Source organism: Equus quagga, chromosome 11, assembly GCF_021613505.1.
Source record: "Equus quagga isolate Etosha38 chromosome 11, UCLA_HA_Equagga_1.0, whole genome shotgun sequence".
NCBI lineage: Eukaryota > Metazoa > Chordata > Mammalia > Perissodactyla > Equidae > Equus > Equus quagga.
This window is the reverse complement of record NC_060277.1, coordinates 102,632,928-102,755,828: the sequence shown is the minus strand read 5'-3', so window position 1 is coordinate 102,755,828 and position 122,901 is coordinate 102,632,928. Positions and strand designations below refer to the sequence as shown.

General features: G+C 50.6%; 1 protein-coding gene across 2 annotated transcripts; it reads left to right on the top strand.

The window, feature by feature from the left end:
• The first annotated feature begins 17,188 nt into the window (after positions 1-17,188).
• On the top strand, positions 17,189-62,343 carry CACNG5 (calcium voltage-gated channel auxiliary subunit gamma 5). 2 transcript variants are annotated; one of them, XM_046676752.1, is made up of 7 exons: positions 17,189-17,317; positions 50,904-50,980; positions 53,052-53,284; positions 54,696-54,782; positions 55,704-55,844; positions 59,004-59,149; positions 59,437-62,343. In XM_046676752.1, the coding sequence occupies exons 3-7, from the start codon at positions 53,089-53,091 to the stop codon at positions 59,692-59,694; spliced, it is 828 nt and encodes a 275-aa protein (XP_046532708.1). In that variant the 5' UTR covers positions 17,189-17,317; positions 50,904-50,980; positions 53,052-53,088; the 3' UTR covers positions 59,695-62,343. The 2 variants fall into 2 exon arrangements, with proteins under 2 accessions (XP_046532708.1, XP_046532709.1); XM_046676753.1 differs by lacking the exon at positions 50,904-50,980 and having other exon boundaries at positions 17,209-17,317.
• Positions 62,344-122,901: the final 60,558 nt, after the last annotated feature.

Here is a 122,901-nt window from a genome sequence, read left to right as displayed (position 1 = left end):
GTTTCTGGAAGCTTCTCTCCCACCTTCACCTGACTTTTTTTTGAGCTGTCTGGGTGTGGGTGGAGGGAGAAAAATAGCACTGTGGTTCTCAGAACCCGGCAGGTACCTTTGCAGCCACCCCACCTCGCTGACTTTTCCCTGGAGAGGCTTCGGGCGAAGGAACAAGATGGCAGGGAGCGCTGGCTGGTGCGTGGCTCACCCGCCCACACAGAAAAGCCCTGGTGTTGAAACCCCACCCCCAATCCCAAATCAAAAAAAGTGGCACTGTGAGAGTGCAGGTGAGTCCTGGGCGGGGGCGGGGGTGGGGAGGGAGTTAAGGCTGGCCGGGTGAGGGAGCATCATCTAGAGGCTAGGAAGCTTGCGAATGAAAGGGCTGATGTCCTCGGAAATGGGCAGCCCAGGGAGGACAGTCTGGGCTTGGTTGGGGCAGGAGGCTAGGGCAATGCCTTCACCTTTTAGAAAATTTACCAAAATAACACCTGAACCTTGTATGTAATATAGATAAGGGAAAGAAAATGCCATCCCCACGATAACCGCTGTCCTGCTGAAACTGCTTGGTGACTTGCTCACTTTAATTATTATTAATTATTTTGTCACCTTTTCAAGACGGAACAGTGAAGCCCTCTTATCAAGCTCCATCGGGCCTTGAAGCTGGCCTTCTAAAGTGGGATCAGAACACCGACACGCACAGGCCTTAAACATTATGTTGTAACTTAAAGCTTATAAATGCACCACCATTCGGAAAGGTTGAGGGTGTCTCGGAGCGGGGTGTCTCTTTCTTGCATGAACTGTACCGGTAATGGTTGACTTAAAATTTCCAATTTGAGTTTATTCGAAGAGAAGCAAAACATTCGCAGAGCCCCCTGAATGCAAAGTCCTTTGAGATTTTTGCAGTGTTTTCTAGTCTTTCAGACGGCCTTGCCCACAAGCTGGCTCTATAGCCGTTTTGAAAGCTCATCTTTATTATCTTCCTTAAACATTCTATTTTGTGTTCATTACAACAACTCTATCCTTTGCGCTTGTTCATCATCAGTTTATGTGGCATTTGCTTAAATTACTTAGCTACAAAGCAATCTTGTAGTTAGGCCTACTGGACTAACGACCATTTTTTTCTTTTGCCTTTACAAAATACTAAGTAATTCCCGTGACATGTCAAACATCTTATTTTCCTTAAATTCCTATTTTCTCATATCTCCATGCAGTTTTGCTCCTACTGTGACTTACCATGAGTCAATTTATTCCCTAAACTTTCCCTAAGTTTATAATAATATACATAACATATATTAATATATAGAATATATAAATATTCCACTACAAAACATAGATCATTCCATGTAATTGTTTTTAAGGTCTGCATAATATTCCATCTTGTACATAAGCACAATAATTCATCCTAACCCATCATTTACTTTTGGTCTACATGTCCTAATGTCTAGGTGGTTCTCAATTTTTTACTATCATAAACAACATTGTAATGAAGTTTCTAATCTTTATGTCTTCACACACTTGACCAATTATTTCATTCATTCATTCACTCACTCAAAAAATACGCATTGAGCCGCTACTAGGTACTATGTACCATTCTACGCAGTGAGATTACGGTAATAAACCAAACCAACACAAACCCCCACTCTTGTGGATTGTATTCTCATGGGACGTTTCCATGTCCTTAGGATAAATTCCAAAAAGTTGGATTCTTGGCCAATGGCTATGAAGCTTTTTAGGGCTTTTGATACACATTGTCAAAACGCACTCAGAAACTAAAGAAACAGTGACTTCTAATTCTTAACCAACTGAGTCATTTCAAAGTTTCATGCACACACATCCAAAGCCCCTACACACAGAGGTAATAGTTACCACATGTATTAGTTATCTATTGCTGTGTAATAAATTACTCCAAAACTTAGCAACTTAAAAACACAAATATTGATTATGTCACAGTTTCTGTTGGTCAGGAATTTGGTAGTGGCTCATTTGGGTGGACGGGCTCAGGATCTCTCATGAGGTGGTCGTAAAGGTGTCACCCAGAGCGGTAGGCATCTGAAGGGTTAACTGTGTCTGGAGCACCTGCTTCGAAGAAGGCTCACTCTCATGGCTATTGACAAGAGGCCTCAGTTCCTGATCACTTGGGCCCCTCTGTGGGCCTGCTGGAATGTCCCCACCACGTGGCAGCTGGCTTCCCCCAAAGCAAATGATCCAAGAGACAGCAGGCAAGAAGCAATGCCTTTTACAACCTACTCTTAGAAGTCACTCACCAGCATTTCCACCAGATTCTATCTGAAGCAAGTCACTAAGGCCAGCCCGTAGTCAACGGGAGAGGAACTAAGCTCAGACTTGAATTCGAGGACCTGTTTTAAAAACACCACACTGTAGGTAGGGGAGACTTCCATGGCACTGACAGCCACCCGGAAGAGAAGCAAGAAATCACTCCAGTTGTATTTTTGATGGAATGATGCTCTTGTCCCAAAGAGCGTTTCAATGGGTCTTACTATTGCTTTGTATCTTTTTCTCTTCCATTTTTAATTAAGCCTATTCTCCTCTATAAAATACAAACTTAGTGTTGAAAACTTGGAAAACACAAAGAAGTCAAGACAAAATAATAAAATTCACCCAGCATCACACAACCGAGAGACAACCACTGATAGCATTGTAGTTATTTCCTTCCTTCTATGAATATTTTCTTACATTGTGGAGAACGTGATGAATCTACAATTCTGTATCCTGCTTTTTCTTGTAATCTTAGTGCATATATTTTCTTCAAGTCATTGAGAACACTTTGCACCAAAAATTTTAAATGGCTACCACTTTCCATTATACACATCACCACAATTTTCTTACTAATTCCCCTATTATTGGACTTATAGATTGTTTTCAGTTTTTAAATTATTGTAACAACTCAGTGATGAACATCTTTGTTCTTAGAATTTTGAAAGCATTTTGATTCATTTCCTCCATTAGGTTCCCAGAAATAGAATGACTGAACATTTTTGAAACTCTAGGTACTTATTTCCTTTGTTTTGTTTCTTAAAGCCTTACTTCCATGGTAACGTTTTCTGGTTCTTGGATCAACCAGAAACTCGTGTTACTTTTCAATCGATATCAGTGTTGTCCTTGGCTGGTTTGTTGTCAAGTGCCTCCATTCCTTCATTCGTTCGACAAATATTTATGTGAGCACGACATTAGGGGCCAGGACTGGGCTGCATCTTAGGGAGGCAATGGTTACCAGAGCTCATAGTCCAGAGAAATTTTGGCTTTTGTCTCTTTCCACAGGATTTGAAGTGGCTTGCAAGTAGGACATTTGAAGTGGATAATAAAATAAAAATAGAAGGTCAGTACCGAAGACGATAAAGACATGAATATATTTCCCCCAAGAGTTACCAAAATTGCTGTCATTGATCCTCAAACTTGGCTTTGCATTTCTTAGCAGTCCAAAAAGTGGGAACAATGACCAGTTATAGGGTTCTCATAACTGGAGAAGAGGGAGCGTATGTGTGCCTCCAGGAGTGGAAGCCTTTCCCGGCACTGAATTCTGAAGGAAATTTCATGGGAATGATTTTATTACACAGAACAGAGACTGAGCAACGGAAGGAATGAGGTCTTCAACAATATTTCGGGTTTTCTAAAGCAGCAAATGAAGTAGTAAACTTCACATGATTTTTCTTTAGTGATCTTTATCAAGTTAAGGGCCTAATGTTGAAATGCAACTTCATGAAGGTAACCGAGTGAAAAGGAACTCCCTAGTCTCCGGTGAGCAGCCAATGATGGGGTCCAACTGGGTCCAAGAAAAAACTTAGAATTCCTGGAGGAGAAAGAACAATGAGATGCCATGTTTTGTCTCTCAGCTTGGCAAAGATTAAGCTTTCTTTAAAGATTAAAACCCAATTTTGGCAAGAATTGGGGACGCCAGCCCTCCCATACACTATGGGTCAGAATTTAAATTGGTATAATCTTTCCAGAGGGTGATTTGGCACGAGGTAACAAGAGTCTTAAAAATGTTCTTACACACAGCGATTCTGCCGTGGGGAATTGTTCTTCCTAAGGAAATAGCCAAAAATGCATACAAAGACTTATGTGCTAGGACTTTGTTCTGCTCAGGCTTCTTGGTTTGCAATAAATACAGATGGACCCACCCAAGGGCTGGAAATCTCTGGATGTGAGGCAGCTCCGGCAGCTGGACTTTTTTCTGTAACTCACGTTAGCATCTCAGCTTCTCTTTTTCTTTGTATAACTTTTTATTTGGAGATAATTTAAGACTCGAAAGAATTTGCAAAAAAATAATACAGAGTGTTCCCACATACCCATCACACAGCTTTCCCCAATGATAGCATCTTACATAACCACAGAACATGATCAAAATCAGGACATTGACCTAGTAATGCTATTACTAAACTACAGACCTTATTCAGTTCCCACCAGGTTTTATACACGTGTGTGTGTGTGTGTGTGTGTGTGTGTGTGTGTGTGGTAGAACTATGAAATTCTATCTTACCTGTAGATTCATGTAACCACCACCATATTCAGGACTGAGAACCGTTCTGTCCAGAAAGAAACTCACTGTGCTACTCTGGTAGTCACACCCCACCGCACCCCTGCCATAGCCCCTGACAACCACTGATCTTTCTCCACCAGGATAATTTTGTCATTTCAAGAGTGTGATAGAAATGGAAGCACGCAGAATGTACCCTGCGGAGTGTGCTTCTGCGTCCTCAGCTTGTCTGTTTTCTCAACACTTGGGTCGGCCATACCTTCTCCTGGCCTCTCCTCAGCCTATGTGGGTCTCTCTGGGTACTTTTGCCCTGAGAGAGAGAATCTCATGGCCTACCACACTTGCAGGTCAAGCCCCGCCATTGCCATAGTCAGTGGTAAGCCACGGATTGGCCGTCAGGGGTCAGGTTCCCACTTCCGGTCCAATCATCAGTGGCTGAGAGGAGTCAGCCATTTGACATGAAACATGGCCCGCTCAGCCCACCCTGTCATCAAAGAGATAAGCAGAGGGAGGTCCCCTCCGAGGAGGGGCTGGGGCTGGGCAGATGCCTTAACTGGTGTCTCTACTTTGCTGTTCACTGGGAAAAGTCCAAAATGTCCATGGCCTAGCTGATAGCCACTCCTGTGTTCTTCTTTGCTATTAGAACCCCAATTTGGGGCTGATCTGGGGTAACCATGCGCTTTCTGGGTTCTCTAGTATCCCAGAGGATGGACGTTCCCTGTCCAAGCCAATCGTGGGAATTCTGTTCTCCTTGCCAATGGCTGGTTGAGGCAAGTGCATGTGACACAGTGAGGCCTGGGGTAGGACTCCTTCCCTGGGCAGGGGGGCAGATCCAGGAGAGGATAGTTTGACCTCAAAGAGCTCCTGACGGTTTCTCAAGGATGACAGAGCATCCTTCTCTGTGTGTGGTTTTTCCAGAAGTCCTTACCCGGGGATCACTGGTCCAAAACCCAGCGCTGCAGCAAGAATAATTTATAGCAAAACCAGAACCCAAACCAATAAACTAACTTTGGAGAAAATATTAAAGGCCAGAGAGGAGCTGCTGGGAAATTTCATTAGCCTGAAAACACCCAGAGTCATCATTTTGTGAGTTAGGACTATCAGAAGTGACGTCCTCGCCTCTGGGAAGGCAGCCGTCCCCCTCACCAGGCACCTGCCACTCACCTGTCTCTAGACTGTGCTGTGCTTGGAAAGGAGCAGAACCCTGTCCCCTTGTCCAGGGGCTTTTGACTCTACAGAGTGCAGGTGGCTGTTGTTGGTGCCAAATGAGAGGGGGATTATGTAACTCATTGTCCAAACTGGGACACTTGTGAAAGTGAAACAGAGCTGTTAATTCTTCCGGAGCAATGAGCACAGACCAGGACCATCCAAAGCAGATGGGCTGGAGGGTCACGCAGCGATTGGCCCACTTCTGGTGAGAGCTGCCCCCTGCCCACCCTGCCCCGCCGCATTTAGGGGAGCTGCCCGTCCCCCCTCTAAGCATGTGACTCTGATACTTTATCTATTTTAGGGTTTCCTAGCCTTGGCCCTACGACATTTGGGGCTTCATTATTCTTTGTTGCGGGGGCAGCTGTCCTATGCCTTGTAGGTTGTTTACCAGCGTCCCTGGCTTCTGCCCACTAGATGCCAGTAACAGCCCCCGCCCCAAGTTGTGACGACTGAAAATGCTTCCAGACATTGTCAAAATCCCCTCTGGGCGCACTTGCTCCAGTTGAGAACTGCTGATCTAGTCCTTGTGTCAAGGAAGGACGTCAGGCCTGGGGTGCACTTAGGGGTTGGAGCTTGTCTGGACAGTTAACAAGTCTCCTCGTCTCAGAGCCTAAAGAGAGGAGACGCTAAGTGGTTGGCACCAGGGCACTGGAGGACCCCTAGGGAGGAGGGAGAAGCATGCTCCTTCCTTTCCAGTGTTGTTCGGGAAGCCCCACTATGACTCGCAGGAGCTGGGGTTTGAGTGGGAGACCATCCAACTCTCCCAGCCAACACAGTCCCCAGGTCTCTGGAGAGCCAGCCTGGGGGACAGTCCATTGGCCAGAAGCACGTTGTTCCTGTGATGGGGAGCACTAAAGCTCAACACCGTCATCCCACCGGGGCCAGCTGGGCGTGTCGAATGAATGAATGAATGAATGAATCCCAGTTCAATCTTAAACTTACTGAGTGACCATGGGCAAGTGCATTTAGACCATCTGATCTTTAATTTACTCACTTAAATAATAAAGGAAAGAATGCTACCTGCCTTACAGCTGTGCAGGATGAACTTAGACCCTCCCGTCCATTCCATCAGAGGCAGTTTGGGAGAGCCAGAAGTATCTATATGGGGATGGCCACTGTGGCGACTGGGGGGTCTTTATAAGGAATGCGAGGCCTGGAGGGAGATGGTCACTGCTTTAGCACAACAGTGAGCCAGCTGTCATTGCACAAGGAGGGGGTCAGAGTCAGGATCAGGGGAGTAAGACTGTCCCCAGGGGAATCCAGACCGCATTGTCCTTAGAAGAAAATTACAATTTGCTGTGGTGTGTTTTGCTCTTAGGTAACTAAAAAAAGGGTGTGTGTGTGTCTGTTTCTTTCACCAGTGCAGAAATTTATCAGGATTCAGAGCCAGGGGAGCCTTTCCCACATTGCTGGGGCCACAGCCCACCCCACTTCTCTGCTGCGCCGTCGGCAGGTCTGGGCAGAAAAAAGCCTCAGTTAACGTGGAGCCCAGTGGTCTTCAGCCAGAGGTGACTTGCTCCCCAGGGGACATTCGGCCATGTCTGGGGATATTTTTGGTTCTCATAAATGGGGGCGGGATGCTATTAGCATCTAATAGGTAGAGGCCAGAGATGCTGCTAGACATCCTACAATGCACAGGACAGCCCCCACACCCCCTCAACCACATGTCAGTAGCGCTGAGGTTGAGAAACCCTGATGAGCCTGAGGTATTAGGGTTTGTCCTACACTCCAGGGAAGTTGGGCTGCATCCTCCATCCCCTGGGGAAGCTTAGGGGTTTCTGCCCTTCCCCTCCCCATGAGAATAAAGGAATGAGTTAGAGGTTGTATCTCCATCCTCTGAGGTCGTCCAGGCCTTTCAGTGGAAAAACTGCTTCTCCTCCTACAGAGACCAGCACTCAGGTTTATGGACGACACAAGGTGGTCCTCACTGGGACATGGGCTACTGGCACTAAGCAATGCCCACAGACTCACAGATGACACCCCAACCAGGAGAGATGTAAGCTAGTATTCCCCCTGCCAACAATCCTCCCTTCCCGCCACCCACCCTCCTGGAGGGTGCCAGGGCTCCTGGCACATCCTCATTACTCAGTACCAGGTACATTGGTGGTGCCCAGAAGACTTCTCCCCCTTTGTTCCCTGCCTGCCTCTCCTGTGCTCTCAGGCTGCCAACACCTGCTCTCAGCAAAGTGCCTGGCACTTTAGTAGCTGACTCTGAATGATCCAGAAACACCACCCTCCCCATAGGGATTTAAAACTGAACAAGCATTCAAACCTAAATAATTACGGTTACATTTGCTACTTTTTGCCAGACCCAGCGCTACAGATTTTGGATGTATTGATTGTCTCCTTTATTCTCTCAACAAACCCTTGCGGTGTGCGTTATGGGCGATAAGCCTAATTTTCAAATAATGAAACCAAAACTTAGAGGGATCCAGTAGTTTACCCAAGTCACTCAGTCAATAGCAGAGATGAGAGTCAGTCTCAGACCCATCTTACTCCAGCGCACATGCTTGTAACCCGCTGGGGCTAAATAAGTTACAGGCGTGAGAGGCACCACTTCCTGGAGCAGTGGAGCCCCTGGCCAGTTGCCCCCCGCCACTGCAAGCAGCCTGACCTTTCACCCCAGAGGGCCATCTGTAATTATCTTCGTCTTGAAAAAAGGCGGGAAACACAGACTGCATCAAACCTCCTATGAACGGACAGAAGGTCCACCAGGAAATTTTAGACATTTACCAGTAGATGGCAGTGATTGAGGGAAGTGGGGAGATCTTTTTATCCCCCTGTAGGAGCAGAATCTCATGATCTTTACAAGCGATGGCTGAAGGATCTGTCATTCTTAATCAAGGTTTCCAGAAGCTAGAGGCTTCCAGATAGCCTGAAGCAGGTCCATTTCTTTGAAAGGCCAATTTGTCATACCCAGAGGTTGTCCCACTTCCTAGAACCACGCCCAGAAGAATCCTGCAGACCTTTGCTTGCTCTGAAAGGACAGCCAGAGCCCCTGGAAAAGGAACATGGCTGAGACTTCAAAGACTGGCTCTGCCCCTTCCCCACCCCCATTCTCACCGTTGCTAAGCACCTCCTCAGACTCCTTGCCCCGCTGACTCAGTGTCATGCCCTTCACACCCTGTAGGAGGACTCTGGTAAGAAAAAGGAAAGTAACAAGGGTTGGTGAGGATGTGGAGAAATTGGAAGCTTCATACGTCGCTGGTGGGAATGTAAACCAGTCCAGCCGCTGTGGATGACAGTCTGTCGATTCCTCCAAAAGTGAAACCAGAACTGCTATAAGATCTAGCAATTCCACTCTGAGGCGTACACTTAATAGAATTCAAAACAGGTGTTCAAACAGATACACGTACCCACATGTTCATAGCAGCACTATTCACGATAGCCAAAGGAGGAACAACTCAATGCCCCCAGCGGAGGAATGGATAAACGAACTGTGGTATAAGCGTGCAGTGGAATATTAATCATAAAGAGGAATGAAGTACCAATGCGTGCTACAATGTGAGGGGGCCTCTAAAACATTATCTAAGTGTAAGAAGCCAGACGCAAAGGGTTATATATCATATGACCCCATTTATCTGACATACCCAGAATAGGTCCTTCCATAGAGACAGAAAGCAAACTGGTAATAGCCAGGGGTTGGGGAAAGAGGGAATGGAAGTAATTGCTTATGGGTACAGGGTTTCCTTTTAGCGTAATGAAGGTGTTTTGGAGCTACATAGAGGTGGTGATTGCATAACATTGTGAATAAACTAAATGCCACTGAATTGTTCACTTTAAAATGGCGAATTTCATGTTATGTGAATTTCACCTCAATAAAAAAAAAAACCTTATTAATTAAAAAAAGTTAATGTCATATTTATACCAGCCTGGGCAAGGGTGGGCTGGAGCCTCATAAGCATCCTTCCTCAGCCTCTGCGTGGCGAGCATCTGCCGGTTTGGTAAACAACCTCCGTTCCTTCTTCCAGCATCTCTTCCCACATTTTCCTCTGAAGAACTGTACCCACCATAATTTCTCAGTCCAGATGCCAGTTACACGAGTCAATGAATTCCCTTTCTGGTGTTCTCGCACTTGCAACCAGAACAATCCTGACGGGTACAGTCAGTTCCAATGTTTCTATGGAGCAGCCCTAGTTTATGTCTGAGTGCATTGCGAGTGACGGCCGAGAGAGGCTCATGTTGCAATTTGAAAATTCTAGCTTCCATGGCTCTACTTTAATCCACACAGAAAATTTCAAGTTTCAAGTTACATTAAAAACGTTAGTTTATAATGTAAATGTACTTAATGCCAATGAACGGTATGCTTAAAAATGGTTAAAATGGTACATTTTATGTTACATGTATTGTACCATAATTTAAAATAGTAACAATGTTATTTTTTCTGGTTATAAAATTAATATGTATCCATAATTTAAAAATTTTTTGAACAAGATCAAAAAGTATGAAGGAGAGTATAATTATTGCCCATAATCTCTCTTCCATAATATATCAAAACACTTTGGTATATTTCTCTGTAGTCCTTTTTATTTTTCATGGTGTATGTATTTGTATAATTTGATTTTTTCACAAAGTGGATCATATTATATATACAATTTTGTGTCCTGGTTTTTATTTAACTATCTAATAAAAATAACTAATATTTGTCTACCATGAGTGTTTTTTCTGTACCCTTAAATTGAAAGCTTGATTTTTAATGGCTGTATAATATTCCATCTTAAGGATGACGTGCTTATCCTAGTTGATTCCCTGATAGTAGATATTCCAGGAGTTTCCTAATCATCTCCATCATAAATAAGGCTCTGATGAATAGTGATCATTAGATTCGCAGAAAAGGGATTACTAGATCAAAGGGTTCTAGCAATTTCAATGCTTTTAATCCATCCTGCCAGATTGCCCCCAGAAAGTTGTCCCTTTTCGCAAGCTTTAGTCACTCCCTGGGGGAGGGGGTCGGACCTAGCCCAGATGGGAGCTGGAGGGTCTCTTAAGCAGACCTAGGGCTGGAGGACACTGTCATGGCTGGAAGGGTACACCTGGCCACCGTCCCTGCTGTCTGGCTCCTCAGTGGCACACACAGCTCCCTTCTCAGATGCTCCTGCTTAGAAAATCACCCTCATTCACATCTTTCAAAGCTTTTCACATTAACTTCAAAGCTAGGGAATGGATATTTAAGAAGCTATTTTCTGTCATCTCAGGAGTCAGGTAATTGGGGAGGTGGCTGGAGCCTGGCCCGGCTTCCTTTGTTCTGAAACACGTGGACACCTTCTTATTTCCTGGCCTCCCTTTCTCCTGACTCCCACCCCACCCTCTAGGCTCTTGGCCCTTTGTTTTGGAGCCCTCCCCAACCATGCCACTGATGTCTGCTCTGCAGCTGGCCTGTGGGAGGTGGCCATTTACTTGACCCGATCTTAGGTGAGCTGAGCTGCCCACGTTCCCTTCAAGCTGTCTGAACAGACTTGCTGGGCTTACAGCCACAGGTCACTCTCCTCATGGGTGGAACCTCTGGAAGTTCTCTAAGGAACTGTGCATATGCCCCCTGACCTATTTACACCTTAGCCCCTGTGAATTCATGCTAATGGTGGCATTGATTAACTTATCAGATGAGATTGATGTCTCCCTGAGGCCTAAAGGCACAAGTCACCAAGCGGAGAATTTTTATAGGGTTTAGTAGAGAACAAGGAAAAGTCTAAGGCTATGAGGCTGTAATCACCTTTTGCAAAGATCCCCTGCTCCCGCATTCCTAAGCTCTACAGGGAGCTGTCCAGGTGCTGACCTGTTTGAGGACCATCTTCCCGGGCCACCTTCAGACCTTGTTGTCCCGCCAACATCTCTTTCTTCCCTATCCCTGCTGTATGCAGCCCCATCCAGGGCCTTCATTTCAATGTCATTTCCTTTGACACCCTGCAACTTTCTCAGCGGTCACAATGCAGAGGAGCCTTCATTTTATCGATGGGCTCCCCTGCTCTTGGAACTGCTGTATAAGCAATAATCTAGTTGCCAAGGGGACAAATTATGAGAGCAGAGGCTGAACAGCTGGTCTTAGGGGACAGGGAGGGTAGCTTGGAGAAAGGCCAGTTGGGCGTACAAGCGGCTGCTCGGTCACCCGGCGGGGACATGAACGGCTGTTTGAACACTCCCCGGTTTCACAGTCCACTGCATCAAAAGGAGGAGAGAGCACATTCTAATTGAAGAAAAGAAATCAGTTCTTAGCAAGCCACATATGGAGCCCTGAAAACACACTTAGTGGCTGTGGGCAGGAGAGGGGTGCTAGCTGGGGGCATGGAAAACAGCTCAGACTGAACTGAGATGGAACAAGAAGGGGCGTAGAGAGGTCTGAATGAGTGGGGGAGGGGTGAGACAGAGCCAGTGTCTCTGTCGACCCCTCTCCCATCAGCAAAGTCAACTCCAGGAGGGAGAGAGGCGAACCCACAGGACTGAATCCGCGGGGAAGGAAGAGCAGGTGGATAAGCAGCCCACCTGGAGGTTTGGCACAGCCCCCTTCTCGGTCCCCACCAACCTGCTAGAGGAAGCACTATTTGGTGACCCAGCCTCCCCCTTGAGGAAGAACAGAGAATCGGTCTTTTTTCTTGAACCCCAGTATTCCTCGAGCCCTGAATACCTGTGGCCAGTGACCCTGTCGCTGGAGCCTTCCCTGTCTCCCCATTCATCTGAATGTGTGGCCCCCAGCAGCTCCCTGGCTGCTCTGCTGAGACCAGATCCTGCGTGCCTAGGCCCTGACAGCCAGCCTAAAGGTTCTGGCTGCTGTGCCCACTCCCGGTGTGAGTGGTGCCAACGAGCATGGGGCCTGAACACGCCATTCTCCCTTGAGCACTATAATTTGGCCATTTCTAGGGCAAATTACTTCTTTAAGTCTCCAGTTCCTCATCTGGAAATAGGGGCTAGTAACATCCTAGCTCATAGGGTCCTTGTGAGAACCAAATGTGTTAGCACAGGGAAAGCACTTAGCAGGGGGTGGCATGTAATTGATATTAGATATTATTGTTATTAGCCAACCCTCCATCGGGGCAACTCTATATTGAGCTCAGTTCTCTCTGCTCTGGCCTTGCCCAGTTCTGCCCGTGGCCCCGAAGTCTTCACTGGGCCCTCTTCCCTCCCTCCTGACCCCCTGACACACACACATATACACACCCCACATGTCTTGAGGTCATGCCCATTTCAAACTTCATCTGGATCTGTTGAGAACCTCTGATTGCCTCCATCCCAACACCATCGAAGCTGCCTTCATCTATCTGTTACTGCTCATCCCTCCCTCAGTGTTGATGACCACCTAGACCTGGAGTTTAGGGGTCCCCAGCCCATCTCCTCACTGCACTGAGAGTGTAGCCCATATGCTTCTAAATGAGTGAGTCCGGGTGTCCTAGAAGCTGTAAGGAAGGGAAGGAGGGCTGAATCAGGGTCGACTGCATTCTATAGCAGTAACAAAAGACCCTCCAAGTTTAGTGGCTTCACTCAACCAACTTTTTGTTTTTGCATCTGCTATGTGTCTGTCAGAGGTCAGCAAGGAAGTTCTACTCCTTGTAATCACTTGGAGATGCAGAGTGACAGAAGCTGCATCTTGACTCATGTCTCCACAGTCCCAAAGCCAGGGGAAGTAGGATGGCAAAGCACTCAGTGGCTCCTAGGCGTCCATCTGGAAGTGACACATGTCACTTCTGCTCATATTTCATTGGCCAAAGCTGGTCCTCTGGACAAGCCTGACTTCAAGGGGCCAATGAGGGAAACTTCTTCCACAGGGAGGGCACTGATCACCAAAAAACACAGTCTCCTACTGTGGTGTACACGTCATGTGTCCCTCCAGGGCAGCCAGCCCCCACGTCCACCTCCAAGGGGCCTGGCTGGACCCTTCCTCCTCTGAGACATAACCAGGCATTTTCCTTGACATGAACACAAGGCATATTTGCAAGGCTGAATGTGCTCACGCGTCTGTACGTCTCTAATTAAGACCTAATGCACAAAGCCGTTAGATTTGCTCTGATTGGCCCAGGATTCAGAAAAAGCTGAGGTTTTATGAAACTCCTCAACCGAGGCAGAATGCATGAATTATTGAAAGGATAGAAAAAGAGACCCGGGGAGGAAGGGCTGTTCCATTATTCATCTGGCCCAGTGTCCCCAGGTCCCCCAGCACAGCTGCTGGCTTTGACACCTACAGCATTTTCCCACTGTGTCTACAGCGAACGTTTCAAATACCCATATTGGCAGCCTCCAAGCAGGGCTTGTGCCCACGCCATCCACTACCTGTCTCGTTATGGAAAGCCCTCCGCCAGGAACTGCAGGCTAAGGATGCTGGCGTTCAGTGCCACCTGCCTCGCCTTCAGGCCTCCAGGCCTGAGATCCAGATGCCTTTAAAGAAGCAGAAGGCCTTTCCCTCTGGCCCCATGCATCTCTTCAGTTTTACCTTCCTCTACTCTCCACCCGCAGCCCGGGCCATTTGCTCTTCCCAGAATGTAATTTCATATTCTCTGACCTTTGCCCCCCACCTGAAACCCCCCTCCCATGCCTTCCATCTGCCTGCTGACCTTCTATTCATCTTGAAGACCAGGTGAGAGAAACGGAAGCTCACTTCTGTCAAGAGCCCATGTGTTAGATGTTTGTGCAAACAAGATCTCAGCAAAGTGTCACAGTAACCCAGTGAGGTGCGTGTTATCACCAGCACCAGCCACATAATTTGTGGGATTCAGTGCAAAATGAAAAGGTTCAAAAATGATTAAGAATTTAAGATGGCAAAAGCAGATCATTAAACCAAGCACAGAGCCTCTCTAAGAGGAGGTTCTGTGTGACAGCATAAGTCACATACCCAAGAAGTCAGCCCAGGTTATAGAGAAGTAAAGAGAAACTCAGAGAGGTCAAGTAACTTGTCCAAGGTCACACAGCTAGTTAGGGGCCCAATCAGGTTGAAGACCCCATTTCCTCTAATCGGAATCCCTTTTCTCTCAGCCACCCACCTTGTGAGGCCTCCCCACTTGCCTCAGGCAGAATGACTAACGAGGAGGCTGTGAGCATCCCTGGAAGCTGGTTTTTCTTTCAAAGGGTGCCTTCTGCAGGCAATGGGTCTGTCACTTCACCATGGGCACTGCAAGATGACCTGGAGAGCAGTGTCACACAGATCAAAGAGAGGACCAATTTGAGGAGCAAGTGGACATTCTAACATGCCTCAGTCAACTTACGAGGGAGGACAGCCACTGCCTCAGCCTCCCCCACCCTCGGGCAGTCGGCTTACCTTCCCCCAACATACTCTCCAGTTGTCTGAAGACATGACTGCTGCCCAGCAGAGGTGACCCTGCAGGACACAGGTCGCAGGGCAACCTCTGTGGCCTTTGCTGGGAACATCACACGCAGACCTTGAGAAAGGCACAGGTCCTGGCTGCCATGCTCACTTTTCCTCTTTTCACATGGCTGATCCAGCTCTGCCGGTGGTATGCCTGGTGGGTTTCCCCTTGACTTGACAGCTCTAGCCTTGGGGAAATGCATCCTGCTCACATTCGATCCTTCAGCAACTACGAACTCTGCACCTACTGTGTGCCAGGCCTTCTGCCTTAAGGAGCTCACAGCAGCCGGGGAGACTGACAGGAAACTCCCCGTTGCTATACTGGTGAGAGCCAGACAGAGGCTCCTGGGCCCGGATGAGAGAGGGAGAAATTCGTTATTGGGTCAGAGGCAGCGAATGAGTAAGGCTTGAAGGATTTATAAGAGTTTTCCAAGCAGAGAAGAGAGCAAGCCAGGCAGAAGGAACTAGCACAGTGGGAAGATGCTGAGGGTTGAGAGTTTGACAGATGTGGGAGTCCATCCCAGGTGAGAGTTGTGAACACCCATCAAAGGGGTAAGCAGCCTCTCCATCAGGGAATCCTGGGAAGTGGGGAGGAGCATTCCTGGGTAAGGTAGGAGAAGAGAGAGAAAGCTGGGAATTTTATAAGCTTAAATGCTGTGAATAGAAACCTCCTGTACCCTTTCCAAAAACCTCAGCTGTTCCAACTCTACACAGCCCCGTTCACACGTGACAACGTTCTCCCGTGAGGCCCAGGTCAGGAGGTCTTAGCGGCGCAGCGGCTTCTGCCGGGGGCTGCTGCATTACGGTTTTCAACAAATGTGCTCATCGCTGACGTCGCATTATTTGGCAACCTACTTCTGCCCCCAAACATCTGCATCCTCCAGGTCTTCGAGCACGTCCTGGTCTGCAGGGACTTCAGAGACAGTCTAGTGCAGGCTCCCACGGCCTGGCGGCCAGCTTCCGTCCTGTAGGCTCATCCTAGCAGGGCAGCCCTCCCGGCTCACAGCAGAGGACAGAAGCTGCTGGTCCACAGCAAGCCACACAAGCATGCTGGGCTAGGGTCGGGGTCAGGGGGCCGTTAGAGAGAAAGGAGGATGGGCAAGTATTCAGGCCAGAAAGAGCTGCCCATTGGGTTCCACCTCCAACCTGGCTGGACAGGCCACCCTGACTCCAGCTGCAGCCTTCAGATTAGTCACTGACTCACAAATATTTATTGAGCACTTACTGGGTACCCAGGGCTCAGAGAATAAAGGAGACAAACTGAAGACAGAGGAAATTTAAAATCTTAGTTGCTATCATTTATTGCACACATATTTCCATTTTATAGTTTAGATGGACGAACAATTTGCTTAATGCCATGCAGAAAGAAAGCAGATCGAGGCTTTAAAAGCACAGAGGCAGGTCGGCCATGTGGCCTAGGGATTAAGTTCACCGGCTCTGCTTTGGCCGCCAGGGGTTCTAGGCTCAGATCCCCAGCATGGACCTACACAAGCCACGTTGTGGTGGTGTCCCACATACAAAATAGAGGAAGGTTGGCACAGATGTTAGCTCAGGGCCAATCTTCCTCAAGCAAAAAGAGGACAATTGGCCAATGATAATAGCTCAGAGCGAATCTTCCCTATGGGGGAGAAAAAAGCGCAGATCCGGGAGCCAGACAGACCCGAGCTGCAATCCCGGCTCTGCCATTTTCCACTTCTGCGTCCTCAGGCATATCACGTCGTCGCTCTGAGCCTCCGATTTTTCATCTGTAAAATGGGATCGTTGTGAGGGTTAAATGACTTCATACATGCAAAGCGCTCTGAACAGCGCCTGGTGCACAGGTTGTGGTCTGTGAATACTAGCCGGCGTTGTCCTTGCGTGGTTGGTCGTTGCTGGTATTATTATTATTAAGCCGCAACAGCAACATCAGCTGGAATTTGCAGGTAAGTCTGACCCAAGGCAGGGAGGTCTCAGCCAAGCCCTCCAGGGCCTCCGAAAGCCGCCCCCCTCCCCCCCCCCGCCAACGCCGGGCTTTCCACCTGCACGCCCCCCGAGGGGGCTTCCCCGAGATGGGCTCGCCTCCCGGGGAGGAACCCAGCGGCCGCAGGGTCCCAAAGCCCGCCGTCGGCGCGCCGCGCGGGGGCGGGGAGGCCCCGCCCGCGGCCCCGCCCCCCGCTTGCCCCTCCCTCTGGAGTTCGGGGCTGGAGCGGCTGCGGCGGCCACGGGCTGGGGCGCGGAGCGGGTCGGCCGGACGCGACGGGGCGGGCACCCGGGGAGCCTCGTGCGGAGCCTGCCGCCCCGCGCGCCGAGTGGGCGAGCGACGTTCGAGCAGGTCGGGGCTGCGGCTGCTCAGCGAGGTAAGAGCCGGGAAGACCGGAGAGACCGGCTCGCCCCTCCTGGGTGGGGGACGATCTCCCGCTGGAGCCCGGGCTGCCGCGCCGGGCTGCCCCCCACGACCGCGCAGCCGGGGCGGTGGCCACATTGCCCGCTGCGTGCGCCATCCTGGTCCGGCGCGGGGAAGGAAGGGGCAGCTTGGGGGGGGGGGGGGGAGGGTCTCGGGCAAGTGCTCGGGAGATGCTGACGCCCCTCTTTGCGGACGCTGCTGGTCAGTTCATGTTGCCCGCTCCAAAGCGGGGGGCAGACTCCCACGACGGACTTGAATGGGCTGCCAGAAATTATCCGGATAATGCGGGAGGGAAAGCCCACCACCACCTGTTGAGCTGGGCTGTCCGTGTACGCGGGTCGAATTCCTCACTTATCACAGTCTTTGGGATACGCCTGTCCGCCTGCCCCGGGACTCCTCCCGCCTGGCCGCGGGGGACGGCGAGGATGCCAGATCTGGCTGGGTCCCTGCCAGGTGCCGCGGAGCAGAGATGGACACGCAGGGGAGAAGGGGCTGGCGGCGATAGGGGACCCGCAGCAAGATGCTGAATGTGAGACAGCAACCCCCCGGGCACACCAAAAAATTTCCCCCATCACTCCAGAGCCCTTCATTTTAATTACTTGGTCTGTCTCTTTGCCTTCATCCTGATTTGGCAGTTGATGAAGATGCAGTTTGTTAGAAAATTTTAAGTGAAGTCAAATGATCACTTCCTGGGACTGAAAGGTACTCAAGAGAATTCCCCGGGAACCTGGCTGGGGAGGAAAGAGGCTCATATTCACCCCTCCTCTGCTGACCACGGTGCCCACTCACAGAACTGGGTCCATGTGCTCTCGTCTGCCCGGTAGAACCTACCGGGCATATCAGTGTCCCCTCATATGGCTGAGCGAGCTCTTGTTCAGAGAAGGGAAGAGATTCGCCCACTTTGCACTGAATTATCAGCAATTGGATAAGACCCAGGACAGAGTCCCCAAGTGGGAGCCTGTTTGACAGATGTCACTCTCCAGCTGTCACCAGTGCTGGCTCTTGCTCCATAGCCATCCCAGGGAACCCAAGATGGGATCTCCCGTCCGGGCCACCCCTGGCCCACTCCTTCATCTCACAGACCCCAGGGTTTGATGGATTAACATCCTGGATTACACTGGGGGTGAGGGTGGGGGGACTTTGTTCTGGATGTGATATCCTGGTTTCAGGACATCTCAGGACCACAGGCATCTTGGTGACAGGTTGGTTGCACCTTTCTGCTGACACCACAGCAGCCCCCACTCCCGGAGTCTCCTGCTGGCCTGAGAAGCCGTAGCTATGCCCCGCTTCTCTGCTCATTTGGCAGCTAGAGGTAGAGGGGGCATCCCGTCTGAGGACCAGGTCCCCAGGTGCCTAGAGAGGGTGAAATTTGTAGCTGTGCTTGAGACACCCCGCCCCAGACTTCTGCCTCCCTCCCGAGGGGCGGGGTGGAGCCAAGGCTGCCCTGTCCACACATGTCCAGTTTGTAAGAAGCCTGGAGTCCTGGTGGGCTGCACCCACGGCCCTGCCGGCCGGCAGCAGGCTGTGAGAGCTCGGCCGTTCTCAGGCTGTGCTTTGGGGTTCCATGACTTGGGGCTAGGGTGAGGGGAGGAAACAGGGGGGAGGTTAGCCAAATTGTTCACACTTGGCTGGCGGAGGTGGGCCCTGTGTCGTGGTGGACAACATGGGCGCCAACCCCTGCTGGGTCATTGATTAACAATGCGACATTGGCCAAGTCACAGAACAGCTTGGAGGCTCAGTTTTCCCATCTGTAGAGTGGGGCTGGGGGTGTTGTGTAAAGCAAGGACACACATCAGTGGAGGTGTTCAGGGTTGGCTGTCTCTGCTTCCTCCTGCCCCCAGCCTGACTCTCAGACACTGGACTCTGGACTCGAGGGGAGTGACCGTGCAGTTCGGATCCCTCCTGCCTTCCTTAGGGCCGGGGAGTGGTGTGAGTTTTTTTTAACAAAGTAGCTCACAGATCGAGCTCAGATTCCCAGAAAGTGGGGATGGAGGAGTTGGAACCCAGTGTCCACCAAGCGCTGCCTCTGGGGGAGCTGGCGCTTCTGCCTCAGGCTTCTAGCCATGTGCTGGGCCTGCCCACACAGCCTCCTGTCTCGGTCCCAGGTCATCACTGGGCATGCGCCTGCTCTTTCATTTCATCCTGGGTTTGGTGTCAGCCTTACTCCCTGGCAGAATGGGGGCCAGCTACATATGACTTCAGGGACACCAGGAAAACCCCTGCTCGCCAAATATCATCCCAGTCCCCCAAACCTAGCTGTCTGCTGCCTAATATTCCACCGTTAGAGACTCATTCCTTTGGCTCATGGCCTAGTACCCAGTTATGCCAGCTAGTAAACATTAGCATCAATGACTAGTTTAAAAGCTTTCAGGACCTGAGAGGGAGAGGGAGAAGACAGAAGAAGAGAGGGGAGGAAAGAGCAGGTGGGGAGAGAGGGGGAGGGGAGAGGGTACTCTGCCAGCCTCGGGGTTCTGCAGAGAAGGGCTGGGGAGATGGGGCGAGAGCAGGCAGGGGAAGTTGTGAGCCTCGAGTGGGATTTCTCTGTGAGACTGGGGGTGGCGGCCTGCTGAGCGGGCAGGTGATAGATAGAGGACTCAGTCCCCTGGCTGGGGCGAAGCCCCGGCAGCCGGTTCCAGAGGTGAAATAGGCCTGATGCCAAAGCATCCTTCCTTTTCACACTGCTCTCCCTCCCCTTGGAGCATGGCCACACGGTGTTAATGTATTCTATAGGCGGTGTTCCCTGCATGTGGAGAGCCTGGGCTGGTCGCTCTGGCTGTTTCAAACTGTCAGTCGTAATTTGTTAGGTCAGCAAAAGGCCACGGCTGAGCTCGGCAAGGGCAGGTTCCAACACCTGTGCCTCCCTCAACATCCCCCATCCCTCCTATGGCCCTTTCTGGAAAAGAGCAAGAGCAGCATAATTCGCTCAGACCTGTGAGTCTCCTGGCTGCGGGGCTTGGTGGGATGACCCTAAAAGGCTGGGGGACATGGTTCCTTGCCCAGCTGGGCACGAAGTCCTGAGTTTTCCAGGGTAGGGGCAAGTGTTGGGGGGCTCTGGGGTGAGAACTGATCCCCTGCCGAGGGGGCCCAGGGACAGGCTGGCTGTGTGGAGGGGCAGGCTGGCATCACGCCAGCTCTCAGAGGGCCTGAAACATGGACCGGTCCTGGCTCGTGATGGCCCAGCAGTGAGCAGTTTGCAGCCCATTCTGGGCGCTGCTTGGGCAGACCTCAGACCAGAGAGAAGTTAGGGGTCACCCATATGACCTGTTGGCCGTGAACTCCAAATGACATTCTTTTTCCTTTATTATTGAGACATCATTGACGTAGAACATTATACTAGTTTTGATAACCATGTTCAAAGATTGTTCTCAACCGTGTCTGTTCCTAAATAATACTAATGATGACGACAGTGGTGATCGCAGCTTTTCATTCTTCATCACAATCATTTAGGGAGCACCTTCTGTGTACATGCTGGCTGTTGTTGTAAATAATGGGGACACAACTGTGGCACTGGTGGCATTTGGGACCAGATTATTCTTTGGGGGAGGGGCTGTCCCGTGCATTGTATGATGTTTAGCAGCATCCCTGGCCTCTCCCTGGTAAAGGCCAGTAGCGTCCCTCCTCCATTATGACAGCCAAAAATGTCTCCAGACATAGCCCAATGTCCCCAGAGGGCCAAGTCACCCACTGTTGAGAACCACTGGGGACACAGCTGTGAACAAAAGAAACGAAATTCAATCCTGTTCCCTTAGGAGCAAGCATTCTAAAGAGGGAGAGAACAGTAAATATGCTAAAAGAGGAAAATATATAATAGGCTGCATGGCGAAAATGCTAGAAAGACAAGGCAGGGTTGGAGGTTTAGAGAGTTGGGGTGGCGGTGGGGGTTGCCATTTTCAAAGGGGGCTCAGAAAAGGCCTCCCTGGCCTGTGACATTTGAGCAGAGGCTGGAGGGAGGGAGGGAGCCAGCAGAGATCTGGGAAGGGCTTCCAGGCAGCGGGAAGAGAAAGTTAAGGAACAAGGAGGACCGGCAGTGGCTGGGTGGGGGCAGGGCCTCGAGGCCACTGTCAGGACTTCAGCTGCCTCGCTGGGTTTAAAGGAGCACCAGGGAGCGCTCACTACCTGCTGGGGGCAGACACCATGCCAAGTGGTTTCCCACGCATATTCACAGTAGTCCTGTAAGGTGGTATTTCCTTACCTCGTGTTCCAAGGCCCAGGAGGGTTAAGTGGCTTAGACGGTACAACTGGGACATGAACTTGAGAAGTCCACGCTCTGTATTATCTTACCCCCACGCAGAAGTGAGTCCAAATCCCAGCTCAGTCACTTACTCACTCTGTGTGGCCTTGGACTAATCACAGATCTCTCTGAGCCTCGGTTTTGTGGCGTTTTTGTCAGGAGTGGTGTCTTGTCCTTCGTCCCCTCGTGCTGCCTGTGCCATCTCTCGTGCTCCCTCCCTCTCTGTGCCCACGTGCCAGCAAGAAGCCAGAGGGCAGGCAGCTCCCTCCATCTCTCCCAGCCACGGGCTCTTGTTCTGGATTTGTGCGTCTGTTCGCTGAGCTGCAGCAACGCCATCTGGTGAGGTCAAGGCCAGCCTCTCGGGAGGTCAAGGGAAGCTAAATGCTCCTCTCGCCCTCCGTCTCCCTCTTCCTCTCCCAGAGCTGAGGAGGAACCACCCTTTCCTGGTCACCGTCTCCCAGGCCCTTCGGGGCCAAGCTCGCCCGGTTCCTCCAAGGATGCTGGCTGGCCTGGCTTCTCCTGGGAGCTCAGCTGAACTGAAGCCACAGATCCGCTGTGAGCTTGGGCGGGGACTAGGGCAGCTGACATAGTGTCTGTTCTCAAGACTCTGGGACCCCAGAACCCCTAAGACTCTAAGTGAGAGGGTCTCAATTAACCCATTAGCAGGTTCTTGCTTTTCAAGTGACACATGTCAGAAATAGGTTCCTAACTGGAAAAGTGAGTTTAAAAATCACTCCAGATGATTGAGAAAAGAGAAACACTATGGTGTCCACAGAAGGCCTCCCACTTAATGGCCACTGTCAAAGGTCTTTCCCCCTCCACATGCAGGGATGTCTTCCCTGGGGACGGACTGCAGGGGTGGGGAGACCCCACCGGGAGTCCGTGGGGGGCAGGGTGTGTCGGTGTGTGCTCTGGGGGGTGTGAGGCCCCTCTCAGGAGGCATGTGTGTCTGCCCTGCAGTGTGTGGCTGTGTCCTGTTTGGTACCTGGGCAAGTGGCTATCAGAGGTGGCTCGGTCCTCCCCTGGTCTGTGGTTTCTGGGGATGCTGGGGTGTCCGAGGTCCTCTGACTTTGCTGGGCAGTTCTCATCCATGAGTGCACCCCGCACCCCACTGCTGGAATCTTTGATGCCCCTGGAGACCATGGCCAGTGTGTGGCCAGCCTGTTCTGCAGCTGCCCGGAGGAGCATCCTGCCCAGCTGTCTCCCAGCTGCTCAAGTCAGCAGAGTCGCGGAGAACAGCAGCATTGCTTTCTGCCCACGAGTCTTGTCGGGGGCTGAAGCAGGTAGAGCCCTGGGCTGGGGATGGGCGTCAGGAGACCAGGGTTCGAGTCCAGTTACTCTTACTGTGTGGCCTTAGGCAAGTCCCCACTCCTCTCTGGGCTGCTAGTTCCCATCTGTTAAAGAGTAAGATGGGAGAGAGGATTCGTTTTCTCCATACGTGTTCTGGAACACCTGCTGTGTGCGAGGGGTCAGGGATGCTTCAGAGAATAAAACAGCCACTCCCTCCAGAAGCTTCCAGCCACAACCCCTGAAGGCCTCCCAGCTCTGGAGCTCGGTGGGGCCGTGACTCTGAGGATAAACCTGGACACAGACACTGTTAAGCGGCAGGAGCTGTGGAGGGATGCAGAGCAATCAGAGGCTGTCTCTACTCAAAAAGCAAAGGCCAGGAGAGGGCGACACTTCCCTGGTGTGCTTTAGGGGGGCCCTCTATGCCCCTGACCCCCCACCCCACTGCCACCGCCTGCCATGCCCGCTCCCCATTGCCAGGTGGGTTAAGGTGGTGGTCTAGAGAGGACAGCTGTGAAATATGAAAGTGATTCCAGGGGTCGGGGAGTGGCTTACCACCGCAGCCAGCGGGGCATGAGATGGCTCCCCGTCACTGCCGAGGGACCCTGACCACGTTGCCTACTCTCTGTCAGCGTTCCGCACTGGTAAAATGGAGATAATAATCATGTGGTTGGGAGGGTTTTCTGGTGGATGTTTTTGTTTGTTTTGGATTTTTTCGGTTGCAAATAAAAGAAACCCGAGTTTCAGAGAGACTGAGAAACTGCCCACGGTCACCCAGTGAATAACTAGCTGAGCTGAGATTTGAACCCACGTCTCTCAGGGGCCGAAACCTGGGAGCTCCTTCTGCTCAGAGTAGCTGGAGCTGAAGGAGGAATTGATTAGAGAGGCCTCAGGCATGTCGGAGCCCAAGGATGGGCCTTGCAGTGCCCAGAACCTGGCATCAGGAGCTGGCGAGGGGGCAGCACCCAGGGTTCTCAGAGCCCCTCCAGGCCCAGGGCCCCCTGGTTGTGTCCTCTGCAGACCACGGGCCACCGGAGCCCCAGGCCACAGGTTTGACCTTAAAAAGAGCCTGAGTGCCCCAGGAGGAGTCTGATTGGGCCCACTTAGGTCAGGTGGCCACCTCTGGACCAGTCAGCTGTGTGTCGCTATAGCGACCTCTCTGGGGCAGAGAGGGCAGTGCTTGGAGAAGGGCAGGGGCCCTGGGCGAACAGACAAGCCACAGGGCAAGGAGAGGACCCAACAGCGGGTAGAGTATTTTCCAAAGTACTGTCTTCAGTCCCACAAGTCAGGCAAATGGAAAGAGGCTGATGTAGGGACATTTCCAGAAGATGGTAGCTAGCAATAGCTTCCACCACTTCGGTGGCATCTGGTTTATCCCTGGCACTTACTGCTCTATTTCATTAAATCCTCACAATGGTCTTGGGCAGCATTATCCCCACTTTACAGATGAGGAAACCAAGGCTCAGAGACATAAAGTAACTTGCCTAAAATCATGTGGTTGATAAGTGGCAAAGGAGTAGCCCTGGTGTGCTCACTTGGTGTTGTCATCCACCGGGGGGCTCCCCACCTCCCCGGAGCTCAAGCCCAGGCTGCCTGGACCGCAGCCCAGCAGGGATGCTGCAGGAGGCATCCTGCTCCGGGAGTCCGGACATCCAGGAGCCCTTCCCGGAGGGAGACAGTGTGCCACAGAGTCAGACCCGTGCCCGAGGCCCGAAGCCGCAGCAGCTGGCACAGGGCATGGAGGTCGAGTGGAGGGTGCTGCTCTTGCCTGGAAAGGAGCCAGCTCCCGGCCCGGCGCAGGTGGGAGGAGGCAGGAATCCCTGCCAGAAGCCAGTGTTGGAATCGCTCTCCCAGCGGGGGTTCTCAGGCAAACAAACGTACAACAGCTGCGCCAGGGGTTCTCTCTGCAGCTTGGCGAGGGGCATGGCCTGGCAGGAAGGAAGATCCTGACTCGGTGAGAGAGCCTAGGTCGGGGGAAAGACACCCACATGCCTGGGGTCCTGAGATGAGCAGACCTGTGCTGTCCTGCCAGGGACAGCCCCCTCAGGAGCCCAGGTCTGAGTGGTTCTCCCGTTAAGAGGGGGCATCCAGAATGACAGCACAAGTAAAAGCAGAAGCTAATGTTGATCATGTGCTTATCACGTGCAGTCTTGTGTCAGCTTCCTGCCGTCTAGTCCTTGTGAGATGCAACCTAGTGTCATGTCCGTTTTGCGGACCGGGAATCAGGCTCACTGGTAAGCATGGACATGCGGACGCAAAGCCAGGCTCTTGTCACTAGTCCTCTGTCCCCCACACTGGGCAGTGGACAGACTGGAGCTCGACCCTTCCGTGTGACCTTGGGCAAGTTATTTTACCTCTGTTAGCCTCAGTTCCTTAATTCTAAAATGAAGGGGAGAGCAGTCACCACGCAGGGTTGGTGCGATGATAAAATTGGAAGGGAGGCAACAGACATCAAGCAGCATCAAACAAGAGGGGCTCAATACATGGCAGCCGCTTGCTTTGTCTTCTTGGCCCTGTGGACACAGAGCCCATCACACCCTCTCGGTGACCTCCGAAAGAGGTTCTGCTAAAGTCTGTGGCTGGGAAAGAACGAAGCCAATGGCTCCTTGTAGGGCACCGTGTGGGTGGCCTGGCCCCAAAGCCACGGTCAAGTGTAAAGGGAGTGGAGATAATGGCATTAGCTCCTACGCATACCTCTGCTCTGGGTCTCCCGTGCTCAGTGCTCTACTGACCTTATCTGTGAGGTCCTGGTCATTACCTCTATCTTGTAGAAGAAGAAACTGAGGCACAGAGAGGTCAGGTAACTTGCCCAAAGTCACCCAGCTCATAAGTAGTAGAACCAAGACTTGAACCCAAGGAGCCCGACGTGCTTTCTGAGACTCTTGGAATTTGTGAAAGGAAAATATAACCAAATCCTTGGGCACAGGGTCTGACTTTTCCAAAATTCTCTTCTTCTTCCCTTCATTTAAAACCAAAACTCTTCTCCAGATAGGAACCGGGTAATGTAATGGGCTCAGCTCAGGTGTCATCTCCTCCCCGATGTTCCCCAGTGATGGGCCCTTGTCTGTGCTTCTGTGGCATCGCCTCCATCGGCTGACTGCCCCCAGCACTGCCAGCCTCCGTTCCTTTCCCCTGCCCCACTAGACCAGGGGCTCGCCCAGGGGGTGCTTGCTACCTGCCTGTTGAATAGCATTTGCTTCCGCTGGTCACTGAAATCAGTGCCCGGTGTTTCTTTGTTGATCTGCTCTGACCCACGAAGCTTGTGTTCGCCACTGCTAATCGCGGCTCCTTGCAGAGGCCGGTTACCAGGCATGAAAGGCACGTTCTGCAGTTCTGTCCCTGGGGTCTTGGGCTGCTCCGGGAGGCAGCGGATCACTTGATCCACCATGTGCAGCAGCGAGACCTCGCAGACGCGTCTCGCCTGCCTTGCAGGGGTGCAGCGCGATGCAGTGGGTGAAAGGGCGTGACCAACAGAGGGGGGTTCTCCAACACGAGGGGTCCCTGGGGAGGCTGCATTTCACTGCGCCATTAGCATGTACCCGGCTCTGTGACAAGCGCTTCCCATCTCGTCTCCTCCCCGGCTCCCCTCCCCCCATAATTGCTTATGTACATACACTTTTGGTAGGCGCTCCTTAAATTGTGATGAATCATATTCTTTGATATAAATAGATGCAATCTGTAGGGGGGTTTATTGTGGTAAAATACACATAACGTAAAATCTGCCATTTTAACTATCTTAAAGGTACAATTTAGTGGCAACTAGTACATTCAAATGTTGTGCAACCGTTACCAATCTAGTTCCAGAACATTCTCATCACCCCAAAAGAAAACCTCCCCAGTAAGCAATCACTCCCCATTCCCTCCTCCCCAAGTCCCTAATCTGCTTTCTGGATTTCTCTATGGGTTTACCTATTTTGGACTTTTCGTATACATGGAATCATATGACGTATGGCCTTCCGTGTCTGGCTTCTTTCACTTAGCATTGTGTTTTCCAGGTTCATCCATGTCGTAGCATGTGTCAGTGCTTCGTTCCTTTTTATGGCTGAATAATATCCCATTGTGTGGATATATCACATTTTATTTATCCATTTGTCAGTTGATGGACATCTGTGTTATTTCCGCCTTGTGGCAATTATGAATAATGCTGCTATGAACGTTCATAGGCAAGTATTTGTTTGTTTTCGGTCCTTTTCGGTCTGTCCCTAGGAGCGGAATTGCTGGGTCGTGTAGTAATCCTGTTTAACTTAGTGAGGCACCACCGAACTGTTTTCCCAGCGGCTGCACCATTTTACATTTCCACCAGCAATGCGTAAAGGCTCCAACTTCCCCACATCTTCCCCAAGACTTATTTTCCTGAAAACTTTTGAACTGTGGTTACCATATTTTATGAGCCCCACGTGGGGGCGCAGAGCAGTTAAGCAACTTGTCCAAGGCCACACAGCTGGTTGGTGACAGAACCAGAGCTTGAGCTCAGGGACTTTGCCCCCTGACCGCCAGCCTCTTCTCTTCCAGGGCTTGCGTGAGGCCGGGGTCAGAGGCTTGAGGCTCACAGGAGCTTCACTCTGTTCCTGGTTCCTGACCCGGCACCTGGCACTCCACTGCCCAGCACGGCTTGCCCTCCACACAGAGGCCCTCCCTGAGTAGCGTGCTGGGCCCCGTCCTGGCACTCATGGGCAGTAAGTATTCATGTGCCAAAAAGCAGTGCCCTCCCCAGGGGGTAATACATGCAGACACCCCCCAGCCATTGCCCTTGGAGGCAGGTGACTTCCTGCATAAATCTCACTTGCTCTCAGAATCGGGGGCTGCTTCCTGGGGGGTGACCTTTGCTTGCAGCTCTTCATCCCAGAGGCCCAGGCTGCTCGGCCAGCCTCACCATGCTCTGCAGAAGGAGCATGCCAGGCGCCCCGGGGCTGGCAGACGCACAGCGCCAAGGCCAGCTTCCTCCTTCCAGGGCACGCGATGCATCTCTGACTGAGCTCAGGGGGTCCTGTCAGTGAGGTGGTCAGGAGCCTGCTTCCTGGAGGGGACGGCATCTCCTGGACAAGGCAGGTGGATCCACTCTGTGCACAGAAAGTGTCTGTCTTTGCCTTCTGTCTCAGGACAGCCTGCTCACTCTCCTCACCTGCCTTCACCACCAGCTCCACCCTGAGACCACCTGTGGCCTTGCTACTGCCAGAACAGTCATCTTGACCTGCCTCCTAGAGTTTAACCCCGACAACCTGGACCCCACAGCCTGACCCCCAGGACACGACCTCTGTCTAGGTGGTACCGTGGGGCTGCCGTGAGCTTTGTGGTCTCAGCCCTGGGCACAGAGCCCACACCCACCTGTCACTGTCTGACCTCAGGCCACTTATGTTCCCTCTTTGAGCCTCAGTTCCAACATCCCTGAAAGGGGATGTCAAGGTGGCATTCATGGTCCTCGTGGGGACTGAGTGGGATTGTTGTGTAGAGAAACGCCTGGAATGCTGCTGGTCACAGCGGGAATTCCCACACTAGCTTCTTCCCCGCTGTCCCGCCTGGCCGGGCTCAGCTGCTCTGCCAGACCTGAGACACCCACTGAGTGGGCGTAGGAGGGACCCTGGCACCCAATGCCAGTCTCGTTCTTTCATCACCTGCCAGGTCTGCTTGTTGCCCTAGCCCCGGGTTAATATCTGAGGCCCTGGGGCCAGCCCTGAGGCCTAGTGGTTAAGTTCGGTGCACCCTGCTTCGGCGGCCTGGGTTCAGTTCCCAGGCACGGACCTACACCACTCGTTGGCAGCCGTGCTGTGGCAGCATCCCACGTACGAAATAGAGGAAGATGGGCACAGATGTTAGCTCAGGGCCAGTCTACTTCAGCAAAAATAAGCAAAACAAAACAAAATAAAGATCTGAGGCCCTTATTCCAAGCAAAGCCCTTACCAGCTATGGAAGTTGTAAGTAGGGTAGCTGGAGCCCTTTGGCTCCAACAGTCTGTAGCATTTGTGGCAGGACTCCTCCCCACCTTCAGATGCAAAAGTCTGCTGGGGGAGTTCCTGTGTCCGCCCCTGCCCAGCGCAGCTGTGTGTGGATAGAGCCACAGTGTAATTACAGTCAGAGCAAAGCCCCCTGGAGGGGCTCCTGTGTGCTGGGCCTGGTACTCGGTGAAGACGCAGTACTCGCTCGGCCCTCACTCAGCTCAGTGGAGAGGGGTCTTTTTTTGTCCTCCCTTTACAGATGCAGAAGCTGAGGTGCAGAGAGGTGAGGTGACTTGCCCCGGGTCACACAGCTGCTGAGTGATAGAGCTGGGATCTGAACCTAGAGCAGTTGTGAGGGAGGAACCCCTGGCTTGTGTCACTTCTTGGGACAGAGTCCTAAGTATGACCTGCAGTAGGTAGGTGCTTCCTTTGCTCTGGCGGCATTGATTGCCCCCTGAGGACACAAAGGACAGGGCCCTCTGGGGAACTCAGCAACCCTGGACCCTGTTCTCTGAGGGGAGGGGCTGGGCCTGACGTCCCCCTGCGTCCCCAGCTCTGAGTGCAGCGGCAGGCATGTGGGGGTGCTTGGTCCCCACTTGGCACTGTGTCCCCTCGGCTGTTTCTGTGTGCTGCCCCCCTCTGAAACCTTCCTACAGATTTCCAGGCACCCCTATGCCCTTCCCTCATCCCACTCCCACGGAAACTTCCAGAAGCTTGAGGGGAGCGCAGAGCCATGTGCCAGGAACTGTACCAAGCCCCACCTTTATCATACTTCATCATCTTAGCATCTCTACCAGGAAGTATTAGCTCAGATTCCAGATGAGAAGATGGAAGGCCTGAGGGATGAACCGAAACATCCAGGTGACAGCACACCGTTGGCAAAACAATTGTATGCCAAACAGATTGGGGGGCTGGAGGACCAAGGCCGGAGCTTGGCTTTAACAGCAGCTGATGACAGTGCCAGGTGTGGGCTGGGCCCTGTGCTTGAGTCACCTCCTGTACTCCTCATCGTGTCCCCAAGACAGGCGTTGTGACTGTCCCCATAGAGGACAAGACTACAAATTCAGACTAAAGTGTTACTGGCTGATAATCCTAGTTGTACCACTTGGATTTAAGCTCAGCTTTGAAGGTATTTGAGCCAAAGCCAGGTTGGAGTTTTTACCTCTGCAGGAGAGATGGGCTTGGGGCTGTGGTAGAGGCCCTGCTTGCCTCCTTTGACCTTCTCTCTCATCACCCAACCCAGCTGGTGACCCATGTTCAGACGCTACTGAGCAGGCCCCAGAGCTGCGAGCAGAGAGGAGCCATTAATGGGTGGCCTGTGCACATTGATTGAGAACTCGTTGTCAACCTGAGTGCCAGCAGGTGATGGCTAGCCATTAAGGGAGCACTGCTGGTTTCCCCCAGCTTCAAGATCCATTAATATCAAAACCACAGTCAACATTTCACTCCGTCGGGCCTCTGTGGAGGGAAATAAAGCACAGGAGGTACAATATAGAGACATCATTCTCGTTATCGATTTCCTCCACTCCTCGCTCTTCCCTCCAGAAGGGAATGTCTGTCTCCTTCCTAATGAACGTGTTGCTGTGGGAGGACGAGGAACACTCATCATCTCAGGGGCCCGGGGACACCGCCCTGGGGACAGGAAGGGCTGTGGAGGGGGGTGAGGTCAGCCAAGGGAGCCAGGCAGGAGGGGCGCGCTGTGCACTTGGAGGCAGCGAGAAAGCAGCACTGGCCTGTGGTCTCAGCTGTGCCTACCCGGGGTGGGGCAGATCCAGCATGGATCAGCTCGCGGTGCCCCTGGCCCCGAGTCCTGGGGGCCACGCTTCCTGGCTGAGTGGCCCCCAGGGCTCTGTCTTGGGGTCTGCATGGGGAAAGCCTCTGTGGGGAGAATGGGGTGAACACAGGCAGAGGACTGTACCCCCAAAGACATAAGATCAGGTCCTGCCCTAGCCTCCCTGGGCAGCTCATCTCTCTCAGCCTGTTTTCCCGCTTGCAGGATGGACCATGCCATCCATAACACGTCTCCCTAGGCTTCATGGAAGGATCCACGTAAGGTCACAAGTGAATATGAAAGCATTTGATAAAACATCTTTCATGCTAAGGGTCAACGTCAATGCAGTCAATCAACAAACACTCCTGTGTCATGTGGTTTCTCCCTTTTGACCTGATGACTCACCCCATTGTTTTCCAGCCTCCTGGATGTGTAACCTTTGTGGGGTCAGATGGTCAGAAGATACAGTTTAGATCACTGTGAAAGTCTAGAAATTAAATAATGAAGAAAAAAGATGAGGAAGAAGAATTAAAACTCCTACGTGCTCCGGGAGTGGGTCTCAGGACAGCTCCCTGCCAGTCTGGCCAGGAGCTGAGTTCAGTGAATCATAAACAAGCCAGTAGCGGTGAGAAAACAAGTCGATAGCCCTTCTCCAGCCGCACCAGCAGCTCAGCTCCTGAGTGCAGGCTGCAGTGGCCGCGGCCCGCAGGTCTGCACATTTTCTTCCCAGCCCTCCCCTGCTGGTGGGCACTGCCTGCCTCGCTCCGTCCTGGGTTTCCCCTGAGTAGCCCCAGCCCCACCCCTACCCTCTTAGCTTCGGACTGAAGTTGACTGGGGGAGGGCGCCTGAGGACCCTGTGAATGGCCCCTGAGCTCCGTGTGACTTGGGCATTTGCAGACGGAGGTCAGTTGTCCATTAAGCTATGGAACTAAGCACTCCACTTAGCCGTGTATATGGGACACAGTTAAATAATGAAAACAAAAATAGAACATTGCAAAAGCCTGGGGCAGCCCGGCTTATGCCTCAGGAGGAAGCAGGGAGGGCCATCCTGGGGAGAGGGGAGGGAATTCATACTCAGCCTCCCTCTGCCGTGAAGCTGCTCTGGTTTAAAATATATTTTTTTTCTTTATATATAGGTCATCTTTTGTTAATTTTTAAATTAAAGTTTATACACACACGTGCGTGCACACGCAGGTGCGTGCACACTCACACACACCCCCCAACTGGAGAAATAATTTGTGCTCGTTATAGCACATTGGGAAATACAGAAGAGTAGAAAGAGGCAGTCTTCTCTCCTCTCCCCAACTCCATAAGGCTGGGTAGGGGTGGGAGAGCTCTCTGGTGCCACCCCTAGCAAAGAGAGGGGTGAAAAGTAGGCACTGAATTAGAGACTTCCAGATTTGGCAACACCATAAGCTCAGCTAACGCATACCCATCCAACTACTAGCACTTCAGAAGGTTTTTAAATACATAGTTGACTCATAAGAAAGACAGAAGTCCTCAGAAGCTCGAACTCAGAGCCTTGAGTGTGTGAACTGACACCAAGGAGGAGCAGGGGATAGGGGACCCAGATATGGCCATAGTAGCTCAAGTCTAGAATCTTAATGTCCCGGACAGGGACAGGAAGATGTGGCCTTGGGCCCTGGCAAGGCCAGAAGTTGCCACTGAGACCATTCCATGAACGAGCTGCCAACTAGTAGCCTAAGAAAGCTGCCAGGACATTTAGCTCTGTCCAGATGCTCTAGGTAGGGAGGAAAATGTCTCCTTCGAGAGACACCAAAGGCAAAGACTGAGCTCCCCAGAGATACGAAGTCTAAATTTGCAACATACCCAAGGGGGAGGAATCCTGAGCGAAGAATTTAATGCAAAAATAGGTCCTGGGCTGATGGAACCCCTGGCTTGCCCAGCTGAATCAAATTCGAAACTGCTTTCCAGGGACTCTTCCAGGACCCAGAATACAGAGGGTTCCCATGGGGAAAAGGGGCCCTCCAGAAGATGAGCTCACAATAAAAATGACGAACCACACAGGACCTGGTTCCCCGTGAGGCGAGTTAGCACAAAGCAAATGTGGAAATCAGCACCTTGATGGGAGAACTTGAACTCGATTGTAGAACAGTATGAAAAGTCTGTAAGTCCAGTGTGTTTAAAATAACCAAGAAGATACAAGAAGGAATAGAAACCATAATAAAGTAACAGCACAGATTTCTCATCAGTGATGACGGAATAAAGAGGAACAACAAAATCCAGAGCTGGTTGTTTTTAAAAGGTGAATAAAAGATCTGAAACTATGGCAATATCAGAAAGGAAGACAGACAAACAAAAGACGCAAAATACTAGGAATGAGAAAAGGGACAAAGCTGTATGTGCAGTAATAATTGTTAAATGCATGAGCATCATGAAAGAGTTTATGCTGATGAGTGACTTTTTAGAAAGTGACTCAAGAAGAAATAAAAACTTGAATAGATTGTAGCTGTTAAAGAAATTGAAGCAGAATTAAAGTATAGCCACAAAAAGAAATAGACCCACATGGTTTTACTGGTAAGTTTACCAAACCTATAAGAAGTTGATCATTGCTGTCCTGTTTAAGCTCCTTAGGAAGCTTTAGGAAGCTAATATAACTTTTAAAAGTATACTTTACATACAGGACAACCTGCCAGTTTTGTGTACAATTTGATGAGTGTGTAATCATGGTAGAGAACATTTCCAGCACCTCAGAAAGTTTCCTCGTACCCTCTGCAGCCAATTCCTTGCCCACACCTTACCTGCTTTCTGTCTCTGGGACCACTGATCCACTTTCTGTTCCTAGAGTTTTTTGCCTTTTCTGCAATTTCATGTAGAGGGAATCATACAATACCTAGTCTTTTGTGTCTGGACTCTCTCACTTAACATAGTGTAGTTGAGATTCACCCATGTCGTGTGTATCAGTAGTTTATTCCTCTTTACTGCTGAGTAGTATTCTATTGTATGGATGTACCATGGAATTTTTTATTCATTCACCAGTTATGGATAGTGGGTTGGTTCTAATTTAGGGCTTCTATGAATGTTCAAATAAAAGTCTTTATGTGAATATAGTTTTCATTTCTCTTGTAGTCTCACGTAGGAGTGGAATTGCTGGGTTATGTGGGAAGGACATGTGTAACTTTGTAAAAACTATAAACTGCTTTCTAAAGTGGTTGTACCATTTTGCATTCCCACCAGCAATGTATGAGAGCTCCAGATGCTCCAAATCTTTGCCAGCACTTAGCATTGTTTATCTTTCTAATTTTAGCCATTCTAGTATGTGTGTAATGGTATTCATTGTGGTTCTAATATAACTTTGATGATGAAACTAAACAGGACTGGGGAAAAATTACAGGTCAATCTCACTTATGAATATAAATACAAATACCATAAATATAATTGTAACAAATTATATGTAAATATAAATTTATATATATACACACACACACATATATACACATCCATATATATCACAACAAAAGCAAGATTTACCCCAGTAATGCAAGAATGGTTTAACATTAGAAAATCTGTTAATGTAATTTATCTCACTAACAGATTAAAGGAAGAAAATAAACATATTATCTCAGTAAATGTAGAAAAGATGATAAAAATCAATATGATTGTAAAAAAACCAAACAACCTCATAGCAAACTAGCAATAGAAGAGAATTCTGTTACCCGGATGAGCTATATTTTCAACAAATATCTGACTTGATGGTAAAATGTTAGAACCATTCTCTTTCAAATCAGCCCAGTGTGTCTCCGTCACCTCTTTATATATTGGAGTTCCTTGACAGTGCACCAAGATAAGAAATGGGAATTATAAGAATTGAAATGAAAAACTATGAAACTGTTACTATTCACAGATTGTATGATCATATATATAGAAAATCCAAGAGAATTTTGTTTAGCAAAGTTGCTAAATACAAGATCAACATACAAAAATCAATAATAGTACAGTACATTCAAATATATTTAAGAACTTCTCAAAAGATACCATAAAGTGAAAAAAAAAAAGCTACAGACTGTGAGAAAATGTTTTAGCACATAAATATGATGAAGAGTTAATATCCAGGCTATTTCAAGAACTCTGATAAATTAGTAAGAAAAAAGATGAAGAACACAATAGAAAAATAAATGGGAAAAAGACATGAACAGACATTTCATAGAAAAGAGAACAGGATGTGACTAGATGTGAAAAGATGCTCCATATCACTAGTAATCATGGAAATGCAAGTTAAGATGACATGCCATTTTATTCCCACTGTGATTGACAAAGATGAAGAAATCCAACACCACCAAGTGTTGGCGAGAACACGAAGCTATGAGAACACTTACACGCTGCAGGTGGGAGGGTAGCTTGGTGCAACTACTTTGGAAAGCAATGTGGCATTATGTAGTCAAATAAAACCCATCTCCTTGGTCTCCTGTGCCCTTTCGTTCTTCAAACACCCTGCTTACAGGCATTATATTATTGTCACCGTTTTATTCACATGCAGCGGTAAGAAATCATACAGAGAGATCCTGTGTAACTTTTACCCAGTTTCCTCCAATGATAACATTATTACCATTATAGCTAAACTATAATTATAGCCCAGCGAGGCACCACCAGGATCTTGACATGGATGCAGTCAAGATCCAACACATTTCTACACCACAAGGATCCCTCTCGTTGCTTTTTCATAGCCACACTGGCCTCCTCCCTTCCCGACTCTGGTCCCTGATCCCAGCAACCACTAACTTTTCTCCATGTCTTTATTTTTGTGATTTCAAGAATGTTATATAGGGCCAACCCTGGTGGCCTAGTGGTCAAGTTCAGCATGCTCTGCTTTGGCTGCCTGGGTTCAGTTCCCGGGTGCAGACCTACACCACTCATCTGTCAGTGGCCGTGCTGTGGTGGTGGCTCACATACAAAAAAAAAAAGAAGAGGATCGGCAGTGGATGTTAGCTCAGGTTGAATCTTCCTCAGCAAAAAAAAAAAAAAAAAAAATATTATATAAATGGAATCATGAGGTAAAGTTTTAAGGAAAATTATTGTCAAAAAACAGAAGAAACAAACTCAGAAATAGAAGAACTATAGAAAACAGATTTTTGAATTGGCTAGTCTCTGATCCAGCATTGTCTAATAGAAATATAATATGAACTGCATAATATAATTTGAAATTTTCTAGAGCCATGTTAAAAAAGTATAAAGACAGATAAAATTAATATATTTTATTTAGCCCAATATACCATTTCAACATGTAATCCATGTTATAAAAATCATTAATGAGGGCCAGCCTGGTGGTGTAATGGTTAAGTTCACGTGCTCTGCTTCAGCAGCCGGGGTTCACTGGTTTGGATCCCGGGCACAGACCTACACACTGCTCATCAGGCTATGCTGTGGTGGTGTCCCGCATACAAAATAGAGGAAGATGGCCACAGATGTTAGCTCAGGGCCAATCTTCCTCACCAAAAACAAAAAACACAACTCATTATTGAGATATTTTGCGTTCTTTCTTTGTACTAAATCTTAGTACTGACGGAGTGTCTCAATTTAGCCACGTTTCAAGTGTTCAAGAGCCACGTGTGGCTAGCAGCTGCCACATTGAATTGCTCAGCTCTAGTCCAAAGTCAACTGAAATCAAAGCATGAGTGAGGGGTCTGTACATCTCCAGGTTTGTGAGGGTCCCCATGTTGGCTGGTGGATCTGAACCTTGGCTGCACATTGGAATCACCTGGAATTTTTAAAAAAATATTGATATCTTGCCCACCCCACCAGAGAGTCAGATGTAATTGGTCTTGGAAGCAACTGAGCTTTGGGATTTCTGTAGGACTCCCCAGGTGACACTAACAGGCAGCAGGGATTGAGGTCCACGGGTATAAGGGCTTGGGGTGGTGTCCCGTTGTATCCTGTCTGGCCGGGGGGATTCTGGGAAAGGTCCTGGAGACGCTGTTCCCGCTTCTCTCAGCTCCTGACCTGATCCCTTGAGAGCAGGCACTGTCCTCTCTAGCAGTTCCCAGAGATTTCTGCACTTGCCCTGCAAAGTCACATCCCAGTCTCTGCCTTGTTCAGTCAGGGACAGTCAGCAAAGCTGGTTTTAAAGTGAGATGCACACAAGCCTTCTCACCCATTGCTCCCACCCCACCGGCGCCATCTTGTTGCCCTGAGTATTTTCCACCCTGGGGTCACCCTCCTCCGTGGCCAATCCTGCTTCCTTTCCAGACAAAGGAATGAAGATGAACGTTTGCTGAGAGCCCATGACCTAGTTTATGTCACAGAATCCTCGTGGCCACTCTGTGAAGAAACAGTCATATTTTTGATAAGACTCTGAGGGGCTGAGTGAGTTGCCCGAGGTCCCTGCTCCTCCCAGGCAGAGGCAGGACTGGACCAGATGCTGGGCCCAGGGCCCCCGCTGCGCATGCGGCCGCTCGACCAGACGGCCGAGGGTGTCAGGAACGGAGCAGGGAGGGCAGCAGCCCTTGCCGCCCCCTTCTGTCACCAGCCATCCCTGGGCCCGGTGACCAGCGAACCCTCGCTCTTGGCCCTGAGTTCCCCCTCTAGGCCTTGAGTTGTGTCGTCCAGTCAGGAGATATTAAAATCTCTTTAAAAGCACCGTAAGTACCTTGGCTTCATCTTCAGTTGTGAGGCATCCGCTGGGGCACAGACTTGTGGGGTCAGAGGCCCCCTTCCAGGACAGAGAGAGCCAGTGGACTGAGGCGGCCTTGGGCCTCCTCACTCCCAGGGAGGGGCCTGCTCGGAACCAGGCCCCGGGGCCTCAGGTTGGCCCCACCGTCCTTCCATCCTAAGTCATGGGGTGGAGGGGGGAGCGGAAAGCATCGTGTTGAGAACTAACCCCTCAGAGAAACACATCAGCCCCTGTCGTGCTTTTCTCTCCTTGTCTGTCTCGTTCAAGGCTCTTGCCCTGAAGTGGCTGGCATGTCATCTTCCTTTTTGCACTAACATTGGGAAGGCTGGGACTCTGAGCTTGTGGGTGTTGTTCCTGGACCCACAGCAACCTGTCCAGCTCTCTGTATGAGCCACGGCTTGGGACTCGAGGGGGCAGGGCTGGGACAGGAGGGGGCAGGGCAGAGATACAGGGGGATGGAGAGAGGGGCGGCTTGGAGGTGTGCTACATACCATTAGCATCCTGGGTTATGGTCAGCTGTGCTGGAGGCAGGGACACGGTGCTGGCACGGTATTTATAGATGCACATCTGTGCTTTGTAACCTGGCCAGACCACACTGCCTGTCTTGCAAGAGTCCCCGGGCAGCAGCCGCAGCCGCAGCGTTCAGAGGGGCGAGGGGCGTGCCTCCTGCGGGGCTCTGAGCTGGCCTCCGTGCGGTCCAGGAAGCTTCTCCAAAGCCAGACTGGGTTTCCTCCCCGGGGTCCCCCGCCTCCTTCCTCCTTTTTCCCAGAAGGAAGAATCAGCAGAAAAAGAGATGTCTCTCTTGACACATAAGTACTGACTCTAATGGTGGAGGGGCTGGGCGCAGCCAGGGTTTCTCGGAATGTCCAGCGGGAAACGCTCAGTTGCTTTCTTCTCCTCTTCCTCCTCCTCCTCCTCCTCCTCCTCCATAATCACTTTTATAAGGAAAACATCTGGTTTGTCCATCTACCCGGGTAATATAAAGGCCAAGGAGAGGACTTGAAATCTTCCGCCCTCTTATCTTAGGCGAGAGGCTGATAATGTTGAGAAAAATTAGGGTGAAGTTTCCATTCGACAGTCAAGAATCTCCACTTGTCGGAAGCGGGGATTTCCAAGGTGGTGAGCCGAGCCCTGTGTGGACACTCCCTCTGCCGCTGCAGGAGGACCAGCAGAGAGAGGACGAGAGGCAGCTGAGCTTAGCAGATGATGGGGCCAGATTGCTGGGTTCAGATCCCAGCTCCCCCACTTTCTAGCTGGGTGACCTTGGGCAAGTGGCTCAACCACCAGCCCCCTAATCTTAAGGTGGGGATAATGACCACGGTTAAGGGTAACTATTGCACTTACTGTGTGCCAGGCTGGGGTTCCTGTTTTAAGCTGGTTGCATGTGTTAGCTCATTGAATCCTCATAACCCAGTGAAGAAGTTACTGGTATTATCCCCATTTTAATAATGGTACCTACCACAAAAGTTGTTTCGAGGATTTAGTGAACTAAGGTGTGTAAATTGCTTAGACGAGTGTCTGGCACGTGGTCCTGGTCCAACAGCCTGCAGGAATCGGGGAGACAGTGTCCATAGGTGAGAGAAGCAGCAGACCCCAACTCCGGATGCTGTGGAAAGGAGGAAACCCTGGATCCAGCTCTATCCACAGGCTTTTGCAGCCTGGATCTGATAGATGGCCAGTGTCACCAAAATTAGATCAAGTCTGAACATTTGTCCTGTCTACACAGATTAAGATACAGCGTACGAAGTGGTTTTTCATTTCTCACTGGCTTTTACCATCCCCAGTAGCCGCAGAGGCAGTGATGTTACGTGCTGGCCCCCGCTGTGGGAGGTGTGGGCGGGAGGAGGTGACCGCAAAGCAGGCCTTCTAATTGCCACAATTAAGACGTCAAGCCGCCGAATTAATGTCATTTGCGGCCCCCGTCACTGTTATGTTTAAGTGATTTTAAAGGAAGAATGCAACTCTGCCTTTCCTAAAGGGTGTTTTGGTTTCTGCAAATGCTGCAAAGTAAAACTCCATTTCTGTTGGGTGGAAACTGGGGAGGTGGTCCCCCTCCTCACGGGACTAGTGTTAGGGCTGGCCAGGGCGCCCACTGGTGAGCTGGTGCGTCTCCTCTGCTTCCAGGGCCCCTGATGTGCCCCATGGCTGGGGGGTGACTTGGCGGGGCAGAGGGGAGGGTGTGCCTATGGTTCATGGCTGGTGGCAGTGCTGGGAGTGATGGGGGTCACAAGGACAGAAGCTCCAAGGTGCAGACACGTTTGCTCAAGAACCCACCTCTGTGTTATTGAAGGGAGGAGGCAGAATGTTTTAAATTTGTGGATTGAATAGAGGAGAGCGCTGGTCTCCATCGCCGCACAGCAGGAGAAGTGCACAGAGCCTGGGCCTGGGGGCCCGACACACCTGGGTTTGAATCTAATCCCCGTCACTTATGAGCTGGGTGACCGCCATGTCTTCAGCCTCAGGTTCCTCTATGCAAAGAAAGAATAATAATGTGACCTTGCAGGGTAGCTATCAGAACAAGGTTATGGATGCTCAGGAGATAGATGGTCCCCAAAAGTATCAACTATTCTCCTCCCCGTCGCCCTCCTCCCCCTCCTCGCCATTCCTAACACTGTCCTAATGCTCACATTCTGTGAGTCTTCAATGCACGTGTGTGCCTGGCGTGCATTTGTAATGCAGGCACGTGAAATGCAAATCATAGTTTCCGTTAGTGCAAAGCTCGTCAGTCAGTCTTGGTGGTGAGTGTCCTACACACCCCTTCTGTATCAGGTGCTTCCTTTCTAAGTGCTTTGACATGTATCAGTTCACTAGTCCCCGGAACCGCCCTGTGAGGGAGCATTACGAGAATCCCATTTTCCAGACGAAGAAGCCATTCAAGTGACTCTTTAAGTGAAACAGTTTATGAAATCTGCTGACAGCTCGCCCAAGTGGCTATCCCTCCAGCCGGGAGTTGAATCTCAATCTGTTTGATTCGTGAGCCACGGTGGTGATGGATGGCCAGAAAAAAAAGAATGGAGGAAGTGGAGCCCTTGTCGCATCTCAGCCCCCTGGGCAGCCTCGGCAAGCAAGCAGAGGTGTAGAGCCACTGAGGGGGGGGAGACGAAGAGGAGAGCGCCATGTGCCCATGAACCTCTGCTGGTCCCCTTGTCAGTGCAGGCACGACACTGTCCTCCCCCTGCTCAGCCCAGCTCCTCTTCTCTTCAGGCTGCACTGAAGGCGGGACCTCAGCCTCCGAACTACCCACACAGGGAAGCCGTCGTCATGGTGTTCTTGTTTCTGCCACATCAGGGGTGGATCGAGAGCGAGAAAGTTGCCCACAGGGTGGGAGAGAGGAAGGGACGTTTGTCTCATTCTCTTCCTCCTCTGGGCATTGCCTTAAAATGGGAGTTGCTGATTTTTAACCTGAAGCCCTGAACACACAGACTTGTGGGATGTAGTCACAAAGTGACCCTCCCGCCTCTCTCACGTCGATTCAGTGGGGCTGATTCTTCCCTCGGCTCTAGAGGAGCACCCTGATGACCTCTGTGGGCTCTCTGGTCTCTCAGTAATACAAGGGTCTCCGGCCAGTAGAACCTCTCTCTGTCTGGTCCCAAATGATAGTCAAACCTTCTGACCGTAAGCAAAATGACAGCAGCTCTCCAGCCCTAGCTCAGCTCTCTTGCGAAGCCCTGGAGAGAGGTACAGCTGGTCTCTTTTCTCCTTTGCTGCCCTCCTCCCCCACGCTGCAGTTTTGGAGAGGGAGCAGGGGAGTTAGATGAGGTAGAAGAGTTCTTACTTGACTGGTAAAGGCATGAGATGGCACAGACTCTCTCGGCTTGGGGCATGTTCAAGGCTGGGTCTTTCTCCCATTGAGCCTTTCTTGGGTTCTCCAGAGACCCCTCCATCCCCAGTGCTTTCTAATTGTAGTTCCCTTCTTGTGGGTTTTGCACCCTTTCATGGTTCCTTCCTCAAACTCATGGGAATCCAGTGGTTTTCCCCCAGCTTCTCTTTGCCCAGGCTCCTTCACCCTTCCTTGCAGCCATCTTGGATGGCAGCCATCTTGAATGGGACCTAAGTCACTTCCATGCCAGCACTCTCAGGCTTGGCTCACTGGTCTATGGAAATGCTCCTGCCTCCCTTGCCCCAACAAACTCTGGCAGTGCAAGCCAATGGCAGAGCAGCAGCAAACTCTCCTTCACTCCCACCACCTGAGCAAGTAGCCAACATCTCTCTCCTTTTAGATTTTCTAGGCCATAGTTACACATCAGGCCACTGGGCTCCCAAGATGCATTGAATCCTCTCTCACTAAACTTGAGGTTTGGGGCAGGGATTTCCCCCCTCCCCACCTTCTGTGGAATAAAGTTTTTTGGCTGAGGAAGATTTGCCCTGAGCTAACATCCACTACCAATCTTCCCCTTTTTGTATGTGAGCCACCACCACAGCACGGCCACTGATAGATGAGTGGTGTAGGTCTGCGGCCAGGAACCAAACCCAGGCTGCCAAAGCACAGCATGCTGAACTTAACCACTAGGCCACCAGAGCTAGCCTGGAATAAAGTATTTTTAATAACTAGGGGCACATCAGAAGCCCTTTCACACATTCCGCTTCACAAATCTCTTACAATCTTCAACTCAATTAACAGTCTCACCATCGTTGTGAGTGAGCTCTTTAGAAGTCATGAATCCAGTTCACCATCACCTCATTACTCTAAGTCTTACACGGTGCTCTGCTTACAATTTTGGAATACTGTATAGTATCTGCTGTCTTAGGGATCTCTCTCTCTCTCGATATATATATGTATATATATAATTTATAGATATAGAATATATACATATGCACATATATATAATACATAAAATGCTTATATAGTATATATGATTAATTTTTTTACCCAAGAGTATCATACTATAGTCAATTTCCTGAATTTTTGCATTTATCACTTAATAATTAATCTTGAAAAGCTTTCTGTATTGAACATGCAGAGCTTCCTCATACTTAATAGTTACAGAGTATTCATTCTATCATATGGCTGAACCCTAGTTTATTTAACTGGTCCCCCATTGGTCATTTAGGTTGCTTGCTGTTCCTTGCAATTGTATATAGTGCTGCAGGCATCTCCTTCATGTGCATCTTGTATAGTGTTGTGAATATATCCATAGATTACATTCCTAGCCATGGAATTACTAGGTCATGGAATAGTTGTGTTTTGAATTTTGGTGAGTGTCACCAAATAGATCTGTACACTCACTTTCACTGGTGAGAGTGCCTGTGTCTCACAACCTTGCTAGCCGTGAATAATCATTCATATTTTCTCTCTAAGTCTGGCTAGGGAGTTACAAATTATACTGGTGAATTTTCTTTACTGTATGCTTGTTTTCTTTTTGTTAATTTCTGCTGTTATCTTATATTTTCTTCCTCCTATTTGGGGAAAAGGATTTCATTGGCATTCCTCTTTCATCTTCTTGAGATAGGTAGTTAGATCATTTACTTTCAACTTTTCTTTTTTTCGAATATATGCTCTTAAGGCTGTAATTTTCCTTCTAAGTTAACTTTGCTAGTCCCTGACAAGTTTTGATAAGCCGTGTTTTCATCACCATTCAGTTCAACAGACAAAGAGAAAATCTTAAACTGTCAGAGGGAAAAAAGTCACATTAGCTTCAAAGTAATTCTGCATATATTTTAAACCCAAAAATAGTATTATTATTCCTTTTTACACTTACTATTTAGTTTTACCCACATAATTACCCTTTTTATTCCTTTTCCTCTTTATATTTCTGTGCTTTAGTACTGGATCATTCTGCCCGAAGCATCTCTTTAGGATTTATTTTGATGCAAGTTTGCTGATGACAGGTTTCCTCAGTTTTTGTTTGTCTGAAAATATTTTTATTTTGCCTTCAGTGTTGAAGGATATTTCTGCTGGGTATGAAATTCTAAGTTGATTCCTTTCTTTAAGCATTTTTAAAGTGTCATCATATTATGTTCTGACTTTCATCATTCCTGTTTCTGATGTCTTCTTTTTTGTCATAGTCTTGCCTCTTGATATGTCTGGTAACTTTTGATTGAAGACTAGAGATTTGTATGGAAAATTGTAGAAGCTCTTGATGGTGTTATCTTCCCCCAAATAGGATTTACTTTTCCTTTTGTCAGTCTGTTAGGCAGGAGAACATTGCCTACATGCAGTCATGAATTGAGCTGATTTGAAGATGGTTTCAATTTTTGTGAAGGCAGATCTCTTGTTTGTTCACCTAGAGTGTGAGCCTTTCTAGGTCCTCACTTTGAAAGACCTGGGATGTTTGCCAGATCTGTCCTCCTGGGTGAACACTCAACTCTAATCTTTTATCCAGAGCATCATGAGTCTTCTGTAAGAGCTTCACAGCCTTTTTCTCAGCCTCTTGGACCCACACTCCATATGGACTGGCTCGTGTTTCAAGTGGAAAAGTTGTACAAAATGTCAGGCTTGTGTCAATGCATTTTCTTTAACTTCAGGCCTTAACCTCTAAAATCTTGGTTTAATTGATTTCTTTGCAATGTCCACAAAGAGATAGTTTACATTTTATCCAGCTGTTCTAGTTATTTTCAACAGGAGGCTGGGTCTAAACTAAGCTAGTTCACCATAGCCAGAAATGGAAGTCTAACCTCTCTTTTTATCCCATTGATTGATTGATTTTTTTTATCAGCATTAAACTGTTTTGATTGTTGTAGCTACATAATGCATATAAGTATCTGGTAGTTCCTGCTCATCTATCTTTATTTTAAAAGAATTTTCCTGGCTCTTCTCAGTGTTGCTTCCTCTAAACAGACCCTGGAATCATGTGTCCTCTTCTAAAGACAACTCATTGCATTGAATTCATAGATTAATTTAGGGAGAGTTGACATTTCTATGGCATTATGTTCCTATCTAGAAACATGATATATTATTTTATTTATCAGTCTTATGTCCTTCAATAGTTTTAAGGTTTTCTTTATATAGCACCAGCACATAACTTGTTAAGTTTATTCCCCTATAGTTTACCATTTTGTTGGTGCATAGATAGGATTTTTTCCCAGGCATTATATTTTCCAACTAGCTACTGTATTATAGTTGTTGATTTTTTTATATGTTATTTTTGTGTCCACCTATTTATCTCAACACTTACATTATTTCTAATGGTTTTATCAGCTGATCTTTTTTTTTTTTAATTTTATTTTTCCTTCTTCTCCCCAAAACCCACCCCCCCCCCAGTACATAGTTGTATATTCTAGTTGTAGGTCCCTCTAGTTGTGGCATGTGGGACGCCACCTCAGCATGGCTTGATGAGCAGCACCGTGTGGGTGCCCAGGATCCAAACTGGTGAAACCCTGGGCTGCTGAAGTGGAACATGGGAACTTAACCATTTGGCCATGGGGCCGGCCCTCAGCTGGTCTTGATCTAGGCATCCATATGTCTTCAGTCTTTCACAACTGATGATGATGATGAACCTCAAAAAAGTCTCATGTCACTGATGTAAGAAATTTTGCTTTATATATGAGGCCCTGAAATTTCCTGGAGCGTCATTGCTCATATAGAAAACTTAGTCTTGAAAATCATGTTGATGTAGCAAGGAGAGCAATCAGGGCTGAGCAGAGCCCAGGTTCCAAAGCTTCCTTTATTCTCAGCAGAGGTAGGGGAGGAACTCTTTCGAGTTGGGGCAGTTTGGAATTCTCTGTGTCTATATAGGGGGACCTTTGTTGTACCTTAGGTAGCTGGGGTGATAATGCCTTTGAAACTTTTGAACAAGCCCTGACAATACTTCTAAGAGTGCTAAAATATTTCATTTCCTTTAACCCAGAAATTCCACCTGCAGGAATCTATCCTGAGAAAATACTTGCAGATGTCCACGGATATTTAGCTACAAGGATGTTTATTCATCGTTGCTTACAACAGGGAAAATTTTGGAAACAATCTAACTGTTCAGCAGTAAAGAAATGGTTATATCAGTTCTGGCGTATTCAAATCAGAGAATATATATTTTGAAGATATTAAAAATAGTGCAGAAAATATTGATATTACGGAAAGTGAAATCAGGCTATACTATGGAGTGCGCAGTATGGTTGCATTTGTAATGCATAGAAAAATGTTAATTTGCATAGAAAAGTTCTGCAAAGAAAATAATATTAATGATATGGTTACTATTATCACTACTTGGTTAGTGTTCCCTGGTTAGCTGTTCTCCCACTTTACTTGGTATCTGTGGCCATGCCTTTGGAGAAACATTGTGGACACTTCACAGGGCATTTTGTTGGGTTCTCAACAAAGTCTTGGTCAGCAATGTCTCCAGCTGGACTTCTTTTTCTGGCAAGAGCAGTGGCCTTTGGTGGGTGCCCATGATTCCTCTTGGTCCCCTATGGAATCTAGTCTACCATTAACCTCTTGCCAAACCACTAGTGAGAGGAGTTTTAGTAGACACTGATCTCGGTCCACTCCAGGAGGTTTGGGCACACAGTGTCAGAGGTGTGCCAGAGCTCTGCATCCTCAGCTCTGTAGCCTGGACTCCTGGCAGACAGGCTGGCTGTGGCTTTGCTCTTAGTCTTGAGCAGGGAGTGCTTGAAATGCAGAAAGTGTACTCCTTGGGTCTTGCTATTGTCAAAGGACAGTGAGTCCTTGCCTGGCAATGCTCACATTCTCCAAAGGGCATCAGCATTGTGGCAGAGAGGGCTTGGTGGGGCCAGCATGGAAAACGGGCTACTCCTCAGCCCCCAGCCAGCAGCCTCATGACCACTTGGTGGAGTGTCTCCAACTAAGGGGGATTCCAAAATTGGGAAAGCAAGACAGTAATGACACCTAGAGGTCTCCAGGCTTCAGGTGACACACTCCCTTCTGATGCTGCACCACTGTTGGGCTTGACACTTAATAAGCACTTGACATGTTTGCTAACATTTTATTTGTTATCTGTGCCTATACAGATGCCACTCCACCCACCACAATAACACTGTTTACATCATTATGTGGAGCGGTTTAGCTCCTCAAATTATAAAAACCTACAATCTCTCCAATCCAAAAGCTTTAGTTGATACGGAGGTGAGAGAGGAGATGGGAAGGCTGAAATTTGGCAGAGGTGAAAATGAAGAAAATTTTGCAGGGGACAACTGCCATGAGGAGAGGGAATTTGCAAAGCTGGATGAGATGAGAGAGTCTGGGACATTTTGTCCCTTTTCAGGGGAAAATTTACCCTATTAAATCTTCCCTTGGCTCACTGCTCTTTGGGTTCAAGTGGTCTTACTTTCTGATTGCAGCATAGTACTGAGATGGCACGAGGTGACCCAGCCTTATTCGATTACATTTTTGTAAGTCCTCATGACAACCCTTATTAAACTCTCCCTGTTTTACAGATGAGGACACTGAGGTTCAGAGTGGTCATGTGACTTGCCCAGGAATGAAGAGAGAACTGGCATTCCAACTCTGATTTGCCTCATCCCAAAGCCTGTGTGCCATTCACTCCCCAACATAGCTGTAAATTCCAGGGATCAAAGTATGACCTTCAGGCCCTCCATCACTAAGTTACATTCTGGACAGTCACACCTGGGATTTATATCATAGTTAGGTGGTGTGAAGAAGATGCTAATTAAATGAGTAAGAAAGTTATTTTGCCAACTCCCACTGCATAACAGATGACCTCAAAACATAATGGTATAAAATGACAACTATTATATTTCACTCATAATTTTGTGGGTCAGGAATTTGGGAAGTACTCAGCTGGGTAGTTCTTGCTTGGGGTTTCTCATGCAGGTGCAGTTAGATGTTGGCTGGGGCCACAGTCATCCAAAGGCTCAACTGGGCTGGACGTCAAGGATGGTTCAATCCCATCGCCGGCAGCTGATGCTGGCTGTTGGCTGGGAGCTCAGCTGGGCTGTCAACCAGAGCACCTTTGCATGGCCTCCCAAGCAGTGTTCTCAACCAGGGGCAATTTTGCTCCCCAGGGACATTTTTGTGTATTACAACTGGGGTGCTACTGGCAGCTGGTGGATAGAGGCAGGGATGCTGCTAAACATCCTGCGGTGCATATGACAGCTCCCCACAACAAAGAATTATCCAGCCTAAAATGTTAGTAGGGCTGAGGTTGAGAAACCCTGCTCTCAGGGGAGTCAGACTTCTTACATGGGAGCCAGCTTCCCCCTGAGTGAGTTCTCAAGAGAACCAGGCAGAAATTGCATCTTCTTTTATGACCCAGCCTCCAAAGTCACAGAGCATCACTTCTTTCTTGGTCTAAGCAGTCACAAACCTGCCCAGACTCAAGGGGAGGAGACATGCATGGACCCCACCTCTCAATGGGAGGAGTGTCAAAGAATTTGTGGTCACTTTTTAACCGCCATACAATGTAATAGGGATCCGCACAGTGGGAAACAGGCAGAGCCATGGGGGTTGTCCTCTGATCACCAGCTCATCCTGCTGAGAGCTGGCCACACTGATGCTGAGTCACTAGATAAGCTCATGGGAGCAGCTGCTGTAGCTGGCTCAGAAGCCCTGTCAGGAACCCCTGCTCCCCAAACCCTTCATCAAGCACTACTGGGGTTTCCCTGGGCTAGTAGGACATGGAGACCGGGATGTCTGTGTTGGATTATCCTTCCACTCTCTTTTTCCTTTTCTCCAGTTAAACCCCGTCCATCCTCCTGACCAGCCGTTCTCTAACTGGGCTCTCACTCACGCCTGTAACCTCACCTACCTGCAAGCACCTAAGCACTCGATTGCAAGTCCTTTCATTATAGGCTTGGGCAGGGAGATGTGCCGTTAGTCATTTAATCTCCACCAGACATTTCTCCTTAATTGCTAGTCATGGATGATAATTAGCAACTGTTCATTCCTGATAATTAACAAGCTAATACTTAGAGGTAATGGCACCTGGGTAATCATCTTTCAAGGCTCAAAGCTGCTGTGTCTCTGGGCCCCAAGCTCCAAAGGATAACATCACATTTCAGAGCCCAGGAGTCAGCTGGGGCCCTGCATTTTTGCTGACGAGGGCAGAGATTGGAGAATTGACAACTCTGGTCTTTAATTTCATTTTCTTCTCTGGATATAAAAATAAGACATGTTCTTTTAGAAGCTCTGTCGAGCACAGAAAAGTATACAGGCAATCAAATATACATAACCTTCTTACCTGGAAGCATCCACCGTCAACATTTGCGTTTATTTCTTCCAGTCTATGAATTCGTTTCACCGTTGAGTTCATGTTAAATGAACATGTGGTTTTACATCCAGCTTTATTCGTCTAATATTATAGCGTAAACACCTTCTCTGGTGTAGCAGCTTATAAGAATGTCTGCCTCCCCCATCAGAACATCAAATGAACGTTGTAGATGAGGGAGGGGACTTATGGGAGGAAGCCGCAGCCACCTAAAAGCGAACGCTTGGCCAAGGGCCTGACCATGCGGGAACCAGGAAGTCATTCCCGACCAGAGCGTCTTCAAGGGGACTCCTGTCCCTGCCCCATCAACTGAAGACACTGGGTGGGAGGATGCATGCACCACATGCGTGGTTATGTAGGAAATAAGACTGGGTGTGAACTAAGATGTAAATGATGGCGTTGTTTGCAGAGTGGGGAAATACAGGTAATTTCCATCTTCTGCCTTGTAATTTTCTGTGAGGTACAGAGGAAAAAGCATTGGATCAGCATTCAGAAGATTTCCAGTTCACACTCTTGTCGGTCCATGGAACCAGCTGGCTGATCTCAGATCAGCCTCCCCTCTGGACCTTGATTTCTTTATATGCCGTTTAAGGGAAATGCGAGTCTTTCTGCCCTAACAGGTAGTTTTCAGAATCAGAAATGCTGCGTCAGCGCACCTCCATGAAACTGATACGAGAAGATTTGCCAGGTGTCTCCTAATAGTCAGCCCAGTAGGCTCAAGAGACAGCCCTGATGTAACACTTGGCCATTGACAAAGACAATCTTGCAAAACATTGTGCCCTATGCATTTCTAGATTCCCTAGTGACCTACCTTGGCTGCACCTCTTCACCTCAACACTTCTTGAACCCGTTGATTTCTTTGATAGGGAGATGGTGTAGCAGGGACATAGACTTTACCGAAGCGTAAACCTGGGTTTAAAGCCACAGCCTGTCACCCATCTGTGACGTCCTATAGGCTGCTTAACGTCTCTGAGCTTCAGTTTCCCCGTCCACAAAATGGGGCTGAATACTACCCACTTCTGGGGTTGCTGTGAGGTCCTGATGAGCTACTTTACGTAAAGGGCTTTGCGGTAGTCAGTCAACAGTATTAGTTATTTATAAGTAAATGTGATTTCAAAATAGAAGCATACCTACAGTTGTGTCATGAAGAAGAGTGTTACTTTTCACTCCGTGTGGAGTTCCCTGAATTTGGTACATGCTCTGGAAGGGGGCTCTGCAGTTTCCCGAGCCCACTCCAGCCCCCACGCTCGGCTGCTGTAGCGCTGGCGGCCAGTCAGCTTAAGCCTCTTCTTTTATTTCCTGCTTTTATAGATTCAGATCCAATCTTCTCCCCACTTCATCTTTCCAAACCCCTAAGATCCGGATCTTTTTTGTCTCTCTGCTAAGCTTACCATTCAAATTGGCGGTTCAGCTCCGGCCTCACACCAGCCGGCGTGTTTCGGAAGCCCTGATCCGTCTGCCCTGCAGGAAAACGGGCTTATTTAGCCCAGTACTGCTTACTCGTAATTCCTTATACCAGGATCATGCTTCAGATTTTTCAAAGCACAGTCATATCTGCCTTTGCGTTTGCTCTCCCAGCAGTTTGTGGAGTGGGCAGGGCAGGGCTTGTCCTTCTTCCTGGGGGGCAGCATCGTTCCCAAAGTGGATTTCACAGGACAGGACGCCATTTTGTGGACAGATAAGTTTGCAAAACACTGGAATGAGCACAGCTAAACAGGCTTTTCAGGCTTTTCACATATTCATGTGCAATGTGATTCTTCAAGACCTCGACGCGGTGCTTCCTAAGCTTTTTTTCACCAGCGTCCTTTTTGCTAGAATATTCCATGGAAGTACTGCTCCATGGAACCCACTTTGGAAAACACTCCTAGGGGTAGCACAAGAAAGGTCTTGAGAATAAGGCGGGGTGAGGTTCAAATGCAGGCACCACCACTTGCTAGCTGAGTGACCTTGAGCAAGTTTTTTAACCTCTCTGATCATCAATTTGCTCACCTATAAGATGGGGATGGTAATAGAGTTGTAAGGATTAAAATAGAGAGTCAAGTGCTCAGCAGAATGCGTAACAATGATAAACACTCAGTGTACTTTAGCTTTTATTATTATTCTCTTCTTTGTGTCACCTGGGAGAATAATGGGCCGCAGAAAGGTTAGTGGTCCACCGTGACACAGCTTTAGTGACAGAGCTGAGTATGAAGTCCAGGCCTCTTGCCTCTCAGTTCAAGCCTCTCTGCAGCATGTGGGGCTGTCACTGTCATTCGGGCATCTTATCCATTTCTTCTCTCCTTCCCTGACCCCCACTAACCATCCTTGGGGTTCTAATTCCCTTCCCTCTGGCAGATAATGGTGGTTTGCAAACCTCAAACATAAGTGAAAGTTCTTAGTAAACCACTATAAAAATCTTGATTATTGTTATCCACATCACTCTGCATCCCACTGACCATGTAGCCATCTCCCTAGGGCTCCTCCAGGCAGCCTGCCCTGCCCGCCCCCTCCTCCTGGGGACCCAGGCTCCGTCTGTTGTGATGCTGCCCCATCTGTGTTATAGTCGTGATGCCGTTGTTTCCTGTTTTCCCAGCTGGTGAACTCTGCAAGCAACAGTGCCTCCGATTCCTTTGCCTCCTCTGCAGCAGCGAGCACAGGACTCCACCCATAGTAGGTCCTTTATTAGATCCTTGTAACCCAATCAGGAGCCAAGCCGTCCCGCTCCCCACCTTCTTCCCTCCCCACCTTCTCCCCTCCCCACTACTGCAAGGAGAATGACTTGGCTTGGTGGGGAGGGCTGGCTGTTTCGCATTTCATGTTTCCGTTCTTTGTCAAAGCCAATGCAGAAGGATTGGCTTGGATTAAACCCCCATGCCCTGGGACCTGGAGGACAAGTGCCTTTGCCTCCACGCACTCACACACATCTCCAGGAAGCCAGCGTGAGGCTCGCTCTATAGATCAAACTCTCCCACGGTCAGCTGACAGGGCAGGGCCGGTGCTGTGGAATCAGGGCCAGGATGTGCCCCCTTCTTGCAAAGAGCACCCATTTTCTTCCACTTCTCCCTTCTCCGCTCCTGCAGCGGGCTCAGACTCCGCCCATGAATCAAGCCTCCAGACTAGAGTGAGGCTTCTGTCCCTTTTCAGCTGGCTCAGCCAGGATACACCTGTGTCTTAGCTGAGATATGATGCCTTGCCTTGGGTGGGTCTCCTGGGTCACCACTGGGGCCCCAAGCTTCGTGGCCCCACCTTCCATCACATGCACTGTGGCACCTGATGCTTTCCTGACCATTTACATCTTGTTTCAAAATTTCTGACTTTGTGTTATAGCAAGAGGCCAATGAGAGATGCTGACAGCCTGGCAACACTGCGAGCATGACCGCCTTAGGCGGGACCCACTGTTTGAGTTGCCCTAGGCTCCACCCTCTTCTAGAAATGGCCTTGCTGCCCCCTCCTGCCCCACTGGATGACCTCTTCTGGGCTCTCATCGTATCCTGGATGTTCCCCATCATGGCAATTACAACACCGTCGTGGAGTCACCTGCCTGCTTGGCACAGTGCTTCTCAGACTTCGGCAAATATGCAACTCACCTGGATCTTGTTGAAATGCAGATTGTGATTTAGAAAGTTGGAGGGGCCTGAGGGTCTGCATTTCTAACAAGCTCCCGGGTGATGCTGATGCTGCTGGTCCACAGATCACACTTTAAGTAGCAAAGATCAATTGTTCTCAACTTGGGCTGCACGTTAGAATCCCCAGGAGCATTTAAAAGATGCCATTGCCCCCATATGAGCCCGGCTGCACTGGAATCTCTCGGAGCGTCACCCAGGCATTAGGGATTTTTAGACACTCCCTGGGTGATTCCAGATTGCAGCTAGCGTTCAGAGCCCTGAGCTGGGCTGTGGGCATCCATCTGCCTTGCTCCTCATTTTTGCTCAGCTCCGAGCCCAGTGCCCAGCCCTGGCAGGTATCACTAGGTGTGCCCATGGCTCACCTTGTGTAGACTCTTGGCCTCTCCCGGTGGTTCAGAGCTGGCTCCTGCCAGTAGCGCATGCTGAGCAGGCCAGAGTCAGACGGTTTCTGATTCGGGGGTTTAGAAGGCCCGCTGGACTTGGACTGTGGCGTGGCTTCTTTGCTTAGGTCGACCCAGAGCTACAACTGATTAGAGTGCACGAGGAAGACACCTTCCCCAGAAGCTTTCTCTGCCCCTCCACCTCTTCCCAGAGCTGCTGCCACTTCCGCTTCTGGATCCTGCTGCTCTCTGGCAGTGTGCACTTGAGCCTCAGAGTCCTTCTCAACACAGAGTCCACCCCAGCAGAGTTCACGCCCCCATTCCTCCTGGCTGCTCCCTGAGCTCTTGGGCAGATCTCAAGCTGCATTTTGATTGCTTAGAGGGTGCCTTTGTGCTTCTAGACAGGAACTCTTCAGGAGCAGGATAGTGTTGTGTCCATCTTATCTCCCGTGTCGGCACAGTGGTTTACTGAATGAATGAATGGACGGCCTTATCCAGCAAGGGGGACTCCCAGAGAGGAAAGGGGGCCCCTCGTAGTGGCCTGTCAAGAAAGCTGTGAATTCGTGACAGAGAGAGGCAGAGGGTGGCACCCCTGTCTTGGTGGCAGGGCATCCGGGGCGCTGGCCTGCTGGTCTTCATCCATCCATTTAGCCGGGTTACTGCCCAAGGCCTCTCATCTTGTCCCCCTCTGAACCGTAGCTGCCACTGCCTGCTCCCCCTCTCTGTTCCCCGCAGAGCCCTCCCTGCAGGCCACCCACCGAACAGCGGGAAGATGAGCACCTGCGGGAGGAAGGCCCTGACGCTGCTGAGCAGCGTCTTTGCCGTCTGTGGCCTGGGCCTCCTGGGCATTGCTGTCAGCACTGACTACTGGCTGTACCTGGAGGAGGGTGTGGTCCTGCCCCAGAACCAGAGCACAGAGGTCAAGATGTCCCTGCACTCGGGCCTGTGGCGTGTCTGCTTCCTCGCAGGTAAGGGCACCGGGTTGGGGACAGCTCTGCCCCCGAGTGAGGAGCAGCCCCTCCCCCAGGGAAAACCCGCCCAAGAGGTGCCCCGCTGGGGAGAGGCGCCCTTGTGGGAAGGAGGCAGTTCACCACGGGCAGTCCTCTGGGCGGTGCTCCCTGCAGTAGCCAGGACCCATTCCAAACCTGAGCCCTACTCGCGACGTCCATTTGAACAAGTCCTCCCGTCTCGCGGGACCTGGCTCTTCCCATCTGGAGGACCCACGTAATCACGCCTTCCCCACCCTCTGCCTCGCAGGCTGGATGAGGCTGACCTCGCTCAGGTCCGAACATGCCTTTGCATGCCTTAGCTCCCTGAATTATTGATCTCAGGCCTCCCCACAACACTGCCGGGCAAGACTTATTATTATTTCCATTTTACAAGTGAGGAAATGAAGATTCAGGGGGCAAAGGAAGTCTCCTTGGCTCCACGTCCCTTGTCTTCACTAGTTTACAGGATGGGAAATACTTATTAGTTTCTCTGCTCCTATTCCAGGAAACAGCAGAGGGAAAAAGATGCAGGTCCTTCTGACTATGCAAGATGGTGCTGGCCTTGATCCTGCCTCTCTGGGCCACCTGCCAGCTTGCCAGGGCCTCTCTGGACTTTTGAGTTGTTACTCCAAGGGCTCTGTCCTTTATCCCTTTATCACAGCCCGAAAGAGCATCTCTGTGCCCGGTGAGACTGGCCGCAAGCCTGGGCTGCCAGAATCGCCAGTGTGGTCACTGAGCCCTTCCTGGAAGGCCCTGGAACCTACGTGTGCATTGAGCAGAGGGAGCTCTTGGTCCTCCCAGCTTTGGGGAGAGAGGTGTGCTTGGTACCCACCACTACTGAGCAGGGAGGACCCCTGCTTGTTGCATCTGCATTGGGAATAGCATCCAAGACTCACCTCCCCTCCCACTGCCCCAGACTGTGTGGCTTTGGTCTCTGCTTAAATCTGAAGCAGAGTTTGAAGTCACTGGCTCCCAAAGTGGTTGACCAGGCTTTTGGGGTTCTGCTCTATGATACCCACACTGGGGAATCGAAGCCAGCCATGCACTGTCATCAGCTCAGTTGGTCCCAGGGTGACAAGACGGCCACCAGGAGTTTTGCTCAACCTTGCGTTTGCAGGCTGACCGCTTTTCCTGTGGCTCTCGGTGCTTGGGTCCATCTTCACAGATGCAGTGGTATGTCTCCAGCAAAGGTGTGATGTCAGGATGTGCTCCCAACCCTTGCTGTGGGCCATCGACTAGGGACGGGAGCCCTAGGGTTGGGATCCAGCCCAGGTGCGGATACACAGCGGGTCAAGATCCTGGTAGCATTTGGAAACACCATTTGAATATACTAACTTCAAATCCATGTTCAAGAAGAACCTGGAAATGGAAATGATTCTTATCTTCCTAGGTGAGGAGCGGGGACGCTGCTTCACCATAGAATATGTGATGCCTATGAACACCCAGCTGACGTCCGAGTCCACGGTCAACGTTCTAAGTAGGTGCCTGGGACTTTCCAACTGGGCCACTGGCTGGACAGAGCGAAGCAGGGCAGAGGGAAGAGTCAGGGTGACCAGCTTGTTTCTTGAGATCTGAGGCCCTTGGACTCGGCTGGTTGTGCTGGCCAGAGCTTGCCCTGCAGATTGTTTACCCAGTGGTGGTGACAGGCTGCTGGAGTCTCCCAGTCTCCTGAGCCAGGCGAGTGAGAGGGCGTCCATCCCCAGTGTCTTAGTCTGTTGGGGCCGCTATAACAAAATGCCACAGACCGGGCAGCTTATAAACAACAGAGATTTATTTCTCTCGGTTCCAGAGACTTGAAGTCCAAGATCAAGGTGCCAGCACAGTCACGTTCTGGTGAGGCCGTCTTGCTGGTTCATAGCTGGTGCCTTCTGTCTGTGTCCTCACGTGGTGGAAGGGGCGAGGGGGCTCTGTGGGGTCTCCTTTGTAAGAGCACTAATCCCATTTATGAGGGCCATGCTCATGACCTCAGCACATCCCAGAGGCCCCACCTCCTGCTACCATCAACTGGGCATTAGGTTCCAACAGAAGATTTTGAGGGGACACAGACATTCAGACCAGAGTCCCCAGGGAACTGAACTCAGCTCCCAGTGAGAGTGACTTCCCGGCCTCAGCCTCACCAGGGCTGGTTCTGAGCCCTAGAGTGAACTTGCAGTACAATTCTGACATTAATCACCCCGAGTCGGCACAGACTCCACAGGCTAAGGGCTAAGGGCCAACCATCCTGTCAGCACTGGGAGGTCCCAGGCCATCCAAGGAGGGGCTGGAGCGCAGGGAGCTCATGCCCCGTGGGGGCTTTGGGGACCAGCTGGTAGATGCTGCCAGGAACACTCGACCCAGGAGGGTGAGTGGTGAGGAAGGCCAGTGGGAGCTGACAGCATCCTTTTGTCCCCTCGATTAGAAATGATTCGCTCGGCCACACCGTTCCCTCTGGTCAGCCTCTTCTTCATGTTCATCGGGTTTATCCTGAGCAACATCGGACACATCCGTCCCCACAGGACCATCCTGGCCTTTGTCTCCGGCATCTTTTTTATCCTCTCGGGTAAGCTGTGTTGTTTTCTTGCACACACGCTGGACTTACGCAGCTCTGCTCTGGGAAGTCCTGGTCACGGCTGTGGGTCCCTCCTCCCCCGCCCCGGCACCAGACCAGCTGAGGCGGTGACCCAGGCAGAATTGAGTCAGAGCTGGAGGAGACTTCTCGTGACCTCGGACCCACCTGTTAACGCTGGGGGAGGAGTGACCTGACAGGCTCACGCTGGGGCAGAGCTGGGGTTAGAACCCGGGTTCCTGCCTCACCCTTCACCATCACGCCCACTTACTTTTTAGTTCCCACTGATAATGAGTATTCCTGTTCTTGAAGGGGCTACGTCTTTGTGGTTTTTCATGAAAAATGAATACTGTCTGCCTTTGGAATAATGGCCCCTTCACCTCCCAGCCCTCCATTATCCTCAGGTGACTCCTGCTGTCCCCTTCACTTTCCAGTCACACCCCACACCCTGGGCCCTCCCAGGGCCCTTCAACATGGACCTGTCTTCCTGGACAGACACCAGGTTATGCTTCAGCATTCATTCTTTCTTTCATTCGTTCATCTGTTCATTCATTCACCATGTCTACCGGGCCTTATCCTGGGCTCTGGTGTCACTGCCCACAGAGAGGTCAGTGCAATGGGAGACACAAACACGCCCACAGGAAATGTGACCACAGCATGGAAAGGGCTGGGAGGGCCGTCAGCAAGGACTGTACTGGGGCCAAGAGCAGTGGCTGAGACTAAGGCCAAGAGTTGGTCAGGGAAGACTTCCAGGAGAGGGTGAGCAAGAGTGAGTTAGGGAAGTGTGGTTGGGGTGGGGGCAGGGAGGGAGCCTGGAGGAAAGAAAGAGGATGAAGCGCTGGGGAGACTAAGCACAATCACTCCTCATTGGGTCAGGAGTGTAAGGAGGGATGTGGTATGAGGAGACACGGGGGACGGCCTCTCAGGTCGCCTTATGGATTTTGGACTTGTGAGAAGCCTCAGAAGGACTAAAGCTGAGGAATGATGTGATCAGATCTGCGGATTCTAGAATGACCCCCTGGGGAGTAGAGTGGGAGGGCAGAGCAGGACAGGAGGCAGGGGGACCAGGCAGGAGGCTGTTTGAGTGGCACAGGAGAGAGGTGATGGTGGCCCAAACTGAGGGGACGATAGTAGAGAAGAGAGAAATGAGAGGATCCAAGTGACATTTGGGAGGTTATCTCATCAGGACTAGGACCAGGCTTTCAAGGGAAGAGTCAAGGGTGAGTACCAAGTTCTTGGGCGCTGGGTGGATGGTGCAGCGCATCACTGATCTGGGGATTACAGGAGAAGGAGCAGATTCAGGGCAGAGGTCATGAGTTCGTGTGGGCAATGCTGAGTTTGAGATGTCCATGGAACATCTGGGAAGAGGCGTCTAGAAGGCTGCTTGAGGTCAGGGTCTGGGGCTCATGGAAGTGGCCTGGACCAAAGAGAAAGATTTGGGAGCTGTCATCCTAGGGAGTAGGAGGGGGAACCATGGATGTGGATGAGGTTACTCACAGGGAGTGCATGGAGTGAGAAGGGAAGGGAATGTAGTAAGTAAAGTAGGCTCTTTCTCCCCTTCAAGGTGACCTGTGCATTTTCATCAGGACCCTTTTTTGGGGAGATAATTCCTCAGGCCAAAGGAGTGACTTTCTGGGCATGTATTTTAGGTGCCCTGGAGCCCTGGACTTGTTGATAAAGGGAGGAGATGCTCAGATGGAAGATAGGTAGGTGGATGGCTTGAGTAATGGATGGATGGATGGATGGATGGATGGTAGAAAGAGGAGAGGAAAAACAGCTCTTGGACGCCAGGTATTCTGATTGCCACCTGACTCCCAAGCCAATTTAGGTTTCTTTTCCCAACATTTTCTTGACAATATAGCTTGGGAGCCAAGTGGCAGTCAGCATGCCTGATGCCCAAGAGCTTTTCTTCCTTTCTCCTTCTATCCATCCATCCTTTCTTCCATTCATGTCCATCAATTTTTCAGCCCACCCACCCACCCATCTTCCACTCATTCTTCCAGTTATTAATCCATTCATCCACCCTTCCATCCATCAATCCAACAAATATTTCTTGAGCACCTGCAGTGTCCTCAGCCCACCCTCTGCAGGGTGATATTTCCACCTAGTCCAAAAGGTACCAACCCAGGGTTAAGCAATTCCTTTCTTTTCCTATGAACTTCACAAAAGTCAAGGCTATACAGTAGCTTCGAGGCACCTGAAGTTTCTCAGGAGCAGGCTACAGGATTAGAAATCTCAGATTGAACTGGGCCACGTGAAGTTATTTTAACGATAACAATAGATTTATGATTAGTATAACAATAGATTGGACCAGCAATGATTCAAGTACGAGTTTAAGTGCTGAGGATGGCTTGAATCACACTTATTTTCCTCGAACGTTCATCCTTCAACATGCCCTAGTTTAATCATGTGAATGGAATTAAACCTGAACAGCTCAAAACAGAGTAATTAATTATGTCCTGATTCAATTACAGTCACTAATTGGCGAGACTGATGGCCTGAGGCGGTCATTTGTACAGTGGCGGTAGGAGTTTGGGTCCCACTGGCCTCTTGATTTAATGCTTGCCAGAATCTGGACAAACTCTCTTTACCTCTCCCGCCTAAATCTCTCAATAGGCCACACCAGCGGTCAGGTGGGAGGCATAGACCATGGGCCACTTAGTCTCCACAGTGATGTCACCACCCACTGCTGGAGACAGCAATTGGAGGCCCCGGCTGCCTCTTCTGAGGGAGCCTATTTTATTCCTCAGTTTAGCAAAAGCCACTTGCCAGCTCAGTGGTTCTCGCTCTTAGTTACATTAGCATCACCAGGGGAACATTTAAGACAATACAGTGCCAGGAGCCCCGCCCAGGCCAAGTGACCGAGAATGCCCGGGGCTGGGGCTCAGGCGTGTATGTCTGACAGGCGATTCTAGTGGGCAGGTGGGGTGAAAGGCATCGGGCCTACCATGGCTCAGGAGGTGGCGGTCAGGGAGCTTTCTTAACCTGCAACTATTGCTTTCTAGAAGGTAACGGTCTAAGCAGGGACTTCAGGAGGAGAGTATTGTTACCACAAGGCCGGTTGCTTTCTTCTTGTACCCCAAGGGGAGGTGGGTGCCCCCTCAGCAAACTCCCCAGGCCTCTTCACTGAGCAGCCCCTTGCCCTTGACCCAGGCCTCTCTCTCGTGGTGGGCCTGGTGCTCTACATCTCCAGCATCAATGATGAGATGCTCAACAGGACCAAGGACGCAGAGACCTATTTCAACTACAAGTACGGGTGGTCATTTGCCTTCGCTGCCATCTCCTTCCTTTTAATGGAGGTAAACCCCTTCCCACAGCCTGGGTGGGGAGTGGGGCACTGCCCGGGCTGAGCGGGAGGAGGGAGACGCTCTACACACATCCTGGACCACCCACTTGACTGCCCTTCCTCCCCAGAATGTGTCACTGTCTTACCTTCTGGGGTCTGCTCCATCCAGCACGTCCCAGCGCCCTGCTCCTGTCGCCACCTCCGCATTCACTCCTCTCCCTCTCCAGCTGCTCTCGTGGCTGCGTCCTGCACAGACAGGCCCCCAGCAGTGAGCTGTCCTCTGCTTTCTCCTCACTGTAGAGTGCTGGGGTGATGTCCGTGTACCTGTTCATGAAGAGGTACACCGCCGAGGACATGTACAGGCCTCACCCAGGCTTCTACCGCCCACGTCTGAGCAACTGCTCCGATTACTCGGGCCAGTTCCTACACCCGGACGCCTGGGTGCGGGGCCGCAGCCCCTCTGACATCTCCAGCGACGCCTCCCTGCAGATGAACAGCAACTACCCAGCCTTGCTCAAGTGCCCCGACTATGACCAGATGTCATCTTCCCCCTGCTGAGCCTCGCTGCCTCCGTCCCTGGACTCTGGACAGTGGACAGCCCTTCCCATGCTCCCCTGCTGGCCTGTGAGCCCCAGGCCCTTGGTGGACAGGCCCAGGCTGCCCCTGTGCTTTGCTGTCGTCACTTGACCCATGTCGCCTCCATGCTTCCCCAGCGTAGCTCTAACTGCCCCAGGGAGTGTCAGGGGTCGGAGCCCGCGGGCAAGCTGATTGGCTGAAAGCATGGGTGTAGCCCCGCCTGTTGAGTGCCCATCTCCAGCAGCTCTCCCCTTACCTGGGAGAGGTGTTCCAGCTCCGTATTTGTCCCTGCACACCTGACCTCATGGCCCCAGGCCAAGGCCAGCTCTAAGATGCCAAATTCCTTACACACACCCAGCTGGACTTGTGTGCTGGCCAACTGGCCTGGCCCTCACGTTCATGATCTGGGCCTTCGGATCAAAAGGTGACTGCGATATGGAGGTCTGGCTGGTTTGTAATCGTCAGGCAGCGTTCCTTGTGAAACCCTTTATTCTATTTTGTCACCCACATCCCCCCATACAAGACAGCTGCCCATGCTCTCCGCCTCCCTTGCCCCCTCCGCCCGCGCAGGCTGTGAATTTTTCTCCTTCTCCTCTCACCAGAACTCAGCTGCCCCTGCCTTGGTCCCTAAGGGGCTAAGGGTGTGTCTGAAGCCACTCTGATAAAGTCACGAATAGGTGTTAATGGCTGATGAAGTCTTAATATATATGGCCCTTGATAACATATTTAACAGGGGTCTTTAAAGCCTTACCCCAAAGAAGTGACTCTGACAGAGAATTTCAGAGTTTGGCTGGTCTGAGTTGATATTACCAGGCACTGTTTCCAGCCCTGGGGATACTGTCCCTGCTCGCATGAGCAATATTTCTGGTCCCAGGCTCTAAAATCTAATCATGTAGACAGATGTCTAAACCACCTAGGTGGAAGGCAGCTTTCAAAGAGGCTTCCTGGGATTTGGAGCCGCATTTGCCAACACCTGGTGCATTTTGAGTCAAAACAAGCCAGATTTGGAATGATCCAGCTGCTCTCCTGAGGATGCCCGTGAACATTTGGGGGGTGCCAATTTAATCCTAATATAGGGCAGTGTCTGCTTCCTGGGCATGGGACATATGTAGGCAGGTAGATGCTTCTAGAAGATGAGGCAGCTTGAAGCCTGTTTTCCTGGGAGGAAACCTGAGCTGGCAGGTGTGACGCACCTTCCGTGAGGTGAGGGGGGATAGTGGAAAGGTCACTGCAGGACGTGACCCCCTTGGTTCTCCAGGCGTCTTCTCAGCTTGAGCATTTTCGGTTTTGAGATTTTGAGTAGCAAAGCAATGCCGGACTCTCGCCTGTGTATTTTTGCCGTGCCCGCTTTTCTTTCTCCTGCTCTCTTTAAGGTGTCACGAGCATCTGGTGCACAAAGCCATGGTGAGCTCTGAGCAGGAGTACAGAAACCCACACATCTGGCACGTGCAGCCTTCGGAAGGGCAGTGCGTCCATCTGCTCGGGCCACCATAGCAAAGGCCACAGACTAGGGGACTTAAACGACCAACATTTATTTTTTCCCAGTTCTGGAGGCCGGAAGTCCGAGGTCAAAGTGTCAACAGATCTGGTTTCTCCCAAGGCCTCTCCTTGGCTTGCAGATGGCCAGCTTCTCGATGTGTCCTCATAAGGTCTTTTCTCTGTGCACGTGCAGGCCCCTGGTGTCCAGATTCCCTCTGAAAAGGACACCAGTCAGACTGAATGAGAGCCCGCCCTAACAAACTCGTTTTAACTTAATCACCTGTTTAAGGGCCCTGTCTCCAAATACAGCCGCATTCTGAGGTACTGGAGGTGAGGGCCTCAGCATATGAATTTGGGGAGAGGGGCACAGTTCAGCCCGTAGCAGGCAGGTTGCTTGTAGCTGGATCATTGTATTTGATTCACAGCACAGTAGGGGGGAAAGATAAAGGAGGCCGATTCTGGTCCCGGTTTAGCTACTCTCTCTGCATGGATCCTTGGGCAATGCTTTCTGCCCTGAGGGGCTTGGCCTGATTTATTTCCAAGCCCCCCTCCAGCACACTCACTCCCAACTCTAATGATTCAGCCTCATGTAGAAAGCTCCAGATTGCCCTCATATGTGACTTTTCATCCCTCGCCTCTAGAGCCCCAATTTTCCCCTCCACTGGCACCTGCAATGACTGTTGTACTCTCTGGTCACTGTTTACAGAATAGCACGGAAACCACGTTCTCCTGGCACAGAGGAGTCGGATGGTGAACTTGGAGACCATTAGGTAGCGTTTCCAAACTGGACAGTTATTTAGATGAGCTCTACTCCAGTTCTTGTCAATGTAATGAGCTCCTCAGATGCCCTTTTCTCTCCCTCCAGCACTTTCTCTGTCACTGTGCCAGCCTTGTTTTTGTGCACATGGAAAAAATAGAATCTACTCCTGCACACAAGCTGACTGTTGACTGTGACATCATTAGGGCCTTCGGGCGCCTGGATGCTGAGCTGCTAAATCAAGCAGCTGGTACCCAGGAACGGGCAGTTTACACTTACCTTCGGGACAGGTTCTTGGTCGTTGTCTTCCCTCGTGGGGGAGGGGTGAATGTATCAATAATTGTGCAGCCACTACAGTTTTCGTTCTATCTGTAAATTAATCTCAGAACTGGGGTCTATTTGCAGCCTTTCTACAATAGAAAGACTTTTATCAGATATTAAAGTGTGCAAACTCAACTCAGAAATCATAAATTAGGGCCCCTTCCTCAATACACTTTCCGATCTTTTATTTCCTCAAGCACTTAAAAAGTACATTGATAAGTCTATTTTTTCACCCCAAGAAAATGGGAGAGGGAGACTAATACATCTCAGTCTGATGAGTTATGGGGTAAAATCACCCGGTCACCAGTCGTCAGGATGTTGGCTCCCTCCCACCAGGAACTCACCAGCCTCCTTTCTGCCCCAGGGGTGAGTCAGTGAGGCCCCCCTACTACCACCATATGGATGGTCTATTATCAGGGCTGCACATGGAGTGGAGGCCAAGTGGTCGGGGGCCCTTCTGGCAGAGTAAGGTCTCTGGATCCCACATACCGCTGCGCCAGGAACCCAGACCGCTGCTCTGCGACCCTGTGTAAGTAAAGCCTGATCTCCCTGTCTGCTCTGAAGCTGAGATGTTCTGCCTGGGCGGCCCTGCCCTGGCTATTTGCATATAGCGGGCCGTCTGCTCCCAGGCCGGCCATGGACCCCACTGTTCAGAGCCCTGACAGCCCTTGGGACCTCAGTTTTTTCATTCATATAATGAGGGAGTTGGATAAAATCATCCCCAGGCTCTGTCCCCAACTCTAAAGGCTGCAAGTTTTACAGGCAAAACCCAACCAAGCCCCAGTGATGGACCCACAGGCCCTGCCTCCTGCCAGGGGCACCGAGACGACACCCCAAAGAAAATGAAATTTGGATAAGAGAGCAGAAACTTGGGGGCCCCAAGGAAGAACAAGGTTGTATATAATGAAGTGCAAATAGCAGGCCCCGAGAGTAGCAGGAGAGAGGAGCAAAAGGCCGAAGGCAGAAGTCAGCTGCCCCGTTCCTTCCTCTCAGCCATAGGGGAAGGGGGGAGGGGCGAGCGTCTGCACCCCGTGTCTGCCCTCCTGGACCATGTATGGGGAGTGAGGCCCTGCTCCAGCCAACTCCAGAGGTTTAAGAGCAGATTCAAGGTCAAGAGGCACCAGTTTCATGCTAGAGGAAAGGCAGAGAGATGCTTTCTGGCTGAAATGTACCCAAGATGTGACTGTGTATATTAGGTGATGCAAATTCCCCAGGTGGGAGTTGGGTGAGGGGAGGGAGTTGATGGTTTCCTGGAAAAACTCATCCAAAACTGATGTGGAAGGCTCAGCCTCAGCCTTGGATCAGCAGGCGAGTCTTTTTCTCTAACAAGCTTCCAGGCGAGTCAAGGCTGTGCCCTGCTCTCGGCTCTAGGGACTGGGTCCCAGCCGTCTGAATTCTGTTAAAGTTCCAAAGGTGGTTCTAATGGGAAATGAGGGTCGAGGACCACTGGCTTAGATCTACCAGGATTTACCCTTGGAACTAGGGATAAAGCCCCTTCTCCTGAGTCTAGTCAGGGAGTAGTGGCTTTCCAAACAAAATGCAGGAGAGGAAGGGGAGATGGTGCTGGGTGGGCAATGGAGGATGCTGAAGGCCCAGGCATCATCCGTGCTCCCTCCCAGCCCACCTTGGGTGAGATGTCAAGTCCGTGGGCTCATGCCCAGTCTCTGCTCCTGAACCCTTTCCCTGATGAGCTGGTGTTCACTGGGATGCAGCAGGAGCCTGCCCTTGAGAGAGAGAACAGCAGCGCTCAGCATTCTGGAGCCAGCGTGCCCTCTGCCCAACTGTCAGGGCCCAGCGCTGGACTTCTGGCCCCGAGGAGGCCTGACGGATGCTCAGACATGACCTTGCAGCCTCGGGGCTCTGACGGTGGAGCTTAAACCAATGTTCATCACTGGTCTTTGAATAATTCATTTTACACTCATAAATTCTTTTTACACTCAGCAATCATAAAAAGGACAAGGCTTGAGGGCTTTGGAGATTTCTGATCAGACAATAAGGAGGCCATGTATCACAGTCTTCTCAGAAGACTGGACTTGGGTCAATTTTTATCTTAAATCCACCCACGTGCACATATCTACCTCCAATCCCATTTCACATACAAGAGAATCTGTGCGAAAACACTACGGAATCTATTTTTTGTAAACTATAAAGTCCCCCCTCAGATTAAGTTATTTTCATTAACAAAATGGTAAAGAGACTAAACTAAACCCCATAAGAGGCTCCAGGAAATGCCATATATTAAATCCAAACCAATTGTCAGTGCCTTAAATGATCGAGTTGGACGGTGTCCGCAAGGCCAGTCAGAGGTTTGGGGAAAATAGATTTGCCATCTTGAATCAAGACACAGTTTCTTGTGAAGGTCAGTGTAGACACTATGACTTCAGCTTCAACTCCAGCAGAGGGTCCTCACCAGATGTCAGCATCAGCAACATGCATGCAAAGCCCTTATCAGAGTGCTTGGCACATAGCATAGTAGGTGCTTTGCAAGCACTATCTCATTTAACCCTCTCAATCCTGTACACAGAAGGACTCTGAGACCTAAAGAGGGTTAGGGACTCGCACACAATCACATAGGTAGTAATACTTGCAGTCTCTGCACGTCCTGTTTCAAATGTTTGGTATCTGCAGTTCTAAATGCCCAGCATGGCAAACACACCCACCTCCATAATCAGTCCAGGTTCCCATCCAAAGACAGATGGGGAAGGAAAGGTCCCAGTAAGTGGGAAAGAACAGTGAGGTATCATTCCCCTGAAAGCTCTTGACTTCTTAGTCTCGACTCCTTGTTGCCCATCTCTACTCATGATGCCAACTTGTGTAAGAAAAACTCACTGTTTCTTCCTCTAGTCTCACACACAATACTTCTGACACCAGATGTGTGGGGGTTTTCCCCACTCCATGCAGTTCTCAGTGATACCAGCTGTGTGTCCTACAACTCAATTCAATGATGACACTAACCAGAGTTAGCACAGACCACACGGGTTAAGGGCTCAGTCCCACAAGACTGCCCCCGACTTCAGATGCCAATCACAAGATGTAGGTCCCCAGGTTACCCCCAATTTCCATCCAAGTTGGCTACAAATCAGAAGTTCCCATGAATCCCTTCCTTGGATCTGATAATTTTCTGGAACAGCTCAAAGAACTCATGGAAACACTTACATTTACCGGTTTATTATATAATAAAGGATATGATAAAGGACACAGATGAACACCCAGATGAAAAGATACATAGGGCGAAGCCTAGAAGGGTCCTGATCACAGGAGCTTCTGTCCCCATGGAGTTGGGGTATGCCGCCCTCCCAGCATGTGGGTGTATTCACCAACCTGAAAGCTCTCCAAATCCTGTACTTTGGGGATTTTTTTTTGAGGCTTCATCATGTAGGCGTGATCAGTTATTAATTCAATCTCCAGCCCCTCTCCCCTTCCCAGAGGATGGTGGGGTGGGGGGGTGCTGAAACTTCCAAGCTTCTAATCATGGCTGGTCTTTCTGGTGACCAACCCTGATCCAGGAGCCCACCAGAGTCATCTCATTAGAACAGAAGATGCTCCTATCACCCAGGAAATCCCAAGGAATTTAGGAGCTCTGTGTCAGGAACCAAGGCCAAAGACCAAATATTAGAACGAGAGATGCTCCTAGTGCTATTATCACTTAGGAAATTCCAAGGGTTTGGGGAGCTCTGTGCCAGGAACTGGGGGCAGAGACCAATATATGCACTTTCCATTATTTCACACAACCAGTGTTGGAAATGACTGCAGAACAATCTCAGATTTTCCTGTCTGAGGTCCGGTCAGTGGTGGAAACTCACCACACTGTCCTTGCTTGCTGGCAACAAGAGGAAGAGTGACTAGTGGCCAGGGCTTGTCTGTCGCATCCCAACAACCTGATCCAAGCAAAGTGCTGAGGAGTCAGGCTCTGATCCTGGGGACAAGCTCACAGCACATTCTGGCATCTAGATTCCATTTTCCTGCCTGAATCGCAGGATGCCATGAAGCAACTGGCCAGTGGGAGTGCCATGGGAGGGGAGCCCCCAACAATATGAAGCCTATCGGCTGGAGAGGAAGAAAGCATATTTCCGTTTGTTCAACAGAACGTTTACTGGAGCACCAACGTGTGAGCTCCCATGCTGGTGGCTGTGTGAGGTGTAAAGAAAGAAAGTGTAGTGAGAATGAATGTTACTTCACCACACTTAGATGCGACAAGTGTCACCTTGTTTTTCTAAATCAAATTAAAACTGACTCTGAGCGCCCACTCAGCTGAGGGGTGGGGAATTCAGTGTTCCCAAGGGCTGCTCAGGAATCCGATTGAGGGCAGGGGGCAGGGAACACAAAGCTACCTGGGAGCTGGAAATCCACAGGCCAGCACCGTGTAGGTGGCTAGTGTCCTTGCAGAGCCAGGACCCTGATGCCTGGTGTCCAATGTCCTCAGAAACACCACTCTACCCTCCCTCTCAGGGCCTGTGAGGGATTCTGGTCCCCATCACTCTAGGGACCCACCAATGGCACTTCCTTGTTCATTTCCTTCCCAGGCATGGGGACTGTCCCCAGGTTGGCTGTCATTCTTGACCTCTTCCAAGGACTTCCTTACAACCTGCCACCTTGGGAGGAAGTTCCATATTCTCCTTCGGTGGGTCCTTGAAAACTATGGTGGACTCTCTTTCCTGGATTGGGGGAAGAAGAAAGAGATCGAGGAAAAGGCCAAAGTATTCTTAATAATTTACCGTATATCCTATTAATAATAACTAAATTGGTACTAATACATTATTTTGGTTATTGCTACCATTTATTTAGCATCTCCTATATGCCAGCTTCTATCCTAGTCTGTTTAACCTACGTGATTTCATTTTATTTATTTATTCCAAACCCCAGAGCAGTGTCTGGGTTAATTATACTCTCCAGTTCATGGTGTACAGCTGTCATTGGTCCACAAAAGGCTTGGCTCTTGGTTTTTCATTCATTCATTCATTTTTTCCTTTCCCCTCCTACCCTAGGCGCAAACATTCAAATGTGTTTAATATGTATCTTTTTGTTTCTATGTGCTCCTTAAAATGTGTCTTCTTGATTTTTGCATGTAAATTTGAATTTGAATAAATGATACTGTATTAGATATGTTGTTCTCTTTCTCATTTGGTCCTTCAGCGTTACCTTTACGATGTTTCTGTTTTGCTCCAAGAACATGCAGTCCATTGTTCTAACGACCACCTAGTAATACACTGCATTGGGCATCCACTGCCTTTACCTAAATCTCAGCAAAAATCTCAGTGGCACCCACCAGGAAAATGAGATCAGGAGGCCAGAGTCTTGAGCTCATCTCCCAGCTGTGACCCCGATTCCTCCAGCACTTCGCTGGGGTCTGCTGGAGTCAGGCAGCCTCCAACTGACCCCAGTCATGGACAGCAATGCTAAAATACAGCCAACTGTCTCCCCTTAGAGATCTGCATGACCCATTTCTTTGTGGTGTACCAAGGAGTGGAATTCATGCCTCCCAGGATATGTGTGCACTTAACTTGACCAAACAAATCCCAAATGTCACAGTGTTTCTTCTTGTAAATATTTCATAGTGTATCTGCAAAAAGTAGATTTGTTTTAAAATCACAATGCCAACAATAGCATGCTTAAAATGTTAACACTAATTCCTTAATTTATCAGATATCCAGTTTGACGTTCAGATTTTCCCCATCATTATCTAAAATATACATATGTATCTGTGTTTTCCAATTTATCAAGATCCATATAATATCCCTACATAGCAGGTGCTTTTCAGGTCTCTTACATTGCTTTTTAGCTGTATGTTTCTCTGTCTTATCCGCATGATTTGACTCATAGAGTTTCCCGCCACCTGGATTTTTCTGACCATATCCCCATGGCATTGAGGAATGTTTTCTTCTATTCCTTCTATTTGCTGTAAATTGGTGGGTGGGTCTAGAGGTCTGATCCGAGGCGAGTCTGATCCGTCGGCAATGACCCTCCTTCAGGAGGCACACGACATCTGGCTGTCTTTTCTCTGTGAAGTGAGTGGTCATTAATAGTCATGGCCCAGGTCCATTACTTATCAGTGGTTGAAAAACGCTGGTGTTCTAATCACTGTTTCTTCATTGATGGGCTGGAATACCGCTGTCCAGAGAAACTTCCCGCCGTCAGCTGGCTGATTTCTGTACCTCGGTTGTCATTCTGTTCTGTGGCTGCCTATGCCCTATTGTATGGATTTGCCCAGTCTCCAGTGTATGCACATTTGGGTTGTTTCCAGCAAAAACATCCACTCGTAACATTTTGCCAGACCTCCTGCAGAAGCCACTTTTTGATCTTATCTTCATTTTTAAGACAAATCTCCAAGTCGTGAATATTAATGTTGTCATTCTTTCTGGCCCCTGTGCTTTCCCTCTGCTCCAAGGACATTAAACAACCACATGACAAGTTCTCCTCTAAGAATTCTGCCCTGGTTAAGTGGCTCAGGAACGGCCACTTCCTGGCCAGCTTTCAGAAAGGCCCGGAGTGAGGCTGGAAGGCCATTCCCAGGGAGGCTGGACGAGTTTCAAGTTCGCCTGTCACAGGGTGACACTGCCAGGAGCTCCCGCCCCCACGTGGAGAGGGGCCTTTCCTGGAGGCCCCCTCCAGCTGTGAGTCACTAGCTCCCCAGCCCCAAACCCCACGGAAAAAATGCAAATGGATTCTGGCGAATAGGGAACTAAAGCCCCCTCTGTGTGGGAGAGGATGCTATAATATCAGGCTGTCGCCAAATTAACATTATTAAACAAATGTGCAAAAATAGCAACCATAATTACTCCTATACAGTAGCTCAATCTGGAGCTTTCAGTGCATTTCTGTGCCCCCTAAACACAGGGCTGTCGCTGCTCCTTCTCGTTGAGTCCTTCCTCCTTCCCTCTCTTCAAGATGCTGCAGAGGAAAGAGGCCCCAGGCAAGCTCCCAGAACTTCTTTGTTTCCTTGGGAAAGAAGACAAGGATGAGAACTAAGATTTCTGCAGCACCTGCTATGTGCCAGGCCCTTCACATACGGAACTCCAGTTAACCCTCAGAACAATCTAGTGAAGGAAGTGCTATTAATCCCATTGGACGGATTGGCAAACTGAGTTCCAGAGAGGTCATGTAACTTGCCCTACAGTCACTGGGCTTGTAGATACGAAGGCCCGGTTTCCACCAACTCCAAAATTGATGCCCTTTGCCATTTGCTCTTTGTCTTGCTGCTCCAAATGTCCCTCTGATCAATATCTCCACAACCTCCTCTCCCCCGCCACAGACCCCTCACGTCCAAGTACCTACCCACGCACCATGGCTTTTAAACTTGGCTCTGTCCCAAGCGAGTGCCATGTATCCAGGCTTGTGGTCTGTCCACTGCACCAGCTCAGCCCCCGTGCCAAGCTTGGGCCAGGATCTCTCCTAGGAGAGCAGAGCAGGCAGGATGGAGACGAGATGGGGCTCAAGAAGACGCTGGCTTCCTGGCAAGTTGGCATGAGGACATGAGGTCGTGGTGGGCGACCAGAGGCTCAGGAGTGGGGTGCCCAAGCACAGATCTGGTCCCCAGGCTGGCTTATCTGGCCAGGATGGCTGCATCATCATGGGAGCAGGCACACTGCAGCACACAGCACCCTGTTCTCACAGCAGCAGCCTGGTCCTCGCTCTGACTCAAGTAAATCACTTCACCTCTCTGAGCCTCCATCTCATCCATCAGATGGAAGTACTGATGCCTGCCTCTATGTTACATGTCATAAACATAACACATCATGCAAAGGATGTATATAAAACGTGGCTATTAGTCCAGAGGATGCATAGCCACTGAGGGCTTTCCCAAGAGACAAGCTCTGGGTTGGAGCTGGGGATGAAGCCAGCAGTGGTCCAGCCCAGATCTTGTCCCTTTGTTCTCAAGAAGCTCAGAGTTGAGCAGAGCAGTCGTGATGATGATGATGGTGATGGTGATGACAGTGACAGTGATGACTATTGTTACCAAGTGGTGGACCCACGAGCACCACTAGGAGCCCCCTTCCATGAAGGACTTGTCATTCTTGCTGCTGGCAGGACCATGGACATACCCTCAGCCATCAGCCCCTTCCTTTGGGAATTGCCTCAGCTACAGAGAGCCACCTTACACCCACAGCCACCCCCTTCCCAGGGCGGCCCGCATCAGTGACAGCTCCGTTTGGGAATATGAAGACCTGGCTATCCCGGGCCAGTCTGCCTCCAGCGCCCCCTAGGGGTGGAGCCTGTGCCGCAGCTGAGCTCCTCCGCCCAATCCTGGGCTGGCTCAAGGACACTCTCCCAGCTCCCGCCAGCACGCCAGGTCTTTCTCATGGTGTTTCCAGATGAATCCAACCTGCAACGGGCTATCGCTATAATTGTATAATTGCTGATAAAATATCCCAGGGGTGCTTGCGAGTGAGCCTAGCCGACAGGATTCACAGGTGGCTGCGGGAATGTGCCACAGAGGACATCTTTCATTTTCCTCTTCCCACCGGCGTGGCTCCCCTTCTGGCTAAGGAGTGGGCAAGGGACTCAAGCTGGGCCGTTAGGGTCCCTCACACCAGATAGGCTAAGGTGGGGAGCTCCGCTGCCCCACTGCCCCACTTCACTGAGGGCAGCTCACCTGTCCGGAGGTCCCGTGCCAGGTGGATGCCTCCCTGTGTAAGTATCTTAGGCAACCTGGGGTTTTCGTCCCCACATCATGTTGACTTTCCCCTGCAGAGGGGGAAAGAGGTGATGCTCTTTGCTGCACACAGTTCTGTCTCTGCCTCTAGTCAATCTACTAGTTTTGCTCTGCCCCTGGGAGCCGCAGCAAATAAACCCTGCTTACAGCTTCACATCTAAGAGTAGTTATCGGTCCCCACTGACTGGTCACCTCTTCTCCAGGCAAACTATGTCCACGTCCCCTGCCCAATCTGTAGGTGCCCTGATTTTGAGATATTTCATCACCCTGGTCACTGCCCTCTGTATGAGGCAATGTCTAGATGGCAATGTCTCTTTACATGTGATTTCCAGAATTGACTCAAAACTCCAGCACCAAATGCTGGAAACTTCACTTTCCTTGATGTGGGCATTGTGCACCTGTCTGTCTTGTTTGTTAGGAAAATGACATAAACCTGTAACCGAAGGTGCTTTCCAGGCCTTGAGCAGTCCTTAAGTCAGTCTTTACCAGCCTGTCCCTGGAAAATTGGGTTTTGGAGTTGAAAGTCAGTATCTTACATTTACCTCCTCCTTTTATCAAATTATGCACTTGTCCATTCAACCTGGATCTTGCACCCACAAAGCAGCTTTTTTTTCCCTCAAATTTTGAATGCTTCCTCAACTTTATAAGAGAAAAGCTAACAACTCTGCCCTCTTATGGCCAATTTATTGTTTTCCTCTTCTTTAATACATTGCCTTGGAATAGACTGGAACAAGCTTATTCCTTTCAAGGTTTTGACACTGCCACACACGCATTTTCTTCTGAAGAACACATGTCTGCTCATGGAAATGCAGAAGAACCTATTATGACATGGCTGGTGACGGCAATTGCAGAGGCTGGCTTGCCCACCCCTGCCATCCACCTACAACGCCCGGCAGCGTGTCGCTGCCCTAGAAGGCAGGAGAGACTGCTGTCCACAAACAGCCTCCAGGAGGACTATGAGCCAACCTCAGTGCTTCACATTTTATTTTGAAATAATCTGAAATTTACAGAAAAGTTGCAAGGCCAGGACAAAGACCTTTTTTCGAGACTAGAGGTTCCCAACTTTTGTGGTCAATGGCACCCTCTGTGTCTCAGTGAGGTTTTCACGGCACTCCTGGGCCAAAGAAATAGCTGACAGTTCTAATTACTAAGTAGTTGTGTGCCCTATTGTATGGATTTGCCTGGTCTCCAACAGATGGGCATTTGGGTTGTTTGCAGCCAATACCTCCACTAGTAACATTTTGCCAGCCCTCCCGCAGAAGCCACTCTTTGATCTTATGTTCAAGACAAATCTCCAAGTCGTGAATATTAATGTGGTCATTCTTTCTGGCCCCCACGCTTTCCCTCTGCTCCAAGGACATTAAACAACCACATCACAAGTTCTCCTCCAAGAATTCTGCCCTGGTTAAGTGGCTCAGGAACGGACACTTCCTGGCCAGCTTTCGGAGAGGCCCGGAGTGAGGCTGGAAGGCCATTCCCAGGGAGACTTAATAGCCAAAGTCTGACAGATGTTGCTTTGTTTCCTTCAAATTTTAAAATATCCCGTGGCACCTTGGGCGTTCACTGCCATACTCTGGGGCTCCTCGGAACACAGTGTGGGACCCTTGGCCCTAGGTCAGTAAGCTGGTGGCTTGATGCCCCATCAACCTGAATTCTTAGTGTGTATTTCCTACAAAGATAGACATTGCCCTACACAGTCCAATGGGATCGTCACCATCGGGAATTACCACTGATGCATCACTACCGTCCAAGCGCCACCATGGAGGTCAGTATAAAGGACCACAGCGGACCAAAGGAGGGAGTGACCAGGAGGGCTGATGGGACTCTTGGTAAATGGGAAAGGTGACTGGGAGCTTCCCGGGAGGAAGGGGGGCATTCGACGCCATGCCGCACAGGCGGAGGGGAGCTTGGTGTGTTTGCGAATGGCAAGTTCGCTGAGGCTGGAGCCCAGAGCCTTGATGAAGTATGAGCCCAGAGACTGGAGACACAGATTGGGCCAGAGACTAAGAACCTTGAACTCCAGACTAAGGATTTTGGACTTCATTTTGGAGTCAACGGGGTAAGCCAGGCTGGACTCAGTTTTTACAACAGTCTCCCAGGCCACAGCACAGATGGAGAAGAGGAGCAAGGAGGGAGGCTGGGCTGGGAGAGGAGTTGGGAGGCTGTCTGCTGGTCCAGGTGGAGCACACTGGAGGTCTAACAGGGATGGAGGGGTGACCCCCTCCCCCATAGGGCCGGGTCCTTCTGACTTCTCTTCCCACCCTAGACTCTGAGGATGAGCCCAGCCTCTGCTGTGTCTAATCAATCCCCAGCTGGCCCCACAACAAGAGACGCTTCACACACTCAGTGGTCTCAAAGCAGACCCATCCAAACACAAATGTGAGAACCTGATGGAAGCAACATCAAGGAGGTCAGCTCTCAGGACGCAGCAGAACGTCTCAGTTAATTCCAGAAGTTCTGAAGTCAGGTGGCTTATGTTTGTTCCCAGGCTCCACCAACCTCTCCCTTCTCCAGCTAACAAAAATAGAAGAATTGCTCTATGGGTGGTCGTGGGGATTAAATGAAGACAGCTGTATAAGGTTCTTAGCTGGTGCTTGGCATGGAGCAAAAATTGAAAGACCTGTGTCCTAACAAACAAGTCACTTTCATCCGAGACCAATCCGAGGACTATCAATTTGTTTAATCAGTACATTCTTAAGAAATAGGATGTTGGTGGAGGTGGGGCTGGACTCCAGGAACTTGGGATGGAGATGGGGGGGTGGGGCAGAGTGGGCTCCCAGGCTGCAGAATGGGGAGCTAAGGGGGAGGAAGATTCCAGAAGGGAGACTGGTGTTCAGAACCCAGCAGAGTGGTCGACTGATGCTTTGACTCAAGGGGCTGGGCCAAGAGGCATGAGACTAAGGTGGGTGGGCTGGCAGGGGGGTGGGAGCCGGGGGGCGGTGGGGGGGGGTAGGTACCAGACAGGATGGATGATGCGGGAGGAGTCTGGAGAGGCTGGAAGGCATGGAGTGAGAGGAGGAAGGGAGAGCACGAAACAAAGTCACGTGCGTCCATTCACTCCAAGCACAGAAGACTCCTCCACTGATTCCTGGTGTCCTCAAAGGGGCAGAGGGAGGCAACAGAAAGGACTCATGGCCTGGGGTTCTGGCTCAGGGGGGCCCCCTACTGGGGATTCTGGGGAGAGGAGGAAACACCCCTGGTCCAATCCCCGCCCAGCTCCCAAAGAGTCTGCAGGTGTGGACCAACCCAGAGAAGCAGCCCTGAAGGAAAGGGATGCCATCCCTACAGCCTTTCTTACTTGCAATCATTGGCATACGTTCTTTATGAGAAACGGGATTTCCTTTGGGATAGCAGTCCGAAGATGATAAAAATTATCTTCTTTAAAAGAAGCACTAAAAGCCCACCACAGTTCAAACACATTTGCCTGAACGGGCAGAAAATTTTTAGTAAAAAGAAGATGGCTGCCACACACACACAGACACACACACACACACACACACACCCCCAAATGCCAAGCTTCTGAAGGCAGAGCAGGTGTGACCCACTGGGAGGACGCCGCAATCAGGAGGCTGATAATGAAGCTGCAAACAAGGATGGAGACACTTCTTTGGCCAGAGAACATTGCAGATTGCTCTGAAATCCCACCATCTCTAGCCAAGAAGAAGAAAAATGTGGAAAGTCCAGCAACTACCTCCAAAAGCTTTCGCCGTCGCCAGACTCCGAGAGTGAGGAAGCGGGCAGGGAAGGGCTGGGCAGAGGGGGAGGCTCGAGAGGGCGGCCCGGGCACAGGGTTCGAGCCCGAGCGTCTGAGGCGGCAGGAGAGGAGGCCGAGCGGAGGGGTCAGAGCTGCAGGCCCCCCACTTCTTGGCTCCCAACCTCGGGTCTGGGAATGCACTGCTCACTTCCCGCAGTCTCTCTGTCTTTGAAAATGAGTTTCTCCACAGAAGAGATGGGCTCCATGAAGTCACAAACCATGACTTTAAAGCAAGTTTCCTGTCTTAATAGAGGCACATCTGTAATTCACTCTGGGGCATTTCGGGAAGCAAGTGATCCTCACCAGGGTCCAGATGGTTGGCACGGAAACACCCAGCACATGATGCAAGCTCTGGCATATTCTGGGGCAGAGCATATCTACCCCGCCGTTCTCATGCAGCCATCCTGGTGCTGCGGACACTCTGACTGTGGCTAAGAAGCAAACCGTTTCAACTTTCCGATATCATCCGCTAACAAGTTATCAGTCAACTAATAAGGGGAAAGCTGGACATTGAGGAAGTAAATACAAGTTTGAACAGGCGAGACTAAAGGAAGCAGCTGACCCTGTGGGGTCTGTGATCAGGCAGGGCTTCCCTGAGGAGGTGGCATTTAAGCCAAACCCTGATGAATGAGTAACAGTTCTGTGGGGAAAGGCCTCAGGCACACATTTTCTGGCTGGTGACCAGCAAGTGCAAAGGCTCGGAGGTGGGTTTGAGACCCTGAAAGAAGCCCAGGAGAGCAAGCAGGAGGCACATGAGGGATGGAGGTGCGGGTGGGGGTAAGGATCCAGATTATAGCGATTGTGCACATTACTTGGTATTTTTGGAGAGAGAAAAAAAAAAGCATTTTACAGAACCATTTTCCGTAAATATAGTTGTCAAAACTTCTGCCCAAGTCAGACCGGTTCAGAAGGGCCTGCGTCTGGCCTTCTCTACCAGGCGTTCTAACTTAATTATCTATTTCTGACCACGCTGCAAAGAACTCAGCAGAGGAAAATGTCAATTTTGTGTTTATCCTGAATTATGCCCCCAGAAAAGGGTGGAGAGCCACTCACATCTGTTAGGTGTCAACCATGTGTCGCGTGCTGAGTTGGCCGCTTGACTTGGGTGGCATCCCACCTAATCTTCAGAATGACCAGATAAAAGAGTGGCCATCTTCTCCACTGCACATTAAGAAGATGGAGTCTTGGAGAGTCCACATTATTCACCCAAAACCACCCCGCCGGCAGGTCGAGGAGCCTGACTGTAACACCTGTCACCCTTCCATCATCGCCTGCCACCTTCAACTACGTTTGTACGGAAGGCTCCACTCACGCAGCCACTGACCGGGATTTACTGAGTGTCTGCAGCGTGCCAGGGGCTGTCCTAGCCAGAGCCCCGCCCCCCAGGCATGGACCTTCCAGTGGGCGGGGCTGCGGATGGACCCCAGTGACCACCCTCACACACACCTAGGCTGGGTTCAGGTAGAATGAGGACGGTACAAGAGGCTCAGGTGGAAGACAGTGGGAGAGGCCTCTCTCAGGAGGTGACATTTGGGTTGAGACTTGAACGGTAGGGAACATTTAGGGAGTCTGTTAATAATAAAGGTTTGGATTACGTTCAGAAAATGGTGGCAGAACTCTCTGGAGCAAGCAGCGTGGCGCAGAGCCGTCGCCAAGGCTGCTGGCGCAGACACAAAGGGAGAAGCCCCATCTCGTGGCCAGATCCCGCACCTGCACGGATCGAGCTTGCAGGCAGAACTCGGGGCATTCAACTTCCACAGGTACGAGAGTCGCATGCTTTTAAAGCCCCTTGCAATTCAGAGACTGTACGATGCGTCTTTTTAACCCCTAAATAAATAAATAAAGATTTCCAAACTGCACGTGTATCCGTGCGTATGTGCGCACGCGCCATATTTTTTGCCACATCTAAGTACCGCTTGGAGTAACATTTTTTTCTGCAAACCAACTGACTCGTTTACCATATATTTCATTTCAAGGAAAAATGTTGCCACCTCATACGGGAAATGGAAATCCAATATCAGGCACGAAAGAAGAGAGCTATGATCAAGATGAATCCATGGCACATGGATGGAACCGTGTAGCTGACGTCCTGCTGGGTGCCGCTGCCTCCAGCAAGCTACAGACTCTGGGCCTTGCTCTGCCAAAGGCGGGGATCGGCTGGCGCGCCCGGGCCTCAGAGACAGGAGCAGAGTCGGCTTGCCTTCGTCAGGGGGGACGAAAGACGCCGAGAGGAAAACTGCTTTCTCACCAGGAGATGGAGGGCCATTTAAGGTCATGCCCTTGCTCCACCTAAAGTTCTGGGGTGCACTACCCTGGGGGCTCCCCAAACACGTGACTATGTGTGCTTGCTTGTCCAGGCCCGGAATCTTGATCAGGAATGCTGGAAAAGGTGCTAGTGACCATAAACTAGCCGCCCACCCCCACGCAGACCCTGAGAGGTTGATTTGACAGGAGCGAGAGGACACAGGGCTGGAGAGCCTGACCCGGAAACTGGGTCTCCTGGTTGGCGCTCCAGCGCCCTTTGCCTGCACCTGGGGAGGCCGAGGTCGTAGGATAGGCGCGGTAAAATCCTGCTGTAATACAACTGTGTTTCATTTATGGAAAGCCACTTTAAACAAATCGGAACGACATGTGTGATTCTTTGAGTACTTTTATCTAAGTTTGTGCCTTATGATTTAGCAGTCAGAAGGAAAATAAAGGAGAACTTTTCCAAATATAGTATTTTTGCATTTTTTAAATTTTCATTTTTTACCTAATAGACTTTCTTTTTTTAGAGCAGTTTTCAGTTTACAGACAAATATAAATTTCGAAGTAAAATTTTTAGAAAAGTTGTCGAGTGCAGCTGTGCTCCGAAATCCATTTCATGGCCTCGTTCCTGATCAGTCTGTAGAAACAGACCTTTTTCTGACCCACCTGGGAACTTGGGGCAGGATTGCTGGGCCAGGCGGGCCGGACAGCGGCCTGGAACTGGGAGGGATCGCAAAGCAGGGGCTGTAACTTACCCACACGCTGCCAGTGTCACACATTTTCCCTCATCAGTCACTTGCCAGTTCCCATGCGGGGCCCTGACACTACATTTCCAGAAGCAAAGGATCTGCGTATAAAATGCAGGAATGAAACCACGAAGGGCAGCCCCGGCCTGCGAGGTGGGCAGCTGAAGCTTCGAGTCCAAAGGCTGATGAAGGCCAGGCTGTACATCCACGGCAGGCTGACTTTTCTGAGCATGGGGACACCAGAGGCCCACGAGTGGCTCTTACCCACCTTCTCTGGGTCCTCTCTCCAGGAGACAGTGGGACTCAGTGATCTGGCAGCCCGGGTAATGAGATTTCCACAGCTCCCCGACTCCATCTGCTCCCCTGTCTACCCGACTCAGTTCTGAGAACACAGAATCTAAAAGGACAGAGGCCTGGACTCCACGGTGGCGGAGGAGAGCAGGAGAGGCTGTGCAGAGCCCTCTTTTCCACAGCCCTTGGACCCGAGCTGCCTAGATTTGGAGGCGAGGCTTTGTTACCACAGAGCACACATCCAAGCGGCTGCACAGTGAGTACACACTGACTGAGAGTGTACGAAACCCACTAGAAGTTACTGTGACTTCTGTGGTGCTTTGGAAGAAATCTGCAGCTGATTCATCACGAGAGCATCTATGCAATTTTGAGAAACAGTCAACGGTGTATGTACGAGACAGCGTTTACTCTGGGGGCAGAGCTGCTGTTCCACGTGGACTTTAGATCCTGACGATCTGTCATCGTCCCTTCAGGGACTGTGGCCCATCAGTTGGGAACCTCTGCTTTAGACCATTCGTGAAAACAGCACCTGCATTCCGGGGGCCCTGGGAACAGGCTGGACACCCAAACTCCTGCACGTGTTTAGTTTTTAGTTTCATAGTCTTTTTTTAAAACTCGGGGTTTCCAGCTCCTGAGAATTTCAGATCAAGCAATTACTTTGGGTTCATGGAACTGAAAAGCTTCCTCTGGGGACCCAGGGTCCGTCTCCCCTCCACCACCTCTGCCCCGAATGAGCAGATAATTGAGGTGAGTGGGCCCCACTCCCTGCTGTGGGCGATGGGCACACACCTCCTGCCTAAGACAGCAGGGCCTTGGCTGGGGACTCAAGGCTGGGGAGAGACAAATGGTGAGTTTGCCAGGACACGTGAGAACTTTGCCTCATAAATGTTCTGACTTGGGAATTTAGGTGAATTCTAACTCTTTGTCCTCTTATTCTATCAAAAATACTGTAACCCTTATTGCACAGAAATGTTGAGTTGTGTACTACACATTACAGATGTGCTGCAAATGCATATCAGGGCAGAGGTTTGCAAGTGCAAAATGGGAATTTTGCACTTACTAGGCACATTCGATTATTTCCATGAGTAATTTTTTTTTTTTTTTGCAGGAAAAGAGTTGCCTTGAGCTAATATCTGTTGCCAATCTCCCTCTCATTTTTTTCTCCTCCCCAAAGCCCCAGGGCATGGTTGTATATCCTAGTTGTAAGTCCTTCTAGTTCTTCTGTGTGAGCCACCACCACAGCATGGCTACTGACGGATGGGTGGTGTGGTTCTCTGACCAGGAAATGCATCCAGGCCACCAAAGTGGTGAAAGCACTGACTAGGCCATCAGGGCTGGCTCCCAAAAGCGATTTTTATTAAACAATGTTTTCTCTTTAGATGATACCTTTAGAATGTGATCCCTAAGAAAGGGTTAACTTTGCAGTATGAGAGAGAAAGGGAGGGGAGCCTTCTATCATAGCACTGGGGTGACAAAAATGAATGATGCAATAATCGTGGGGACTTCCAGTGATGCTGTGAGACACAGCTATATGGCACTGGGATTATGTTGTAAATATTGCTCACTTATTTACTGTGGTTTAGATATTTTTTTTTTTTTTTTGGCAAGGAAGATCGGCCCTGAGCTGACATCTGTTGCTAGTCTTCCTCTTTTTGCTTGAGGAAGATTGGCCTGAAGCTAATATCTGTGCCAATCTTCCTCTATTTTGCATGTGGGATGCCACCACAGCATGGCTTGATGAGTGGTGTGTAGGTCCGCACCTGGGATCCAAACCTGAGAACCCTGGGCTGCTGAAACAAGGTACGCGAACTTAACCACTACACCACCGGGCCAGACCCTAGATAAATTTTTTAATCCCTTCAAGTAGGGATTCCATCCAAAATTTCATATTCGAAACTACTACAGATACAAAACCTTGAAAATCACAAGAGTAAACTGTGAGACTTTATTTAAGGCCAGAAATCAGTTCATTCATTGTTCATTCAACAAACACCAATTACATTATTGCACAGCTACTGTATACCAGGCTCTTTGTTGGAGCTGGGACAGCCTGCAGCACCCGGTTGATAAATGTCAAGGCCCCAGAATTCTGGATGCTTGCACCAGGTCTGGCACAAGCCAGGGGGCACCAGTGAGACTCCAACTGGTGTACGTGCTTCCTGTCCCTCCGTGGACACCAGTGGGTACAGGATGAGGTTTACTGAACCAAACCTCAGTGAGGCAGCTTGATCTGGTCTCCTGCAGAGAACTCAGGCCTGAGAGCTAGGAGTCCTGGTTTCCCGTCTCAGCTCTGTGGCCAACACTGGCCTCCCCCAATCATTGCACAGTTTAGGTTCCAGGGTCCCTGCCTGGACCCCCTCCCTTGGGCCCACTCTGCTCTGTGCTCCTCTTTCACTTCCCCACGCTCACCCGGCAGAACTGCGACCCTGGTGAACCCTAACTTGCCTCCCATTCAGAACCTGGAGCCTGCAGTGGGGCCCTCCAGCATGCTGCCGGCAGTCCATGAAGTTTCCCACGTCTGTCCAGTGTCCACCGGCCTGGATGACTGCCCTGGACTTTTCTCCTCTCGCCTCCAATCTGCAACCCTTCTCCATCCCCACTCTCTGTATGGAGCCAGATGCTTCCTCCACGGAGGAAATGGAAGCAGCCCACTCTCAGCTTGCACCTGTGCCCTCATGCTCCTCCGACCCTCCTGTCACTGTCCCTCCTCTTGTGCCCTGGATCCCGGCTCCTGACTCAAGGCCAAGCTTCCAAGCCTCTCCCTCTCTCTCCTGCATCACCATTGTTCCCTCTCTACCAGACTCTCCTCCACTGGTATGTCTCCCAGCTTTAAAACAGAGCAGAACAAGACAAAAGCCTTTCTTGGCGCCGTGCCCCCATCCGGCTACTACCCAGTTGTGTATTTGCTCCCTCCGGTTCCTCCCCTCCTTTCTCTCGTTAGCCCACCCCGTCAGACATTCACCCCAACCGCTGCACCACAACTGCTCTCTCCGAGTCACCAATGGTCTCCACATTGCTAGCCCTCAGGACGGTCTTTTCTGGACTCTCTGCGGTCAGATGCAGTTGATTCATCCTTCCTCCCGGAAACGTGTCTTCCTCTGGCCTCCAGGACACCACCGTTTCCCAACCTCTCAGTCTCCAGCTGATTCCCCCTCATCTCCAGAACTCTAGATACCGAAGCATCCCGGGCTCAGTTCTTAGACCTTTTCTCTCTGAACTTGCTCCTCAGGGGCCCCATCCGGTCTCATGGGTTTATATACCACAAGCGTATATGCACCGACATCACCCGAATATCTATCTCCACCGGGACCTCTCTCCTTAGTGCAAACTCCAACTGCCTGCTTGGCATCTCCGCTGGGAGAGCTAGAAGACGTCACTCATTGAACTGTCCCAAACTTCTGACTTCCCCCAAAAGTAACTCCTCCTCGGGCTTTCCCATCTTGGTAATGTCAATGGCATCCTCCATGGCTGGGACCACAAAACTTGGAGTCATTTTTAGCTCTTCTCTTTCTCCTCCAACTCTCCCAATCCAATCCTCTTGGCTCTATCTTCAAAAAACATCAGAATCTGTGTCCATCAATACACAGATGGATGAACAAGGTGTGATTTATCCATGCAGTGGAATATTATTCAGCCTTAAAAAGGAACGAAATCTGACACGTGCTACAACATGGGTGGACCCTGAAGACATTATGCTCAGCGATTTGGCTTACATGAGGTCCCCGGAGTGGTCGAATTCATAGAGACAGAAAGGAGAAGGGTGGTAACCAGGGGCTGGGGGCAGGGAATGGGGAGCCAGGGTTTCATAGGCAGAGTTTCAGTTTTACCAGATGGAAAGAATTCTGTGGATGGATGGTGGCAATGGTTGTACAACAAATATACTTAATGCCACTAAGTTGTACATTTAACAATGATTAAGATGGTAAATTTTATGTTATATTCATTTTACCACAGTTAAAAAAAAACCCTGAAACGACAACCAGAAAACCAGCACCCAGACTCTGACCGCTTCTTACCCATTTTCCTGGTGCCACGCTGGTCTGAGCTGCTGTCTCTTGTCTGCATCATTGCCGGAGCCTCCTGCCTGACCCTGTCTCCTTTCAGACTTGTCTCCACCCAGAGCCAGGGGGATTTGGTAAACCTTGGCCATGCTGCTCCTCTGCTCTGAGCCCTCCATGGCTCCTGTCTCCCTCTGGGTCACAGTGGTCTTATGTTATCGTGGCCTCCGTTTTCCAGGCTGTCCCCAAGCACACAAGCTCTGCGTCTGGGTGGGTCCCAGAGACACAGGGAAGGTAGGAGCCGGTCCTAAGCCTGCCCCTCCCCCTCCGTGAGCTCCTTGACCTCATCTCCTCCTCCTTCCCCCACCAGTTCTTCCTCCTGGCCATGCTGGCCCTCAACATTCCTGCCCCAGGGCCTTTGTCCCAGCTGCTTCCTCTCCCTGACACTCTCTTCCCACCCACATCTGCCTGGCTGACCCGCTCCCCTCCCCTCCTTAAGCCTTCCCTCACCCTCTGGCCAGCCTTCTCCAGTCAGTCCCTCTTCTGCCCCGCCTGGTTTCCCCCATCTTCCAGCACACTACACACTTCCCCTTCTCATTTTCAGCACTAACGTCTCCCGCCCTGGAACGTAAGCTCCGAGGGGGGCATTTTGTGTCCTTTGCTCGCTGACCAATGCCAGGCTGATGTTAGGCACTCAGCACGTCTTGAATGAGTGGATGAGTGAGTGAGTGAAACCATGGCGAGTCACCTCACCCCCTGTGCTGCTGTGAGGCCGTCTAGAACCGCGCCTCACCAACCTTAGCACGCTCAGAATCACCCAGAAATCTGGTTGAACAGACGGCTGGGTCCTGCCCCAGAGCTTCTAATTCAGGAGGTCTGGGGAGGAGGTGAGATTCAGCATTTCCAGGAAGCTCCTAGGTGTTGCTGGTCCATATTTCACTACCTCTCAGGGCAGGCTGGGGTGAGGGGTGAGGGATGAAGGGTCAAAGGCAGCCTGACATGCGAGGGCTTGCTTAGAAGAGCATTTTCCTGGGCCTTATAACCTGGGTCTCCCCTGGGCACATGCACCCTGGGCCTGGATGGGACCCTGGGGCAGGGAGAGGGGGCCCCCCCTGAGCAGATGCCAGGACAGGGGCAGGGCCCCTGGCGCAGCCTCTGCTCCCGTTGGCTTTGCAGCCTGCTGTCCGCTCTGCGGGAGGAGCAGGAGGCGGGCAGGGCCCGCTGGGATATGGGCCCTGGGGGGACACGCAGCCCCTCCTCCAGCTCCCTGTCACCTGGACAAGGCTACTCAGCTCTGCCCGCAGGCCAGGAAACAGAGAAGGAAAAGCGTCCTCTGTGCACAAACAGCATGAGAACAGTAAGAATCATAAATTTACCTCTGAAGGAAGGAGACACATCATCCATCACCCACGCGTCACCCACCACACTGCTTTCCCTTTAAGGAAGGTCACTCAGATTCTCCACAGACCCGAGTCACAGCGGACCTCCCAGGCTCTGAATCTCATATGCATCCTCCCTCTGCCTCCTCCCGAGCCGCCGCTTCTCTCTCACACACACACACACACAATCATCCTGCTAATCCCTCCCCCTTGCACACACAAAGGGCACACACACCCCCTCCCTCTGCACAGAAGTAAATGCACGAGCACCGATGCTGGCATCTTGCACACTCAACCCCCACACCCAGGCACATACACATGCATGTCTGCAGCTCACGTGCACACAACCACCTGAGGGGTCTCTTCCAACCCCCTCACCCCACAAACGTGCTCAGCCTCATCCCTCCCCAGAAAGACACACGTGCACACACATACCACACCCACACCCCTCCACGCACCACCCCTCCCCTGAGTCTTCTCTAGGAGTTGTTATTCCTAATTTGCTCTGATGATTTGAAGACGCACTCTATAGAGCAGACATCCTCACACCCAGAGGCCCAGCATGCCGCCCGCACCCACTCCAAATGCCTGTTTGGAGTCCTGCGCTGCCCACCTGGGGTGGCATCGCCCCCACCCTCAGGCCCAGCTCTAGGAAGGAAGACAGCTCTTCAGGGTGCATTCTGGGACAGTGGGGAGGCAGCATTCCAGGATTCCCAGGAATCGTTTCTGCTGGTGCTTGAGAATCAGCATGTTGCCAGCGTGCAAAAGCGCCAACAGTGTGCTGGGCACCGCGGTGGACCCTGGGCATCCAGAAGTAAGCAGCCGCGCGCCCTGCGCTCAGTGAACTCACAGTCCAGTGGGGGGGCAGCTCTGGGTTTCAGGTGCTGTAACACAGTTACTGGATACCATGGCCACCCAGGAGGGAGGCACTGGAGCCAGCTGGCCGGGCCACGGAGGAGGGGAGGCTCCGGCTGGACCCTCGAGAATGAGCAGGCATTTGGCCAGGCAAGGAGGCAGAGACATCCAGGCGGCAGAGAAAGGACAGAGACCTAAGGCGGCATGCTGGCTATCGGGGAGTCTGCGGACGCCTGGTTCTCCAACCCCCCCCCAAAACACCCTGTGTTCCTAGTCTCCTTCCAACAGGTTTTCTTCTGTCAGCCCCAGTCCTATTTTTGTTGTTGTCTCCCCTTCCTCTCAACTTTGCTGTGAACCTTAAACTTCTCTAAAATGAGAAAGTCTTTAAAAACAAAAAATCTGTTGAGCACCTACTCTCGGTCAACAGGCTGGATACACCTCGTAGTGCACAGGAAAAGGTGTCAAGAGGCCTGCCCTCTCTCCTGCCTCCTCTGCAGTGCCTGGCTCACAACGGGAGACTTGAGTTAGATTCCATGTCTGTGGAGAGAACAGCTTCTGAGGGGGAAGGTACGTGTGTTCACGTGGCTGCCTTTGGTCCAAGTGACGGAGCGCAGAGGCCTCCCAGCTACACAGCCAGGCCTGCTGTCTTTCCTTCTCCCATTGTCACAGAACCCTTCATGTCTGGCTGGACACGTGGCTGCCATGGCTCTCTTTGCAGCAAGGTGACACCCACGTGACTAAGTTCCACCCAAAAGGACATAAACAGAAGTGGCATGTGTAACTTTCAGGAATTATCCTTAAATAGAGGGCATGTGTTTCCTTTTCCCTTTTCCTGCTTCCTCCTATCTGGAATGTAGATACAATGCCTGGAGCTCCAGCAGCCATCTTGGACCACAAGATGACTATGGGAATGGAAGCCACTTACAGAGGAACAACAAGATAGAAGGAGCCTGGTCCCTGGCACCACGAGAGCTGCACAAACCATCCCTCCAGACTTCTTGACCATGAAAGAGAATTGCAATTCTATCTCATTAAACTACTATTATTTTGGCTTTTTTTGGTTTGTTTCTTATCGTTAAATCTAATCCCATGATATATCCTTGGGTGCCTCTGGGCCTTTCTGTTTCCAGTTATATTCCCACCCCAGCCCCTGCTTCCTGTCCCCACCAGTGTGACTCCCTCAAAACGCAAATCTAGTGGCTTCCAATGGTTCTCCATCATCCATAGGATAAGAAATAAACCAACTGTCCACTCACAGTCTTGGCTTGGAGAGAAGCAGTTTAATTCCTCCTCCTTGCCTGGTGCCCTGCCATGACATTTAAAGGAGATATTGGTGAAGACGATAGGCCTGGGCACAGAGCCTGGGGACCCTCGTGAAGGTGTAAGACAAGCCCTGGTGTGATCAGAGAGACAGGGAAGCCAAGTGGGTGACCCACAGAGCCTTGGGCCCAACAGGTAATAGAGTAGAGGGAGGCCAGCCAATCATCCGGGAATCAGCTGAGGCCTGCATAATTGGGTTTCAAGAAACAATGATTCCTTAATTGGGATGAAACTAATAGCCCATTAGACTACTAAGAAAGGAAATCATGTGACCTGTTCAGCCCCCATATCCTTTACTGTGGCCTCTTAATTGGGTATTTGCGTGTCTGGAATGAATACTTAGAAAATTGCAGCCACAACTCCAAGGGAATGGATTTTCTGTTCTAATCCCTCATTCAGGGTGTTGGTTCTTGGCTCGCCTGATGAAAGTGGCACCATGGTGACCACTGGACATCCTTCGGTTTCTTGGTGGTTGCTGGCACAGAAGGTGAACTGTGCTTCCAAGGGCTACTTGACCAATCTGTCTGCAGAGAACCAATTTTATTTACTGTCCCAGAAGCCAGGGTGGAACCAGTAAGTGTCTGATTAGCACGTATATTGTTCTTCACAGCAAAGATGGTAGTGTAGGGGCGAAGAAACTTTCTCACCAGCCGGGAACAGAGCTGCACTTAGGGACGCAGGAACTCCTTTGATTAGGAAAACACCAGGATCGACCACTTTGTGGTGGAAGGGGACGCCCTGGGGGGTGGATAGATGGAGATAACAAAAGCTCATGACAAGCAGAGGCCTGGTGGTGGGTGTGCATGGAGGAGACGGGCGGGAGGATCACGCGCTCGCGTGAAGAGGGCAGGATGATGGAGCCCTAGTGAATGGAAATGCCCAAAGGATTGTTTAAAATGGCAAAGGCCACTTCAAATGATCTTTTTTGAGGTGCAGGGATGTGTGGTCCTCTTGCCACATACCCTCAATACACTGGAAAAGGCTCTTATAGGGTGGCCCCTGTGAGTGGCAGTTTGTGAAGGACTCCAGGGAAAAGGGCAACATTCTACCTCGAGGTCAATCCCGGGTTAAAGGAAATCCTATGAGACAGGTGGAGACCAGGAGCCAGAAGAAACTGGCAAAAGGCTTGGGGAAGTAGGATGGAGATTCAGGCAGATCTCATCTTGATCTTAAGGGGCAGGGTGAGCCCACCTGACGTCTGATGGTCAGTGGGACTGGTGTGTCTCAGGAGAGCAGGTGCTCAGAATTATTTCTCCAGGAGTAGACTGAGGTGAGCTGGGATGAGCCAGACTGGATGGAACAAGATGGGTACGTGTAAGGTGGGCTAAGCCACCAGGACGCATCTACCTGGGCCTCTTTGGGACCAAATGTCCAAGTTTGGAAGATGCTAGTCTGGGTTAGAGGCGCTTCCTACGGCTTTGGGCAAGAGGGAAGTTCACTGGGCGGTTTGAGCACTGAACCCGTGACCTCGACCTGACATCTGTGCCTAATTCAACATACAGACAGTTCCCCTCTCCCAGCAGACTGTGACCTGAGGCAAATTCAGAGCTTAGAAAACATTTTCCAGTAGAAACGGCCCTGTGCAAGATTCTTAGATTTCCTGTCCAGCCCAAAAAACTAGGGTTAATTTCAACGTGTCTGGACCACGGGCTCGTAGGACTCAGGATCCTCACCATCATCTAAAACATCTTTTTCCATAAAGGAAAACACAGTGCTGGTTACAATTTAAAAACAAACAGGGAATATTGCTTCTCCAAGCCCGACGTCGATGTGGACATCCCTAGGCCCTCACTGATAGTTCACATGGGAGGGACAGGCGTGGGGAACTCACGGAAGGGGGAAATTCTGTGAGTGGTGACTCAGATGGGGACAGATGAAAGGCAAGTTAAATGTACGAATTGGTTATGAGACAGTTACCTAAACGTTGAGCACTGCTTACCTAGTTATGGATCCAGAGAATCTCAAGGATAGAAAGGTGGCGTCTATCCACCCAATGTCTTTAATGCCCCTACACATCTTTGCCAACTGGTCACTCAACCTCTGCTTGAATATCCCCAGAAACAGGACACTCACTACCACCCACGGAAGCAACTTTCTGCTCTGGAGAGCTCTGCGCTGCCAAAAGGCAGCATAAATGTACCATCTTCCCCGTCTCATTCTGCCCTTGGACTTGGGACCCTCCAGCCCCTGGGGATGGGGGATGAGCGAGGACTGTGTGTGTCTAGGGTGCAGAACCTATAACCAAGGTGGTTCTTGGAGACCTGAGTGTTGAGATCTCTCTCTATATGCCCATGAGATCCCTAACACCTGCCAATGTCCTGTGTCGCTGTGGCTACTTGTCTCAGTTCGGGCTATAACAAGAATTACCTAGACTGAGAACTTAACATTTATTTCTCACAGTTCTGGAGGCTGAGATATCTGAGATCAGGATCCCAGCATGGTCGGGGGCTGGTCAGAGCTCTCTTCCGGGTTTCTTCACATAGTGGAGAGATACAGAGAGCTCGGTTCTCTTCATCCCATTGGAAGGGCACCAATGCATCATGGGGGCTCCACCCGCATGAACTCCCTCAAATCTAATTACTTCCGAAAGTCCCCACCTCCAAATACTGTCACATTGGGGATTAAGCCTTCAACATATGAATTGGGGGTGAGGGCCACAAACATACAGTCCACAACACTACTGTTCATTGAGCAATTATTATACGTTAAATAGACACAATTAGTATGCCCACTTCACGGATGAGGAAACGGAGGCTAGCAAGGTTTAGTAACTTGCCCAAAGTTTACCCACTTAGTAAGTGGCAGAGCTGTTGGGCTCCAAAGTTCCTGCTCTTGAACCACTACACACAGTGGCTGTGCTCCTCCCTGGAGCACCTCATAGGCCTGCATCCCCTCCATTCCTCCTGACCAGCCTCTTCCTATTTGTCTCACAAGAAGCCCCATGTGTTCCGCATTCACTGGCCACAAGTAGACCAAGACAGAACCAGGTTGTGCCTGGGTGTGTCCCTCTGTATTCCATGAGACACGGTGAGCTGTTCAGAGGGAGGGAGAATCCAGTTTCTGGATGGCACAGGTTGTGGCCACACGTTTGTGGTCCTGCCTCAAAGAGCGGCTGCCTCAGAAGGCGCAGGGCAGGGTGGTGGGTGGAGACGGCAGCTTCAGAACCAGCTGATCCGAGCCCCTTCTCCCTGGAGGAGAAGGCATTGATTTTTTTTTTTTTTAAATAAATAAAAAACCCAAGGTAAACCAACATCTTCAGAGACATTCTGTGTTCTATTCTCAGAGATGAAAAGATTTGCAGCTCCCCATCTCTCTCTTTCTCACACATGCACACACACAGACATGCCCTCCCCACTGGCCTCCCCCCCTCTCTGAAGCTTGTTTGTGAAGCTCACCCTCGCAAGGCTGTCTTCTGGAGCATTTAGACTCGGTATCAGTGACAACATCAAAGAAATGTATTCTTTTCGTATGCTTGTCTGCTTGTGTCTAAACCCAGAGTAATGATTTCCTCCTAAATGAATAGATCTTTGCCTCTTTTTTCTCTCCCCTATAAAGTGGAGCACTCAGCAGTTGGCTGGTACTGGATCAGGCTGCTCCATATTACAACTCAGCATAATGTTTGTTCATCTCAGAAGAAACCCTTCCTTGCTTTCCTGAGACTTTGCGTCTGAATGATGTGCTTATGCCATGTGGAATATCATGCCAGGGGAGTAATAGCGAAGCTTGTTAGTTTGGTCGGTAGGAGGAGCTGAGGCTGCGTGAGCTCCATTCCTCCTTCCACAAATTCCTTCTGAGCATCTACTAGGGGCTTAGCTCTCTGGGTGGATAAAATGTATTCCAGTGAGACGTATGTGTCTCTCCCCCACTGAGAGCAAAGACCACATACCTAGCACAGTGCACGACACAGAGCAAATATTTGTCAAATAAATGGCTCTTCAGTATTGTCATGTAGTCGGTTGCATGAGGCACCACAGTGCCCCGCAGCTTCATTCATCAAGGGGTGATGTCATCAATTTCAGCGCCCCTTGAGTTTGGGCTGGCCTTGTCTTGCGTTGACCAGTGGCATACAACGAAAGTGACATGTGATTTCTAGGCTTAAACTTCAAGAGGCCTCACACCTTCCACTCCTTCCACTCCCACTGCCCTTGGAGCCCTGAGCCATCATGTGAAGGAGCCCAGACTAGCCTGCTGGATGGTGAGAGACGCAGGTCACCCCCGTCTCCCCAGCCAACAGCCAGCTGACTTCCAGAGGCAGCACCACCAGGCTAATTGGCCGCTGAGTACAGACACGTGTATAAGTCCAGCCCCGATCTGACGAGACCCAGCCAGGACCAGTGGAGTCTGACCCATGCCAGCACTACCTAGATAAGCCGAGTCCAAAATGCCAGCTCACAAAATTATGGCCTAAAGAAATCGTTGTTGTTTTTTAATCTCTAATAATGTTTTTTACTCAGCTTTTCAATTAAGAAAGCAAGGCATGTTTTAATAGAATACTTTGGAAGTACGTCATATCACTGTTAACACTTCTGTTCTTTGTTTTGTGCATATGTGGAGACAGTACTTTTTCAAAAATGGGATCACGCTCTACACACTGAATTGTGTCCTTTTTTTAAATTTAAAGTGATGTGAACATTTTTTGCTTCAATAAATTACTATTTTGTAATATTGTTCTTCTTAACTGTGTACACTCTATTACATTGTTGTAATTTATTGAAACAATTCCCTACGGATGAACAATTGCATCGTTTTTACATCTTGCTGTCTTAAATAATATTGTGATAAACATACTTACAGAGATATCTTGAGATATATCTCTGATTATTTCCTTAAGACAAATTATTCTAAGACGGAAGTGCTGGATTAAACAAAAACTCCATTTTCAAGACTTTGGATCATGCTGTCACACTGCTCTGCAGAAGCATTTCTCAAACTGTCTGATCTCAGGGCCCTTTTATACTCTTCAAAATTATCGAGGATCCCAAAGAGCTTTTATTTATGGCTGTTATTTCTATCAATACTAACCATTTCAAAAATCAAAGCATAGAGGTTTTTAAAATATCAATTCACTTAAAATAATGACAATAAAGTCATTAAATGTTAACATAAGTAATATAGATAATGAAAAATAAATATTTTAGAAAACAAAAAATGTTTGGTGAGGAGAGTATTGTTTTACAGCTTTGCAAATCTCATTAATATCAGACCATAAAAGATGCGGGATTCCCATACCTGCTTCTGCATCACTATGTTGCAACATCACAGATCACGGAGCCTCTGGAAAACGCCACGTACGCTAGTGAGAGAAGGAGGATGAAAGAGGCGAACATCTTAGCGTTATTATGAAAATAGTTTTGATCTCCCAGACATTCTGAAAGGGCCTCAGGGAGACCTAGGGGTCCATGGAACATTATCTTTAAAGAAAAAAAAGAAAAATGTCTTTGCTAATGTGTTAAGCAAAAAGTAGGATGTCTTTGTTACTGTTTTTTTTTTTAATACCCTTATTCAGAAATAAATTACATACTATCAAGTTTACCCATTTGAAGCATATAAATCATTATTGCTTTAAGCGACTCTGTTTCAGGGTTGTTTGTTACACAGCCAAAGCTAACTGATACAAATTATGTATTAATATTGACAGTAAAAGAGAAGCACTGAATAATACATGAAATAAATAGCTTCTGTACAGTCAAGACAGCCAAATCAATAAGGGGCATTATTATTGTTATTGTTACTATTTGTAACAGTCAAATATTTATCGAGTTCCTGCTCTAAGCATTTATTACTCTCTATCTCATTCAGATTGCTTAGCAATCACTCTGTGAAGGAGGTTTCACTAATTCAGTTTCTATCCCCATAGATTTTAAGAAATTATTATTGTCCACCACAGCGGTGTTGTGGGGAACCCAAAAGTATTAGATGATACCAGGTCTGTTCACAAAGAGGTGGCAAGATGTACAAATGTGAAACGTCTAAAGAATATTCATTCAATCTTTCGTTTATTTATGTCATCAACGTTTGCTGAGTATCCACTTTGCACACGGCTCGGTGCTAGACTCTGGGGGAGACGGAGGCGAGAATGCACCTCCCCACCTGCTCCCACCGTAAGGGGTCTGTCTGGTGGCGGTCTGTGTACATCAACGCTGACTCACACAGCACAACGCAGCGAGACTCCAAGAAATGAAAGATTGGTGAAGTCGGGGTGACCGCAGGTAGGAGTGGGGCAGCGGGCTGTGGGAGGAGAGTGCATTTGAGGGAGCACAGAGAAGCAAAGGCAACAGTATGGGTGCCGGAGAGAAGAAGGGGACTGAGGGTTAATGTTAGGGGAGAGGGAGACCAGACTACGGTGGGGCTGATCGGATAATCCAGGATCTACACATTTCAGTGGAATAGTCCAGACACAGCAGACAGGAGGTAAGCCTGCTGCCCCTTCCTTGTTCTGAATGGCAGACATTAGTAATCAACCACCTCCTGCCGAGCCTGGATCCTTTTCAGGCCTCTGCTCCAGGCAGCCACAACTAAGCAATCGGAGTTTGCATTCACCAGGAACGCTATTTGCCACTGCTAGAATAGACATTCTGTCTCCTGAGGACGAAAGACAAAAATATTCAGTTGGCTCTGGATAAGGGGAATCACATAATGGAAATAGAACCAGCTCTGGAGCCAGACTTCCTAGGGCTGCATCCTGGTTTCTCCACGTTCCAGCTGGGGACCTTGTGGAAGATATTTGCTCTCTCTGTTCCTCAGTTTCCATGTCTGTGAAACAGGATTATAGTGTTGCTAAGAGGCTTAAATGAGACGATACAGTCAAAGCACTCAGAACAGTGCCCAGCACATCACGATTTTATTCCAGGGCTCACACTCTTCATTTCTTAATCTTTCTCTATTGTAACAACCAGCTCACCTTCAAGTGGATTGAGATGAGAAAATAGACTTAGCAGAGCTGGGTAAAGCACGCGAAAGTTACCAGCTTTGCTCTGTAGACGAGGGTAGAGCCCATGACTCCAAACAGCCTCTGGGGAGGACAGTTAGTACCAACCCTGCCGCCCCTGGAGGGGCATCCCCAAGGACACACCCAAAGAGGGGCTGGACATCTCAGCTCTACATTTGGGAGGTGGCATGTTGATGTGCTCTTTCCTCTGTGATTGCTAGAAGTCCTCCTGATTACTCGATTCCACTGACTATCGGATCTGCTTGGTTAATTTGACGTCCTAACATCAGGAGAAGGACACCACCAGCAATGAAGCACAGAGGGGATGGAAAACCAACCTCACGACTAAAGACATGGTGATTCCTGACTCCATACCAGGGGCTCAGAGCGGGTCAAAAGGCAGGAGTGCACCTCCCCATTGCCTGCAGAACTCCTTCACATCGATAAGGAAACAGCCTACGAGCCAGTCGAAAATTAGGCAAAGGTTTTGACCAGGGAGTTCACTGGAAAAGGAATGCTAATAGCTCTGAAATAAATAAAATTGCTCTCGCAACATGAGAAAAACTATCTTGAGATCCCATATTTTACCTATAAGATGAGCAGAGAAATAAAAGTGTGATTACACAGTGTTGGAGAGCATGGGAGGAAACAGATGTTCTCACGCATTGGTGATGGGAGTAAAATGGTAGAACGTTATAGATCAACTTGGCAAAATCTACCAAAATTACAAATGCATCTGCCCGTAGTCAGCAACAGCAGAATTGCACATGTGCGAAATGATGTATATACAAGATTATGTGGCATTATTTGTGTTGGCTAAAGATTAGAAACAACTAATCAATAGGGACTTGTTAAACAAATTATGATACATCTATGTGATGGAATAGTATGCAGCCATAAAAAAGAATATGAAAGATCTTATATACAGAAATGGGATCATTTCCAAGATATATTGGTAAGTTGTTTTTTTTTTTTTTTGAGGAAAATTAGCCCTGAGCTAACATCTGTTGCCAATCCTCCTCTTTTTGCTGAGGAAGACTGGCCCTGAGCTAACATCCATGCCCATCTTCCTCTACTTTATATGTGGGACGCCTGCCACAGCATGGCTTGCCAAGTGGCGCCATGTCTGCACCCGGGATCCAAACCGACGAACCTCGGGCCACTGAAGTGGAATGTATGAACTTAACCACTGTACCACCAGGCTGGCCCCTTGGTAAGTTTTTTTCAAAGCAAGATATAGAATATCATGTATAGTGTCTATTACTTTTCTTTAAAAAAGGAAGAGGAAAATATATTTGCTTGTTTTTACAATACATATAAGTGGAGCAACACTCGACAACCTCATAACAGCCATCAAAGGAGGCATTACTATCCTGATTGCTAGATAGGGAAACTGAGGCTCGGGGAGCTTGTGTGTAGCTGAGCTTGGATTTGAACTCAGGGCTGTCAAACTCCAAAGGCTTTGCTTTCAGTCCCACGGCTCAGCACCATGGCTCTGAGGCCTGGTGTGGAAAGTGAGGTTTCCAGGAGGCAGAGGCGGGTTCTTCTCTGGTCCTGCATGAAACCAAATGCATTTGGCAGAAAACTAACTGGCAGTGGCCCTCAATGAGATGTGAAGGTCAAAATCACGGCCTCAGACATTTTCTCCAAATCAGTGGTCTGAAGTGGTGATATCCCTCAAAAACACAGTTAGCCAAGCTTTTGAAAATGCCCGGGAAGTACAGGTATCTGGAAATGAGAGCTGGAAACAGGCCTGCAGATCAGTACTGTGGGGTCGCTACACTGTCTCTATTTTAAAACCTGGTCTTAGACCAGCAGGTCCTCCCTGGAAGGACGAGATCTTCGAGTCAGATGATGCACCCACCATGGTTTTTAGGTGCAACACCAGGACCCACGCCAGCTGGCTTCCGCCGAAGAGGAATTTATGAAAGACTACTGTGCAAACCACAAAGTGTGCAGGAGGCCAGGGACCCAGACTTGGAGGAGGCAGCACGTCCCATCAGTGGCTCCCAGGAGAGGTGCTCCTGCCAACAGGGGCACCGGGTGGGGCACTGCTGCGGCCCCTGAACGCTCCACCTCCCTCCTCTGAATGATGAGCTGCAGGCGGTGTTCTCTGCCACCTCTTCCTCCTCAGTCACGTGTGTCCAACTGTGGAGTCCAGGTCACGTGACAGCACCGTAGCTGCAAGGCAGGATGGGAAAGTGAGTTCTGGTTTCTATCTGGGGATGGAGGGAGGGAACTCATAACTTGGGACACTCTCTAAACATAGGAAGGGCAGTCTTCAACACGACAAACAGAAGGAATCCTAGAGACCATACTTAGCCTGAGACTTTCAACAGCAGATGAGAAAATTGAGACCCAGAGAGGGGAAGCAGACTGTCGAGTATCACACAGGGTGAAAGATCACGGCAGGAATCTTCATCTTGGCTGGCTTCTGGGCCAGCGTCCTCTGGTTCTATCACAATGTCTTCATTCATTCTTTCGGCAAGTAGTCAGTGAATGCCTATGCTAGTGAGGTCTCTCAAAAACACAGCTCCCCAAGTCACACCAGTGCCAAGACTGGGACAAAGTGTCAAATGTGACCTCACTCCTGCCTTCAGGAAGATTAATTTCTTATTTTTTTATTTTTATTTTATTTTTTTTGCTGAGGAAGATTTGCCCTGAGCTAACATCTGTTGCCAATCTTCCTCTTTCTGTATGTGAGACCCTGCCACAGCATGGCTACTTACAGACGAGTCATGTAGGTCTGCTCCCAGGAACCAAACCTGGGCCACCAAAGAGGAGCATGCCAAACTTAACCACTAGGCCACCAGTGCTGGCCCTTGAGAAGATTAATTGTGGAAGGGAAGCCCCCCAGGTAAGTGAGCCAGCTGGTGCCATGCACCGAGGGCACCTTCTCTGCCACTTGGCTGTATTCTGTAACCACTAACACCCAGCTCAAACCGCCTCCTCTGTGGAGCCTCCCCTCACCAGCTCGGCCTGCAGCCTTCGCCTCCTGTGAGTTGTCCCTTCTTCAACCAGCATATACCGAGCACCCCGCATGCTCAGTCAAGAGAGGAACCTGGAGACCACTGAGATATATTTACAGGTGCTGTGGTGGCCCAGAAAAGGCATTGGAGGGAGGGCTGCATTCTACCCCTGAGGGTCCGAACACTCTCCCCAGAGGAGATGCTGCTTGAGTTGTCAGTTGAGCGATGGAAAGGCATCTTCTAGGCAGATGAGATGAGGGACAAGGATGTGGGCATGGGGAATGGCCTTTGATGCCACACCAGTCACGTGACCCTTAGGCAGACACTGTCCCGGGCTGTGGGCATGTTTTTCCAGACCCCTGGAGTCCGACAGCCCCATCTTACTCACGCCCAGGGATTGTTGCTGTCCCCCACCCCCGTCACTCCCCTGCACATGGGCTTCCCACATCCTCGCTCCTTACCCATGTGGGACATGATTTAACCTCGCAGTGAGTGGCATTTTCCTTTTCATGTAAAACATGTCACCACACTTCCGCAGCCCCAACTGCTTTCTGGTGAAAATAAACAGATAAATAAATAATTTTTCACAAAACTAATTAGCGGAGAGGAAGATGCTAATGTGTCTTGCCAACTGTATCTCTCTCCAGCTCACACCCTGCCTGCCTGGGGTCAGGGAGGGGCTCTGGCTGTCTGGAGCCCCTTCAGGGATGGCGGGCAGCTCCAAGCCCGTGGACACAGGGACTTCTCTCTACACCTTCAGGGTGAATGAATCTTCGTGCGGGTGGAAAGGCCAGGGATGGGACGAAGCCCAGGTTCTGGAATCAGACAAGCCTCGGTTGGAGTTCTGCATCTGCTGTTCACTAGCTGTGGAACTTTCTCAGCCTCAGTTTTCTCATCCGCAAAATGGGGTTGCTGAAGATGCCAGTCTCCCAGGGTTGTTTGTCAGGATTCAATGAGAGTATGCATGGAAAGCCCCAGGGGGCCAAGTAGCATTTATAGTTAAAGACCCTGGAGTTCACAGAGGTGAAGTGACCTGCCCAAGGTCACACTGTCGGTGAGCTGGGGCTCGTTCTCAGTTCTGCCCAGTCCAATCCTCATGGTCTCGCAGTGAGCCGTCCTCCAGCTTGGCAGAGACCAGAACGTCCTGTGCAACAGCTCTGGGTCTCAGGTCCCACGGCAGCAGGCAGCAGAGGCAAAACCAAGGCAGGCTGGGGCGTCCACCCTGCGACAACTTAGAGTGCAGTAGCCATATATTCCAACCATCACTGGGTTCCGGGGTCTGACAATGGGGCCCATCTTTGAAATCAGGAGGCTCCTGGGAAACCCTGGTCGTGGGTGACACCCGCCAGGAGAGTGAGGTGGGTTGGCACCCAGTGAGCAGCCTGCCAGAGGGCTGCCTCTCTTCTCTGCCCACTGGCGTCTTCTTACCCGGCTGGAGGAGAGGATCCAGCACGGGGGAGCAGGTTCTTTGAGACTCCCCTGCAAATGGGCACGTGCACATCTATCTCTTCACTAACTGCCGTGGGAGCCGAGGCAGGAAGCTCTGACATCTGTTTACACTGAGAGCACTGAACGAACGTGCAGCCCTAGGAGGCAGGTCCCACATCAATTCCCACTTTCAGATGAGGAAGCCGAGGCCCAGAGAGAGGAAGGACCTTGCCCAGGGTCACACAGCGAATGAGGAGTGGAGCCCAGATTCGAACCCAGGTGGGTCTGACTGCAAAGCTGACTGTCCTTCTGCAGCAGGAGGAAGACTTCCCAAGGATCCCACCTTGATCCCGAGATATGCCCGTGACTATGCTTCTGGGAAGATAAGGACAACTGCCGTGCGAGGTTGCTCATTGCAGCACCGTTTGAAATAACAAGACAATCCAGGTGTCCACGCAAAGGGGGCTGGTTGAATCAATCACGGTACACCCATTCCATCGAGTTATATGCACGTTTAAAATCACCAGGAAGCTCTCTGTGTGTTGAAATGGAAGGATTTCTAGGATTTATTGTTTAAAAAGCCAAGAGCAGAATACTGTGTTAAGATACTATTTTTTTATACAAATTAAGGGAAAATCATCATCTCTATTTGCATTTGCTTGTATATGCAAAAATAAATTCTGGAAGGGTGAATAAGAAACTGGAACGGTTTCCCAGGGTGGCCATGGGACAGAAACAAGCCAGTGGGTAGGATGGGGAGGCAGAGGAAAATTTTCATCCTTCATCCTTTATCCTTCTATAATTGTTCTCCCCTTTTTCTTTTCTTTTTATTTATTTATTTATTTATTGTAAGGAAGATTGGCCCTGAGCTAACATCTCTTGCCAATTCTCCTTTTTTTTTTTGCTTGAGGAAGATTAGCCCTGAGCTGACATCTGCACCAGGCTTCCTCTATTTTGTATGTGGATGCCTCCACAGCGTGGCTGATGAGTGGAGTAGGTCTGCACCCAGGATCCGAACCCCGGCTCCAAACCTGCAAACCGGGGCGCTGAAGCAGAACGCACAGAACTTTAACCACTCAGCCATGAGGCTGGCCCCTCTTAGCTTTTTATTTTGAAATAATTATAGACTCACAAAAGAAGTTACAAAAATAGTACACAGAGAGGTCGCATGTCCCCTTTATCCAGCTTCCCCAAAGGGTAACATCATAAACATCGATAGTACATTATCAAAAGTAGGAGACAACACTTTTTTTTCTCTGATGATCTCTTTTTTTCTTTTACACTTTACTTTTTAAAAATTGTGGAAAAATATACATAACATAAAATTTACCATCTTAACCATTGCGAAGGGTCAGTTCAGTGGCATTCAGTACGTTCACGTTATTGTGCAGCCATCACCACCACCCATCCACAGAGCTCTTCGTCTTGTAAAGTTGAAAGTCTGTCTCCAGTGAACACTCAGTCCCCACCCCACCTCTGTTGGCAGCCACGGCTCTACTTTCTGTCTCCATGAACTTGACACAGAAGTCAAATAGTCTACCCTTCGTCCTTCTGTGACTGCGTTATTTCGCTCAGCATAACGTCTTCAGGGTTCATCCACATTGTAGTGTGTGTCAGACTTTTCTTCCTTTTTAAAGCTGACTAGCATTCCATTGTGTGGATGTACCACCTTTTGGTTATCCATTCATCCATTGACGGACACCTGGGCCGATTCCACCTTTTACCTCCTGTGACTAACGCTGCTATGCACATGGGTAAACAATACTTCGTTAAGACCCTGCTTTCAGTTCTCTCGGGTATATTCCCAGAAGTGAAATTGCTGGCTCATATGGTAATTCTATGCTTAATTTTTTTTGGGAACCGCCGTACTGTTTTCCACAGTGGCGGCACCATTGTACCTTCTTAGCAGCAGTGCACAAAGGTGCCAATTTCTCCACATCCCCACCAGCACTTGCCATTTTCTGTTTCCTGGACGGTAGCCATCCTAGTGGGTGTGAGGTGGTATCTCACTGTGACTTCTACAGTTTTGTACAGACCAGCCATTCCTGGTGCATTGTTGAGTGGCCCCAGGGAAAACACAGGACTGAAGATGTCCCTGAGGGGCGTGGGGTTTGGCCACCAGCTGTGACCTTGTGCTCACAGGTCCCTGTGAGGCTCAACTCCTGGCAAGGACATTGGAGGGGTGGTGTGAGGGCACCACTGAGGATGACAAAACAATCCAGAGGGACCAAGCAGGACTCTGTGGTAGACAGGGTTCATGTTCTTAAGGGCAGCAGCCACCTCTCCTGTCCAGCTGTGGGCCCTGTGAGCAGGTGAGGGAGGGGGCCTGCGGCTCTTGGCTACTGATCTCCAGGGCACTACTTAGTTACCACCACCCTTCATTAGGAAGGGAAACCTCATTCTTGCATCACACAAGCTTACTGGGGAAATCAAGAAAGGATGGGCCTAGCAGAAGACAACTTTTTTTTTTTTCTTGCTGAGGAAGATTTGCCCTGAGCTGCTATCCATGCCAATCTTCCTCTATTTTTTAGTATGTGGGCTGCCAGCACAGCATGGCTGTTAACCGAATGGTGTAGGTCCACATCCAGGAACCAAACCACGGCTGACGAAGTGGAACACTCTGAACTTAACCACTAGGCCCAAGGCAACATTTTATTAAATCTTCTCTCTCTCCTTGCCACCTATTGATTCTACTTCCTAAGTATCTCACAAAGCCACCCATTCCTCTCCATTTTCTTCTCACCACCTTAGTCCAAGCCACCTGTGTGTCATCTGGCTTACACGACAGCCTCCTGATGGAGCCTCCATGCCTCCAGCCTCGCCTCTGCCGATCCCAGCTCCACACGGTACCCAGAGTGAGTTCCCCAAGGTGGGAGTGAACCCTAGTATTCCTTTGCTTAAATGATGTAATTGCTCCCATTGCTCTCGGCATAACGTTTGAACCCCTCTGTCCTCCCACAACCTGGCCAGCCTTCCAGCTCCCTCTCTCCCAGCACCTAGAACACGTGGGTATCAATGAACTGCTGAATTAAAGGTCTTTGCCCTCAGCCTCTTGAGCTCCAGTTTTAGCCATTCTGATCTTTGCTCTGCTTGTCAGGGGACCCATGCTCTGTCTGGATTGTCCCCTCCCCACCCCACCTATCTCTTCCTGCTAAACCACACGGATCTCCCCACACATCAGCTTAAACCTCCCCTCCGGGAAGAGGCCTTCCCCACGGCTCGGTCCGCTGGCTGCCTGCCGTGTGGCACTGTGATGCTCCCGCCCGGCCTGTCACTGCGTGTTTAATGCCTGTCTGCTCTGCTCAGCGCTCGCGGAGGTGAGGCCTGCCCTGCGCATCATCAAGCACCCTGTCATCTCCTCCTAAATATCTGCGGGGTGGGTGACGGTGTGTGGAGACAACCAGAAAGCCCCTCCCCCCTCCAGAGAAGAGAGCAGAAACCCCTGACCCGGCTCCCACTCTCGGGAAGCAGGGAACCAGCCACGTGCATACACGCATCGACACTTAGAAAACGAGGCCATGTTCCCTGATGCAAAATCCTAGGGTTCCTTCTTCACGAGGGGCAAGATGAGAGCCCGGCTGACAGAGTGACATGGGCACCAGCTGCCCCAGAACGATCGCGGCGGGCCGGCGAGGGGCTTGCCTCTCCGGGAGCCGGGAAGGAGGCTCCGCCCGTGCCGCTGGACCGGGAGGCCTTGCAAGAAGCCGAAGCTCATCTCTCCCCTCCTGGAGCTGAAGGAGAGGGGAACTTCTGGCATTTGGGTGAGGCCGGCCCAGCTGGCATTTTTGGGTTACCGAAAGGGAGCAAGAAGGGTGGCTCCTCCCTCCCGGGGTGGGGAGGCTGCGAGAGGCCAGGCTGAGGGCTTGGAAGCGGGCTACCTGGGAAGAAGTGGGTAGTGAGGCGAGAGCCAGCAGGAGCCTCGCCAAGGCCTCCATGGGGGTTGGGGGAGGCCCTGCTCTTGTGTAGGACCCGGCAAGCGCCTCCTCCATGCACCTGCTCCGTGGGACCTGCCCACGGCACACCCCGCAGAGCCCAGGCATGATGCAGGCCCCCAGAGGGAAAGGTCACCTTCTGGGGGCTCTGTGGGGCCCAACCCTATAGGCCCCCGGGCCTGGCCCCTCTGGGGATGGGCAGGCTCTCCTGACCATGGTGACAGGAGACGCCCGTGGGCCTGGTAGAAGACTCCTGAATTGCCCAGTTGCTCACCTTGCTTTCAAAAACAGCCCTCAAAACAGGGGGACCCCACCAGACCCAGAGAAACCAGGAAGGAAAGGAGGGTGGGAGGGAAGACACCCATGCGAGTCTGGTACCAACCTGTTGACCACAGATCCAATGAAGACCTGGTCCGACCTGTGCAGGACCCAGGAGCCCCGGGGGGGGCCAGTCTTCGTGCAGCTGTTTGTCCCGGGGCAAACCAGGACAGGAAGAGAGCCCATCAGGGGACAGCCTGGGCTCTGGAACCAAATCGCCTGGACTCAGCCGCTCGCCCTGCCACTTTGATGCTGTGGGACTTGGGAAAGTTGCCCAGCACTTTTGTGCTCTGGTCTCCTATCTCCAAAACGGGAAGCCATCCTGGGATTGGGCTGTGGGGTTGTCGGGGACGCTTAGCAGAACGGCTGACTCACAGAAAGCACTCAGTGCTCCTGCCATTATGTCCACTCTCCAGACTTCAATTTACTCTTAGGCCTCAATTTGTTCAGCTATAGGATAAAAGGGTTGGATCAAATGGTCTCGGAGCTGCCCTCCAGCTCTGGAATTAGTAACCCTGCCCGCCTCAGTTAAGTTATTTTGGTTGCATGCAGCAGACTTGCAAGTCTGGCTGAGCTCTGCAGAAAGGGATTTATAGGATGGAGGGGGGCGGGGTGCTCACAGAGCTGGAGGATAGGGTCAAGAACCAGACAGGGGTCCGAGAGCAGGGCAGCAGACCCCACTGAACACCTTCGCCAGGGAACCAGCACCAGGAGGGGTCCACGTCATTACATCAACCTCTGGAGACCCCCGCTCCTTGGCCAGCAGAAGGCAGGACACCTGGATGGACAGGACTGCCAGGCTGCACCCAGGGGAGACCAGGTCCTCAGGGGGAGATGGGGTGGGGTGGCCAGCAGAAAGGGGAACAAATGCCACAGGGCAAAACCAGCTGACGCCCACCCCCCCTGGGTGATGTGACAGGTCTAGAAGCGCTGACTTCTGGTTCTACCAAAAATGATGAACAGGCCCAGGAGCCGTAGGCCTGGTGCCCTCAAGAGCTTTGAGACGCCATCTTCTCCCATTGTCATCTCCGTGGGGTGGATTTTCCCTCATCTCCAAAATATCTGCCTTGGAGGATCACGCTCGCCGGGCGTTCCTTGAAGGCCAAGGCCAGCAGTGACAGTGTCCAGCACACACCGAGTCCTTCACAGAAGCCAGCTGACTGGGGATGTTCAAGGAATACCCCTGCCAATGAAATGCCCAGACTGATAAAGGGAGGCGGCAGCGTCTTGCTACAAGGGAGAGAAGCGTATGCAGGAAGCAGAGACGAGCTCTCCCTCAGGTACTCCTGTTCCCACTTCTGAGTCAAGGTGCTGAGCTCTGGTGATTTACTCACTTATCTGACCCTCACCGTCTTCCCCTGTAAAATGGAGATAATTATCATGCCTGCTTCATCGGGGCTGTTATGAGGTTTGATGAGTTGAAAATTCATTCCACAAATATTTGTTGAGACCTAATTTGTGTCGGTCACCGTTGTGGGTGCTGATACATCAGCGGTTAAAATAGACAGAGATGCCTGCCCTCCTGAAGCTCACATTCTAGTGAGCTAGCGCCACAAGGTAGGTGCTCTAATTGTTACTAAAATGTGAGTGACTTTCACCTCTACAAGCAGCAGCAGCAGCCTGGTTGGCTGGCAGCTCCAGGCCACCTCTGTTGGGATGAGTTCATTAGGTCTGCTCACAAGGATCCCACTTCTCCTCTTTCTGGGCACACGTGACTTACTTTGGCCAGTGCAGCATGAGCAGAAGTGACCGGTGTCCTGGGCGGAAACTTTAAGAGCTAGTGCACAGCTTTCCGTGTTTCCTTCCCACAGCTGTGGGACTCCCGGATGCGTGTGACCAGATGGTGACTGAGAGGAACAGAGCCTCAGGTGGACTTTTTGAGTGTCCTCCACGATGGCATTTCAAGTGGGCAAGTAGGGTGAGTGAGAAGTACACTCGTGTGGTATTAAATCACTGAGATGTGGCGCTGCTTGTGATTGCAGCATAGCCGACCATGTGCTGATGGATAAAAATGACGTCCCACACGTCAGCCTTGTCAGAGGTCTCCGTTGTCTCATCTTTGTAGCGGTGTCTTAGCAGCTCTGCAGGAAGCACAAACGTAGGTCACCGAGCGGATGCAGGTGTAGGAACTCTGCCCTGCTTCCTCACTCTGCCGATCAAGGCCCACTGGACAATTGCCACATCTGGAATCTGCTCTGTGTGTCAACGGTGATTATGGCCCCATAGCACCGGCTCCAGGCAAATGACTGCAGGACCCAGCACAGCCTGGAGGCAGCCGGGCCTGCATCCCGGATCCCCTGCACCCAGCCTACAGATGTTTCCACCTGTGGATTCCTTCCATCCAGGCCTGTCATCCCTGTCACCCTGGGACGCCCCCCCCCTTCCCTGTCCTCTGACCCAGCACCCGTCTGCTGCCCTCTCTTTCCATCTGTTTGTTGGGGTCTCCTGTGACTTATTTCTGGGAATTAACTCTCTGACACACCCCAGCCTCTTCAAAGACAGATGTCTCAGTTGGGGCCAACCAGGAACATGGAAACCATTCTGCATATTTAAAACAGAGAAAATTTAGCCCAGGGAATTGGTTATCCGGGAGGCAGAAGAGCTGAGAAGCCAACGTGCAATAGTAAGGGGACCCAGAGATCAGCAACAACAGGAAGCCGCCTTCCCTGCTAGGCTGGAGAGACAAAGAAAGGAGGGCTGGGGCTCAGCCAGGGGAGCCTGGAACATCGCAGGCAGGAAGCAGGCCTGCAGGAGACGCAGCCCCTGGAGTCAGAGAGGGAGGGAGAGAAATACTCCCACTTCTCCCTTCGTCTCACCCTCCAAGCTCCTCCAGTGCCTCCCATTGGTGGAACGAGCTGGGAGCAGGGAGACACAGCTGGACAGAGCAGGGGAAGGGCAAGGAGTGGACGTGAGGCAAACAGGCCCCAGACCAGTGCACCAGGCTCCCTCCATCCAGCACCTACTTCCCCATAACTCTCTCAGGTAGAGGCTGCTTTTTCTCCCACATCCCAGGGCATGGGGATATGCCGCCTTTTCCTCTTAACTTTTCCATCTTGGTTAGTGATACTGCTGACTCAATACCTATTCCCAACCCTTCCTTACCTGCTTCCACTATTGGTGCTAGAAAAGTTAAAATCTCACTTTCCCAGCCTCTGTGCAGCTAGGGATGGCCATTGATCTATTAGCAGAAGCTTCTGGAAAAGTTTTTTTTTCTCTTGATTAAAGGGAACAGACATGGTTGCAGTCACCTCTTTCCATTTCTTCTTGCCTGGAATGCCATGAAAATGTCTGGAGCTGCAGCAGCCATCTTGCAACCATGAGATAAAAAAGACAATACAGTGAAGACGGGGGAGCAGAAAGAAAGATCCTAGGTCTTTAAGGACACTAGTGAGATGTTAAACCAGGCCTAGATAGCTCACCTCCAGACTTCTCACATGTGAGGTAATTAAATGCCTTTATTGCTTAAGTCACTGTTAGGTTTCTACCCCTTGCTTCCAAAAGCATTCCTAAAACAGATAGGGGCAACATCACCCATCCAGCATCCAAAGCCAGGATCCCTGGAAGGAAACTCACTCCCCGCTTCCTCACCCTCCACGTCTCATAAGTCACCAAGTCCTGGAGACTTTATCTCCTTGGTGTCTCACCTCCCCCTCTCCTCGCCGTGCTCATTGCCCACATCATGGTTCATGTTCTCATGCTCCCCATCTCCCTTTCCAAAACCTCACCCCACCGCAGCCAGAAGGATCTTTCTAAAATGCATACATTGCACACTGGACAGTGTCTCTTTTTGGCTTAAAAACCCGTACAGGCTCCCCATTGCCTTCAGAATAAAACCTAAACTGCTTAGCGAGGCAGACACAGCCCTCATGACTTGGCTCACCAAACCTCAGCCATTCCTCTCCTTGAACCTCTGCTAACAGTCCCCTAAAGTCGCCATCCCAGTTCACACCACGAGCCTTTGCAGACTCTGTTCCCCTGCCCAGCGCAGAGGCGATCCCAGATTCCGGGGGGTCCTCGCACCCTCCGCTCTACCTGCTTCTCCCACTGCTTGCACCACGCTCTATGCTTCTTCTATTGACTTGCTTTTTCCTTCCTCCCTTACCAGAAAGTCGGTTCCTTGACAATAGGGCCGCTTGCGTTATTCATCTCCGTATCCCCGGCACCTGCCACGCTGCAGGGACTTGATAAATGTGTGTGGAGTAAGAGTGAATGAATGAGGCCGTGCACTGAGAAGCCTGTGAAGTCAGCTGGGGGGAGGAGCTGGCTTTTTGTATTCTGCAGGAAGGAGAGAACAGCAAGGACCTAAGTCTTTGAAAACCTGCAAATAACCTGGCTCCCTGGAACTTTGCCCAGCCCGCTCTGGGGAGAACACCTTGCCCACGTGCAGACGTAGCCAAGCCCTTTCTCCTGAAATAAACTTTGTCTCAAGCCACCTGCCATGGGGGAACCATCTTGAAGTGTGCTTTTCCCAAAAATGTGCCCGCTTATCTTGGAAGCTGGAGGAAAGGTGGCTGCGATTTCAGATTCATCTCCGAAATTCCTTTGAGGCGTCCCGTTCTCGTCTTTCTTCTCAGAGGGGAAGAGCGGCTTGTGGAGCTCTGAGATTGACACACCTGTCTCGGGAGGGAAAAGAAGAGTGACGGGGTGAAAGTCGGGCACCCTCTTAATGACACAAAGCACCATTTGTCCTGCTGTTGAATAAAGGATAATTGTGTGGATTACACAGCATCTCGGTGCCAGAGCCTCCCAGGTCATAAAAAGAGGCATAACAAAGAATTACAGGCCCCGTAAAATGAATATTGGAATCAATTAGTTCCTTTCAGATGAGAGCTGCTTCTACAACGTTCATTATCTGAACCCCGCTGTGTGTGTGGGGTGTAGAGGGAAACCTGTTTTCTTACAAATGGCCATCGTCACCCTCTAAAGAGCCTCCCACGCAGCTCTTTGCTTTCTCCCGTGTTCGTGCCTTCCCCTGAGGAGAAGGGGAAGACAACAGATCAAAGGCGCGCTTATTACCTTTGGCGACAGTCCCTGCCACTCCAGTGCCACCTCCGTGTATGCATTTGGAGCACTGGAGTGAAGTCCCGCTCAGCTGCAGCCAAAGAGTCAATGCAATTTTGGGTTTCATTCAGGAAACAGCAGTTCCTTAGCTGATGTATTAAATCAATTAGATGCCAGGGGCCGCCGAGGCCACGCCAGCTTCCCCAGCGCCTGTCACAGGGACCATGAATCACACGAGTGTCAGGATGCTGTTGCTCACTCAATTCCGAGTTACGTGTCCTGACAGCCCAAGACAGGGCAGGAAAATAAACATGGCGAGCGTGTCCTGGGGACCAGAGGGGATCAGGAAGGGGTCTGGAAGGTAAACAGCTGCTTTTCCTCTTCTGCTTCCTTCTTAGTTTAAAGGAAATCTCTGTCTGAGAAAAACTCCCAATGCCACCTCCATAGCAGCCCAAATCTCCCCATCCCTCCATCCACACTGCCCCAGCCTAGTCTAAGCCAGCACTTTCTCTGGCTGCCCTCAGCGTCCCCTTTCGGGAGCCCTCTGCTTTTTGCTCTGTGCTGACACTAGCTTCATCTCTCTGAAGGGAGGTTTGCTCATGTCGCTCAGTCTCTTGCTTCTAAATTCTTTCAATGATGTCCCACGGATTTCAAAAAAAGATGCAACATCCTTTGTGACCCAACTCTTGACTCTGTGCGGGTCTCGGCTCTCTCCTCTCCCACCAGCCTGCACCCACTGAGCGCTTAGCAGTTTCCCAAATGCTCCTTCCTCCCTCCCTTCCTGCAGCAGACCTGGGCACCCAGCCTGGAAGGCTCTTCTATGCTCTTCTCATCATTTTGGGAGTTTGTGGAAGTGTCCCCTGCCTACCCACACCTCCACCTGGACCCTTCCATGGAACCCCTCGGCCCCTGCCTCGGCCTGTCCCAGCAGTCGTTTGTAGAATTTGTCATCACCTGTTTGCTTGTCTGTCTCCCCTCCTAGGCTGCGAGCTTCCTGAAGGCAGACTCGCGCCTTTGACTTCTATCTTTAGCTCAGCGCCCAGCAAATAGCAAATGCTTAGTGGGGCTTCCGGTGCAGGAAAAATTGCATCTTCTGGGCCTAGTGCTAGAGGGTGCAGTTGAGCAATGTACGAGCCAGCTGGAGATAGGAAAGGAAGATTGGGGGAAAGAGAGGGGCCCCGGGATGAGGGCCTGTGCTTTCATCTGCACTTTGCCATTCAATTTGGCAACCACGCGATGGTGTGGGAAGCGGGTCTGGTTGGGAGAGGACCCAGCTCTGAAGGTGGCTGGGAAAGGCTGCTTCTCAACGTGGCCACACTGTATGCCAGAAATCTCCCCTCTTGATTAGAGCAACCCAACCCCAGGACAGGACTAATGAGGACCCTCGGGGACTGTGGGGTAGAGGGGGGACAGTGGCTGGGGGCACAGAGGGGAGAGATTGGCTTGACAGGCCAGAGACCTGGGTTTGAATCCCGACTCTGCCACTCACTACATGGGAAACTGCTTAACCCTTTGAGCCTCAAGCTTCTCACGTTAAATGGGAACCGCGCCCCCTTGTGGGTCGTCAAGGGGACTCAAAGAGATGGCGTTCACAGAGCATGTACTATATGGTACCTGGGCGCATGGTGGGTTTTAAATCAAATGGCTTGTCATCCTGATGGCCAGGAACCCAAACGACAAGACAGGATCCAGTTAGTAGAGCTAGAGAGGGCAATGGGGGCTCGCTCGTAAGGACTGGAGCTGAAGCGGGGGCCCCTGAGCCCAGTGGCGGGAGGAGTGACCTTGGGTTTCTCCTCAAAGCCCGCCTGCAGTTCCCATGGCTTAGGCTGAGTTCAGGACTCAGCTGAGCATCCAGACTTGACCTTGACCTTCCAGAGCCCAGATTCTGGTCCTCCACTGACCTCCCACTTGCCAAGCCAGCCCTTTCTGCTGCCACTCAAATCCAGACAGGACTCTAGAGCCATCCTGAGAGCTGGGCCCATGCTGGCAGGCAGCACCAGGGCCCCAGACCTGCCATTCCTTTCCCATCTGCAGGCCACCCAGGCCTCAGCCCACCATGGAAGGGCTCTCAGGCCAGGGCAGACCCCGGCTCGGGGCCTCTGCCTGGCAGAGCCAGCTGCAGCCTGGCGTGGCCTGAGGCAGCCCCTCAGCTCCACACGGATGGCTTTTCCAGCAGGTTCGTGAAATTAATTAAATGCCTCTCTTCCTTCTGGCTCGTAATCCATCACTGCGTTCATCCCTGCTCTTTCTATATTAGAAAATAATGGCAATTACGCCTGAAATAATCCATTTTTACAGTTTACATTTAATTTATGAAGGGATGGCAGGCCCAGTGCTCCGCCTGTGACCACAGCTTCATTTTCCATTTGCCTTTTTTCCCTCTGTGTCTTTGCTGGTCGGGATGAAGAAAGTGCTTAGAGGTGAGGGAGCAGGGCTGGTCTGCGGAGTTCTGACGACTTCTTTGAAGCAGGTCAAGCAATACCCAGGGATCCAGACTCAGCTGGGAAGGGGATCAAGGGGGTGAGTACCAGGGAAGGAGGGCCCCCATGAGAAAGGCCTTGCTCTCTCCCGAGGAGAGTGACCCTTTTCAGCTCGGTGCCCCGATAAGCTTTCATTTTGATCCCCTTGGTCTGTTTTTGACATGCTCTGCTTCTGCCTGATTTCTCTGGTCAAGTTGATCAAAACATGTCAGTCTCCTGCTCACAACCCTTCGGAGGCTCCCCTGCAGCTCTCCAGATGAAATTCAAGCTGCTCAGCTTGGTTCACCAGGCTGTCTATAGCGCTGCTTCTCCCAGCGCCCATTCCCAGCCCCCTCCACCCCTGTGGGTTCATTTGCCCCCTCGTCCTGGATGTCTTTCCGCAGGCCCTCTTTCACAGCCAGGCCTTCAAGTCCACCCCTCAACAGTTGGCTGTGGGAAGGCTTCCCTGAGCACAGCCCTCCGCCCCTCCCACAGCCCCCAGAGCACCCCCACCACTTACTTCTCGGGGCCTCACCTGCCGATTCTCCCGGCTGCCTCCGCTCTGGACTGTGAGCCTGCTAAGAGTGGGAACTGTCCTTCGTTTGACTCTGTGCCCCAGGACCTGGCGGGGGGCCTGGCACTTAGTGAGTGTAGCAGGGTCCTAGGGCTGCTGTAACCAATTACCACAAATGTAGTGCCTTAAAACAATTTATTATCTTACAGTTGTGTAACTCAAAAGTCCAGAATGGGTCTCCCCGGATGAAAATCAAGGTGCCGGCACGGCTGTGTTCTTCCTGGAGGCTCCACGGGAGAATGCGTTTCCTTGCCCCTCCAGCTTCTAGAGGCCACCTGTATGCCGTGGCTTGTGCCCCTTCCTCCATCTTCAAAGCTGACTATGGGGGCTCAAGTTCTTCTCGCATCGCATCCCTCTGACCTCCTCTTCTGCCTCCCCCTTCCACTTGTAGGAACCCCCTTGTGTTTCTATTGGGCCCACCCAGATAATCCAGGATAATCTCCCTATTTTAAAGTCAACTGATTAGCAACTTTAATTCCATCAGCAATCTTAATTCCCCTTTATCATATAACATAATATATTCACAGGTTCCAAGGGTTAGGACGCGCACATCTTTGTGAAGCCATCATCCTGCCTCCCACAGGAGGGACTCAATACAAGCATGTTGAACAAAGATGAATGAGTGAGATGACCTACAAACTTCATGGACCACCAGCCACCAAGAGCCTTTAACACGAACATTCTTTGCACCCTTTTGCCACTACCAAACCCCCAAAATGTGCTTCTTTAGATTCACGTGCTCAACAGACAATCTGCTCAGAGAAAACCAGCTGAGGCTGGGCTGCTCACTCACCCGGACCACCACATACCAAAAACAGGGTGAGGCGGCGGTGCCTGCACCACCCTCCCCCAGCCCTGCGGCTGGCACCCCACTGCTGCCCTTCTCCCCCGTAAGTGGGTTGTCATTCCCCAGGAACCCCAAACATGCCATTGAGAATCACCTCTGAGAGTTCACTCCCCCTCTGATACCTTTGGTGAACTCTCCTGGCACAAGTGGGTGGATTCCACTCTCGAAAACCACATATGGATAAAAATACAAATTTACAATGACAGTCTTGTAGAAGTTGATTGCTCATTGCTGAGGGACCCAGCACAGGGTCTCTTTAAAGAGCAAGCTTCCGGGAGCATTTTAATACAGGAGCTGGTGTACCACTTTGAGAGGGACAGGAGGCATTGCCTGGCGGGCGTCGAACATTCCGCTGCCCGTGGGAGAGAGCCAGGAAGGCGATGGAAATGATGAATTAGGCCGGGGAAGGGAGCCCATTGCCCAAACGAGGCAAGCTTGCAAAATCATTTTATCCCAGTAACGTGAGATATTTCACAATATTGTCCCATGATTCTATTTGGACAGCTCCTTCTCTCAAGCTTAGACCAGAGTTAGCTGACTTCCCCCCCCCGCCCCCCCCCTTCTATGTTTTCCTTCTGGGGGAGGACTAGGAGTGGTTGCTACAGCAACCAATTTATCTCTGCAAGTGCATTTTAACTTTCATTAGGTGTTCCGTTTGACAGGAAGCTTTTCCTTCTGGGGGTCTGACTTTCACAAGCAGGCTCTTTCCTAAACACCACCTACTCCTCTTCCGCCCTAAGGGTTATGCACAGGTTTACTCCACAGGGTGGAAAACCAAACTTTAAAACCAAGGCTTTGGGAGGAGAGAGAAGAACAAAGTAATTGCATTTCCAAGCCTGCCATCATGCGATAATAAACTTGTAGGATCCCGGGAATTTGCCAGGTGAGCGTGGGTTCTTCTTTACTCCTCCCCTCCCCCAGATGGCTCGGGGAAGCTATTCATTTCTCTTCTCATTCAACAAATATTTATTGAGCATTTCTATATGCTAGGCCCTCCAGTAGGTGGTGAAGAGTCAGAATTGAAAAAACAGAGATGGCCGATGCCCTCCTGGGGTTTGCCATGGATGGAAAAGACGGACATTAAAGATATCGACCCTCAAATCACTACATAACTGTGGGGATAAGAGCTGAGAGGAAAGATGCCTGAGAAAGAAGAAAGAGGCGCTCGACTCGGACGGGGCGGTCTGGAAAGCCCTCTCTGAGAAGGTGACGTTTCAGTTGAGACCCATGCGTAGAAGGAAGAACTTTCTAGATGGAAAGTAAGTCATGTGATAGCCTTGAGCCGGAAAAGAGCTTTGCGAGTCTGAGGAAGAAAGGTGGCCCATGTGGCCAGCTTCTGGAGGAAGAGGAAGCCTGAGCATGACTGGTGAGCTGCAGGCGGGGGCCAGATCCCAGGGGCAGGCCAGGATCGGGCATCTGCCTGTGATTCTCAGAGCTCAGAACGCTGGGACGTGGTGTCCGGCAGAGGAGTGAAGTAATTGACATTCGAGCAGCTCTCTCCAGCGGCCGAGGGGACATCGGGGGCAAGTGCGAAGGAGGGAGATAAATTCAGTCATCCAGAGCAGAGACGATGGTGACCTGGTCAGGAGAAAGCAGCAAGCCAGGAGGAAGTGGGCTGTGGATGTGCTGTGGAGGGGAGACTGGCAGAGGTTGGTGGTGGATTGTCTGCAGAAGTGAGTGTGAAAGGCAACTCGCAGGCTTGTATGGCCTATATGGTGATGCTGTACTAAGATGGAAGAGCTGGATAAGGAGCAGGTTGAGAAGGAGAAACTGGCTCCGTGGTACCCACATTCTCCTGAGAACCCTCACCACACAATTCCCTGTTTGAGTCTCCTTCTCTAGAGCTCCATGAGGCCCAGGGTCACCCCTACGCAATTCACTGCTATCTTCTGAGCGGTGAAGTCCAGGCCTCGTATCTGTGGGCCCTCACTTGTCCATTGTATTAGTTTCCTAGGACTGCCATAACAAATTATCACTAACGGGATGGCTTCAAACAACACAAATTAATTTTTTTACATTCTGGAGGCTAGAAGTCTGAAATCAACAGGATTGGTTCCTTCTAGAAGCTCTAAGGGAGAATCTATTCCAAGCTTCTCCCCTAACTCCGGGTGGCTGCCGGAAATCCTTGGCATCCTTGACTTGTAGCTGTGTCCCTCCATTCTCTGCCTGTGTCTGCACGGGGTCTTCTCTGTGCGCCTTCTCCCATTCTCTTGTAAGCACACCTGCCCTTGGACCCAGGGCCTGCCCTAATCCAGGATGATCTCAGCTCGAGATCCTTGATTACATCTGCAGAGATCCTTTTTCCAAATAAGGTCACATTCACAAATGACTTTCCAGTGTTAGCACGTGGCCATATCGTTTTTGGGGCCACAAGTCAACTCACTTCATCTGTCAACTGAGTAAATGAACGAATGAATCACATTTACTCTTCATAACCACTCGTCAAAGATGATGTGACCCGCCCAAGGCCAGCCAGTGTTAAGAACCTGATGAGCACTGTTGGTGGACTGGAGAACCAAGTGTAACACAAACACTGTCAGAAAGCAAACCCTTCGCTTTTCAACCAGCCTTCGTTTCAGGCTGTTTGTATTTACGTCAGTCTCTCTAAGTCGGTTATTTAGAAATGTGTCCAGAACGCAGCATTTCAGGTGGAACTGACTCACAGTCAATACACGGGAGAGAACCTGAGTCATAGTCAAAGGCCGACCTCACATTCCAGAGGTGAACATCAATCCAGCCTCGCGGTTGAAGCTGCTCCTGCACCTTTTCCTGCCAAGACGGAGACAGAAACCTGAGCGCCATCTCTGAGCAGGGGATCTCTACCTCCTTCTGGAAGCAGTTAATATTCCCAACATCTGTGCTTCGAGGAGGACGCCGGTTGTGATGGTTAATTCTATGTCACAACTTGACTGGGCTAAGGAGTGCCCAGCTGCTGGCAAAAGGTTCTTTCTGGAGGTGTCTGTGAGGGTGTTTCTGGAAGAGATTAGCATTTGAGTCAGTAGACTGAATAAAGATTGTCCTCCCCAATGTGGGTGGGCACCATCCAGTCCGCTGAGGGCCCCACTAGAATGAAAAGGTGGAGGAACGGCCGGTTCTCTCTCTCTTCTTGAGCGGGGATGTCCATCTTCTCCTGGCCTCGGACGTGAGAGCTCCTGGTTCTTGTGCCTTTGGACTCAGACTGAATTATACCACCATCCTGCCTGGGTCTCCATCTTGCAGATGATGGATCATGGGACCTCTCAGTCTCCATAATTTTTTTTTTTTTTTTTTGGAGGAAGATTAGCCCTCAGCTAACTACTGCCAGTCCTCCTCTTTTTTGCTGAGGAAGCCTGGCTCTGAGCTAACATCCGTGCCCATCTTCCTCTAGTTTATACGTGGGACGCCTACCACAGCATAGCTGCCAAGCAGTGCCATGTCCGCACCCGGGATCCGAACCAGCGAACCCCGGGCCACCGAGAAGCGGAACGTGCGAACTTAACAGCTGCGCCACCGGGCCGGCCCCTCAGTCTCCACAATTTTGTAAGCCAATTCCCACAGTAAATCTCCTCTTACATTTCTATGTACACATATCCTTTTGGTTCTGTTTCTCTGGAGAACCCTGACACACAGGTCAACAAGAAATGCTTCTCTGAATGTCTTAGTCAGGGTCCCTGCGACTTCCCATCCCATGCTTATGGACAGACGTCTCATCACACACACCATGATTCATGGGCAGCCTCCTCTCCACACTGCAACCTGTGCAGCAGGGCCCCTTCTGTTCTGATGGCACCAGCTATGGAAACTAAAGGATGTCCGCTGCTAAGGAGGGGGAGGGTTGTCTATATGGCCCCCTCTCCAGGCAGAGAGGCCTCAGAGCAGAGGGGCCCTTCTGCAGGGTATATGGGGCCTTCAAAGTTCTCAGAACATGTCTGCCTTTCCAAGTTAACCAGAGACACCAACACTTAGATTTAAGAACCCAACTTCTTCCTACCCAAGAAAGCCCTACCCAGGGTTTTGTCTTCTAGAGACCTTGCCCCAGTCCAGTTGCTGCCCTTGCTGACCATCACCTCCTCCAGCATGAAGAGTCTGTCTGCCGTGATCCAAGACAGGCAGGAACCAGGCCCCTGAGTCAGGCAAGTGACCTTGCACGAAGGCCACGGGAAGGCATGTGTGCCCAAAGGCCAGGCACTCATGGAGCTGGGAGCAGCAGCCTCTGTTTCCAGGGATGCACAGAGCTAGTGGGGTCGGAACTGGGACTGTCAAGGGTGAGATCAAGGCGCTCTCTTGAAGTGCTGAGTTTCTTTGCTAACCAGACCCGAGAAAGGTCCTCTTTCAATGGGGAGGCCCAGAACTCCTGCCTGCATTGTCCAGCCTTAAAGTGTCCTGTCTCCCCACAGCCAAGACCCTCGGGAAGTGGGCGTCCCATCCCCCTCCCGCCTTCCTGCCTGGAGTGTGTCACTCTCTTTTCGTTGTGTGGGCACCAGAGCTACCTTGTTAGCTCCTTAGTCCCCAGGGCCTCTTTACTGTTCTCCCAGGGGGTCCCCTAAAAGCCACTTTAGCCTGTGCTCCACTTGTAATAAAGTCCCAAGGCAATTGAGTTTAAAGACACAATTATGCATTATGGATAAAGGGCAGCTCTGCATCTGCGCATGCTCCACGGCTTCCATGAGCGGCTTGGGCAGGTCTGTCCTCTCCGCTGAGCCACAGGGCCAAGCCTAGGGGCCCCTCGGTGCCAGCAGCCCCGAACAGAACTGAGTACAGGGCTCCTGGCTGCTTTCGCTGGGACTGCACGACAAATGGGTGAATGTTAACGACCTGCTTCCCCATCTGTGAGCAGCAATCACTAAGATGCTCTCAAACGCTGGGAATTTGGGGGTAGCTCTTTTTTTTCTTTTCCTTTTGCCTTTTTTCAAATATTTATAAAGAGATTTTCCATTTATCCTGACACATCTTCTCCATCGTGGGTGTCAGCTGGGAGGGCTCAGACAACAAACTCCAGAAGGTATTTTCCCCAAAGCAGCATCTGGCTCCATTGGCAAGTGCAGCGGGCGGCTTGCTGGGAATTGGCTGAGGCAAAGGGAGGAGGAGCCACGGGCGGGCAGCCGCGCAGCCCTCACCCCGGGGGCTTGGCTCTGGGATGCCCCAATGGATGGGGACCGGGCATCCCAAGAGCAGGATGCAGCCACCACTTGACATCCCATAGCCCCAAGCCCCCATGTGAGCCAGGCACAGGGCCCTCTTGAGGGTCCCCTGTCTGCCTCTCGTCCTTCAAGCCCTCTGGTCTGATGCCAAAGCTCCCTGACTCTCCCAGGTAAACCACCTGGGTGCTGACCAGCTCCCCAGGGCAGATTCCAGTTACCAGTGGGACAGGGTGCTGGAGGAGAAGGTGCTGGCTTGGTCCCTGTGTCCCCAAGCTCTCCCATCCCAGGAGGCCTTCTGGAAGCAGAGTGAGATCCCTCCCTTGATCTCCCTGCTGGGCATGTCCCACCTGCTGGCTGGGAAGGCAGACAAACAGCAGGACAGCACGACCCATGCTGGGGGCAGAGGGAGTCAGCTGAGTGGCAGGGTCAGAGGTGGCAATGAGAGCCTCGTAGAATCTCCCAGATCTCACCAGCGTAACAGCTGCCCTCACCTGAGGGCACAGCCAGCCTAGCTGATGCCAGGAGCCCCCAGCCCACCATTAGCCCACCTGTTGGTTACCACAGAGACTGAGCCAGGCTGTATATGCTGGTGACGAATTCAGTTGAAAACCAAACACTTTCTGGAACTTGAGTCCAAAGGCATCATGGCCTAGTGCCCTGAAGCTTTCCTGGGCCGTACGTGAGGAATCCCCAGGCCCCACTCCAGAGTGGTCAGAATCTCCAGGGGTGGGGTATACAATTCTAAAGTTCCCCTAAGCCATTGTCAGGGGTATCCAGGGTTGAAAACTATTGAGCTATGGAAAGAATATGTTCCCTGGAGTCAGCCAGTCCTAAACTGGAATCCTAGCTCTTCCATTTACTAGATTGGACCTTGAATAAGTTACTTGCCCTCTTGAACCCTCAGTTTCATCATCTATAAAATGGAGATAACAACATCTTTCTTGTTAGACAGTGCCCAGCACAAGCAACTGTTCAATAAATTAGAGCTGCTGTTAGCCATATTCCATCACAAACCCACCTTGCAGAACAAGAGATGGTTGAAGGTGGGCACGCAGAGGAGCCCAAAACAAGGCAGCAGGTTGGAGCTCAGTGGTCGGGGCTGGGAGCAGCAGCACCTGGTTCCAGGATGCACAGAACCGGGACCTCCAGAGCTGCCTCAGGGCCTCTCCTCGGGGTAGAAGCTGCGAGAGGGCAATGTGGTCCCCGGGCAGGTGCCACCCCCCAGGTGAGAACACTCTACAGATACAGCACCAGCCAAAGAATAATCCTCCTTGAACTTTTAAAGATCTAAAGCATTTAAAGTATTTCCTCTAGGAAGTCAATTCATTTTCCATCCCCTGTTTATCTGGAAATGGTCTAACAGCAGATCCAGCCGAGGGCACAGCCAGATTCAAGCGCCTGAGAATTCGCTCTGCCTGATGCTGCCTTGGGCCAGGCGGATGGAGAAGGCCCTGAGGTGCACAGTCGCCGTGCCATGGAGCAGGTACGTCTGGGAAGACACGCCTGAGAAGACCCCAGTGATTCTGCAGACACATGAAGAGGACGCCAACTCCCAGGTACATTGCTCACCCCTACAATAAATATTATTTCTTATTTCACATTATGTGCATCTACAGGCGACAGGTGCTGATGTCAAACCACCTCGCCTGGTCAGCTGGGGCCACACACCTCATGCATCATCTTCAGATCTCACAGCAGCTCTACTCTGGGTGCTGCTCTGCCACGGCTGAGGAGGGATGCGGGACTTGCCTTGGCTCTGCTCCCACCCCACTGGCTGCCTCCGGCCCGGCTCTCTGGCCACGAGAAGATTTCTAAGAGAGTTTTGGCAGCATACAGTGATGATTTTAATAACGTCTTTGTCATCCACAAGATCCACATTCACAGGTTCCCAGAGGACAAAGCGAACCAACAGAGAGGGCCCCACTGAGGAAAATCCAACATTTCTGGACTGGATGAGTTGATGAGCGACGTTCTAGCTGCACATAGAGGGAGCTTGAGTCTGGTGAAGCCAGTGACTGCTGGCAGATAAGGATACTGAGTACCATAAACTTAACTGCTAGGAAATATTAACGAGCAAGAAAATAAAAGCTACCATTTATTTAGTACATATTTAAATCAAAATTATAAGCTGGGATTCTGGAACCCAACCGCAGAGGTTCAAAATCAGGCTCCCTCTGCCACAACCCTTAACGAGTGATTTGCCTTCTCTGTGCCTTCACTGCCTCTTTGGTAAAATGAGACCAACAATAGCACCTGTCTCAACGAGTTTGGGGAAAACCAAACGAGTGATACACGGTAAAGCATTTAGAACGGAGCCTGGTGATGGTGAAGGGCTCAGCAGACATCAGCTACTAGCATTGTTGTGCCGATGCGTTGCCTGAGCTTCTTGAATTTGCAAAACAACCCCACGAGGCAGGTGCTTGGTTCCCCATTTTACCAGGGCCCAGAGAGGTGCAGTCACTAGTCCAAAGCCACACAGCTGCAAACGGCAGAGCAGGACTGGAAACCTGGGTCAACCTGAATCTAATGACCTTCCCTTTCCACCTTACGAAAAGGCCTTGGAAGGAAAAGCAGTGAAGACTCAGTGGCTCTTCAATAACAAGGAGAACGGGAATATAATAGAGGAGGCAGAGCGCGGATATTCAATTGATATCCACGATTCAGAAAGACATCTGCAGGGCAAAGCAAGCCCTCCCACCCAGGAGCAAGCACAGCTCCAAGAGGGCCGCCAGGAGCCTCGGCCCCTTCCCCCGGCAGGCAGCCAGCAGCCGAGAGCCATGGGAAGCAGGAGATGAAAAGGGAGGTGCGGTTCAGAAGGCAAATCTGGCTATATCCTCCTGGAACCAAACCTTTCATTCGGCAGCCGGGTACTTTGCAGCAAAGTTCCGCATGGAAGGCTGCCTTTTCTTCGAGCTCCTGCACCAGGCTGTTATATTTTAGGAATTAAAAGCTCTGCTTTGGTCAAAGCGCAAGTGATACCCGTTAGTTGCAGAACGCGCCGTCATTGACCATCTTCCCCACCCCCATTTTCAGACGTTTCCGCCTCCTGGGCTGCCGGTTTCTTCCTTGGAGTGTGATCTCAACCCTCTGAGGGGCGGCTCGGTTTCAGAGGCTGGCTGTGGACAAAGGAGCCTCTCGGCCTGTTTGTCCTGTCGAGTGTTTTAAAAAGGATGTTCTCAGAATAACCGCCTAACTATCCAGCGTGCTGGGCCGGAAGCTTTGGCCAAGGCAGGCCGTTAATATCAATGTGCTCATCACTGGGGCTGGTTCTGGAACAGATTCTAGCGGGGGAGACGGCCCAGCACGGCGACCGAGCGCAGCCCCTAATGGGATCTCGTTTGAAAACATGCAGGTCTGGAACAAGCCCACACGGACTTCACTCCCAGTTCACTGTTTTGTTTGCTGTTTAACACTGACAGCAGGGCGCTGCGTTTTCCTCCTACGACAATGAACGGAAAACGCCCAGGAGAGGGGGCCAGCCGGAGGCCAGAGCTGTCTCAAAGATGCTACCAGGCCGGGAATCAAGGGCTGGCCCTCTGCCCTCCACTCTGGCCAGAACCAAGACAGGAGCTGTGAGTGGGAGCCAGGAGGGAGAGGGGGAGGGTGGGCTCCTAAGGCTGGTGGCTTCCAGCGCCTGCCATCAGCCCAGCTCACCCCTACTTTCCCGGAAAGGTGGAGCCTGCTCTACCCTCCTGGGCTGCAGGGGACAACCCTTTCCTGACCTCTCCCCTTTGCCACCCCTGCCGCTCCCCTCCCCCACCCCCCACTCTGACAGTCATTTGAACCTGATCTCATCTGGATGCACACATGAAGAAGGAGCCAGGGAGGAAGCAGATGTCAGCAGAGGGCCTTTGAACCTTCGCACCCTCTGGGGCATGGGGTGCAGGGTAGTAGCTGACAGGGCCTGGCTGTGCTCCAGGCAGAGCTGGGTTCAAATCCCAGCTCGGTCATTTATTCTGTTTAGCTGCAGGTTCATCTTCTACAAAATGGGTATAAAGGCACCCACCTCATACAACTGTTGTCATGATGAAGTGAAAGGATGCTCACAGAATGACTGGCAGGCAGAGGGCACTCATTAGATGCTGCTTCCCTTCCCTCCGCACTGCCAGGGGCTGGCCTGGCATGGAGACAGTGAGGGTGCCACCGCTCTATTGTGGCAGAGCTGAAAAGGAACGCTGCATATCCAGCCCCGATCACCTTGAATGGGATAGAAGTGATAAGCAAATGAAATGGAATAAACTTGAATACGTAAAGCCAAGTAGCATTTTCTGCACTCTCCCTCAAAGGAACCTACTGAAATATTGAAGGAAAAGAAAAAAGTCATTCTTACAGTGTGCATGATCTGATGGAGGGGAGGCTGTCAGTGTCAGGATCTGGAGGCATTCTTCCTGGATTCCGAGGAGCTTGCAGATAAGCCTCCACACTGAGCCAAGCCCCGGAACCTTCTAAGACTCATCCCCAACCCTTTGCTATAGAAACTCAAAATCATTCTTTATGTCTATTCACCCGAGATATCTCCCAGGCTCCCCAAATCCCCCTATTAAAGCCTTCTGAAATCAGCAGAACCATCTGCTTGGGGCATGGAAATGAGATATTACAAAAAGTTGCCACACAGAGGTCATTATTTCCAGAGGACAAAGAGAGGAAAACAAAGCTTTCAATAAAGGCTTTGGGAGCCGCCACAGAAAGCGACCGTGTTCCCCTAGCCGGTGGAGGGCCTCTCCCTTCCTTCTCCCTGCGGCTGCAAATGCAACCTCCCCGGCAGCTTTGACATGCACGTTACGCAGCGTGAGCAGCCTGATACGGTATTCCTCTCCCACAGCCAGCACCCGGCTGCTTCAACCTGGAGTTGGGGTTGGGTGGGTTCTGAGTTCATTAAAGCTCTGTCTTCACAGCCAAAGTAAAGTGAAGAATTGTGGTAATTACCCAAATGAGCTGGTGAGGGGGAAAGAAACCACTTTGGAGGACTGGTCTACACACGTCCACATTCTCAGCTCTCCAGAAGGCAATGGTATGTATGATGACTTGTCCCCTCCGCCTATAGTAAAACTTATACCGAGTGGCTCCTGGGGGGAAGATGCCAAGCATCCAGCCTCTCCAGAACAAGACCAATCCGGAGCCTCCTCCTGAGCAAGCAAAGGACGTCTCCCTCCCTCAGCTCTGGAAATGTCACATGGGAGAAACTCCAGGGACCGCAGGCAGCAGTTAAATACTGCCATTTAGAGTTCTCTAATCCAGCTGAGCAGAAATTTCCAGATTTAAATTGTGCTCACCCAGGCATGATGAATGGTCTCAGACAGTCTTGAGTGTGCTCCAGCTCCCTTCTCTGGCGGTCAAGTCCTTATTTGACTCCACAGTCTACACCCTCACAATCTCAGGACTACGCACGGTCGTCAGTTGGGGGTCCACAGATAGAAAGGCACACCGCTAGCCCCCACTGGGGCCCCTGTGCCTGAATTAACAGGTAAGAATAACACCACAGTCAAGCGGTACTTGAGAAGGGCAAAGAGGCCATTTAGTGTCCTTGAAAAACTCTGGCCTTGAAGTCATCCGGATCTGAGCTGGGATCTTCCAGGTGTGAGACCCGAGCGAGTTACTCGACTTCTCTGCATCTCGGATTCCCCAGGTGTTGTAAGGGGGGATGATGGTGAGAATTACCAGAAAATGTAACATACAACCCCTAGACAGCGTCCAAAAAAATGACAGAAAAGGAAGCATTTGCCTCTCCTTCCACAAAGGACTTGCAAGGGTCCCTCAAAACAACGCTGAAAGGTGGACTGGACACGTGTCTTTCCCCCAGGTGGTTGTGGTTTATCCGAGATCACCCTGCTTGTTCGTTGTGGAGCCAGCACAAGATGGCGACTGTCTTGGCTCCTAATCCAGTGCTCTCTCAACTCTCCCACACGCTCCTCTGAGAGTGGAGGGGTGGGAACTGGTCGAACAGGGCTCTGATGAATGAAGATTTCTGTTCTGTCTCCATGGGATTAATGTGAGGATCCTTGCTTGGAGGAGGGCCCCCCCCAGCCACGTGTCATCTGCCTGACCTAAGAGGAGATGGAGGGAAGCTATTCGCTCCCCACCCCCTCACCCCTCCCTGAAGATCAGAACCATTCATCTTGCTTTCATTTCTTTCCCTCAAAGTCCCTGAAGAAGGCTGCAAGCAGGACAGGGTGGAGGGGATGTCCCCAAGTGACCCGGGAGCTGGCTCAGGATGACATTTTCACATCACGTTTCATGGAGCCCTAGACCCACAGAGGTGCTCTGGGGGCTGCAGGGGTCGTGCGGGTGGGTGAGAACAGGTCCTCTGGGCCCCCTGTTCACCCAGAGCCATGCCAGCTCTTATCTACCGGGCTGACTGACAGGAAACCTGGTTTATTTACGCCGGGCTTCTGTTTAAGATTAATTGGAAGCAAAGATTTACTCCTAAAAAAGAAAAAAGCAAGATAAGCTTGAGATCCACCTTTTTCAGAGCTTCTGAGAACAGAACCCAGAATTTCTCCTTGTGAATATTAGGGACAGAGGTGGGCAGCACTGTTTGGAGCCAGAGCAAGCCTTCTCATACCTGGTGCACACCTTCAGGCACACACTGGGCACCTGCTGTGTGCAGAACCCCGGACCAGGTGGCAGGTGGGTGAAAGGAAAATAGAGGTGATGACTCTTGCCCTTTGAGACTTTGAGGAAGCAGAACAGACACCCAAGAGGCAGGAGGAGGGGCCCACAAGTGCTCTTTAATGCAGCCAGTCTGGTCCTTGGGCTATATTATCCTGGAATTTTTTCCTCTTCTTTTTGTATGCTCTATTTCCCCCAATCAGACTATAATTTTCCAGGGGGCAAGAAATACCTCTCACTCAGCAAATATTTCCTAAGCACTTGTACACGTCAGCTATGGGAAAGGCTCATAGTCTTGTGAGAGAGCCAGCAGTAACTCCAGCACGGGGTAATTCCTTTCCTCTGGGTAGTGGGGGCCAGGTAAGGTGCCACAAAGGAGGGGATATTTAAGCTACATCTTGCGAGAAGAATAGCAGCTCTCCACATATCTCTTTCACTTTCCCGGGGGTCCAGTGCTGCATCACACAGCACGCCCATCAGGGAGGCCAACAACAGGAGCTTTGGGGAGGCACGAAGTGAAGGCATGCTGGACACCCAGGTGCCGGTCTCTGAGGGCCTCTTGGAAGGAAGAGTTTGGAGCTGGGTTTTGAAGGAGGAGGAGCCGGGATTGGCTGCGAGGAGAGGGAGTGTGTCCAGGTTGGGATCATGCCAGGAGCAAAGGCAATTAAGTGAAGCCAGCAGGGCTGGAGGCAGAGGCTGGCGATCAAGGGGAGGAGGTGAGGGAAAGCCAGTTAAGCTCGAGTAGAGCGAAAGGCAAAAAGAAATAAAGGTATTGAAGAGGGAGCTGGGAGACAGAGGGAAGCAGCCGGGGGCCGGGAGGTTTGAATCTAGTACAATTGGTGTTCGGGACTCGCAGTAATAAACCATCAGAAACGTAATAATGGAGGAGAGCCCCAGTTTCAATCACAGCTTGACCATTCCTTATAAAACAGATCCTGTGTTCCTCCCCAAGGACCTCGGGCTGACATCTCCCTTCTCCCTCAGCCCCAAAGTCTGGGTGCTCCCAGACCCTGCGGGGCATCTGGAGGAGCTGCCGCTGGGCGCAGAGCCACCTGGGTGTGGGAGGAGGGTGGCCGGGGCCTGGCTTGGCCTGCAATGTCTCCCAGCTGTGACCCACATCTGGGGCTTCTGGAAATCTGACCTGAACACTCCCACTCCCACACTCACGCCTATACATTCATCTTCAGGAAAAGGCACGGATACGTAC

What these genes read in the sequence shown, in the direction of transcription:
- CACNG5 (XM_046676752.1), top strand. Translation starts at nt 53,089, where the DNA reads ATGAGCACCTGCGGGAGGAAGGCCCTGACGCTGCTGAGCAGCGTCTTT. An exon ending in CATCTTTTTTATCCTCTCGG is followed by an intron (nt 55,845 to 59,003) that starts GTAAGCTGTGTT and finishes CCCTTGACCCAG; the next exon opens with GCCTCTCTCTCGTGGTGGGC. An exon ending in TCTCCTTCCTTTTAATGGAG is followed by an intron (nt 59,150 to 59,436) that starts GTAAACCCCTTC and finishes TCCTCACTGTAG; the next exon opens with AGTGCTGGGGTGATGTCCGT.